The sequence below is a fragment of the Cryptomeria japonica genome, chromosome 11, assembly GCF_030272615.1.
Source record: "Cryptomeria japonica chromosome 11, Sugi_1.0, whole genome shotgun sequence".
NCBI lineage: Eukaryota > Viridiplantae > Streptophyta > Pinopsida > Cupressales > Cupressaceae > Cryptomeria > Cryptomeria japonica.
Window position 1 is genome coordinate 526,018,067 of NC_081415.1, and position 144,179 is coordinate 526,162,245.

Here is a 144,179-nt window from a genome sequence, read left to right on the forward strand (position 1 = left end):
GAGTTACTTACAACCATAACCAAGCTATTCTAGCTTTCTGGCAAAGAACATAAAATCAAGAGAGCCCTAACCTCTTCTGCAAAGGTAATTTTTATCGAAGACAGTTGACTGGTAATTGTATTAAATTCATTTAAGTGCTCCGCTATAGATCCTCCCTCACTCATTTTCAAATTAAACAAACACTTCATAAGAAATACCTTATTCGAAGCCGAGGGTTTCTCATACAACTGAGCCAATGTTGCCATCAAATCTACAACCGTTTTTGCTTCTGTTATATTGAATGCTATAGATAGCACAAGGCACAATCGAATGGATCCCAATGCCTTTCTATCTAAAATGTCCCACTCTTCATCTGACATTGTGGTCACTTTCTTTGCCTTTCCTTCCAATGGTTGCCACAAATCCTTTTGATACAAGTAATCCTCCATTTGCATTTTCCATAACTAATAATTCTGTCCGTTAAACTTTTCGACCTTGAATTTGGAATCCTCCATTGCTCCCACTCAAATCTGAAAGTCTTGCCAATTTACAGAAAACCTCGCTCTGATACCAATTGTTAGGGTTTCAAGCAGATCTGAAGCAAATATGAACTAACAATTATATGCAGATTTAAATACAAAAGATAAAGAAATAAAATAGGACACAGATAACACAAAGATTTAACGTGGTTCACCCAGAATGGGTTACGTCCACCATACATAGTCGTCCAATCTTTCTTATTATCTAGCAAAAATAGTACATCAGCCTTACAATGCCTTAAGCATCCCAGCCACTTATAACATGCGTTTTTAGGGCAACAAACAAAGTCGACCTTTTTAGGGTTTTATTACAATGTCGGTTTTCATCAAAAAAATACCCCCAAAATTTTTTTCTCAGGGGCTCCCACCCCCGAACCCCCGCCCAAGGCCTGACCCAACCCTAGACCTCAACGAGGATACGTGCTGAGTGTATAGTACTTTGCTGATCAGTCACCACATTTCAATAGTCAAGACAATGTTGTTTCAAAGATTAAATCAAGTCTCAGTAGTGTGTCTGATAGAGATAAAAATCCTGATTATGCGCCCCCTCGAGAGATTGATCATGAATTTGTTGAATAATTTTGATAAGTGATTGATTTCATGATAATTGAAAAAGGTTCATCAATTAATTTTATTCTTAAAAAATAAATATAATTGCCCCATTGAAAAAAATTAATTCCCTTCCAAATAGGAAATATAAAATTAACTTTTCATTTGCATCCTTGTCAGCTTTATGAAGAAATTGTCTTGGTGAGGTGGCAAAATGGTGATCCTATTGGAGAACCATCAATTTGAGTGTGTTCGATGATATCAGCAACCTCCTGAGTATGAATATCTGGTATGTATCTTATCTTGAATTTCTCGCAACTTGTCGTTTGATTTTTCATATTTGTTTAGCATGTTTTTGGCTATTTTGAATTTTTTCGATTTTCGATAAGTATGTTTAGCATTTTTGTTTTCTGTTTTAGCGCTTTTGCATTTATAGTTAGCGCATTTGATAAGTTTAGCGCATGTGCTCATTTTGTTAGTGCATGTGTGATGTATGTTAGTGCTTTTGCTTGGTCAACACTTTTTCTCTCAGTTTTTGCACTTTTGATGCTTAAAACAACGCTATTGTTCGTTTCACACATATGCTCAAAATTTTAGCACTTTTGTTAAAAAGGTTCATGCATATGTATGATTTAGTGCCTGTGTTCAATAGAATAGAACTTTTGTTAAAAGGATTAGCACTTTTGCTTCTAATGAATGTGTTTCATGTATTTCATAGTTAAAAAATCACTTTGATGATTAGATTTAGGCATTTTGATGCACAATTGTGATGAATAGGTACTTGATTGTTTGATTTGATAATGTTGATTGATAGGATAAATGATTGATCAATCTGATTTGATTGGATAGATTATCTCTAAGAAACCGATTTAATTTCTGATGAAGAGCATAGCAGAGTTTGATTGATAGAAAACCATGATTGATAGGTTTAAATTGATTTGAAGGCCTGATTTGCGTCTTTTGAAAAGTTTTACCAATTGTTGTTGATAGAGATTAGCGATCTCTTTGATTTGATAGATAGATGATTGATGATTGAATTCTCTTGGTAAACAGGAGAAACTTGATGTTTTCCAGTGTCGAGAGAAATTCTCGATGATGGGGCATCCTATTGAACTAATATCAACATCAAAATGAGATTATTCTTTGAATCAATGCATCATCACACCTCGCTTCAAAGAGGGGAAAAATGTATACACCTAAAAATGGTCTGAAGATAATTAATTAAATAAGCAATTATTTAATTAATCCCCCTTCCTAATTTAATTGAATTCATTAGGCAATTTGATTAAATTCTCCCTCTCATCTACTTATTAATAAATCTAAGGATGTATTCATTAAGTTCATTCCATAGTTCCCTTTGATTAATTAATTTAAATTAATTAATTCTCCCCCCATTTCAATCAATTCTTCTAATCCCCTAATTAATTAAAACAAATCAATTTATGAGTTGTTGAAAATTAATTAGGTTTTTCCTATTATTTGAATTTTTAAATTCAATTTACCCACATACCTCCTAACTTCTAACCATCTAACTTAACCATCCCCCTAGCCTAACCCATTCCACTTATCCTTGGGTTTTCCTAACCCTATCCTATCTTGCACATTGTAACCTCCTTATCCTAACCTCCTATGGTGTGGATATTTTCTTCTTGAGACACATGGCACTTTGGCCACATGTCTCCTCTCTTGGACACTTGCCCTTTTATAAGAAAAGCTCCTTGACACTTGTCACCACAGAGATGACAAGTGTCTCTTCCTCCAGCCTCTTCTCCAACCTCCTCCAATTTCACCCTTGATATCTTCAGACTCAATCTTGACCATTGATTCCTACCACCTCACCCCTGGCCTTGGAAATCTTATAAATATCCCCCATTTTGGAGCAATAAGGATCCCATCTCATTATCAATTTAGGCATTGTTACTATAGGCATATCATTTGAGCATTGTTCTTATAAGCAATTGCATCTTCGATTTAGCTTAATTTGATCATTTTCTAGCATGATTGTTGAATCATGTAGCTTAACCAATCTATTTTCTAGCTTAATTGCATCATCATCATAGCTTAATAATGTATATCATTACCTTAATTAGTCTCTTGGATCAATATAGCATAATCAATCTCATCTTTGCATATCATTATCATTTCAAATCTTTCATCTAGGTGTAGTCAAGTCACTAGGATTGCTTATCCAGATCTGAGAGAAAATCCGTACTCGCATCGCTTAGGAGGCGATAGGTCGCTTTGTCATGGTTCATCTTTGTTTGCTTATTATTTTCTAACCAATGCTTGTAATGATCTATTGAGTGTTTGTGTTGCAGCTGCAAGTATCATACTTCATAAGCACGACATTTTGGCACCCACTGTTGGGCCAGAAAGCTCATTTTTGGCCTCTTAACATCATCAAATTTCCAATTTAGTAGGTTTTTGGCCGAGTCTAAATTAGAATTTTGTACGAGTTCCTTTGTGTCCTTGTACGAGCAGAGAGAATTGTTGTACGATTATGTGAGAATTGTCGTACGAAATTTTGTTTTGGTGTTTTCAAAATAGATTACATTTTAGGGTTTTCATGCTTCAATTTGGTTATTACTAATGCTAACCCTGGTCTGTTTGTGAGTTTTTTGGCAACCTAACTGGTTTTTGTAGGATGATTTTTGAAGATTATGCTTGTCAAAGCTTCATTTCATCCAAACATCATGACTACTAATGTATCTATTTTGCAGGTTTCCTTGGAGGACTCAACCAAACTTTATGTCTTCTTTAAACTTTCTAGGCACACTTGTTTTTGCTAATGGAATTGAACAAACATGTATTATGTGTTTTGATGATAGGCAAGTATGCTCTCACCTTTCTTAGGTGATCAGAAATCTAGACTAATCCTTTGCTTTTATTGGTGCATATCTTTAGTGGGCCTGCCCTCCCGAGGAGCTTATAAGGCCAAAGCCATTAAGGCTAGTGAGAGGGGAATGACCCAAGTGGGAATGGCTAATGCCAAGTACTCCAACCCACTATAAAATAAATGTGATTTGATGAAAATCAAGTCAATGGCAGTGCTCAGGAATAGCTCTCCTCCGTACCTTTGGGTATATCAAACCATGGTTTTCAAGGCTGGGAGACCTCTTAATTGAGTTTATACCCCAATGCGCCGAATGGATCCCTTACTAGTTCCAATTAAATTAGAAGCTACTTGATTCACCTCCAAAAGGGGGATAATTTTTGTGCAAGAGAGATAGTAACTCTCCTAAGACACTTGCCATATCATGCCCCCATTAGCGTATTGTGCTTGAGGTCACTTAACATATCACATGTTTGTTGTTTCTTTGTCCTTAAAATAGAAAATCAGACATCTAAGAAACTAAAAAAATAGAAGCAAAACATCAAACTTCGTTGATCAAAAATCTATCCAAACAAAGTTTTTGTCTTTGTTCTGTCCTTTGTCGTACGATCTTATTAGTTTGTCATATGATGCATCTAGTTTATTGTTTGGTCCAGTGAGAATTGTCGTACAAGCCAGTTTAGCATAAAAATTTGGGTTATCTTTTATCGTCCAGTCCAGTGAGAATTGTCGTACGAGCCAGTTTAGTAGGGAATTTTCTGTCATCATTTGTCGTTTGGTTCTGTGAGAAAGCTTGTATGAGTTTATGTCTTCTGTCGTGTGAAATTTTTGGTTTGTCATATGAGCCTGTCTAAATTGTCATTCGAGGTTGTGTAATCTATCGTACGAATTTATGTCTTTGTCTATCCAGAACTGTCTTCTTGCATATCTTTTTCAGATCTATCATATTTGCTTGGGCTGTTTACAGTGAGCATAAACACCTATTATCTATCATTCTATGATTAGATTGTCTCCTTTATTCTCTTGGTCAAGTTATCATCTGTCAAATTAGACTCTAGAAATAGACACCTCGAGATTTTCAAGTATTCACATTCAACAAGTTTAAGATATAACATCTCAAAGTGCATCATCGCCCTCTTTGATAAACTGATCACTCAAAACATAGTTTCTCATCAGGGTCTATCATCCTTTATCACGAAACTACAACGTTTGGTCAGGACAATCTTGTCCCACATCATAGGATATATCATTCCTATTGAACTTGGTTTTTATCAAAATCATCATCATTGCACTCCAAAACCGGAGATCGAAAAACTTGCAAACTTTAAACAATTGAATCATATTTTCGTGTCATATCACTCTATCACATTTACATTGACAATTGATCACTTATCAAAACAAATTTTGGACAATCGAATCCTAGCACAATATCTAACACACGTGTATGCCCATTTTAACTAGGGCTTAGAGACAAAAGATCACAGAGACATAAATAAAAACATTTGAAATAACTGAAGATCATAGAATCATGGAACACGAAGATGAAATACAAGTTGAAGAATAAATAATAGAACAACATGTCAGAGACATCAAAAAAGATCCTCAATTCGATAAATTTATGCAAAAATTATTAGAGGGAGAAAAAAGAAAAATATTTCCTAATGTTAGCAAAATTTGGTGCTACACTCCCCCAAGATTTTGATGTGAACAAATTGACACAAAAGAGAAGTGACCCTCCCCTTAATAATGAACAATATGAAGATATTTTTTGTCTCAAAATGAATGACACGTCAATTCCTAGTAACACCAGAACCAATGAAGAAACTTACATTCCCAAAAGAGATGACGTAAATTTTTTGAATAACATTCAATCCAATGAAGATACAAAAAGGGGTAGAGATGATACAAGAAGAGATCAAGATCCTGCTAGAATGCAAAATCATGGTTATGCAAGAACAAATAATGTTGATAATCCTATCACAACTCTCACACAACAAATACAAACACTACAAATAAATATTCAAGATATGCAGAGAGGAAATGTTAGAAGATACTCACTTCAAGAAATTTGTCCTTATCCATTCGACAAAAATATAAACATGATACCATTTCCTATAGGTTGTGAAACTCCTAGATACAAAAAATATGATGGAAGCACTCACCCTCAAGATCATTTATGATGATTTTTCACAATGAGTATGGAGTTTGCACATGATGATACCTACTTGATGAGATTATTTCCAAAAAGCTTAACTGGACTAGCTATGAAATGGTTCTCCAAACTTACACCTGGAATCAGATCATTTTCAAAATTGATGGATAAGTTTTTTTCACAATACTCTTACAACATACAACATGAAGTAACAATGCTAGACCTATATAATGTCAAACAAAAGAGTGGAGAACCTTTCATGACATTTTTTCAGTGATGGAGATGGTTAGCTTCACAATATCCTCGTACAGTGCCAAAGTATGAAAAAATGGACATATTCATCAACAACCTAAATGATCAAATGAGTTATTATTTAAAAATGCAAGGAAATCAAAGCTTCAGAAAGATGATTGATAATGGAATCAGAATGGAGGAAGCCATGATAAAGAAAGGTGAGTTGAAAATATACAAAGAAGGAGTTCATCCTCCTAACAACACTAATAACAAAAATCACAATGATAAGATAAAGTTTTGGAATAGAAATTATAATGTCATCAATGATGGAATAGTGGATAACAACAATGTGAAACCAAAGCAAATGGTTTTTAATTTATCCAATCACTCAGCAATGACTTAGCAAAACAACTATCACCAAAAAGCAACTATCAAAAATTTCTTTCGAAGGAAATTTACATTGGTGAACCCCTTGGGTCAACACTAAAGACACTTCTCACAAAAAAATTGATTATTTTGATAGAAGAAAGGAACTATGAACCTCAAGTAAAACCCCCTTGGGGGAAGGATAACCATTAGTGTGATTTCCATAGAAACAAGGGACATCACACAGATAATTGTCAGCAGCTGAAACATGTCATCCAAGATTTGATTGATAATGAAGTAATAACTGTGGATGGACATACAACAAATGAATCTCATACAACTTTTAAAACTTTGCTTCCAAACTATGAGAAGGGTGAATCACCAGCAACAAATAATGGTAAGGTTAAAGAAAAGGTAAACTATGCTCATACATATGATAATGTGGTAAATGTGATTATAGTTAAAGAAAAGAAAAATCAAGAACCTGTTCATGCTATCACAAGAAGTAAAGCTAAATTTTTTTTTCTGGGTCCTACAACAAACACGTCATCCACTATAAAACAATATAATCTAGTGGAGCAATTGTTGAAAATGCCCACACAAATATCCATCTTATAACTTTTAAATCTTTCACCTGCAAACAAAGAAATTCTAGAAAGAGCATTAGTAGATACAACAGTGTCTAAAGATTTGGATATAGATCAATTCCAAACCATGGTGGGACACCTCACAACCCCTCACTTCTTATCATTTACCGAAGAAGATGACATGTCCTTGCAACATCCCCATAATGTTTCCTTGCATATTGAAGTCATCATTCATAAGACGCAAGTTAAATGTATCTTAATAGATGGAGGAGCTAGCTTAAACATTTACTCTTTGAGTCTAGTCCATGCTCTAGGTTATTTAGAAGATGCAGTTGATCCCCGAAAAAAGATCACCATTAAAGCCTATGATGAAGAAGAGTGTTCCTCTAAAAGAATTGTGACGTTACCCATCAGAGTGGGACCTTTACAGAAAGACACAACATACCAAGTTCTAGACTTGGAATTATCATACAACATACTCTTGGGAAGACCCTAGATACATGACATACAAGTTGTTCCATCAACATATCATCAGTGCTTAAAGTTTCCCTATAATGGGCAGGAAATCATGATCTTAGCAGATTCAAATCCATTTCAGCATTATAGTAATCTGAAACCAGCTCAAGAAGTCATTGTTACTCATAATAGGGAGGCATCATCTTTGAACACACAATCTAAAAAAAAATTATTTGCCTCAATTTTATCAAGTATGGAAAAACAAATGCAACTAAGAGATCGAGGGAATAGAGAATATTCAATATCACAATTACAACTTTCTCCTAAATCCTTTGGAAAACCATCAAACTCTAAACAACAACTAATTGTGAAACATCTTCCAATATTTGATGGAGCATTTTTTAGTGTTGGGACCTTATCAAAGGAAACAGAAGACAAAGATGTACTATAGTGGCTATACAAGGATGAAGAAGTTCAACAAAAGATCAACAATGTCCACATACCCACAGAAAAATATGGAAAAGGATTCATCATTCTCAAAAAAATGGGATACACTGGAACAAGTCCTATAGGGAAAACAAAAGAAGGTATATCAAAACCTATCCAACCTTACACTCAATAGGCTACAAACAAAACAGGCTTAGGATATGGACAAGTTACTTTACCAGAAGACACATCTTTTAGCCAACAATAAGAGGAATATGAAAACAGACAAGAACAACTGGTAATTGAAAGAGAAGAAACATCAACTAAACAAAAAGCTCAAGCAAACATGAAATGGGAAAAGAAGCAAGCTTCAAATCAATAGGAAAAACAAACTAAAAGCACCTCTCAAGCAACCTTAAATCTCAATCAAAATAAGCATGGACTTGGTACTAATCAAGGAGATCTCATAGCAAGGTTGACAGAACTCAATCTCAGTCCCAAAGAGGTTGAATATGAAAGAAGAAAAGATATAAAAAGAAAACTTGAAGAAACAAATCAAATTCTCTATGAACAAATCTGTAGATTGCAAGCTGCAAGTGATACATATTCTAATGAATGGGAATGGGATTCCTATCACTCTAAAGAATCAGCTGAAGAAAATTGCTTTGAAGAAGATGTAGGAGTCGATGTAGTTCACTTGTATGCAGGGCAAATGTTAGGAACTAGTTCACTTGAATTAAAATCACATTCGATTGACTTGGACTTAATCGAGGATGATCAGGAGCTTCTGGTGCAAGGTCATTCTGATGAGAGTACCATTCTAGACATCAACATAAATATCGAAAACTTTGATACATCCATCATGACCCTTGATACTCTCAAAACATCTCAACCCGATGACTCCCTATGTCTAATCCACCCTGAACTTATTGATTGGGAAAATGAAAGACATACTACCATTGATACCTTTCTGAATGACCATGCCATATCCATATATCTTAATGCAATTGAACCTACAATAACTCTCACTAGGAATTTCAGCAATGCATCCTCTAGTCAAGTGGGTGCCAAATCTCCTAGTCACAAAAAGGAAAATAAAGAAAACAATATCAGGTCTAATGCTGAAAACCATTTGTTGGCAACATTAGATCAGGAAAAAGTAAAAAGAAAGGATGCATCTAATGGTGAAAACCTCCTTGATGCATCAGAAGATGGGAGATTTAACACTTTACCTGAGCACTATCAAGAAAGGCCATCCATTTTGATTGAACCAACAAAGGCAATTAACATTGGGACAATGGAGCAACCAAAGATCCTACATCCAGCAACTTCTCTGTCAGAAGAAGAAATGCAACATTATATGGAATTTTTCAAACGACGGCAAATCAATTTTGCCTGGTCATATGCAGACATGTCGGGGTTAGATCTAGAATTTATTATGCATCACTTAAATGTCAGTCCAGGAGCCAAACCAGTTAAACAGAAATTAGGGAAAATGCATCCGCATATTGCTCATCTAGTCAAAGTAGAATTGAAGAAATTATTGGATGTCAGATTCATCAGTCTTGTAGCTTATCCTCAATGGGTATCCAACATCATTCTTGTCTCCAAACCAGATAAAAGTATTAGAATATGCACAAACTTCAAAGATCTTAATAATGCATGTCCAAAAGATGATTTTCCTTTGCCTAACATTGACATCATTGTAGATTTAACTATTGGACACTCCACGTTTTCTCTAATGGATGGTTTTTCTGGATACAATTAGATTAAAATAGCACCTGAAGATCAAGAAAAGACAACTTTCACATGTCTCTGGGGTACTTTTTGTTGGAATGTCATGCCTTTTGGACTAAAGAATGTAGGTGCTACATATCAGAGAGCTATGACAATGATATTCCATGACATGATGCATACATTCATGGAAGACTATGTGGATGACATCTTGGCAAAATCATACAACAGAGAAGACCATATAGGAATACTTGAAAAGATCTTTGACAGATTAGAACAATATAAGCTACGACTCAATCCTAAGAAATGTGCCTTTGGTGTCACTTCAGGAAATCTATTGGGATACATTGTTTTAGCGAGAGGTATCAAAGTAGATCGAGAAAAGGTCAAAGAAATCATGAAAATGACATCTCCCAAGAATATAAGTCAACTCAGATCGCTCCAAGCTAGACTCCAGTCAACCAGAAGATTTGTTGCTCAACTGGTAGATAAATGTCAACCATTTACTCATCTTACACAAAAATGTTCATTTCAAGTGGGACCATCAATGTGAGGACACATTCAACAAGATAAAGGCATATCTCATGCAACCACTTGTCCTAATGTCACCAATTCTAGGAAAGCCATTGTTACTCTATGTATCGACCACCGAAGTATCATTAGGAGTTTTTCTTGCACAGTAGGATAATGAAGAAAAAGAACAAGTCATCTACTACATCAGCAGAACATTAATGGGATACGAGATGAACTAATCACCAATATAAAAAGAATGCTTGGCGGTAGTTTTTTCTTCTCAAAAACTAAGACACTATCTGCTATCTCACTCCATCAAGTTGATAGCTAAAATTGATCCATTGAAGTATTTGCTCAATAAGGCAACATTAATAGGACGACTAGAAAAATGGATCATGATCCTGAGTGAGTTTGATATTGAGTATCTTGACAAAAAAGCTATAAAGGGGCAAGTCATTGCAGACCAACTAGCTGAGGCATCGCTTCAAGATAATCATCCTTTGCAGATTGAATTTCCTGATAGTGATATCCTAACAGTCACCATAAAAACATGGCAATTATACTTTGATGGTTCATATACACAACATGGATCAAGAGCAGGTATTCTATTCATCACACCACAAGGTCATACAATTCTAAAAGTATACAAATTAAGATTTCCATGCACCAACAATACAACAGAATATGAAGCTTTGGTTACAAGCATCAAAATGGCTATAGAATAGAACATTACACAACTTCAAGTCTTTGGAGACTCTCAACTCATCATCAATCAAATCAATGATGATTATCAAACAAATGATGAAAATTTAATGCATTATAAAAACATGGTTGATGATATAAAGAAATACTTTGTAGAAATAACTTTTCAGTAGATTCCAAGGAATGACAATAAAGCATCAGATGGCATGGCTACACTTTCTTCTCTCCTTTAGGCACAACAAAATCAACAGTGTTATGAATTCCTAGTGGAAGAGTTGTTTTACCCTACTCATAATTGTCCTGATTCCCAAACTATCTATCACCTTGTTGGGAATGATTCCTCCCATTATGGCCAAACTTACACATACCTGAAAGATAATATCCTCTCTCCTGACTTATCAAAAAATCAAAAGAGAAACTTTATTCGCCAATCCTTCCATTATACTCTCGTCACGAATACCCTATTTAAATGAGGTCTAGATGGTACTCTTTTAAGATGTCTTGAACAACAAGAATCTGAGAAGGCCTTACATGAAGTCCATAATGATATTTGTGGCACTCATTTAAGTGGTCTTACCCTTTTGAAAAATCTCATATGCTTGGGCTATTATTGGCCAACTATGGAACGAGATTCTTTTCAAATAGCTAGAACATGCAAACAATGTCAGATCTATGGGAATTTGATCCATGCACCAGCACAAGAACTTCATGCTTTGGCAACACCTTGGCCTTTTTGTCAATGGGGTCTTGATTTAGTAGGAAAGATAAATCCTTCTTCATCTAATGGTCACAAATTCATCCTTGTAGCTACAAAATATTTCACAAAATGGATTGAGGCAGTATCTCTCACAAATATCATAGGAAAACAAATTGTTACATTTATACTGAACTACATCATCTATTGCTATAGAATACCCATGACCATTATCATTGATAATGGGCGATCATTCAAAAATCAGGATGTCCAAGAGCTATGTGAGAAATTCAAAATCCAACACAGATTTTCCACACCCTACTATCTACAAGGGAATGGGCAAGCAGAAGAATCAAACAAAACTATTTTGAAAATCCTCAAAAGGACAGTGAATGATGCTGGAAGAGATTGGCATATTCAATTGAACCCTACTCTATGGGCCTACCGTACCAATACCTACACACCAACAGGTTCCACACCTTTCTCTCTTGTTTATGGATCAGAAGCAATACTACCAATAGACGTAGAGATACCTTCATTATGAGTATCATTAAAAGGTCTTATCCTAGATGAAGAACAATGAGTATCTTGATTGCAGGAGTTAGAATTGATCCATGAACGAAGACAAAATGCCTTTGATTATTTAAAGGTATATCAACAAAGAATGTGCTAAAGTTATAATCATAAGGTCAAACCATGAGTCTTTCAAGTTGGGGAACTAGTACTCAAGGAAAATCCACGCAACCAGGCAGATTGAGAAAAGAAAGGAAAGTTCGAACCAAACTGGTTAGGTCCATTTGTGTTCACAACAGTATTTGGGTTAGGAGCATATCAGCTATCAACATAGGATGGAGATCAGCTCAAAGAACCCATCAATAACATGCATCTGAAGAAGTTTTCTGTTTGAAAAAATAGAAAAATCCAAAAAAAAAGTAGTGAAAAAGCAGAAAATCCAAAAATAGTGAAAAGGAACAAAATCTAAAAAACAATGAGAAAGTAGAAAAATTCCAAAAAAAAAAGTGAAAAAGCAGAAAATCCAAAAATAGTGAGAAAGCAGAAAATCCAAAAAAATAGTGAAAAAGCAGAAAATCCAAAAAACGGTGAGAAAGCGGAAAATCCAAAAAAAATTGAAATAGCAAAAAATCAAAAAAAAGAATCAAATATGAGAAAAGTGTAATAAAAATAGATGGTGAAAACCTAGCAAACAAGCGATATCTGTCTGCTAGCTCTTCCATCTATTAGTTCATGCATCCTTCTGCTTGCATTCATTCAACGTTGTTCATATCCATAATAAAGCCTTTGTACATACGCAGGCGTACCGGGTGGCTTCTCACCATGGTTTGGATCATTGGGTATATCATAATGAATTTGTTTCTAGGCTTGGGGCAAAATCCTGCACCTAGATGGGGCCAAAATTTCCAATCATTTTGAGCTTAATCAAACAGGTAGAACAATAGTTACACAACCATTATCAAGTGAAAATTGAGACACATCCAACGTTGAACATGAGATCAAATTATCAACCACCAAACTATCACAAACTGAGTCTAAGCACATCACACACTTTTCAATGGATGATATCTTTTGGATAATGATTTTAACATAATTGTTCAACTTTTCTATCTTGATTTTTGCTTTCATGATTTCTGAGTGACTCCAGAATGTCTTTGACTAGAGGAACAAGGAAGGAACATGATTATTTTCTTGTCTAATGTCTGTAAATTAATCATTAATATGTGCAAATTTGTCTCAGGACATGATCATCGGAGTATCATCGAAGACATTTTTGATTTGCATATTGAAATGGTTAATATTGCCCGTTTTACGCAAGCAACACTCAGGTCATCTTGGTTCAATTATACCTCGATGCTTGTGCTAACTTGCCTTTATCAAAATCCAAGAAAGTCATGCTCATTTCATCATGGTTTAATTATACCATCAATGTTTGCACTCACTTTCCACATTTTAAAAATCTCAATGATGACAAAACACAATAACCTCGTGACTGGTTCGGTCATAGCTTTACATTTGGCTTGCATTTCATTCTTGCATGGGATCCCGCATGCTCATTTTATCCAAGGTTAAATCTATCACAGGAATGAGTGTATACATAATTAGAATGATGACTCATCTCTCTCTAGATATTATCGACCCAGTGAAAATCTTATATTCCCCCCCTCAAGAGAACCAACATCAGCATATCTAAATCTTTATGCAACTTGATATCAACAAACTGTCAGTTCTTTATCCAATCAACCTTATCAATTCTATCAATCAATCACATCTAAATTGATTCTATTATGTTTTATAATAGATGTATCTTTCCTGAAACTAGACATTCTGATCATGTCTTATAAAAGATATATTGTTCTTGAAACTGGACGCTTTGATCATCTTTGTCTTATATAGGAGGTGTCATTCCTGAAACCAGACTGAATCTTGATCTTATCAATAAATCTTTATCAATAATCAAAACCCACATCATTGTGATCATAGAACTCACACTTTCATCAACCACAGTTATAGAATCAAATCATTTCGAATCGGGATATCAATTTCACAAAGATCCAAAAACTCCAAAGGTCAATTATCTCAATTGATCTCTCGAGGGGGCATCATTGTATTGCAATTTATCAATCAATAGCTGGGGCATCCTATTGAACTAATATCAACATCAAAATGAGATTATTCTTTGAATCAACGTGTCATCACACCTCACTTCAAAGAGGGGAAAATGTATACACCTAAAAATGGTCTAAAGATAATTAATTAAATAAGCAATTATTTAATTAATCCCCCTTCCTAATTTAATTGAATTCATTAGGCAATTTGATTAAATTCTCCCTTTCATCTACTTATTAATAAATCTAAGGATTTATTCATTAAGTTCATTCCATAGTTCCCTTTGATTAATTAATTCAAATTAATTAATCCTCCCCCCCATTTCAATCAATTCTTCTAATCCCCTAATTAATTAAAACAAATCAATTTATGAGTTGTTGAAAATTAATTAGTCTTTTCCTATTATTTGAATTTTTAAATTCAAATTACCTACATGCCTCCTAACTTCTAACCACCTAACCTAACCATCCTCCTAACCTAACCCATTCCACCTAACCTTGGGTTTTCCTAACCCTATCCTATCTTGCACATTGTAACCTCCTTATCCTAACCTCCTATGGTGTGGATATTTTCTTCTTGAGACACATGGCACTTTGACCACATGTCTCCTCTCTTGGACACTTGCCCTTTTATGAGCAAAGCTCCTTGACATTTGTCACCATAGAGATGACATGTGTTTTCCTCCAACCTCTTCTCCAACCTCCTCCAATTTCACCCTTGATATCTTCAGACTCAATCTTGACCGTTGATTCTTGCCACCTCACCCCTAGCCTTGGAAATCCTATAAATATCCCACATTTTGGAGCAATAAGGATCCCATCTCATTATCAATTTAGGCATTGTTACTATAGGCATATCATTTGAACATTGTTGTTATAAGCAATTGCATCTTAGATTTAGCTTAATTTGATCATTTTCTAGAATAATTGTTGAATCATGTAGCTTAACCAATCTCTTTTCTAGCTTAATTGCATCATTATCATAGATTAATCATGCATATCATTAGCTTAATTAGTCTCTTTGATCAATCTAGCATAATCAATCTCATCTTTGCATATCATTATTATTTCAAATCCTCCGTCTAGGTGTAGTCATGTCATTGGGATTGCTTATCCAGATCTGAGAGCAAATCCATACTTGCATCTCTTAGGAGGTGATAGGTCACTTTGTCATGGTTCATGTTTGTTTGCTTATTATTTGCTAACCATGCTTGTAATGATCTATTGAGTGTTTGTGTTGCAGTTGTAGGTATCACACTTCATAGGCATGACAAGTGGGACACTTGAGGATGTCTACAGGATTCTCCACATCCCAGTGACTAGTGAGTTAGTTCAGTATGTTTTTCAGAATCGTGAAGGGATGGAGGCATGAAAAGTCATATTTGGTGATGAGAGAATTTAGAGATGAGAGATCTAATGGGAGGATATGATTATGTATTATGAGACTCTCCTTGTGATTCTTGTAGGTTTGATTGGGGGATTTATCTGTCCAGATAGGAGATCTTGAGGTTTTGCTGTTGGTTGGGGTGAGATTCTTCAGAGCATGATGCAGCATCGGACTCGATATGTGTGGGGTGTTTGCATGCTTTCTCATTTGTATCATGATCTTCATCGAGTTGTTTTCGATGATGGTTCTAGTTTGTCGACAGGATGCACACTTTTGTAGATCTGGTGCTAGGAGCACATTTCTATTACTCGACCTATTCATCATAGAGTTCATGGTGAGAGACAGCCATATGTTTATCTGTATGCGGGTATCCTTACTCAGCAAAAGCTCGATAAGATGGAGTATTGGCATTGGGTTCTTGATTCACTAGATAGTGTTATTTGGAGACCTTATATTGATTGTGAGCCATGGATGGATTATGCACAAACATTACCATTTATTATGTAGAGTAGATATCTCATTGGTCGGACTCTATTCATTGTTAAGAGATAGTTGATTAGTCACATTTTGAGATAGTTTGGTATCATTTAGCCTATACCTATTGGTGTCACGATATATGCATGACGGTATAGAGATAGGTGAGATTGGGGACCTTCTTTGTTGTTTGAGTTAGCATGTACAAAGTTTCTGGCTACTCCTAGGGTAGCTTATGGTATGAGATTGCATATTCTAGATCCTGGGGTTAGTGCAGATTATGCTTAGTACATATTGGCACATCTATTTTCTTGTATTACCGATCCAGCAGATCCTCCTCCTAGCTCAAGAGATGAGGATGACGATTCAGATGATCCAGTTATTAGGAGATAGAGATGTAGATGAGAGCTTGGAGCTTCTCAGGAGGTTGAAGGGGATGGAGATGAGGGAGGAGATGGATGTGGTGGTAGTAGGAGACCCAGACGGAGAGGAGGTCGATTGAGAGTTCGTGGAGGACCATTTGGACTAGTTGGTGGGATTGGGAGATTGTTTCATATGGGTGGGAGAGAGGTTGGATGGATTGGGAGGGATACTGGTAGGGCAGGGATGAGATCACCAAGAGGGTTGTCATCGACAAGAGGAGGCAAGATGATTGGACTAGATGGGGGTTGTGGGAGAGGCATTGATTTTGGTTAGATTTAGCCAGACCCTAGGGTTATTGCAATGCATGGTGGAGAGGATGAGGATCCAGAGGATCATGTTCCACTCATTAGATGATAGGTTCTGAGAGCTACTTGGATTGAGATTCTAGCAGGTGGACAAGGAGCTGGAGATGAGGGTATTGGGGTTCATGTGCCACAACAGGATGTGCCAGAGAAGGATGTGCAAGAGCAGTATGTGCTAGAGCACGAGGCCATGGATAATCTCAGAGCACAGATAGATCAACTTAGAGCATAGGTATAGATACTCATGATAGAGAGAGACACAATTTTTAGGAGACAATAGGATACTTAGAGCCTCCTTGATCACATTCAGCAGGTTGGATTAGGAACTCTCTCAATTGATACTATTGGAGCACTAGTTTAGGCCAGGAAGGAGACTTCCCGTTGGTGATGACTATATGAGGATTTATTTGCAAAGAGCCAGAGAGGAGGTAGTTATCATACCACTATGAGGATAGATACTAGTAGTGGTGGAGTCATGGGACCTCCTCAGAGGAGTGGTGATCATGGGAGACATGCATCCAGAGGATCTTATTTCCCACAGCCACAGAGAAGGATAGAGTCGGGTGGTAGTGGTACAGGACAGCCTTGACTTGACTTTGTATTGATGAGGCATTTATATTTTTGATATGATATCATTATATACTTGGACTTTTATTGTTTTATGATGATCTATATGTAGACATGGACTCTATATGATTATCTTTATTATGCATGTTACTTGATTTCTTGATGATCTATATGCATTGATTATATGGATGATGTTACGATCTTTTCTCTTCATTGTGATGATGTTTTATATGATGATGCCATGATAAATGTTTTTGATTTTTGATTTTGATGACCTTGGATGCAACTGAAAATGATTACTAACTTAAATGATATGTTGTACTTAAATGATGAAAATGCAATGATCTATATGAAAATTCAAATGAATGATTGATTGCTTTAATGTTTATGCATATAATGATGGGAAAATACAAATGATCTACATGATATGCTTTTGATTTTTATATGTAATTCTTATAATGATTATGAATCTAAGTGTAAAGATGCAATTAAATAATCTTAATGAACTTTAATGATAATGCAAATAATAATGATGATACACTACATGATTAATGAAATGCACTTAATTGAATTCAAACTAATGCAATGATAAAATGCAACTAAATGAAATGGATGATGAAAAATAAAATGCATCTATAATGATCAAATGCAAATTGTTTTTGTTTGTCTAAGTATACTCAATCTTTATTCATAAGCGTTGATCTGTGAATGAAATGAAATGCTTATAATGCAACTGACATTGAATGCTTATAATGTAGATGAATAATGAGCTAATCTAAAATGATCTAACTAAAAATGATACTGCCATTCTTCATATGTTATCTTGTAACATTGCTTGATTTCATCATTAAGCTTTGAAATGTTGTAAGAAAATACAAGCAACTTGACATAATGATCCAAGATGACTTGAGTATTTCTTACATAGATTTTGATATAGCAAGTTAATACAAACAACTTGATATAATGAATCAAGCCGACCTAAGTATTTCTTGCAGAACAGACAAGGATTATCCCCTTTCATGCATGACTTAGAATGCCCTCCTTGATCTTTTGCCGATCATATCTTTAGACAAGTACATACTTTAATAAGAGATAAACCACAAATTAAATTAAATAATCATGCCCCGCCATAGCTTCTCCTGTCATGGACATCCTTGAGTCGCATAGAGTACATCATTAGCAATAAAATCAAGATATAAACATTGAATCTTGTAGGTCATTCGCATGTTCTCATGGTCATTAACTGATATAATTATCTTGATGAGTGATCTTTGGTAATCCTTTATTACTTGCTGGTTGATTCTTCATTTTCTGAGTTTCACAATTCAGTTGTTATAAGATGCCTTGATCTTTGTTGCTTTGTTGCTCGTTATCTGTTTCAAAACCCTAGGAATTTTTTATTTTTCTAAGTTTTCCAAATTTTTTGGATTTTCAAATATTCAAAAGATCAACTTAGCAAAAGGAATTAGGATTTTGCCCCCAATGGAAACAAAAATTTATTATGGATGTATGAATTGATCAAGATCCAAACCATGGAGGGATACAAATGCAGATTGATTGATTCTGATAAAATCTAAGACACTGACTATGACAAGTATGTCAAAGATTGATAATTGTTGGTAACATGCATATTTTTTGCTAATGGTTCAGAGCAAGTGATACGAAAGATGAAATGGATGAGCTAAGATAGATGGTAGCAATAGATGAGATATGATGGAGTGGATAGGTGCGTAAAGCAATCTCATTGATGGAAGGACTCACTTTTTAGATAGCGCCTATTTACCAGGTTTTGACCATCTAAATTTCTTGCATTTTTCCCTTTTTTTCTTTTTTTTTATACTTTATATGTTTTTTTAGGGATTTTCTAATTTTTTCATTTTTTACTGATTTTTTCAGGACTTTATATGCTTTTTATTGATTTTTTCTAGGACTTTATATCTCAAGCATATAATTTCTTGAGATGGATGGAATTGATAGGTTCATCAAACCAGTCACCTTCAGTGGTAGATAACTTGTATGCTCCTGAGCCATATGCTGCTACTATGACAAAAGGTCCTAGCCAATTTGGTTCAAATTTACCCTTCTTTTCTCGATCTTGCTGATTTCTTGGATTCTCCCTTAGAACTATATCTCTAATTTGAAAAATGTGTGGCTTGACTCAATGATTATAAATTCTTTCCATTCTCTATTGATACACTTTTAAATGATCTATTGCATTTTGGTGACATTCTCGGATTAGTTCAAGTTCTTGGAGTCTAGAGACTCATTGTTCTTCCTCTGGTACAAGATCTTTCAAGTAAACTCGTAGAGAAGGTATCTCTACTTCTATTGGTAAGATGGCCTCTAATCCATAGACTAATCAATATGGATTTGCCCCATTTGTGTGCAAATGCTAGTTAGGTATGCCCAAAGAGAAGGATTTAGCTAAATGTGTCAGTCTTTTCTAGCTTCATTAACTGTTTTCTTCAAGATTTTCAAGATAATTTTGTTTGATTCCTCAGCTTGACCATTTCCTTGTGGATAATATAGAGTAGAAAACCTATGCTGGATATGAAATTTCTCACATAGTTCCTTCACATCTTGATTCTTAAATGGTTGTCCATTGTCAGTGATAATGGTCATAGGAACTCCATAGTGATAGATTATATAATTTAAAATGAATGATGATCTTTGTTTTCCTGTCACTTTTGTCAGAGGTACTGCTTCAATCCATTTAGTGAAATATTTAGTAGCAGTCAGAATGAACATATGTCCATTAGAAGATGAAGGATTTATCTTTCCTACCAAATCAAGGCCCCATTGAGAAAATGGCCATGATCCTACCATAGGATACAATTCTTGTGCTAGTGCGTGAATGAGATTCCCATGGATCTGACATTGTTTGCATTTTTTGGCATATGTGAATGAATATCTCTCCATAGCAGGCCAATAGTAACCCATACGAAGAATTTTCTTACCTAGTGTTAATCCACTTGAGTGTGTGCCCTAAATACCTATGTGAACTTCATTAAGGACTTTCTCAAATTCTTCTTGTTCAAGACATCTCAATAAAGTACCATCTAGACCTTTCTTATATAAGGTATCAACAATAATAGTATACCGGGATGACTGGCGGATAAAATTTCTTCTTTGATTGTGGGATAGGTCAGGAGGAAGGATATTCTCTTTTAAGTACTAATAGGTTTGGTCATATAAGGATTGACTGATCCCTGATATTTGACCAATCATGTAGGTATGTTGGGATTGAATGGTAGGGGTTAAGATATCTTCCACGAGGAATTTGCAATGATGTTGATTCTCCCAATTCCGAAAGAGAGATGCTATTGTATCCATTGCATCTATTGTTTCACTCATTTCTTGGGATTTGAGTAAATGATATTTCTGCAAAGTGTTATTTAAACTCTTCTACCAGTTGTTTGTAGGGCATGACCTTGTCATCCTTAGTTTGATAATCATCATTTATTTGGTTGATAATAAGCTATGAATCACTATAAACATGTAATTCCTTGATGTTCCATTCAACAGCCATTTTGAGCCCAATAGTCAATGCTTCATATTCTACAATATTGTTTGTGCATGGAAACCATAGTCTATATGATTTTGGAATTGTATGTCCCTAAGGTATGATGAATAAAATTCCTGTGCCTGATCCATATTATGTATAAGAACTATCAAAGTACAATTCCCAAAATTTTGTACTTTCTATCAGAATATCTGCATCAGGAAATTCAATGTGCAATGGTATGTTATTTTGTAAAGGAGCTTCAGCTAATTGATCAGCAATGACCTCTCCTTTGATAGCTTTTCGATCAATATATTGTATATCAAATTCACTCAATATCATAACCCATTTGGCTAATCTACTTGTCAAAGTTGACTTGTTCAACAAATACTTTAGTGAATCTATCTTTTCTATTAGCTTCACAGAATGAGTCAGCATATAGTGTCGTAGCTTCTGAGTTGCAAATACAACTGCTAGACATGTCTTCTCTATTGATGTATAATTCAGTTCATAGCCAACAAGTGTTCTACTGATGTAATACACTGCCCTTTCTTTTCCTTCATCATGTTGAGCTAGCAAAGCACCTAATGATACTTTTGTCATCGAGATATAGAGAAACAATGGTTTCTCTTTGATTGGTGATAGTAGTACTAGAGGATTCATGAGATATTCTTTGATTTGCATAAAATATTCTTCACATTTATGATCCCATTTGAATGGAGCATTCTTATGTAAAATATGAGTGAATGGATGACATCTATCCACTAATTGAGAGACAAATCTTCTGATTGATTGCAATCTTCCTTGTAAAGATTGCAATTGACTTATGTTCTTAGGTGACTCCATCTCCATGATGGCTTTTACCTTTTTAGGATCTGCTTCAATTCCACAGGCTGATATAATGTACCCAAGAAGTTTTCCAGAGGTTACTCCAAATGCACATTTCTTTGGATTTAATCTCAACTGATATCTTTCCAGCCTATCAAAGATCTTGCTTAAGATGTTCAAATGTTCTTGTCTTGTATGAGATTCTGCAAGTATATCATCTACATAATCTTCCATAAATGTATGCATCATATCATGGAAAATTATCATCATAGCCCTTTGATAAGTTTCTCCTGCATTCTTAAGCCCAAATGGTATAACATTCCAGCAATAAGTACCCCATGCACAGGTGAATGTTGTCTTTTCTTGATCTTTAGGGGCGATTCTTATTTGATTGTATCTTGAGAAGCCATGCATTAATGAAAACATCTCATGCCTTGCTGATAAGTCCACAATTATATCAATGTTGGGTAGTGGGAATTCATCTTTGGGACATGCTTTGTTCAAGTCTCTGAAATCGATGGAGACTCTTGTGATTTTATCTGGCTTTGACACTGGTACAATGCTTGAAACCCATTCTAGATAGGCAACATGTCTTATGAAACCCACATCTAATAGTTTCTTTAGCTCGGCTTTTTTAAGAAGAGCAATGTGTGGATGCATCTTCCTTAGCTTTTTCTTAACTAGCTTTTCTTTTAAATCCACATTGAGATGATTCATTATAAGATCTGGATTAAGTCTCGACATGTCAACATAGAACCAAGAAAAAATTATTTATCTTTTTCTAAAGAATTCTATGTATTCTTTCATCTCTTTATCTAATAATGAGGTAGCAGAATGAAGTATCTTGGGATCCTTTGATGTTCTAATGTTTATTGCTTATGTTGGTTCTATTAGAATAGCAGATCTCTCTTGAAAATACGTAGGGATAATGTCAAACTTTCCATCTTCTGGCACCTCCAAGAGGTTTTCACCGTTAGATATGTCCTTTATTTTCCCTTTTGATTGATCTAGTGCTGCCATGAAATGGTTTTCAACAATAGGTCTCTTTCCTTGTTTTATTTCAATTTTGTGACTAAAAAGTTTGGCATTCTCCTAACTGCAAGAAACATTACTTGATTCCGCAATGGAATATATCTTAGGTTTTATGGGTTCGATAGTATTAAGATACATAGCTAAGTCATGATCACTGGAAAATACATCTAATTCAGGGTTTTCTAGATTATCCCAATCAATTAATTCAGGATGAAGAAGAGGTAAGTCATAATCATTGTAATTGTTAGGTTCTTCAAAGTTCATGACATAATGGTCAGAGTTTGGCATAGAGTAGGTAATGTCATAGATAGAATGATCTCGAGGATTATATCTCCCAATTGTTCTCCAATTAGTTCTAACAAAATTAGTATTAGCATTTTGTGGTTCACACTCAAATGGATCTTCATCTGATGTTTGCCCCTTAAATGAATGGATTATATCAACACACACGTCTTTAGTATTACAAGTTCCTTCTTTATTATTTTCAATGAATTCATTTGCATTTTGAAGTTGACATACTGGTGCACATGATATAGAGAATTATTTTGCTAGCTTTTGTCTTCTTTCAAACTTAGCTTCTTCTGGACTAATAGTCAATTTTAGTTTACTATCTCTTAGTTCTTCTATGGTTCTGTGATACCTTGGTACATCTTGCTCTTTATTTCATAAAAATCTGATATTTCTAGATGCTTGATCTATATGTATTTTTTCTTCTTGTGGTGTTATTTCTTTGTCTTTTTCATCCCCTTTCTTTTGTTGTCTTGTATATGCCTCTTTTCTTTGGATTTTGAGTTCTTCTTGTCTTCTTTCTAACTCCATCTTTTGTTTTGTAATAAACAAGTCTTCCTTTGTGATAGTTTCTTGCTCTTCATTTCTTTCTTCACTTGATATACTAGATGAGACATCTGGACCCCATTCATATTCATTTGAATTTATCTCTGAACCATTATCTAGGGCTATATCACTATACCACACATGAATGTTGTATGGTGCAAAAAGTTCTCTGATTTCTGCCATCTCAATTTTCACTGCTTCTGGAATATATTGTTCAGATTTTGCACTTTCTCTTATTCTTTGAACTTGTTGACAAGATTCTTCTTTTCTTTTGATTGCAATCTCTTCTTCTTGTTTCTCATGTTCTTCTTTTTTTTGTTTATTGCCTACTATTTATGTTGCTTGTTGTAGCTTTTCTTGTCGTTGTTCTTCTTTAGAGACTGATTTCTTTCTCCACTTTGGCTATTGATGATTATATTGTTTTTTATTTGATTTTAGATATCCAAGCCCTGATTTATCTTCTTTAGATTGTGAGTGGGGACAAATAGGTTATGAAATACCTTGATGGCACTTACCAATTGGTCCTTTTCCTTCATATCCCATTTTTTGCATAATTTTATAACCATTGCCATATTGTTCTATGGGAATATTGACTCTTGCAGCTGTTGCTATAGTTTCATTTTCATCTTTGTACAACCAACCAAGAATGTCCTTATCTTCAGTTTCTTCTTCAAGGGTTCTAGCTCTAACAAATGCTCCATTAAACATATCTTTTGATTTCTCTAAGGTCTTTGATTGGATATTTGTAGGCTTTCCATATGACTTAGGTGAAAGTGGAAAATTATGCAAAGAATATTTTCCCATTCCTTCATCATTCAATTTGAGCTTTTTCTCAAAGGTTTCCCATAACTTTTCTTGAATTTCTTTGGTAGGATATACTGATTCTTTGTTATGTGGAACTCTTGTTTCTTGTGTTGGCTTCAAATTATTGCAATATTGGCTAGATTCTGCAATTATAGTGACCTCTTGTCCTTCATGAGGAAATTTTACACATTAATGATATGTAGAAGGAACTACTTGCATGGTGTGGAACCATGGTCTTCCCAAAAGAATGTTTTAAGAGAGGTTCAAATCTAAAACCTAACATAATGTATTCTTTTCCACGGGTCCTATTTTGATTAGCAACACCACAGTTCCTTTAGAAGAATGCTTTGCTTCATCATAAGTCTTAATAGTTATTTTCTTCTTTGGATCTACTGCATTTTCTAAATATCCCAAAGCTTTTATTAAACTTAATGCACAAATGTTTAAGCTTGCTCCACCATCTATGAGTACACATTTGACATGAGTTTTATTAATGGTGACTTCAACATGTAAAGGAGCATTGTGAGGATGTTGCAAGGATGCGTCATCATTTTTAGAAAATGATAAGCAATGAGGGGCTATAAGGTGTCCCACCATGTTTTGGAACTGATCCACATCAAAGTCTTTTGAAACTATTGTTTCCACTAAAGCTTTTTCCAAAATTTCCTAATGCATAGGTGAAACTTTGAGAAGTTCCAAAATTGATATTTGAGCGGGTATTCTTTGTAATTTCTCTACTAAATCATGTATTGTTGTGAAGTGGATGTTGATTCTTTTATTATACTTGGAAAGGTGACCTTTGCTTTGCTTCTCGTAATGATAGTGATTGGCTCTAAAGGTGGATTATCTTTAACAATGATGACATTTACCACATCATCATATGTATAAGTGTAGTTTACTTTGGCTTTTCCTTTGTCATCTTTTAATTGGGATGATTCACCTTTTTCATAATTCAAGAGTGGATTTTTGAAAGCTAGGTGTGATTTATTTGTCTTATGGCTATCCATTGTGATAGTTCTATTATCGATTAGATCCTGGATAAGGTGTTTCGATCTCTGACATTCATTTGTTTGGTGTCCTTTATTGCGATGGTAATTACAAAAATGATTGTCATTCCACCAATTAGGCTTGACTGGTGGTTCATAACTTCTTGCTTCTGGTAAAACAATCAGTTTCTTTGCAAGAAGTGTTTTTAAAGTTAATTCTAATGGTTGTCCAAAGTTTGTGAATTTCCTGCGAGGATTGGAGAAGAAAGACTTGGCTTTATTTCTTTCTTGATTTTTATTGTTTGGGATTTGACTTGATAGATTAAAAATTGGTTGTTGTTTTATAGCACTATTGTCATCATTTCCTCCATTGATGACATTCCTATTCTTTGACCAGAATTTGGGTTCGTCATTGTTGTTGTTGTTGTTGTTGTTTTTGTTGTTGTAAGAATTATTGTAAAGTTTTAGCTCTCTTTTCTTTACCATCACATCTTCTATTTTCAGACCATTCTCAATCATCTTGGTGAAGGAGGGAGGACATTGCATTTTTAGTCAATAACTCATTTCACTAATAAGATTATCAATCAATATGTCCATCTTTTCTTGATCGGGTACATCTCTTGGATACCTATTAAACATTCATTTCCATCGCTGCAAGAAGATCATAAAAGATTCAACATTCTTTTGTTTAACATTGCATAAATCCAACATTATTATCTCATTCCTTACATTGTGGGAATACTATGAAATAAATCTATTCATGAGTTCTTCAAAAGATTTAATTTGAGGTGGTAATCTTGAAAACCATTCCATTGATTGTCCATTTAAACTCCTAGGGACAAGACACGTCAAGTAAGTTTTGTTGTGTGCAAATTCCATACTCATGGTACAAAACTCCCTGATATGATCCTGAGGATCAAATTTTCCATCGTATTTGTCATATTTAGGGATCTCACAATGCTATGGAAATGGTGCCATATTCAAATTTTTATCGAAAGGATATGGGCAGATATCTTCTAATGAATACTTCTTGGAGCTTGTTCCATTTTGCATATCTTGTATCTGTTGTTGTAGAGTTTGCATTTGTTGAGTGAGGTTTAACAATGGATTATCCATATAGTTTCTTCTTATTTCTTTGTAAGTTCTTTTATCACTATGCTCTTTTCTTGTGTCATCCCATTCTTTTCTTGTCTCTTCATGACTTTCTTTGTTTACATCTTCATTATTTGGATCATTTGCATTTTGGGTGTTACTTGTCTCTACATCTTGTTTCAATTTTTCTATGTTAAAGTCTTGTGGCAATTTACCTCCTGATTTTGCCAACATCAAAAGATATTTCTCTTATTGTTTTGCCAATAATTTTTCCATTAGTCTATCAAATTTGAAATCTTGCTCAAGGTCTCTAATGGTGCTATTGACTTCTTCTTCGTCAACAACGGTATACCCAAAAGTTTGGAATATCAAATTATCTTCTTCTTCCATTTGTTTTTGTTGTTTTCTAAGTTGTTCATATTTAGCTCTAATCCAAATTGGTATGTGATTGTTTCAAATTTTTTAAGTTTCCAAAGGACAACTCAATAAGTGATTATTGGTTTAGGAAGATATGCTTTGTTGATTTTACCACTATTGTTTGTTTGTTGTGATAAAGCATCTCTTTGTTGAAAAGCATGTCCTTGCAAAATTTCTCTGTCAAACTCTGTCCTGTAGCCACATAAATAGTGACAAAAATGGTTTAGGAATATGTTATATTTTAATAAGATCTTACGATTGATATACAAGAATCTTATTCTTTTCTGGGTAGCTTTATAACCAGGTTTTCTTTTCTTAAGGCGATACTCAAAAGTCATATAAGCATTTGATAGTTTTCAAGTTTGTTTGATTCCAATGTTGGTGCAATTCTGATTTTGATATGACCTAGGTTCAAAATAGGAAAGATATATCCAACATAATGAACACAAGATGAATTGATCAAGCTTCGTGATAGAGGATTTGATATATCCTAATGAGCGACTTGACAATGATGTTGATTTTTTTTTTGCACGTAAAATGTTTGAATCAATAGCTTGTTGAATGTTTATGCTTATGGAAACCTTTCAGAAATGGCCTGTTGGATTAGTGACCCAGTTGTTGAACTAGTTTGAAAATGTGTGATAGTTTAGAGACAAATCTACTCAAGAAGTGTTTTGATACTGATGTTGAAATTTTGGTTTGATATGTTTTTTAGATGTGAAAAATATTTTTTGCTAACTCTTGTGGCAAAGAGTGTTAACTTATGGGATAAAAGCACTATTTTGTTGTTTGAAAGCGCTATTCTGATTATGTTTCAAGGATTCTTCTCAAATCCTTTAGCAAGTTGTTGGATTTTTTCTCATTTTTTAGATGATGATTTTCTCAAATTTTTGACCATTTTGAACATGTCATGGACATAGAAGACACAATGTTTTTGAAAAACAAAATGCACAAGCAAGTACAAATCCTATGGCAGGCTGAGATAATAATTGTTGAATCTCACATGGGGTTTCCTCTGAGGCTATGCTATTTAAAGTAGATATTTAGATGCTTGACCCCATTGGCTCCACCCTCGACACTCACTTCTTCGGGGCAGCCAAGCATCAGTTTCCAAGAAAACTCCCCATGGCAAACTTTATATCTCTACTAAGAACCATATGTGTGTGAGCCACTTCAGAGGTCTGACCTCCTGTGCCAACAACTAGAAGGATTTTGGCAACTAGTACAAGTGGTTTTTAGTAAAGGCTTCCGGTCATGTGGCCATACATGCGGCACTTTCAGCTCTATAAATACAGAAGGTTCCCATCCTATAGAGGTTATGCTCCATAGGGTTTATGGGGAAACATACTATCGATATGAACTTATCAACACATGTTTCTTGTGACTTTCCTCACAAACATGATTTATTTAGAGTGGATTGGAAGGACTTGATATTAGCCCATTTTCACTTTGGGTCGTTCCCCTCTCATTGGCCCCCTCAAGGAAGCTCGGGAAGGCATGCCCTCTAAAGGTTATACATAAAAGAAAGTAGGTTTGGTTTTTTGATCACTGTATGATGGTGAGAGCATACTTACCTACTACTTCATCAAGCACGGAAAACACAAGTCCATTTTAGCTTTTGTAAAATCTATGTGCAACTATTTTAAAGAAGTCACTCAAAAATGCAAGTTGCATGTTGTTAATTTATCCCCCTTAGTTAAGCTAAATGAGCATGACATGATGTGTTACTTTCCAAAATAGAACTCTTAATTAACTAGGTGAGGAAATGCATGAAATTTGTTTTGAAAATAACCCTGCACATGCATGTCACTAGTTTGAAAAATTTAAGTTCTTCGACATTTGGACCTGTAAGAAAATTCTGTCAGTTGCAAATCAAAGTGCTATCCTAACAAATGCATTCTTTTTCACCTCAAAAGCACTAACCTAAAGGACAAAAGTGCTATCCTGAAACACAAAAGTGTTGCTTTATAGACTAAGAAGCAAGAATTCTTTGACAAAAGTGTTAACCAAACTAACAAATATGCGAACTTGAAGGACAAAAGCGATGTTCTGAAGATTAAATGCATTGATTTACAGACAAAAGCGCTAACCTAAATGAAAAATGCACTAACCTAAAGGACAAAAGCACTAACCTATCAAATAAAGGCATTGTCAGAATTCACACATGCGTGAATCTGTATTTCAAATGCGTTAAATTTGTTTTTTGCGAGGATTAGATAGGATATCAGAAAGAATATGCGAGGCTTTGAGTCCCATGGTGGGTGCCAAAATGTGTCAACTTGAATTTCATCATCAGAATACTACATGCAATATGTTAGTTTCACAAAATACAAAGGAAATGCTATAGGAAATCCAAACTCAACATAAAATAAAAATACTATTATTACCTTCATGATTTATGTCTCATTGTGTCCTAACTCCATTGTTCCTAGTTGTAGATGGTGTGCTCTTAGACAAGCACTGATAGCTTCCAAGATGGCATATGAATAATGGTTCGATAACTGATAGTTAACTGATACTATGATATACAATACTAAATGACTATGCTAAATGATTATGCTATTTCCTTCAAGATTAAAATTCACGGATGCATAAGTTTTCACAAATGATTAGCTTTGAAAAATATCTTGAATACTAACTCTCTCTCAACTCAAACTCTTGATTTTATAGACCTTGAGAGGATAAGATGATGTGGCCCAGATCAACGGTCATGATCAAATCTGTAGATTTGGATGGGTGTGAGCAAAGGTGAAGGTTGAGAGAAAGGGGGGTGGAGAAGACAAGTGTCACTCATCTAACATTGACTGGGTTGTTGACTGAGGGAATCTAGGGATGGTTGGAGAATATTTAGGCATGAGAGGACAAGTGGACTCAAGTCCTTCCTAAGATGTAGGGATGTTGGAGAGAATATAGAAGAAAGTTATGAAATATGTGTATGTATACAATATTTCATTAAATTTGAAGGTTGAAGATAAGTGGCTAATAAATGATTTATTTATTTTAATTTTATTGAATTAATTTAGCCACATGATGGATGAGTTGGCAAAGGAAAGATGAAGTGGAGATGGAAGGTGAGTTGGAAAAAGGGATTTAAATAATTTAGAAATTATTTAATATTTGAGACTATATGATAGAAGAATAATCATTAAATATTAGATATTTAAATGATTGAAGGAAATAATTAAATATTAGATATTTAATTAATTAGAGGAATAGGATAGATGAATTAATTAATAAAATATTTTAATTAAATTAATTAATAGAAAGACACGAAATGAATTAAATAAATTAACCTTTTCAAATTAACTATTTAATAGAAGAATAAATATAAAATAAATATAAAATATTTATTTAATCGCTTATAGCCATTTTTATGTGTATACGAACAACATTTTTGTTGGAGCAACATCTCCAAATAGTTAGATCACATTGCTATAACTTGGTTAAAAAGAACAAGTGTTTTTAGTGATTGGCACTCTTGTGCAAAGTTTGTCGAGTGGTCCTACTTCTAACACACACTATCCTCTCCCTTGGCTTTCATGATCCTAGGTGCAAGAGAAAAGTATTAGTAACCCTCAAAATTTTATAATTTTAAGAGAGGCCTACCAAGAGACACATCACTCTTGGGAACAACCTCGCGTGGTAAATCCTTCGAGCCACTATAGAAATCAGGTGTGAGCGAAAGATGTAGCCTTGGGTATAGCTATTCCTATAGTGTAACTTGTCAAAAGGACATATGGGCCCCACCACACGTTACGAGGCTCTTAAGTGAGTCACTACAGAATGAACTTATGTCCAAAAACATCTAACATTACTAGATACCTATTTATATAAAAACCCACCCGTTCTATTGATTGAGGATATTTGTGAGAAGTTTAGTGCAAGAGCATAGATGGTTTTGCTCCCAAGATACTCACCATACATATTTCCTTGAGTAGAAATAGGGATTTTTGAAAGGCTACTTGTAGCTTGATAAAAGTGGTAACTCCCCTATCATAGGGATCATCTATCTGTTATTCTCATGCAAGACTTAGTATATTACATCCTTACCTGCTATGTCGGGACTCATAAGGTATGTAGTACCAAAGTTGAAGAAATATCAAGATCTGGCCTGAAATTATTGTAACTGGCCATTTGACCTTATAGATAAAGTGTGTTTGAAGTGTCTTCGTTTTGTGTCAGACTAGTGATAAATTGAGCCGATTTCAGGCTTTTGGAAAAAACAAACATACAAAAACATTTGAAAAGGGGTCAAAAAGTTCAAAAGATTGGATTGATTTATACCCACACTTATTTGTGCCTTTTTAGGCAACATTATTGTGCTTGTGTGCTTGCTCTGTTTTCTTGTCAAAGAAATTCAAAACCAATTCAAAACAAATATTCATCCAACACAAATTTCCATCAAACATTTGACCAACAATCACAAAAATCAAAACAAAGTGCAAAACAAGATATCAAATTATATGACCATCCTTCAAATCTTGAGAAAAAGGAATCTTCATCAACATGTTAATTTGAAGAGAAGACCATTAAGTTCAAAGGCTTTCATCAAAAGAAGGAAATTTTTCTATCTCAATAGACAAATTTTTGTTTCACAAAGAGCCTTCTTGCATCATATGCATCTATATCTTCAAGGAAAATACAACGAGTTTGATAAAGAGCCCTTGAACAGCATAGCTTTTACTCAGTATAGAGCTTTGAGTTATCACAAGAATACAAGAGGCAAAATCAACCCCGCTTTCTTTCCAAACATCTGTATTACATATAACATAGCTCGAGAAGAACCACCAACCCTTGAGAGAGAAGAGGAAGAATTTGTCCCCTTTGTAACACAAAGTTTTTATTGAAGTTAACATTCTATCCACTTTCACATTCATACATCATCTATCCATTCAACTCTCGAAACATAAAAGGGTCTTGTCCTAATTTCTTCTTAGATATTTCTTAAATCAAAAACAACACATCACTTTTTAGAGTGTCTCTACATCTAGGATAAACTCATCCTAAGAGGCATTTCTAAGTAGGGTAAAACTAGTCTATGAGTGCATCCTCTCATTGCTAGGTAGCTTGGTTTGTAACACATCTCAAACCTTGCTATACCTTATAATATCAACATTGTTGACAACACAAAAAGCAATTCATAAAAGAAATTTGGTAACATCAAACCTTCAATGTTAGAGATCCATCTTCTAAACACTTCACAAAACATTCATCTCTCATTCCATCACCAACTCATAATCACTTTCACCAAACTTCAAAAAAAACTTTCAAACAAAATGGCTCACACCAAATTGAAACTAGACAACTAGAGATCGAAGAAGAGGAGGATGAAAATCTCAATGACTTTCAAGAAGCCATTGGAGGAGGTCCAAATGATGAAGATCCTAGTACCCCAACTCCTAAAGCAATAGAAAGAGCACAACACAACCCCAGGTTCAATCAACTTTTCAATGAATTCTTTAAAAACAACGCAAATGCTCATTGTATAAAACTTGCTCAAGAGGGAGCTAAACTACCCTTTGATTTTGATACCGCGCAATTATGGCAAACATCAAAACACCGTAGCCATAACGAGGGTGGAAGAGGTCGAGATAACTTCATATATGACCTTAATCAAGGAAACCCCCCACCTCCTCCTCCTAACGACATAGACATGTTGAGGTAAGAAGTCGAGAATCTAGCCCAACAACTCCACTGCGGTGTGAAGACTACCCGATTTTCACTCAATGATATTTGTCCCTATCCCTTTAATAGTAAACTACATATGCCACCTTTTCCACGAGGGTTTGAAACACCTAATTTTGAAAAGTATTGAGGAAAAGGAGACCCTAGAGATCATGTTAGGGAATTTCACTGAGCTTGCCTAGAAGTGGCATATGAAGACACATATCTAATGCATCTCTTTCCTCAGAGTTTGGGAGGGACAACCACGCAATGGTTTTCCTGATTAACAGGCAGCATTAGAACATTCGAGGAACTCATCCAAAAGTTCATCGCACATTATTCACACAACATAGAACGCGATGTCACCATGGCAGATATGTGTAACACCAAGCAAAAACCAGGGGAGCTATTTTCAACTTTCTTGCAATAGTGGAGACAATTATCTAGTAGACGTTCTCTTCATCTACCTGAATGAGAGCTAGTGGAAATATTTATTTCCAACTTGAATGTTGAAATGGAATTCCACCTAGACATGAAGGGCACAGAGTTCTTTGAAGACATGTTCACCCAAGGATTAAAATGTGAACAGGCCCTTATCAAAAAGGGACTTATCAAGATATACAATGAACCAAAAGATGGCCCTCACTTGCGTTTTAATAGTGATAAACATAACTTATGAAATAAGAACAAAAATATCATTAATGATGGGGTCGTAGATGCAAGGACCATAAAAAGTGCACAACCTGTGGTCAGATTTGTGGGGCAAAATCCCCCTCCTAAAAACAACACGGTTGCTCCTCCACAAAATCAAGGCCACAATGCGTCGTAAGAGGAACCAAGACAACGAAAACAAAAATATAAACCAAAACGTACATACACACCCTTAGGGGAACCTATCGAAATGGTGTTGCATCAATTGGTCTCTTCAAATCTAGCAACCTTACCAAAGACATCTAAATATGAACCTCAGGTCAAACCTCCATGGTGGAGAGATAATGAACATTGCGAATTCCACCAAGGGAAAGGGCATAAAGAAAGTAACTACCATAGACTAAAAGATCTTGTTCAAGATCTTATTGACCGAGGAGAAATTAAAATCGAAGTACACAACCCAAAAACCTCAAATAATGATCATCTCATGTTCAAGAATTTTCTTCCATCACAAGATCAAAGGGGTCCTTCCACCTCAGGGCGAAACATAGATACAACTAATTATACGCGAGCAGCCTATAATTATACTATGAATCACCTATATGATGCCAATGAAAAAATTGCAACCCTCACCATCAAAGATCCAAACCCTACTTGCAATGTTGTTACACATCATAGCAAGATCACTATTAATGCATCTCCACAAGGAACAACATCCATCCCAAAGGAGTATAATCTTGTGGAGCAGTTAGATAAGACACCCACACTTATATCCATCTTAGAGCTTTTGCACCTATCCCTATCTCATAAAACAATCTTGGATCAATCTCTCCAAGAAGCGTCAGTCCCTGCTAATCTTATTACAAATCAATTTCAAGCTATGGTTGGTAATCTGAGGTCATCACCATGTCTCACTTTATCTGAAAGTGACAATACATCCTTCCAACAACATCACAATGCCTCACTCCATATTGAAGGATTTATCAACCAACACGAGATCAAGCGAGTCTTGATTGACAATGGTGTTGGTCTAAATATATGTACATTACAGTTGATCACAGCATTGGGATATGCAATAGAATTAGTGGACCCACACAAAAAGATAACCATAAAAGCCTATGATGATGCAGAGCATTCTTCAAAAGGAGCAGTTGTGCTACCAATCCGAGTGGGCCTAGTGGTGAAGCACATCATCTGTCAAGTTCTGGACCTTCCTCTACCATATAATCTCTTGTTAGGAAGAACTTGGATACATGCCATGCAATCTGTTTCATCCACCTATCATCAGTGTATCAAGTTTCCCCATAACAGTGTAGAAATCACAATCCTGGGTGATGCAAATCCATTTGCATATTGTAACAATATTAACCATCAACCAGAGATCAGTGTTCCTAACAATAGAGAAGTTATCCCATCCACATCATATGTACAAGTCCAACCTCTCTTTCTAGTTCAATCACCCCTATACCAAAGCAAGAGAAGTTGAAAATGAAAATTGTTGAGGAAGGTCCTAGGGAATATAATCTAAACCAACTCTTTTGTGTTGGGCAATTACCCACTTCTCCTAGATTTTATGGAAAGCCTCAAAGGTTGCTTCAACCACGACTGGTTAAGCCAGTATGCACTTTGGTGCCTTTTGTACTTGGTAAAAGTCAGGAAGAGGAGACCAGAGATGAGAATCTAGTAGAGTGGATCTACAAAGACCCTATCAAAGACATCTTATAGGCTAAACTACCCACTGATAAATATTGCAATGATCTTATTATCATGCAGAGAATGGGGTATGATAGCCAGAGTTACTTGGGTCTTTGCAAGCAAGGCTGACACAAGCCCTTACAACCAAAATTAAAACCCAAAGTTAACATTGGATTAGGTTTTAAGGAGGCTCTTCCTAAGCTCAAATTCAAAGGGAAACCCAGAAAACCTCTATATCAGCCTAATACTCTAAAGAGGCCACCCTTGATTATATTGGCAGCACCAAGAACCACACCAACTACACCAACAAGGCTAAGAATCCGATCAGTAGCATCCATAGCACTGCACTACCCACCACTAAAAATACCTACTATAGGCACCTAAAAAAGGTCAATGCTTGCGAGGTCATACTTTAACATTTGCGCATTGCCTCATTTTAGGTTTTTGCGTCGCATTAACATTTCTCCTATGTCACGCACTTGGTCTTTATCATTTGCGAACATCGAGTCATTCTTATACATTCTTCAATCATCTCGTCCTAGAATTTGGTCTTGTCGATAACATTATCCAGTCATGATTTTGATCGATTTTATCTTGTTGCATCAATGTGCGTGCTTATTTGTCATCATTTTGGACATCGTCAATCCTAATTAGGGTTTTGTCCTCCTATCAATCTTATCAATTGTATCATCAATCTTATCATTTTGGACATCGTCAATCCTAATTAGGGTTTTGTCCTCTTTTCAATCTTGTCATCACGTGATCGATTTGTCATCGATCGTTGTCATGTTTGATCTTGTCATTTTGCGATCAATTTGTCATCGATCGTGGTCATTTCCAATCTTGTTGTCTTGCAATCTATTTTATCATCGATCCTCGTCCTCTTGTCAATTTTGTCATTTTGCGATTATTTCGCTATCGATCATTGTCTGTCTTAATTATGTCAATTTGGATCAATTGGCGCATATCTCAATCAAATCATTTTGTTGCACTGGTCATTTATCAATTCAAAATCATGACATTAATTATCTTCAAATCAAGACCTAATTGTCATTTTTGCATTTCTAATTCGTCTTCTAGGGTTTCATGATTCAATCATTTAACCTAATGTGTCATTTCTTCCTCTAGGATTACTAAATTATTTATTAATCCTAAGTCTTCTCATTACAATTAAATCTTTATTTAATTGGCTAATTATTCTTCCTCTTGTAAATTAATTAATAAATGACAAATTATTAATTAATTTACCTAATTTCTTCTAGTTCCTAATTTCCTATTTTTTCATCAATTTCTAATTCCTAATTGTCATCGATTTCAATTTTCTAATTTTTTTAATTCTTAATTTCAATTTCCTCCTATTTCTTTCCTAAATTTATGGCAATGACATAGAAATTTGTCATAGAATTTGTCATAAATTGTCATAAATTCTTGACATAGAAATTTGTCATAGAATTTGTCATAAAATGTCATAAAATGTCATAAATTCTTGACATAGAAATTTGTCATGAATTGTCATAATCCTTGCATAGCAATTTGTCATAGATATGTCATAATTTTTCTATTATTGATTTGAATTTCCATTCAAATCACTATCATGCTAATTTGTTCATTTCTCCAATTTCTCTATAAATTGGATGAATTTCTTCAATCAAAATCCAGATCCTTAATCAAACTATCAAACTTACGCTTCTAGTACTCTTGAGCTTTTCATCAATCTTGCTTTCAATTGTATGTGCACTTGTAGGTGAGATCCACAAATCCATTGAAGAGGAAAGAACAACAATGGGGCCGCATGGAAGGAGCATTCAATTTTGCATTTGGTTTGCATAATTTTTCATTTTTGAATGCTTTGTTTTCATATCTCTATTGAGTGTGCTTAGGATTAGGTTCATTTGCAATGAGTACTCTTATGATTGAGTTATCATGTCTAGTGTTTTGATTGATATATTGCTTTGATGATTCCTAATTCTGATGCTACACCTACAAAACCCATTATCCCACTAGCAGCACTGATAAAATTACCTATAGCACCGATAATTCTACCTGTAGCACCAATCATCCCACCAATCAAACCAATAACCCCATCAATAGCAGTAACTACATTAACAGCACCATTAGCAGTATTTGTACCCCCAGCAGCATCAACAAAACTGTTAGACCCATCAGAAACATTAGTGGCACCCATAGTACCAACAATTCCATCACCAATAGTACATCAGTCGATCACAACTGCAGTGTTCAACTCAAAAGATATCCTGGTTTGGTATAGTAATTGGATACTAGAAAGTGACTAAGAGATTGACTTGCATGAGTGGGAATTTGACTCTGTACATCTCAATACTTCAGATGAGGAAGATGAATCACCACCTCCACCTTGCAAAGAAATCCCTATTTATGGAGAGGAAGAGATTAAAACCTCTTGGGTTCCTGAACTAGAAACACCTTCCATAGACCCTACGTCACATGCGGAGAGTACCATAAATGACCTTCACCATAGTGTTTTAACCCTCACTAATGCATCCCATGAACTTAACTTGGTCGATGAGGTAATGCCCATTATCCATTCTGAACTTATCGAATGGAACCAACCTAATCCCCCATGCCTTGACCAATTCCAAAATGATGAGGCAATCATTGACTTTTTGGAACTACAGGATAACATACCAAGCAAGGATCACAAAGATGGATTTTCCATCAAGCTTAATAGCGCAGCATACTTTGGGGCAGATGACAAACCTTTCAGCTGCAAAAATATTATGATAAAACATGGATCTTCTAGTGAAAACCACACTGTGGCACTATTTGATCCCAAAAAATTAAAAAGAAAGAGTGTATCCAATAGTGAAAACCTCTCTGAGGTGCCTATGGATGAAAGATTTGACATCCTCCCCTCTAGTACAAATCAGAAACAATCAACGATCTTTATTGAGGAAACAAAAGAATTCAATGTGGGGACCCTTGAGACTCCTCACCAAATACATCTGGTATCTCTTTTAACTCCAGAGGAACAGCCTAAATTTGTAGAATTCTTCCAGAAGCGTTAGATCTTGCATGGTCATATGTGGACATGCTTGGCCTAGATCCTGATTTGGTCATGCATCACCTCATCGTGGTAGAAGGAGCTAAAATTTTCAAACAGAAGCTTTGCAAGATGCACCCCTAGATTTCTGTATTAGCCAAAGTAGAACTTAAGAAACTCCTAGATGTTGGTTTCATCCTACCAATCGATTATGCAGATTGGATCTCCAACATTGTACCTATTGGCAAACCAAACAGGGGTATCTATATCTGTACTAACTTTAGATATTTGAACAAGGCATGTCCTAAGGATGACTTCCCCTTGCCAAACATCGACATGATCATGGACCTAATAGTAGGACATGCCATGCTTTCTTTTATGGATGGCTTTTCAAGGTACGACTAGATAAAGATCACACTAAAAGATCAACATAAAACTGCCTTCACATGTCCATGGGTAACATATTGTTGGAATGTGATTCCTTTTGGTCTAAAGAATGTAGGGGCGACCTATCAAAGAGCAATGACCACCATCTTTCATGATATGATGCATACCATAATGGAGGATTATGTCGATCATTTACTAGCTAAATCATTAACAAGAGAAGGTCATCTGGAAATATTAGCTAAAATCTTTGACAGGCTAGAACAATACCATGTTTGACTCAATCCAAAGAAATGTGTCTTTGGCGTAACCTCAAGGAAACTTCTAGAATACGTTGTCTCAAGAAAAGGGATTCAAGTAGATCTGGTGAAAGTCAAATTAATCAGGGACATGCCACCTCATAAAGAACATCAATCAGCTAAGGACACTACAAGGGCAGCTATAATCAATTTGAAGATTCATTGCACAACTGGAAAACAAGTGTCATCCCTTTACATATCTGTTACACAAAAACACTTCTTTCAATGGGATGCTAGATGCTAGTAAGCATTCCAGATGCTCAAGGAATATCTCATGAATACATCATTGATGATCCCACTAGATCCAATTAGACCTCTATTGCTCTATATTTTAGGTACCAATACAGTATTAGGAGTAATGCTAGCACAACACAATACAGAAGGGAAAGAGTGTGTTGTATACTATATCTCTCACACACTGGTCAGATATGAACTCAATTACACACCTATTGAGCGAGCTTTCCTAGCAGTTATTTTGGCAGCCACTAAACTGAGGCACTACATGTTGACGCATAAAGTACAACTCATTGGAAAGATCAATCCAATAAAGTACCTACTCAGCAAAGCAACATTGATAGGCCGCTTGGCCAAATGGGTGATGATTCTGAATGAATTTGACATTGAGTACATGGACTGCAAGGCCATCAAGGGCTAAACTATTGTAGATCAGTTGGTTGATGCATCCCTCATAGGCGATCATCCTCTTGTTTCAAATTTCCCAGATGAAGAGATCTTCATGATCACAACAACACAAACATGGAAACTCTACTTTGATGGCTCATATACTAGACATGGCTCGGGGGCAGGCATTTTGTTTATCACACCTCAAGGTGACAACATCCCGAAGTCTTACAGGCTAACTTTTCCATGTAGTACAAACAACATAGCAGAATATGAGGCTTTGATCACAAGACTTAGACTAGCCATACAATGGAAACTAAAAGAGCTATAGGTATATGGTGACGCCCAACTGGTCATCTGATAAGTCACAGACAAATATCAGACCAAGGATGATAATCTCATGCCGTACAAACAAATGGTGGATAGTTTAAAAGCATTATTTACGACTATCACCTTTGAGCAGATACCCGAAGATTGGAATCGAGCAATTGACACAATGGCTACAATTGCATATCTCTTAGATCTTCCACAAAATTCAACACACTACGAGTTCTTGGTAGAACAACTTTGGATTCCCACTTATGATATCCCTGAATCTGAGATGATATGTTGCCTTACCAGTTTTGAATCCCCACAGTATGATGAGTTCTACACCTACCTTTGTGATCACACACTTCCTCCTAACCAATCGAATAACCAACGCAAAACCTTCATCTAACAAACCTCTTGATACACCATCATTGTTGAAACCCTATACTGATGCAGTCTTGATGGTACTCTCCTTTGATGTTTGAAATAAGATGAGACAAAAAAGGCCTTATAAGAGGTACATGAAGGAATTTGTGGGACTCACTCAAGTGATCCTTCACTAGCAAAGAAGATCATGCGCGTTGGATACTATTGGTCGTCCATGGAAAAAGACTCCTACTATTTTTTTAGAAAATACAAGAAGTGCCAAGTTCATGAAGATCTGATACATGCACCAGCACAGGAATTGAAACCAATCACAACACCATGGCCCTTTTGGCAATGGGGACTTGACCTTATGGGTAAAATTCATCCATCTTAATCCAACGGCCACAAATTTATCATTACCGCCACCGAATACTTCACAAAGTGGATCAAAGTTGTTCCACTTACCCAAGTCACCAACAAGCAGATCGCCTCATTCATCCTTACATCATCTTTCAATATGGTGTACCCATGTCCATCATCACAGATAACGAACTTCCTTTCAAAAATCAGGATGTTCGTGAGCTCTGTGAGAAGTTTCACATCCAACACCGCTTTTCCACTCCCTATTACCCACAAGGCAATGGTCAGGTCAAAGCATAAACAAAAGCATATTGAGAATCCTCAAGAAGACAGTCAATGATGTTGGTGATGATTGGCATGTTCAATTAAATCCAGCACTATGGGCATATCGAACTAGCATTCGAACCCCTACAGGTGCAACTCCCTATTCATTGGTCTATGGTGCATAAATGATCCTTCCTATTGAGGTTGAGATACCATCTCTATGAGTTTCTTTGCACAATCTGATAGATGATGAAGCATACCGAGTCTCACATCTTCAATACTTGGAACTACTTGATGAAAGGCGACAAGCTAGATACAACCACCTCAAGGCCTATCAGCAGTGAATGAGCAAAAGCTATAATCATCAGGTTAGACCTCATACATTTGAGGTAGGTGATCTTGTTCTCAGAGAGAATCCTTGTAATCAACCAAACAAAGAACATCAAGGCAAGTTTGAATCAAATTGGCTGGGTCCATATGTTATCACTGTTGTATTTGGGTTCTGGGCATATTAGTTGGCTACTTCAGAAGGAGAACCACTAGCAGATCCGATCAATAACATGCACCTCAAACAGTTTCATACATAATATGTACAGAGCATCGAGCTCCCATACATACCAGAAAAACACCAAAAACATTCAGATAAAAGTCCTGAAGAAAATACAAAAAAATCAAAAATAGTAAAGACAAATCATCCATCCAAATGGTGAACAACCACTCTGGTGGCACCTTGGGTAAGTGTGATGGTGAAAAACCTGGCAAACAAGCACCATTCATAAAGGTTATGGTTCCATTGTCTTTCAGACTTGTTGCGATTACATTCATTGTATCCATTCATCCATCATTCAAACCATGGCTTGTTATTGATCTGCAATCAGGGTTAGTACTTCATGTGTCCTGCATCCTTCTTTTTCATAGTATTGTCTAAAAAATGGGGGCAATGCTCTTAATCTATTGATGGAAGTGGATTCTACATTACTTATAATTCATCGAGTTCTTCATTCAAAACTATCTCACAAAATCCAAAAACATTAAAAAACACTCACAAAAACCAAAAAACATCATAAAACATCAAAACTCAATCAAAAACATGGCAATGCATAAAAACCTTTGTACATACACATCAAAATAGATATCAAACAAACATTTTGAGCTATTCAAACAATGATCACTTATCAAGTCAACCAAATAATCAAAACATCGATACACAATTGTTTTAACAAGGATGTATCCTTCCTTACCAAAACAAAGACATGATAACATTTTCTTTGACAAGAAAATTCTATTTAAGCTATCAAGTACTTGGTTGGTTTATTAAATTGTTTATTCATTTATATCATGGTCCTATGCTACTTCAGGATATCCAAAGTGATTAGAGTAGTTGAGATGGTTCCTAAGTATTATTTTGTTTTATTGTCTACGATTTGTTCCAATGAAGTTATGGGGCATGTACTAATGGTGTCTACGTGAGAAGTTCACTAAGCTACATGATCATATGCAAAAATCTAGTCATGGATCACTATGGCTTACTAACTACAACATATACCTCGACCATCTTCATATGAACTAGAATGGAGGGTCCATCTTCTTTATCTATATTGCTTGCTTACAAGTACAATGCTCCAAACTTGGTTCCTATTGCCTCGTCCAAGATTGATACTACCATGCTCAATGATGAAAAATAAAGCACTATGGATCATCATTTCATCTCATCTATTTATATTGCATTTCATTGCATATCACCCATCCATTTGATCGTTCATTATTCATATTTATGGTTTGTATGCAAGTGTGAACAAGTTAAAAATATGAGAGGTTCTTTAATATGAATTGGTCTTGGATACAATCATGACGGAGTTCTGTGATACATCATCATTACATCATGCAATTTCTCACCAACTTGCATTCATATATCATGAACGCATGGCACTATCATTCCATTATATTTGGTTGCATGTAAATGTTTCTAGTTTATTATCATTTACTTGCATTTTAGATTCATTTAGATATTCAATTAAGTACATTGATTTGTTCATCCCATTAAGGCATTTAACATATCAGATGCATTTATTATCATTTACTTGCATTTAATTTAAGTGCATTTTATTATCAAGAACATTCATTCATTCATATAGAGCATTCATTTTCATAAAATTCCTAAGGCATTCATTATCATATTAATTGTACTACGGTGCAGTTATTCATTATCCTTTTAATTGCATTAAGGTGCAGTTATTCATTCTCCCTTAGTTGCATTTATTTGTATTATCATTTCACTTTCCTTTATCACTTAGTCATATTTTATTTTAAGTCATTTAGAAACATAAACATTTGTCTCAAACATTTGTTTATACATTTTAAAGTACATTCATTTAAGATCATCACATAAACATTTGTATTTACATTTGTTTATCCATTTTGCATTCATTTTTAAACCATTTGTAAACATTTGCATAAACCATTCGATTCATTACATTTTTATCTTACAAACACAAAATGCATATCATCATATCATCAATATAAATACAAGTACTATCTATCTCATAGTCATCATCATTATACATACATAGTCATGTTAGCATCACATTCATAAAGCATTTACAAAGCATCATACATGTATTAACCTGCATCCACATGTTCACATCACATTCATAAACATGCATATAGAAATCATAACCATCATCATCATACACATATAGAAAGCAATATCATCCATAGCATCCATCTAAGCATAAATCATATTCATCATCCTGCATAAACCCTTACATATCATCAATATGCATATCATCACAAAATATGGGATCTCCTCATACATCACATCATATATCATCTCACAAAAGAATACATGTATCAAAGTATAATGATGTCAAAAATATATCGGCTACCACGAGCCATCCAAGTCATATTCCAAAATAAAAAATGTCACAAGTACATAAATCTCTCTCAAATAGCACTCTACCAAGATATTGCACCACCATCACCCCCTGCTCCACCACTACCCCCTGCTCCCCCTGCATTATCTCGCCATGGAGAACCCATAACACCACCACTGCTCTGCATCCTTTGAGACAGCTTTGATCTTGCTCGACGCATTTGTGAATAACTCAGTACCCATTGACAAGATGGCACCACTTGCTCATATAAACCTCGCCAATAGTCAACCTCTCCACCTGCCGTCGTAACTCCCTCACCAATGAATCAGTCATCGAACCCTATTCCTGTACTCCCTCCAAGGAAAAAACTCTCTCCTACAGCTGCATCACCCTATCAACAACATCATCCCACTCTCGCCTCACTACTATCAACTCTGACTCCCATGCAAACAGTTGAACATCTCTAGCTACAATCTTTGCCTCCCTATCCTCCACCCGTGCCTCAGCTGCTGTAAGTCAAGTCTACAAATATACTATCATATGCTCCTGTAGGTCACCCCCTCCCATCCCCATAGTATCCTCTCCTCCACCTGTAGCTCGCTCTCCCATCTCCATAGGTACCTCTCCCTCCCCAATATCCCTACCTCCTACTCTGGTTGCTCCCTGAATCAAAGGACCCTATGACAGTCACAACGACTGCCTGCTGCTCCCTCTCCTCTACAATCATTCTCCTCCACCATCTCCACCTCCAAATCCACCCCCACCCCCAAATCCACCACCCCCACCCCCTCCACCTCCTCCAGCTCCTCCAAAACCTCCTCCACCACCTCCCTCACCTCCATCACCTCCATCTCCTCCTCCTCCATCACCTCTACCTCCTCCTCCTACTCCTCTACCTCCTCTCCTCCTTCATCATTATCTCCTATCATCCTCAAAAGATGGTACCAGCTCAGATGGATCTGAAATACGTGGAATAGGATGTGCGGTATGATACTACATATACTCCTCTGTCACCCCTGCTTCCACAATCCCTAGCCTCATATGCCATGGTCTCGCCTGTAAGGTCCAGAACTCTACTAAGTCTTGATCATATGGTAACATTGGCCCCCACTGGAATCTCTCCCACACTGCACATGCATACTCCTCTGTTCCCCTCGGTAACCCCTACCTCTGACCAAATTGTCTCATCACTCTACCTAGTACCTATCTCTCTACATTAAAGGTTGTCCTACCAATCAAGAACTGCATCATAAATACATATGGCAAAGCCTTTGCATCATCCTCCCAAGGCTCACACTCAATATATAGCCTCCATATCACTGCATCAAAATCATCCACTACCTCCCGCCACCACTCCAACTTCCCCAAATGGGGATGACTCATCATACCTCCATACATGTACACAGGGTTGATCTGCTGCTCTAAATCTCAAACAAATCGGCCATGTAACTGGCAGGTGCTCCCATGCCCAGATATGTAGCAAAGTAATGTCAACCCCCAGAGAACTTGTATCCCAGTATACCACCTCATATAGCTCCCTATATAAGTATGACAACACACATGGTCCCCATGCATAATAGGTCCCATCTATCACCATGTGCTTAATAACCTGGCCCCAACCCATGGCCAGTCCATGTGATTGTCGATCGGGGCAAAGTAAACCCCCGACAATTCTTGATAATATAGCTAGTAATGGCTCATATAAAGTCCTTATCTCCTCCCATGCAATCGAGCCATCATGAATATAGACATCCTCTGCAAACATCCACTACACAACTGTTGTCCCTAAACCTCAGTCATACGTCACCAGCTCCCCTTGGATAGGGATGTGCAAAATATGCCACACATCCTCTAGTGTAACGGTCATCTCTTCCATCGCCAGATGGAACATGCAGGTCTCACTGTGACATCCCTATCAATGTCCAGAAAGAAAAACCACTATGTCTGCCTGTGTCAGAAAATTAAATATTTGACAATAGGCAAGTATATAAGGAGGTCTTCCCCTCTCATTTGGATATATACATTCATAAAGGTGGAATTGGATTTCAAGAATTCAAGCATTCATCATCTAGCATTCCTCAAGGCTGCATACTCTTCATTTATCCATTGGAGTAACATTACATCATTCATTTGCAAGCATGTGTGTGTGTTAGGGTTTTATCATGTTCAAGCCATTTCATACAACATATGTGATTACATCTAAGAAGAAAAGCATCATCATCATCTATTGCAGATCTGAAGGTATACCTTTCCATCATTTATTTCAAGCATTTGCAGTATTTCAGTCAAGGTTGATTCCAAACTGGGGTTTGACTTAAGCAAATCCCTATTCCCAACCCCTTTCTTCTTCTTTCTATGTGCAAGAATTAGGTGCGCACCTGTACTCCTGGAATTAAGCTTTATTCGCAGAGATAGGAAAACCCTTTTCGACGCCTGAAAATTTTGGAGGACCAAGTTGGGGGTGCCCTTGTATGGACACACGGTCCCTACAACTTTTGCCTGATTTCACAGAGCAACTCCAAATCATCTCAAATTTCTCAAACCCAAATGCATGACTAAATCCTGAATCTGTAGCTCCCTGTTTTCGCATACCTTGTCTTCATTTCCAACACATTACTTATTAAACTTACAAAACAAGGTCAAACATATTCCAAACACAATCAATCTACTTAGTATTCAGTCCTTGTATCATTTTGAATTGGATCTAGTAGATTCAACCCCTCTTTTGCATGTAAAGTTTCCCCAAGTGAAAATTGATCTTAGTAAATTCCCACTCTCTCAAGTGAAAAATTGGCTAAGCTCCCAATTTTCCACTTTATAGATGGTTCGAGTCATATTGGTTGTCCCAAGCCTAGAAGCCAAGTAATGCATCCAAGGGTGTCTAGAAGGATGGAATATATGGTCGTGATGTCTTTTATGTTGAAACCATTGTACATTCCCCTACCTCAGCATCATTACTTTCCTATGATCTTAGTAGAAATGAATATTAGGATTAATGTAGGAAAAGATGTGGTATAGTTCTATGATGTTGTTTTTGCTCTTAATGTTATGCTATGTAATGATGTTGGGATACCCTAGGGAATGTAAATCTATGTGATGTAAGTTATTTCTACTTTTGTATTTATATTCATATGATCATCCTTAACTGAAAGTAAATATTTTTGTCGTGTGTGTGAAGTAGGGTACTTGCAGCTGCAACACAAACACTCAATAGATCATTACAAGCATGGTTAGCAAATTGAAATCAAATGAAAGATAAACCATGACAAAGTGACCTATCGCCTCCTAAGAGATGTGAGTGTGGATTTTCTCTCAGATCTGGATGAGCAATCCTAGTGACTTGACTACACCTAGACTAGGGATTTAAAATGATATGATGTGCAAGCTAGAAGAATATATGATTATGTTAGATTGATCCAAGAAGCTAATTATGCTAATGATATGCATTGATTGTGCTATATGATGATGCAATTAAGCTAGATGAGAGATGAATTATGCTATATGATTTGATAATTATGCTAGAATGTGATCAAATTAAGCTAGATCTAAGATGCAATTGCCTATAATAACAATGCTTAAATGATATGCTAGAATGGATATGCCTATAGTAAAAATGCCTAAAATGATATGAGATGGGATCCTTTGTGCTCCAAAATGGGGGATATTTATAGGATTTCCAAGGCCAGGCATGAGGTGGTGGGAATCAACGGTCAAGATTGAGTCTGAAGATATCAAGGGTGAAATTGGAGGAGGTTGGAGAAGAGGATGGATGGAGGGACACTTGTCATCTCTGTGGTGAGAAGTGTCAAGGAGCCTTTCTCATAGTATTGAAAGAGTCCAAGGGAGGAGACATGTGGCATTAGTGCCATGTGTTTCAAGGGGAGAATATTCAACCCATAAGAGGTTAGGATAAGGAAGTTGGGATGTGCAAGATAGGATAGGGTTAGTTAAACCCCTAATTAGGTGGAATGGGTTAGGTTAGGGGATGGGTTAGGCTAGGTGGTTAGAAGTTAGGAGGCATGTGGGTAATTTGAATTTAAAAATTCAAATAATAGGAAAAGGCTAATTAACTTTCAACAACTCATAAATTGATTTTTTTTAATTAATTGGGAGATTATAAAAATGAATTAAATGGGGGTAGGATTAATTAATTTAGATTAATTAATCAAAGGGGATATTGAAATGAACTTATTAAATAAATCCTTATATTTATTAATAAGCAAGTGTATACAGTTTTGTATTAGTTTCTTTAAAAAAATAAATTTATTTGTTTAGTTGATTAGTTTCTCTTGGGTATTTTGGCAAGCATTACTCATGGACTCTAGCCATACCCCCAAGAAAGAAGAATATTATAGACCCATATCAAATTAATGGAGTCTTTTCATATACCACTAAATGACCAAAGATAACATATTATCAAAAAAATTGAATGACCACTACAAGATTCACATAAACCTAAGTATGTCACTCACTCAACATCCAATATTATATTTTGTTCCTATCAAATTTGAGATAAACCTTAGAAAAATATCTCAATCTTACAACACATAATCAAGAAGGATAGAGGGAATAGGGATTACTCATCTCTAAAAATCTATGCAAAATTGCTCCATCTCTACATGCAAGGCTCTTTCCTTCTCTCAAATCTCTCCTCTTTTCTTAAAAACCTACAAGAGTTCTCCAAAAAGGAAACACCCTACTCTCTCTTCACAAACCCAATATAAGGGAGATTAACTTGGAAGAATTGGATGAGGAGGTGACATTTTTCACCTTACCATCCTCTCCTCCATGAGTTTATTTTCTCATTTAAAAGGGGACAAAATGTAGTACCCCTACCCTAATCAATTTCTAATCTTAGTTTAATCTTGGTTAATTTATCTTAATGTAATGTTATAGTCAGATGTTTGATGTAACGCATAGTTGTTGATGTGGTTTTCACACTAGTTGTATGCAAGTTGTTTAGTGTTCCTATTTCATGGTATTAACATCGGGCTAACGATTTCATTAAATTTTATATATGTATGCATGTATGACTCTTGGTTGCAGGAGATTTCAGGTACAATGCCGCATGAGTGCGAGGTTCGTCTTCACCTGGATTTGCAGGTTTGAGTGTACCTCTTTAATCCTTAGAGTTGGATTAGGTGGTCGTAAGACCCTAATTGACCTTAGTTGTGCTCAAGTGAGCATCGTTAGGTGTCGTCGGTATCCCTTTTTGTTTGGGTTTGCGAGTCATCTGTTTGGTTGACCTTCTCGATTTGCGTGCTTGGTGTGTATGGTTAAATTGATTAATTGGCCCTTAGTAATTATTTTGATTAAATATGTATTTGTGCATTAGAGATTAATGGACTAAATTAATCGGGATTTCGTTATGCGATTTTCATTGATATTGGATTGCTCGTTTTAAATTGGGAGTAAGTTCAATTAAATAGTTGATTTTGAATATTAAATGCATTTTGTATATGCTGTTAAAAAGAAAGAAAGTTTTGTATTTAAATTGCAATAGATTTAATTGTATTCTGTTGGCTTTTGTAATTAGAAAGGTTAAATTGAATTAAATGAGGAAATCAATTTGGAATTGAAAAATAGATTAATTTGTTGTTATAGTTGGAAAAGAATTAATTTTGAGGATTATTTTTAAATAAAAATTTTAATTCCAAAAATGGAATTTTGGTCAACTCTTCCTTATAACCTAAATTTTTGGGAAATTTTGGAGGATGGATATTTTTGGAAAATTTTTGGTTGGAAAGGAATTTTGGGATGAAATTGGGGGTTCTGGGAGGAAGGAAGTTCTTCTGGATCGGGTAGGATTGGGCTCTCCTTCAACTATTCCAGGAATGCGTATGAAGGTAGGATTTACCTTAACTGTTCTTCCTTGTTGTTATGAAAATGGTCTGTTGGGTGAATGAAATTGCTTGTTGTCAAAATCCCATCTTTTTAAATTGTTATCAAATTTAAATTTGGATTTGTGGGTTTAGATCCATGCTTTTAGGTTGTGTTCTTCAAGAAGATTCATGGTTGTATCATTGTGTTAAAATGGTTCTTTTGGCCAATATGAGTCTTTGTTGAAAAATTGGGTTGGGGTTGGGAAACCTTACCATTCTGGAAATTATATTGTAAGTCTCTTTATGAGATTGTGTTTTTATTATTATGGGGTTTGCTGTTTTGAAAGGAAGTGTTTAAACCCATATCTCTAATTAGAGAAAGATGGATTTCTTGTATGTTAAATCGAAATATAGAATTTCGAACCATTTCATTGTTATTCCGTTTTTACAAAAAAATGAACTATGTTTTTAAAAAAAATATATAAAAATCAACGAACTGTGCGTTTTGTTTTTAAATATTTTTGGTTGGGGTTCGGAGGGCGGGGAGCGGAGCTCCACCCGCCTCCTCCGCCCCTACTCCCCCTCGCTTGTTCTGCTAACAATGGCCGTGGCTCACTGTGGTGGCCGCAGGGTGCCGCGGGACCTGCGGGCACCACAGTGGTGCCGCCGCGCAGGTTCTTCTTGCGGCTAGGGTTTGGGCGCCCAGCCATCCGTTGGGAGGTGGGCCCCGCCTTCACCCCTTTTTATAATGTTGTTTTTAAATTAGTTTTTTTAAAATGTTTTTTTTTTAATGTATTTTTTTTTTTCAAAAAAAAATAATACATACAATATTTTAATATTGTTTAATGTTAATTTTTAATTAAGTTTTTTAATTATGAATATGGTGGCATAATTCTATTTAATGATTAATTTCATATTGATTAATGGTATAAAGGAATTTACTGTTAATTAATATTTAATTTCATTTTAGGATTAGTGCACATTTTCTAATTAAATTCTAGAATTGTTAACTTCGCCATTGAATATTAATTGGTCATATTTTGGGCTAATCTTGGATTAATGAATTTATATCTTATCTCCTAGCTGATTAGGGTAGTTGGCTAATTGAGGTAGTATTGTTTAAAAATAAAACAGAATATTATGTTATTGGAAAATTATTGAAATATGATGTAATTACTAATTGATGATGTGAAATATTATTCAAAAACATATCATTTGAGTAATTGAGAAGTAAGTGAAATATTTTATCATTGGATATTTGAATTTAAACGATGTGCTTTTGGGAACTTAATTTAGTATATTTGGGAAGTTGTTTAGTTACTGATATTCTCATTTAGTAAAATGAATGGTTAAATTATATTTTCCCTTTGTTTGAGAAATAGACAATGGTACTATTGCTAATTGTGGTAATGTACTCACCTGGTAACAGTGATTTCCCGTCAATGCTTTTTGAAAACTTAGATCAATCAGAGAATTGGATCAACTGTTATGCTTAAATCAATTTGAGAAAATATTGTCTTTTCTGATTATTGTCTTTGCGAGTTTAATTTCTGTATTCGCCTTTAATTATGAATGGCAAGAGTGCTTTGTTTGATAGGTCCCTGTCGTATGGAATGATTTGGGGTACCTGTTTCAGTCCTCAGTTTCGAGTTGACTGTTGTTTTGTGGTAGTGTCGTATTTGGTCATATCCTTTGTGTGGATGTCGAATGATGATTCATGGTTGACCTTAATTTGTCAGGTCTCTAGTTAGAGTACCATCAGTAAGTGTACCACTTTTGAGTCGTGTTTGACCAGGTGGTTGTTTCTCCCTTCTTGAACTCCGTTTGTCTGACCATGCCTATTCCTTGGTTTTTGAGTTTGTCTGAATTTAGTCTAGTGTCGTATGGGAAAGTGGATTTCGATTGGGGGCCGCGCCCAAAGTGGCTGCTGGGTAACCCATCAAAAGTGAGTCTAATAAGTGATAACCTATCAGTAGATTAGAATGTAATCTCTAAGTAAGATAAATGTGCCTCACACATGGGACGAGTGCTAACATAGACTCGACATGCTGTGAGAAGGCCTGAAATGGCAAACCACCATCCTTGTCTTCACGAGAGGATGTGTGGGTCCACATGAGGCTTGGATGGGCCGGAAGCTTGGATTAGGTTGCCAGGGTAACCCAGTGTATGGGGTCGGGACCTATGAAGACTTGCCATGGTAACCATACCAGGTTGTGTGATGACACTTGTCCCTACGTTCGCTAGTGTGTTGTCATTTTGTCCTGTTAAGAGTACCTTTGTGGGTCGTCCTTTTGTTTATGCCCTTGTGAGTATCAGTTTCATGTTAGACCTTGGGTGGTGATGACTTAGTTTTATGGATACTCTCCCAGACCTTTGTTTTAGCTTGATTATGTTCAGCTGGATCCTTTCCTTTTTAGGGATCGTTTATGTATCATTGACCGATGTGGTCATTTGTATATTGTTTATATTTCGCCTTGATGGCCGGATTGTAATGGTGTAACCTCTTGTATTCTTAACTTTATTAATTATCAGAGGGGTCTTGCAGTTGAGCAGACCCAGAGATGTAGCCCTTCAGGGGTGAACTCCGAGATCATTATGGTGTTATGTGATGTATTCTCTTATGTTTCCCTTATTCAGCTTTATCATGTATGAATAGCTTATGTTAGAATGGATAAGTGGATGAATGGAATTAACTTTAAATGCTTATATGCAGTCCTTCGTGAATGCCATGTTGGTCAAATGCATAAGTGGTTTAGATGAGATTTATCATAGATGCTAGTATGCAATCGTCTTTTAAAATGCAATAAATTGGAGTATGAAAGAATGTATCTTAGAGTAATGGAATATATTCAGTTGTTGTTAAGGAAATTAAGTATGCTTGAAAAAGATCTCTTATGTTTATGATGGAATTCTAGTGTGTTAGGATATTAGATGTATGGCTTGTAATTTTAAATGAAAATCTTGAATGAAGGTTATGAATAGATCTTAATGGATGAGTCATTGCTTGTGATTTATATTTCCATCTTCTGCAAGAAATTATCCTGATTAAGAATTATCTCGTTTTAAGATAATCAGCTTATTGGATTAATTGTGTGAGTTAAATGAATTGTGATATTTAAGTAATCTCGTTGGGAAACTCTTTAGGTGTTAGTTGATGTCTTCCGCTATGTAATCTGAATCTTTGATATCTTGTTGTATCTTAATGTGGTGTAACTTTAAAAAAAAAAATTAAAAAAAATTATTGCACTCTATTCTTGTGTTATGGCTTAATCCCTTCGGGGTTTCCTAGCGAGGCATTACATTTGGTATCAGAGCCCATGTTGCAAACATTGGGATCTCTGGTGTCGCGTGTGCCCTCTATTGGTGTGAGGTGTATCAACCTTATGTGTATGCGTGTCCTCCTTTTGCATGTGAGTGATTGAGCAGACCTTAACTTGTGTGTAACATGTGTGTTCACACCTTGTTTTCGCCTTCTTGATGTTGGTGTTTGAGTGTTTATATGTGCATTGTGTGCTTATTGATGTCTTGGTCTACGATTACTCTTATTCTGAAAGAGAGTCATATGTACCTTCCCTTATTGAGTGTTGTACTCTTTAGACTAATCCATTTGGGTTGGTCCATGCTTGTCATGAATCTGAGAGTGCGTATCATGCTTGTTTAAGATTATGATCTAGCTTAGTGTTGTCCACTTGAAGGACTAGCATGGCAATTATTGTATGCTTATTTTGTAGGAAATTAAATGATCATCACCATTCCTCTCTTTCTTTCTGAAAATTAAAATGATTAGGATATGTGTAATTATCTTTGATTCGATAACCAGCTTATTGGATTAATTGTGTGAGTTAAATAAATTGTGATATTTAAGTAATCTCGTTGGGAAACTCTTTAGGTGTTAGTTGATGTCTTCCGCTATGTAATCTGAATCTTTGATATCTTGTTGTATCTTAATGTGGTGTAACTTTAAAAAAAATAAAAATAAAAAATTATTGCACTCTATTCTTGTGTTATGGCTTAATCCCTTTGGGGTTTCCTGGCGGGGCATTACACAAAAATTAGGACACCCATTCCCCAAGTCTATTGTCATAAATGAGGTACGAGAGGTCAGGTTGGTACCCTCAATTCAATTGTCCTCCAAATTAGTCACTCATCTTAATGAAGAGTTTTGGAGAGTTAAAACAAGCCTTGGGACTTTAATTTCATATCCAATAAGCCCCCACCTCAAGGGTATAGACCCTAGGGTTCTATTTTTATAATTCAAACATATAAATTGACTCGCAAACTCACATTAAAGACTCACAATGATAAACCTCATAAATGCATCTATATCAAATAATAAAAACCCATTTTCTTATAAGTAAAAAATGGTTAAACTTATAACTTCCCATAGAGGAAATTGATTTTCAATAGGTGTTTCTCCCTTCTCCCATAGTTCTTGTTACTTTCCTTCATATAGCCAACAAAATCACAAGCATAGTTAGACCATAATAATCATATTATTTTTTATAAATTTTTGATCAAGTTTACTAGGGAATATCAAGAATATTGTCATACAATCATCTCATTTATAATCCCCCAATCCATTTCACCATCTATTAAAAAAAATATGTAATAGTTTATGGTTGTATTAGCTATATACAAGTCAGGGTGTTACATAAGAAATAGTGCAAAAAAATGATCAATACAGGACTATTGAATCAATCTAAAAATATTCTAACATTTCATGAAACCATTTTCCAAAATAATACTATGTATATAGTAAAACCATTGTAGTTAGTGCATTATAATAATTTATTTCATTAATCTTTGTAAATAAATAACAAAAAAATAAAAAAAATTTAGTCAATTTGCAAAGGATATCACTTGGAACCATTACCATTGTGGGTCATATACCTTGGGATTATAACAAACCTTAAGACATAAAAAAATCATTCCTTCCAAGAGACTCAAACCCAACTTATCCTTATGTGATTGGATAAAAACAACATTTCACACCTACAACTTAACCTTTACTTACCATAATATTTTAATTTTCCTTGTGTTGCACAATATCCATCCATTAGAATCTTGTACTTGAATAGATTCATAGAAGAACCCATTTTTTTAAAAAAATCTCTTATATAATTTTTAACTTGTTATTTTTGTAAAGTCCCAAAATTACTATATTGAAAGTTTGAATATCAATAATCATAAAATCTATGCCCCTACTTTATGGTTGTAATCATTTTGACAATTTCTTAGCCATAACATTAATCTAAATGTTACATTAGTGCATAGGATTCAAACGAAACGTTAGCCAAAGAAATATAATTCATAAACTTAATATCGTGAAAAAAGGTGGTTTATATCTTCTCTCTTATATTTCAAAATTGTCTTAAGAATTGTATAGACTAAAAGTACTTAATTCAAATAGTATCAATATACATAATGCCCAATGGATTTTATTTTGTCACATGTACAGTTATAATGTATATATTAGAGTCTATAAATTTTTTTAAAACTCCATCGCAGCTCAATCAAACATGCAAGGTTTCTTGAAATAAAAATTAGATTGTTTTCAGAGGAACAATTGGTTGTAAACCATCAATGTTCAATTTTGTGTTGGCTTTTGCTAAAATCATTATTTCCTTCATGATGGGATGCTTTTCATTTTTTCATTTTCTTATTTTCCTATGCTCAACATCTATAAATATTAATATTAAATCTTAGGTGACCACTTGATAAAGTATCTTCACTAAAAAACTATCTTCTAGAAAAGTATCATAAGCATGAAATAAAAACTAAAAAAATCTTAGTTGATGGGTTTATTTTGGGGAAAAATTAGCTTTGATGCTATTGTGATGCAAAATGAGAATTTCTAAAAAGTTTTCTGAAAGAACTTCTTAATATTCTTTATTATCACAATATTTGAGGTACAAGCCTTATGTATGAGTGCTTATAACCCCCAACCTATACCCTTGTCTTTAAAGTCTTGATAGATTTTCTAAGCCCACTAAAAAATATCTTATAGAACCATTGTTGAAAGCCCATACCAAAGATGAATAATTTAATCTAATTGGCATAGTTGTTAAAAATGGTAGTCAATAATCAATAAGTATAATACACAAGTAGCACATGCCACCCTTGAAAATATATAAAAATTAGGAGCCAAGTACATTGGATTATTAATTCAAATATCTACTTGACCCATATAATAAATGAGTAGGGAAGTCCAAGAAACATAAGATATTTACCTCATTGGACCCATTTTCTACTTCAAGTCCTCAAGAGTTAGATCGGGAGGTCTTTTTCATTTCCTCTCAAAAGTAGCTTTTACCAATTGAATATTGAATCTCAAACATTCACAAAAGTCTCCACACAGTCCACAACATGTCTAAGAAAATATTTTTCCTTAGAGTTAAAGGATAAGAAATGATAGATAGTATTCACCAACTAACAAGATCCTTCCTTTATATGAGAGATACCCTTTTATGGTGCATATGGTTGTATATCAATAATGAAAATACCTAAAGCTATTGATGGAGATAATTATCACATGGAGAATAGAACAAGACCTAAAGCACAATTTAAACAATTTTCTAAAATACACTTGACACTAAAAATAACAATTTAAGAAAAATAGGAAAAAATATAAGAAACTAAATCTAAATTCTCCTAGGTCATGTGTCCAATCCACAAAATGGGTTGAGATAGACTCAACCTCTAGTAGTAGGGCTCATTGTCTATAGTTGTTTCACTATTAAGGTGCAATCTTTTAAATGATTCTATTAATAACATTCTTGTATGTTAGAATATCATTATCATATGAATGCTTAAGAATTTGAATCCACATATAACAATGATGTTAACTTAATTATCACACTTATAACTAAATTAAAAACATAGATTTATCATGTCTATATATATACATATATATATATATATACATATATATATGTATATATATATGTATATGTATATATATATATATATACATATATATATGTATATATATATATATATATGTATATATATATATGTATATATATATATACATATATATATATATATACATATATATATGTATATATATATATATATACATATACATATATATATGTATATATATATGTATATATATATATGTATATGTATATATACATATATATGTATATGTATATATACATATATATGTATATATATATGTATATGTATATATATATGTATATATATATATGTATATATATGTATATGTATATATATATATATATATATACATATACATATATATACATATATATATATATATGTATATGTATGTATATGTGTGTATATGTGTGTGTGTGTGTGTGTGTGTGTGTGTGTGTGTGTGTGTGTGTGTGTGTGTGTGTGTGTGTGTGTGTGTGTGTGTGTGTGTGTGTGTGTGTGTGTGTGTGTGCATAAAAAAGACCTTCCATGTACTCAAACATACCTCCATCACATAGTTATCATATTTCACCATTATCTACAATGGCTACTTAATACCATATAAATCTTCTATACAATAAATATAAGTGTTAAAACTTGTAAACTAGCTAATATACCCTCATTATCCAATGAGCATTTTAGATGGCTTCACTACCTTCAATATTTCCTTTTTGAACATTTTTTCATGTCCACATGGCTATAACACCACCTCTTTTTCTAGGGTGGAGATTCTACTAGCACAACATTTTCTAGTGAGAACTAAATTGTTGTCAAGAATACATACACATATTTACTACTTCATTATCAATTAAATTTTAGTTTAAATTTTTTAGTATTATTATTCAGACCATTTAAAACATTTAATTCATGAATACATATAAAATAAATTCAATTCTCATTGTGTAACACTTTTGTTTCAATTTATGACTCCTAATTTAAATGTATTATTCAAATCAAGTTAGAGCCTACAACAATCAATTGTTTTATTTAGAAGACATTAGTTAATAGATTCCAGGATCTCTACATCATGAAAAATATTTCATAATGTCTATCATAATCATATTGGAATTAGAACTAGAAATAAATACCATTTTTTTCTTATTTAAATTTCTACATTTATTACTATGCTTATTTATCAATTTCACCCTCAATTCTGTGTGCATGCTAAGGTAGATTTAATTAATTAATTTACCGACACCTTCACTGTTTGAAGTGTTGTGGACGCATCCAATTGAGACTAAAGTGGAGGTTTGTATTGAATGACAATTTTTGTGAAGATAATTAGGAAGAATAATTAAAGTTACAAAAGAATATTTACATTGTTTAGTGAGTGAATCTCAAGCTTATGACATATGGATCATAGGTAAAGATGAAGCACCAAGAAAGCATAAGGATAGTAAACAATATCACAAAATGATTGAAACATGACTCTAATTGGGCATGGCCTATGGGATTCACAAACCTTAGGGTATTTGCAACACTCCTTCCAAGGGAATTGCCCACAATTTGTTTTCGTGTCTATTAAGAAAAAGAATATTTAACAACTATAGTGAGTATTCTTATCCCATCTTTGAAGATGCCTAGCAATGCAATATCCTTGGAGGGACCTCTTCCTCTAAGTCCCAAAAGTCCGTTGAGTAAGTAAAATCCACCTTTCTATCATCACCAACAACTTCTCTTATCAATATAAGCTCTAAATGGGCAGATGAAGAAGGAAAGATTGATGTTTTGTAGAAAACTACTTCCCATATCCCTTTGGATGATGAAATCTAGATTAGTGATGTTATAAAGAGAAAGAGGGGAGGGAAAAAGGGCCCAAAATCTACACCCCAAACTACTCCTATGAAAACCAAGGGAAGAGCCAAAGTTGATGTGGGTTCAAACCCAGTAACGCCAGGAAGGAAATCAGCTACTCAAATGAGGGAGCTGGAAGCCAGCAAGAATATGGCGAATGGTACCCAGTTGGCCATCCCTGAGGTATGCTCTTTTAAATGAATATGGAGATTATTTCATGGAACATTCACGAACTTAATGGTCTACATAAACAGGAGAATCTCAGGAATCTTGTTAGGGATCACAAACCTGATATTGTTCTTATTCAAGAGACAAAAATGCCTAAGGATAAACTTGAAAAAAAAGTGTTTAAGAACTGTGGGGCCTTAGGGGGTAGTTCAGATGGTGCCTTTGGAGGCATTGCCCTCTTTTGGAACCTACAACATGTCCAGGGGAATCTTGTTTGGATTGACAATAATATGGTGTTTGTTAGATTTCAACACATTAAAAATAGGAATACTTGGCTTTTATCTAATATCTATGCCCCGAACTCAAAACAAAGGAGAAGCAAATTCTGGAACAAGTTTTAATCTACCAGAGCTCAATTCAAGACTAAAGAATGGCTGGTGATGGGAGATTTTAACACACCTCTCAAGGATAATGATAAATTTGAGGGGATTCCTTCCCAGATTGAGAGTAGAATGGATCTGATGAATTTTATTGATAATCAAGCACTACATGATGTGGATCTTCAGGGTGATAATTATACTTAGACTAACAGAAGAACTGGTTCCAATCTTATATAGGTGAGACTTGACAAGGCCCTTATCTCTAATGATTGGTTCAACCATTACATATGTTCATTGAATTCTCTTTCCCGTATAGGTTCAGATCACTATCCGATCTCTTTTGTGGCGGACCCTATCTCTGGGAGGAGAAATTTTCCCTTTAGATTTAAGAAAATGTGGATGGCCCACCCCAAGCTAGAACTCAAGGATATTTAGGCTAAAATCCAAGCTAATGGGTATGATGAGGTCTCTATTTCCTCTGAGAATGAGATTTTATCTAAATATCATGATATCATTAAGAAAGAAGAGGTATTCTAGAAACAACGCTCTCGTTCTCTGTGGCTTAAGGAGGGAGATAAGAATACTAGATTCTTTCATATGACTGCCATGAAACACAAGGCGGCCAATAGAATCTCAAAAATGTCTATAAGGGGGATCTTGTCTTTTGAGGAAGAGGAGATAAGAAAGGAAGCTAGATCTTATTTCTCGACTCTATTGTCAGCTAACTGCAATTTGGATAAAGGTTCTCAAGATTTACTCCTTGCTGCTATCCCAAATATGATCGGGCGAGACCAGAATCAATTTCTCTCTACTATTCCTTTTGAAGCTGAGATCAAGATGACGGTCTTCTCCTTTGAAGGCAATAAAGCTCCAAGTCCAAATGGCTTTCTAATGATCTTCTTTCAGTCGTTTTGGCACATTATTAGCTAGGACATTGTTAAGGGTGTTAAAGATTTTTTTGGATCTAAGCAGATTTTGAAAGAGATCAATGCCACCTTTTTGGTCCTTATCCCTAAGATTTCAGGTGCTGATGCTATGGAGCTTTTCAGACCTATTATTCTTTCCAACTCCTTTTATAAGATTATCTCTAAGGTTCTCACCTTAAGATTGCTTTCCATCCTTCCTGATATCATTTCTCCCCAACAAACTGGTTTCATTCCTGGAAGGAAAATTCTTGACTCCATCATCATGGTCCATGAGAATATTCACTCTCTAGATGTTTCCAAAAATCAAGGATTCTTAATGAAACTTGATTTGTCGAAGGCTTATGATCGGGTAGACTGGTATTTTCTTTTCAGAATCCTTAAAGCTTCTGGTTTTTGTGAGAGGGTGATTCAGCTAATATCCCAACTAATTTCTACTCCCTCACTATCAGTTATTGTCAATGGTTCTCCTAGCCCCTTTTTCAAGTCTTCAAGGGGTTTTAGACAAGGGGATCCCATATCCCCAATTTTGTTCGTTATTTTTTGCTGAAAGTCTGGGAAGATATATGAGAAAACTTGTCTCTGAAGGTCATCTGAAAGGTGTCAGACCATCGTCGGTTGAAAGGGTCTTCTCTCATCAACAATTTTTTGATGACATGATTTTGTTGGGTGCATCGACTATCAAGGAAACCAGGACCCTAAAATCGGCTCTGAATAACTACCACCAAGCTTCGAGACAATTGATAAACTGGATGAAAATCTCCCTCTCCTTCCTCAATACTTCAAAAGATAGACGAGGGAGAATTGCTAGAATCCTGGGATGTCAGATTAGTTAGCACCCCTCTATCTACCTGGGTCTCCCTCTGTGTAGAAAACCTCCTGAATTATTTTGGAGCAGTCTGGTGGATAGATTCCACAAAAAGTTATCTAGTTGGAAAGGTGCCCTTTTGAGTCAAGCTAGGAAGATCCAATTATTAAAATCCTCTCTCCAGAGTTTACCTGTGTACACTTTAAGTCTATTTAGAATCTTGACCAAGTTCGTTGATGTTATTGAAAGGATTCAAAAGCCTTTCTTTTGGTCAGGGGTTGAGGAGAGGAAAAGGATTTCTCTGATTGCCTAGGAAAAAGTTTGTAGACCTAAAAAATGGGTGGACTTGGTCTGAGAAACATTAAAACCATTAACAAAGCCCTCCTCACCAAATAAATCTGGAGATCGTTTGGGGAAACTGTTAATCTTAGAGGATCCGATTAATACTGAGAGGGGGGTGAATCGGTATTAACAATAATTTCAAACTTAAAACTTGAACTTATAAAACTTCACCAAATCAATCATAAAACATTAATTAACTCTTTACCATTACCGATAATCACTGATAACCAATTGTTAAACCGGTTTATCAGAACTGTTCATTAAGTGTTCATCAACATGTATAAATTAAAAGTAAAACATAACAACACATAAAAACATTCACCATATGAACACCATGTTTTTCACGTGGAAACCCAAATAGGGAGAAATCATGGTGGGAATCGGTACCCACAAAAATTGTGCACTCTTTCGAAATGCGCGTTGTTAGGAGCCTTGCTTGGTTAGGAGCTTACAAAGATACTCTGTTAGGAGAAGACCCTGTTAAGAGTCACCCGGTTAAGGGATTTAGATGATGAGCCCTGTTAGGAGCTTTGACCTATTAGGATCAACCTTGCAAGAGGATTTAACACCCAGATGTTGAGCTGCCCAGTTAAGGGATTTATAATGTAAGGCCTATTAGGACCTACCCGATTAAGGGATTTTGTCTGCTGCAACTATTAGGAAACAATAGTGAATGATCTAGGTATAGCACTTAACTGTTTGCTTGATCAAATCCAATTCTGCTACACTCTGGTAGATATCTCACACTCTGGTTCAGCTTCACACTCTTCTCAAAAATCACCGACACAACAAACATCAACTGTACCGACCTAAATAACCTATACAACTTAGTCAGTTACAAAACCCCAAGACTTACAATATAGATCATCACGGATCTTTTACAACTCATTACAGATCATCATTGATCATCATATGGATTATTACAAGCAATTACAAATCAATTACAACTGTTGAATGATCACTGCATCTCGATCTGATACAAAATCAAACCATTAGAACACTCTTCTAAGCGCTTCGTTGTTTCCTAAGAAATTTCATCTTCAAATGCACCAAAACATCATTCAAACACTTCACGTAGTTTGTGCCACATCACCTCCAATATTTGAACTTGATGTAGATCATCGCCAAACCAAAAATCATTACTGGTTAAGAGAATTCTTTACCAGTCCTTAAACCCTAGTAAAAATACAACAAAAATCATAAACATGATTTTTGATAACCAAAACATGATGCGGTTCCGGTTAGATACATATTACAATGTTACAAACTCATATTCCAAACCGCAACACTTCAATCATCACCAATCACCAAATCTAATCAAAACATTTCCTCGTTTACCGGTTAAGGTCCTAATTCCTAGTTCATTGTTTTCAATACTAGTAAGGCATTTCCGGTAGCCCAAAAAGACTTAGATGAAAAAATACAACATAGTAAACATCAATTGTCATCAATGACAACACAAATAACTGATCAAAGTCATCCAATCATGCAATCTCAATCTCTTCATCACAATGTCATCACAAATAGTCCTTTATCGGTTTGATCATCATTCTTCATTTGCATCAGTTATGCCAATCATGCCAATAGATACTAGGGAATGGAATTCAATCTGGAAAGCCAAATACTTGCTTCCTTAGATGTCTCTCATAGAGTTTCTTAATTCTTTTGAAGCCTCTATTGGCTAAGTGATTTGGAATAATGTCGCTCATTCTAAAATTGCTAGTGGAATAGGTAAAAGATGGACCATTGGTAATGGTAGAAAAGTCAACTTCTGGGAGGATATTTGGTTGTTAGAGACCCCCCTTTCCAGAAAGGATTGTTTATCTCCTTTTATCTCTGTGTGCAAGACCAAATTTGGAACTAAGGTGGTTGATTATTGGAAGGACAACCACTGGGTGAATCTGAATTCCATAGACCCAACCCTTAACACTGTTATGGTTCTGCTTAATTCTATTTTGGTGGACCCTATGCTTGAGGATAGGATTATTTGGGTTGGTACTTCTTCTTGCATTTATTAAGTGGCTTCTACTGTTCTTTTGTTTTCCCATTCTCAAGAACCATCCCCTTGCTGGTCTAAAGCTTGGTTTCGTGGTCTAACTCCCAAGATCAATATCTTTTTTTGGATCCTTCTACAAAATAAAATCCTTACCACTGACAATCTCTGCAAACGAAGCTTCCATCTGCCCAATAGATGTTACCTTTTCCTAAACGAGGAAGAGAATGTTAACCATATCTCTCTTCACTGTTCCTTCTCTCATGCTATTTGGTAGAAGATTTTGCAGCTATGGAATCTGAACTGGGTCTTTCCTATTTCTATTGAAGAGTGTTTCATTGGTTGGAGATGCCTATCCAGAAACAATTCTATCAAACTTCTATGGGACCTCATTCTTCCTCATGTGGTTTGGGGAATTTGGAAAGAAAAGAACAACATAATCTTCAGAGACTCCTTCTCCTCCCTTGAAGTGGTTTTTACTAAAATTAAGCGGGTCATTGTAGAAAATCTGAAAGCCGATGGTAAGCCTCTTCTTTTAAGGAGCAAGGATGAATTGGATATGTTCAATAATTGGAATGTCTCTACCTCTATAGACAGGGACGGTAAGAAGGATAAGAGAGAGAGAGTACCAAGTGGTCTTTTCCTTCGACAGGATGGATCAAAGCTAATTTTGATGGGGAGGCCAAAGGAAACCCAGGGCCGGCTGGGTGTGGGGGAGTGATAAGAAATGAAGCAGGCTATTGTGTTGCAGTGGTGGCGCTACCCCTGGGATCCCAAACTAACCACTTCCGAAGCCATGGCACCTTACCAAGCTCTTGCCCTTGCTAAATCTTTGGGATTTAATAAAGTTTGACTTGAGGGAGATTCTAATAACATTGTAAAATTCCTAAAGGGTCTTTCCTCCTCATCATGGACCATCAAAAACATTATATCTCAAGCCAATGAGATAATTAATTCCTTCGAGCGATGTCTTATCTCTCACAGTTATAGAGAGACCAATACCATGGCTGATTGGGCTGCCAACATGGTTGTTCGTGTTGATCAAATGATTAGCTGGAAAGGTGAGATGGATCTTCCTCATGAGGCTCATGCCATCCTCATTTATGACAGAGTGCATGGAAAAGAGGGAGTGATAAGTGATGATTACAACGTACTTATTAATGAAAGTTGCCATAATGAGTCAGAAAGAGCGGTGCTTGAAGGTTGAGTTGGTGTTTAATGCAGACAAGACTTTGCATGCTTTCTGGGTGCCTGTTTCTTTTTTGAGGGTTTCCTTGCTATGCACTTTGGTCTCTGTTTTTGCGCTATTTTGTATTGTGAAGGAAGTGAGAAATTCAATCATTGACAATATGGGAGGCAATAGGAAAAGGATTGAGCCGCTTTCCTATGATGAATGGAAGAAGAAGCCGAAAGTGTGGGCTATTTTGGAGACTGCTAAGATGACAAGATATATGGAGCGAATTTTAGGAAAAAACCTTACCGTTACCAGATTATTCAAGAAGAATTGGAAGGAGGGCAAAATTACTATAGGTAGAAGAAAGGTGGAAATTGATGAAGGAATGATTGTTGAAGTCACTGGGATGCCAATGGAGGGCAGAAAATTCCACAGGGATAGAAAGCTCACAGAGGCTGCTATTAAGCGATTCCCGAAGGAAGACTCTGAGAAAGACAAACAGGTGAAATCCAACAAGACCTACTACTTGCCGTAGGTGATTCAAAAAGTAAGAGCTATAATGCAATATCTCACTCTTGATGGTAGATACTCTCATGTTTATGGATATCATTTTGTGCTCTTCAATCACTTCTGCCATAAAGATATGGTGTCTATTCCTTTTTACCTGTTTAGTTCCTTAAACACCAACATAAAGGATTTTAGGGCTAACCCAGATAGAAATCCGCCCATGCATGAAGGGTTAATGTTGCTCTTGTACATCCATGTCAAGGCCTCCTTTGTGCAGCATTCTATCACTGAGCTTTCGAACTCAGAAGATGAGTCTGAGAAACCAGATGATAGTGAAGATGAGGGGTCAGATACAGAGTGGGAAGATGATTTTGACAGGGGTACCTCTGATAAAGGTACTGAAAAGGGGAAGGATAAAGATATGGCTTCTGGACCAGGCAAAAAGACTGTTGGAAAAGGGGTTAAAAGAAATAGGAGTAAGGTGCAGGAGGAGGATAGCTGGTTAGAAGAAGACAATGAGGATGATGATGGTATGGAAACTGAAAGTGAAAATGCTACCCCACCGCCTAAGAAGAAAACTAAGTGGAGTCATGTTATTAGTGATATTTGCTTGGAGAAGGAGGATGGTACCTCAAAGACCCACTCTACTCCGGTGGACCCTAATAAATAGACCTGTAATGTTGAGAAAGAAGGGAAGATGGTGGTGGGAGGTGAGACTCTGCCTCCTAATGACAAAATTATTGTTGCTAATGTGGAGACCCTGGAGAATAATGTTGTCTTTCCAGAATTCATCAAAGGCAATAGTGATTCTCCTAGATCTTGCTTCATACCGCGAAGAGTGGGATGATGGAATTTTACAAGATTATTGAATAGGTCTACTCAGAGATGGAAAGCTTGAAGTCTAAACAGGCGAAATCTTCCAGGAAAGTGCGCACTTTAGAAGTTGTTGAGACAGGTAATCTCAGCTCCTTGCCTGATTATTTGAATGAACTAACAAAAGCCATCAGTGACGTGGAGGCTCTCACTAGATCTTATGGATCTCAATTTAAGGTTGTTGAGGCTAGGTTCAATGAATTGGAAAAGAGGGTTCTCAACCATGAGATTACCCTAAAGAAAATCGAAGAACAAAGCCAAAAAATTCTGAAAGCCTATGTTGATAGCTTCAGTGTGATGATTACCAAATTGGAACAGATCCACCAGGAAAAGAACACGATAGACATTTTTGAGGATAATGTTCTGACCCTTGAGGGTGTGGCCACTGGACATGGTAAAAGAACCCGAGCAAGTACGAGGAAGATGGCTCAGCAAGCCAAGGAGCTGGAGAATCTTAAGGGTGTTGCTGCCTCAATGGTCCAACTGGAGAAGGAAGCAGTGGATCTTCTCAGAAAATTCTCTTAGGTCTGTTGTTTTGTGATCTCGGTTGTCCCTTAGGTGTTTATGTGATGCCCTTCTGTTTCTTTTGGTGCTCTTGTTGGCTTTTTGTCTCTGCCAGCTGTCTATGTTTCTTGTTTTGTTCTATCTAGCTAGACTTTCAATGTTTTATCTATTTTATAACTTGTGGTAAAGGATTTTGGGGCCCCTCAAAACTTTCTTTTCACTTAATCAAAAACTATAATATAAAAATATTAATGTATTTAATTAAAAACATATAAAAAAATTTTAAAAATGAATGAGATTTTATGAAAGGTCAATTAAAAAGAAAGAAAGATGGGACGCCTCTAGTCTCATGCAAAAGGTGTGTTATTTCTTCTTTTCTAAAATGCAAAATTGTTTTGACCATTTTGTATACTAAAAATACCTAATTTAGATGAATGTCAATATATATAATGTCTAATGAATTCTAACCTAATACATTTACATTTCTAATGTAATTATTTTACAGAGTCTACAATTTATAAATTTCCCATCATAACTCAATGGAATATGTGAAATACTTTTTCTTAGTCATTTAATAAAAGCCAATAACAGAAAAACATTAACTTACTAATCAAATATCCAAGTTCAATTTTAATATTTGATTACCAAATTATATTAAAAATAAATGAAAAGGGCTTCGCCCCTAGCTCGCTCGGTCGTGGATCGCAACTTAAGGCATGGGTAAGCTCCCCATGGTCTTGAGTTCGAGTCCTCGACTGTGTTAACTCTGTGTATGTTGCTACCTTGTGAGCGGGTCATACACATTGGGGGATTAGTTTCGCTTCGGTGAGGACACCTCCAGATTCCACGATAGTGAATATAAAAAAAAAAAAAAAAATGAAAAAAAATTAACAAACATAAGGTATTTAACTTGCCTAACTTGCCTAGTCATTTTGTAAATAGTTCATACACGTATAACTGAACAGTCAATAAAAACAGAGAAAAAAACAACTGCTTTATGAATTATTGCATTACATGCAGATGGGCTGTACAGTTTTAGTTATCTCCACTTAATTCTAACATTTTTTCCTTTCAGTTGTTTTTTAAGATATTTTTGTATTACATGCAGATGGCTGGACAGTTTTAGTTGTCTCCAGTTATTTTTTAAAACAATTCGTAAGATATTTTTGTATTACATGCAGATGGGCTGAACACTTTTAGTTATCTCCAGTTGTTTTTAACATGCAGATTGTTTTTCTGTTACTCAGATCAGTCATTCATATTGTATTATATGATTACTATTGAGCGTTACAAGGAATAGTAATCATTCTCTTGCTCTGCAATTTGCTACTTTATGACATAAATTTCAGAGAAAACGGGGCACAAATAGTAATCATGGCTTCTTGCTTCACATAAAGAAAATGTTGCACATTCTGTCTGTCTGTGAAGGAAGAGGCCATGATCACTATCTGTGCCATGCTTTCACATTCTGTTTGCTTCGGATGATGATGATGATGGTGATTGTTGAAGAAGGTGATGAATTGCTTCATGGGGTGATCAAGATCCTCCAACAAGATGCTCTTCCTCAAATGGAAATGGATCAAAAATTTTGGATCATCTAATCATATGTTGGACTAATTGCCGGAGTTTCAATGGAGTTCCCAGTGCGAATGCAAGATCAAAGGTAAATCTCTTCCACAGTTTGGAATTTCTATTGAGTGATCTAATGTGATATCGGATCGTCTGATTTCTCCAGTATCAATATGTTGGACTTCTTGCTGGAAGATGTAAGCACTCCATAGAAGATCTCAGCAAAATATTCCACAGATAGATCTTTGGATCCCACAATAAACTGTATATTCTTTTTCACTAAAAAGCAAGACAAATGACAGTATATTTATCTTGAATATTCTTTCTGGTTACTGGTTTTGTTCTTTTGAGTGTTTGATGTAATTTCAGTAAGTGCTGGAAAAATTGGACTAAATGAATATAATTCATGCTCTTCTTTCTTTGCAAGCATGGTTAATAAGTTGTCATTTTGGGGGTTCCTTCCTCTGCAAGCAACTTGACATGGTCATCTGAAGATATTGGGGCTTGAGGTTCGCAACAGAGACCTAGCCTCGTACGGTGGACATTAGGGATGTAATTCAAAATTGTCGATTGTAATTTTTAGGACTTTAAAAGTTATTCAAATGAAAATAGACGAGATTCATTTGTTCATTTGATTCTTTAAACTGAATTATTGTTATTGGGCATTGAAGAGTAATTCTGGCCTATTCTTTAATCCAAATATCAATGCTGCTCATTTAATATGTCCAAAAATGTCTTTACTCATCATAAAATCTCTGTATTCACTCAATAAAAGAATGGTAAATGCAGATGAAGAGCTGTTCAAACTAATAATTTGGAATGGAATTTAAGGCAATGCACTTGTGGGCAATAATTAAAGAAAACAAGAGATTATGTCTTGAATTGTAATTATTTGTGTGTCTTTGTAAAATCTTGGAAAGTTGAGTTCGTTGGGGATTTTTTGACAACTGATGCTTCGATGAGTTTGAGGGAACATGCAGTTCCACTGTAGCTTCCAGTTGAATTCTCAGTTAAGAAGCCTCTGATGATATTTTTAGGATTTTAAGTTGAGAAGTCTTAATTAAAGTAAATCTAAGTTCTATTTTTGTGCATGTTAAATGCATGAACAGAGCACTAAAGTTTACTTTTCATTTTTTTTTTTTTGTGATTGCAGTCCGAAAATCCAACTAAATCTATTTGGAGAAAGATTTCCAGAGTAAATGTAATCTTACAGATTTCGAAAGTTCAAGGAGTTTACTCTTTATTTTTAGAGATTGTAATCTTTATAAAGAGATATCCCCATCCTATTTATAAGTGTGAAAACTGATTTCTATTGAATTGAGAAAGACCTCTTATGGCCTTGAAGATGTAATCTCTTCTTGAATTTCAATAAAGATTTATGCTTTATTTGCTGGAAAAACAAACTGGCAGTCTTAAAAATACTAACAATAAAATTATTTCAGACGAAAGCTAAAAAAACTGAAAGTATACTAACAATAAAATACTAAAGCTAAAAAAAACTGAAAGTAGACGAAAGCTAACAAGAAAAGATCGGCAGTGAACTGCAGTTTGAAGTCCAGCAGGATTAAGGTTGCATGTTTCAAGAAAAGCAATTTTGTAAATTGGTTTTGTGAAAAGCAATTTTGTAAATTGATTCGTGCATGTCTAATTCAGATTTATTTTCTCCATTGGCATGTTTTTAAAATTCTTGGTACAGATGAAAAATGTTTTGAGAAACATAATTAAAGAGTTAGCTATAATTTAGATCTATCATTTGAACATGCAAATTGATTCGTGCATGTCTAATTCAGATTTATTTTCTCCATTGGCGTGTTTTTAAAATTCTTGGTACATATGAAAAATGTTTTGAGAAACATAATTAAAGAGTTAGCTATAATTTAAATCTAGCTCCTCCTTTTGAAAATTAATTAAAGTAATATGAGGTACATTTTGTATTCAATAAGGATATTTATGATGCATCCAAAGAGAACAAGTTAGATGAATCGCAATATAAGGATAATGTGGTTAGAAGGATACCACCAGCGCAAAGGTACTTTTTACAAATGTTATGATCATAGTCGAGATCAAGATGTCTTAACATGAATAAAGGCATTGAAAATAAGTTCACAATTTTTCAATCATGTTCCTCTTACATCACATGAAAGTGTATGTCTCGTAGCACTAATTTATTGTAATGTGAAGGTAACTTGAATGACAATTCTATTATTTTTAAGGACAACATCAAACTATCTAAAAGGTCAAATGAAGGGTTCATGTTGAACAAGCAATACAACAAAATATATAACTTTGTTTTTCATGTAAGTTACAAGTTACAAATTATTTTTTTAAATGACTTATAAGTCACTTATTGTAGCTAAGGTTATAAAATGAGCCTCATTTGTGTAAAAATGATGAAAATCCTAATTAAATATGATTTATTGTTTTCAAAACCATTGCATTGCAAAAAAGTAGTTGAGCTAGTTATAAGTTAGATAAGAAATAATTAATCAAAGTAGTTCATAGCTAGTTATCGTGTGAAGGCTATAAATACTAGGTAATTTGTAATGTAAAAGTGGGGGAATTTTTCCATAAGAAAATTCTTGAGAACTTTTCAAAGAGATTGCATAGGAATTTTTTACTTCATTTTTTTTTTGTACCCAAAGCTTTATGAAATTGTATACTTTCAAAGAGCTAATAAAAAATATATTTAATTTGTATGTCTAAATATGTTACTAAAACAAACGACATTATATTTATCTTGAATATTATTTCTTGTTACCGGTTTTCTTCTTTTGAATGTTTTATGTAAATGTTTAAAAAATATTGAATTCAATCTAGACTAAAGAGCTATATGATAAATGAATATAATTCATGCGCTTCTTTCTTTGTAAGCATGGTTAATACTCTCATTTTAGGGGGGTTCCTTCCTTAGCAAGCAACTTGTAAGCATGGTTAAAACTAGCATTTTTGGGGTTCCTTCCTTTGCAAGAAACTTGGTTATCTACTCCCGCATGTTCATTATGCCTACTTTTAAATTTGAGATTATGTCCTAATTATGTTTGCAGTCCATTTATCTCTTTTTCCCATTTTTCTTTTGTTATTTTTATACTTCATGTCTATTTTAGATAATCGTTTAATTATGTTTTACATCTTGTTGTATGCTACATCAGATAATTATGTCCATTGTCAATTTTAGGTATTTGCATTACTAATATACAATCATATGCACAACAATTGGGTTATCTCTTGTCTAAGGGAAGGAGTTGTTGCCTGCTTATCACAAATTTAGATTGGTTATAATAATTTTCAATTTATTAAAAGCATTCACATCCAAATTTTTACTACTACAATATAAAAGTGTTCTCCCAGTCTAAGTTTCACCTTGTGACTTTCAAGTCTTGTGTACGAGTGCTAATAACCCCCAACCTATACCCTTGTCTTTAAATAGATTTTCTAAGCCCACTCAAAAAAATCTTATAGAACCATTGTTGAAATCCCATACCAAAGATAAATAATTTTATCTAATCGGCATAGTTATTAAAAATGGTAGCCAATAATCAGTAAGTATAATATACACAAGTAGCACATGCCACTTTTTGGTTCCCCAAAACGCACTTGCAGGGTTTTTGCATTGCCCCCAAGGACAGAAACCAAGTCGGGCCCTCGAATCATGCATGGAGGGGCCAACTTCCAGATCGTTTAGGATATTCAAGGACTTGGACCAACAATATAACAAGGATTTTTTTATTATCCTTCTGCACTTCAGGCTCTGCAAAACCCGAGAGGGTGTTCCCTTAATGCATCTGCAATCTCTGCACCACACTTGCAGGCAGCATTAAAACAAATCATATGGTCTCACTCCTAAAAGGGGGCTCAAACAAAGAGGAAGAATGCTATAGAGTGGATAGATCTCAGTGATCCTCGACCTGCTTTGGAGTGTGAGACAAATTTTTGACAAACAATATCACGTACAAAAAATGAAAAGATATTATGATATTATCCTAGCTATAGCAAGCTGTCGATGAGTGATGAGTAAAGAAATTTCATAGAAAATTGAGTGGAAGCAATGATCAGTGTCTTATCCATTGGGAAATTGAAATTATAGAATGCAAAGATAAATATGCAACAAAAACCTTAATCTAATAGCCAAAGATCTCGAGACAACACTGCCTTACAATGTATCTCATCTATCTATACCAACCCATAATACTTATCAGAATCCATGTATAATCCCTATTAGTGTGCAAATCCTATCTAAGCAGTTTAACCAACCCCTTAGGTCAGAGCGTAAGATAGAAGAAACATGCATCACAACAATGCAACAAACAAGAAAAACCCTTGATCTTACTCATTTAGAAAAATAACAGAGTCACACATTGGAGAAAATGAATTCAGACAATATTTTCATTCATTTCACAAGCTATTTTCTGTTACAAATTACATTACATATAACTCCTTCAAGAACTTGCAACAAACTACGACACAAAACCCATTTTATTTTCTCTACAAATTCCTGTTACAGCCTACTCATTTCACCTAAACCTACTATACATGACCAAGGATTTGAATCCAAACTTTCTAGACCAAATTTCTCGACCTCAGTCTCATGGCCCTGATTTCCCTTTTATAGAAACAAGGGAGCAAGCTTCAGGCCAAAGGAGACACATGTCACAAGCTTATAAGATTGCTTGGTATTTGTTACAAATGATTCCTCACAGTCTCCCAAAAGAATTTCATTGCTGGTAGTCATGATGAATAGAACCAAAATTTCCCAATTGCATTTTAGTAGAAATAAAATCTTTGAGTTGTGCCACTATCACCCTTGATGGACTGTGAGATGGTCCTTAATGTTTTATAGAGTACTTCCCCTTTCTCAAAGAGGGTTTAGATCTAGACAAGAATTAAAATCGCCCCTCCACTAAAAGAGGAGTCCAGGCCTTTATGCCCAAGATCAAAGAAAGTGGAAAGAGAAGCTTGTGGGGAAAATAAGGAGGAGAAGGGGTTGCAGCTTGCATGTCGTTGCAGAAATGACTCACTGCCAACTCCTTCCCAACCATATTCTACTCCCATAGGAAATCCATTCGGCATCACAAAGCTCAGTGTAACTCTTGACACAATATGGCTCAAAAATTATCTTCATCATTTTAAACTCTTGAGAGAAAATAATGAACTCTCTATTCTCTCTACCAACTGGAGACACCACTGAATTGTATTTATAAAGGAAATATTTCTCTTAGCAGTGTTTATGCATGGAAAAATCATCATTTCAATGCTTTTCTACTCATCATGCTCGCAAATGGACTCAAGAAACTATATCCATCAAATCAGGAAATCATCAGACTTAAATCGCTGATTCACTGCTTTTCTCACCAAGTTCACCTTACCTAAATGATCTTTTTTCTGATTTATTGATTGCAGATTCTCTGCTCCAGAATACTCTTCTCATATACCGAGTCTTTATCTTTTAAAAGTTTCTCAGCAATAGTTTCATGATTTTATGTCTAACTATGAGAATCTCTAACAGTAATCATCCTATGATTTTGTTGACAGGTCCTTGATCATCTCGCTTCCAGCTCAAAAAATCATCCTTATCCCTTTCATCTCTTTGAAAAACTTTATTTTCTCTCTATCGCGACAATGAAAACATGCAAAAATTACCACCTCAAGTGTTGCTAGCTTTGTCCTATAAATACAACTCGACTTAACAAGACACCCTTTAAAATGACATTTTAAAAATCATTCGACATCCACTTGTCTCAATTTGTCTTTGTTTTCCATGCCAGCATACCTACTTCCTTTTGCCTTTGCTTTCCCACGTGAACAACACTGAGACAGTCTGAATCACTCCTTTTAGATGTTTCCATCATTGATTTGTCCAACATGGAAAATTACATGATCACCATCGATCAATATTGATATTGACCCTCCTACGTAGCAAGTGGGCCCTTTAAAACTTCAAGAAGCATCGCCAAATCATCTTGGAAACTCTGCTCCATCAACTACCCTTCTATCAGACTTGTTCAATCCACTGGGACATGTGGCATCATCTTGCAGTTTTGTGGTCCTTAACTTCCCTGCATCTTTCATCGCGGTTTTGCAAGAGTCATCCGATCTACTCGTTCATTATGCACCGCTTACACAGTTCGCTCAATATTCACTGTTATCTCACGAGCATTTTTTCTACTTAAGTCAAAACATCTTTGTCCTTTTGAAACTCATGCAAATTCATGGGATAGTTAGTTTCTCAACATTTAATTAAGGAAATAAAACTTGAAATATCAAAATCAGACTTAGGGAATTGAGAACCTGCAGAAACATAAAAAGGGGGGGCCTGACCATAATGCAAAAGACATAGTTTTCTTAAAAGGTCAGTAGGAAATAGCACCTAGGGAAAGAAAGTGGTCCCCTTTTGACGATGGCAAAGACCCTCAAGCTTTAAAATGAAAAAGGTAACGCGAAAACATAACAGGCTTGTGGTTTATAACAAAATTTCATCTGGGAACACATAAACCTGAAAACCCTAAACCCTGATGACGAAAATAGAGAGAAATAGAGAGTCAAAATAGCTATAATCAATGAGTATAATATATAAGTAGCACATGCATTACCCAAACAGCGCAATCGATCAGTCGCACATGAAGTTCCACGAGTGTGATCTTTTTCAAATCCTAATATGATTTCTATCTCGTCAACCTCTAGAAGAGCCACCTGACCTGACCCCACTTAAACCAAGATCAATTCTTCCCACTTTTCAAGAATGTATTTTTATTCACTATCTTGCAGTTTCCCTCGTGAATTTTCAATTATAGTGCAGAGTTCTTCACGAAGGACACCACCACATCGTCTATAATCTAGCAATTCAATTTTTTTCTTTGATTCCATGGAGGCCAATAGTCCTTTGTCTGAGGAAGTGATTCCTAAATATTCATGGGGGGGAGAGGTAATGCTTGAAATTTCCCTTCTATTGCGAGATTGTGTACATAACTTCTTGGTCTTCTAGAAGCTGAAAATTACTTCGAGTCCACCAACTGTGGTTCCACACTATAGAAATTATCGGATATTGCCTTCCAAATAACCTTCGATGCAAAAGCATCATTCTCATAATAGAAAAAAGGTGGCCCTTGCATGAACACATTGATTTCCTCCAAGCGTGGCCCAATAGGTTTCCCAGGAACTCCAAAACTAGTTAGTCCCTCTGGACATAAATTAGAGACGTCACGTCACACACTCCAGACATTGTTTATTTGTATTGCATAATCTCTATGTATTTATCACCCTTTAACACTTTCCTCTGCTTTTCTCCAATTTCTCTCTCGTAGGCAGTTGATGAGCTTGTTTCCATGTCATTCAAGATAATGCTTGCTTGCTTTCTTTTATGAAATTTACTTGCGCATGAGTCTTCAGCTTGTATCTTCTACTTCCACATAGATATAAATTATAATTCACACTCAGATGATAATTAAATAAAATAAGTATTTGTAAAGAAAATATTTAGTCATTGGATGTTACATATTATCTGACGGAAAGATCCTAGATCTAATTCTTGGAGAAAGGAAACATCATTGATAAACTTTTTTTCAAATAACACTAAATCAAATAAATTAAAAATGTTTCATGTAATTTTTAAAAGTAGAACTCATGCAATGCTTTCATGCACCGACGGCAAAGCCGTCTGACCCACATCATTATCCATAATAGAACAAATCACTATAATAGGCTATTATAAAGAATCTATACAAAAATATGAAAGAACATTAAATTACCATTACAAACCCATAAACCATTAAATGGTGAAAATAGATATAAATTTGTAAATGTCTCCCTACAAACACCACAATCATAACCAAAACAAAAAAAATTCTTACCCGTAAAAACTAAGTAGCTAGTGACTTGCAAGTCTACAACATCTCTTAGATGATTGAACTGTTTCTTAATTTTGTTCTTCTAATTAGTCAATGGATTTAGTTGCATGTACAAGTTTTCTATTTGAAGCCTTTTGTTTCCTTCTGCATCATTCTTCATGTCTATAGTATTGGATAGTTGTACAATTTGTGATGCTATAATATCTATGTGACCCTTAATATCCTTAGTATATTTAGATCATTGCATTTAAAACATGTATGCCGCCACTACATCCTTTACACTTTTCTAAAAAGAAAATTATGCTTTCTTGTAGTTGGATATGTGTTGTTGCACATCTAATCACCAAAACTTCTAGTCCTTTCTCTTCTACCTTCTTCTCTACATCCTTCAATTAAAATTTGGCTTCCAATTTGAAAGAATGTTCCTTAAATCCATTAAGCATCAATTGTTTTTCTCTGCACTTGACAAAGACTCATCCAAAAATACTTCTAGAAGTCCTTCATGAAGGACTTTCACTGCATCATTAATAAGCTATGATCCCTATATTTGAGGCTTAATAAAATTCTTGTGAGTAGAATGGTGAAGTTTACCACTTTAGAATGTCACATCCTAAATTGACAAGACTAGAACACCTTAGGTTCCCTGGCACTCGTGATTGGGACCCAAAATATGACCCCTCATTTCTTGCCTCATGTGTGAGCAAAAAATTCAAACACTTTATGTATGATTACGTATAAAAGGAAGCCTACCCTCTCATTTGAAGGGATCTACCTACAATTCAAGTGATCTCTTAATTATAAAATCAATTCAATTCCAAGTGAACAAACAACCAAGCATTCATCAAGCATTGAAGGAGAATTCAAGTTAAAGCACACCATTCTGCATGACATCCTAAAACCTTGTGTGAGGATTCAAGAAAGATTCATCAAGGTATCATGTTCAATTTTAAGCATTTTTAGATTAGATCTAAAGGGATCATTTTAAAGAGGGAGGAAGAGATCTTTTCCTAAAGATGTCTACCTCCAAAAATAGAGGAGATATTTAATAAAGATATCATCTTTTAAATTAAGAAATGGGCAGGAGATTAAGAATACAAACCTTCCATATTGCACACTTCAAGGTATATTCAAACCTATTTGACCTAGGAAAGCCCCCATCAACAAACCTATTTTCATCATTTTGTTTGTAGGATATTGATTTAGGAGTTACGTGTGAAGAATTTGGCAAAGTAAATGATGACAATCAAATTCATATTTTGATGGCATGAAAAGAAGAAGAGTAGGCTAGTTCCATACACCTTCCTTTACCATTTTAAAAATATCATCGACCAAAATATTGTGCAGCAGTAGTATGGAGTGCATTTAATCTATTTTATGCCCAAAGATTTCATCATACCACTTTCTTTTCAAAGGCGACTGATCGATTGCACTATTTGGGTAATGCATTCCAAATAGATACAGTTGCATACCATTTATCTGTCTTGAAAGCCTTTTATCCTGATGGCATTAAATTAAAGTTTTTTCTCTATTTTCTGGTGATCTCTGGAGCAGAGGTTGCTTTGCATCGACCTGGGATACATTTAACTTGTGTTGTATCTACGGAAATATGTATCCTAGGTCAATACAATGCAACCTCTACTCCACCAATACCAGATAGAAGATAAAGTACTCTAGTTTAAAGCTATCAGGATAAAATGCTTTCAAGACATATATTAGGTATAAAAGGAAGCCTACCTTGTCATTTGAAGGGGTTTACCTACAATTCAAGTGATCTCTTAATTATAAAATCAATTCAATTCCAAGTGAACAAGCAATCAAGCATTCATCAAGCATTGAAGGAGAATTCAAGTTAAAACACAACATTCTACATGACATCTTAAAACCTTGTGTGAGGATTCAAGAAAGATTCATCAAGGTATCATGTTCAATTTTAAGCATTTTTAGATTAGATCTATCCTTTCCCTCAAAAGGAAAACATTATACTTCAAGTTTAATTCACAACCCGAGGTTTGACCTAGGAAAGCCTCCATCAACAAACCTATTTTTCGTTATTTTGTGTGTAGGAAATTGATTTAGGAGTTACATGTGAAGAATTTGGAAAAGTGAATGATGACAATCAAACTCAAATTTTGATGGCATGAAAAGCATAAGAGCGGGCCATTTCACACCTCCTAGTCCCAAGAATTTTTGACAACCTTTTGATAGTAGATTTTGTGTACCATCCTAATCCAAAAAACATTCATTTTATCTACATCCAACAAGGTGGAGGATCTGGTTGATCCACACCTCCTAGTCCCAACAATTCTACTTGAACACTCTGCCACGGGAGAAGAGATGTGACTTCTAGGTCTACTAAGGAGATGCTTACTATTAGTCATCGATGTATTATGTGCTATGAGATTTACAACCGATGATTATTGGTAGTTAAACATTGATCAAACTTTGCAAGTATGGTTGAATATATGCAAATTTAAGAATGATCATCAATTGAAGGAACAATAGCTTGAAGTCTTCATCATAGTTTATCAATAGGATAGATGATTGAATGAGAGACTTCATTTATCTCTCATTCAATCATTTATCTTACTGAGGCTATCATGCATTAACAAGATAGAGGGACCTTATATCAAATTAAGGAAGGCATGAGAGTGATATATGTATTAGTGTAATTATTATACTTTTTGAATATTTATCCTTAGTATCACCTAACAGCCAACCTTCACACAATGGATGAGGAGCAAGTTCGCACAAGAGAGAGAGAGATCACCAAATGTTGGAGAGAAGATTACATGTGTTGACAACCTTAAGAATAATTCACCTTGTATGTTATTCATTCATTATTCCACACAAATGATTTACTTATATACTTGACTTGTGGTGTCAAATCTCAAGTCGGCCTACCAAGGAGATGGCCATGAAACTTATGGATATGGAAGCGATGAGATACATGTGATGCAAGTGATGCCATTATGTGCCTTATGTGATTGGAAATGGAATGTGAAAGCATAAAGTGAGCTACTCATGAAGAGGCCACAATCTGTAAATTGCACTATGACATGCTAGGTTTACCCGATGGTCTTCTTGTCCTTCCCTAGCAATGCACTTGAAGTGATTCACATATAACAAGTACATTGCATTTCCTAAGAACTTGGGTACAATTGAATAATCTCTTTATATTAATAATCTATCATTACATGTTTCCTTGTGTTGTCTACTTAAGAGGGGTCCATTAATATGGAGAACACATAGTAAAAATATACACCATAAGTGTGATCAAGTACTAGAATAAGAAATGAGAAACTCCATAAGTACATCTGGAAGGCAAAAACACCCTGGTGGCTATCCTTGGAAGTTCAACTTTCACCACAAATAATGGCTATGAAAGTATATGACAAATGAAGATAATATTTAGTGTCATGATTATTAAATTGAAGGAATTAAAAGTTTGATATTTGTCCATGGTAAAGGAATTTATAGATTTAACAAACAATTATGTGTAAAATATGCAATAAACTCAAAAAAGTTAATTCTTGGTTAACAATATGTGTTGCACTTGTAAATTAATGTCAGAATGATTAACTTTTGAAGTAGTTATGCTCTAGTTAGGCATAATATGTTTTTCTTATACAAGTAAACTAAAATCACAAAACTAACAGATAACTATACCTGCTCTACTATATTCTCAAGGTTGTGACCAAACTTGTTGAGAGCAGCAGCATATGCATCAGTAATCCCAAGTTTCCAATTGCATTTGTCAGCGCACGTCCTTGAAGATATTTGATTCATGATTGATTGCCAAGGACACAATTTAGTTCATCAAAAAACACCATGGAAATCCTCTTCGCCCTACCCCTAAATAGAGCGGCTCATTATCTCACCCGAGAAATAGAGAGCTAAACAGAAGCCCGGGTTTCGCTTGTATCTCTTTGTAAGAGGGTGTGGAAGTGCAATACAGTCTACTCCTGTTGGTGTCACTACATTTTTTTCCTTTATAACGGCCCATGCCTGTGATCCTGCAACTCCAATTTGTACTGGTTTGACCCTTAATAACCTAATTCTTTTGTACAAGTAGGAGCTGCTCATTGGATACCCATTATAGGGACAAGGAAACCATGATCGCATAGAAAGATAATATGTTTTCTTTCGGTTTTTTAATCTAAAAGAGATTACTTCTAGGTTTATTGTAGATTTTGATCTACTTCAACCCGCCTCGTGCCTCTGTCCCCATCCCTCTCTCCCTTGTAGGTCCGCTTCGAGGCCCAGATGATCATAGCCCACAGCCACAGGTAAGACTAGCAATACTATATTATCTTTAGCTCGCTCTATTCACTCTGTATGCATATCCTCCAACAGCAGTTCGAGATATAAAACCCACTTTAGGATGTGAGGTAGTTGACTTCATTGGATTGTTCGGCTCACTCGAGAAAGGTTTTGGCTCCATCCTCCCAGAAAAAAACCAGTTGTGGCATTACGTAGACACAACCTCGATACAGTTGTTGGGGTTTGACAGAGGTGGAACTGTGGGCGGGAATACACTGCTGGGGCAGCAACATGAGAATGGGAAGAGGCTGCAAAAATGATTTGAAATGTCTTACAGAGTAGCAAAGCAAAGCACATCAACGAGAGTGAGAGCAAGAGCAACATTACTAGTTCACATGCATGCCATTAAATTCTAACTAATTAGTAAATGCAGATGATCAAAACAATGTTAAAATGTTATTTTACATATCCATTATTTTCAATGGATTTCTTCGACGGTTTTTTTTTCATTAAACCCCGTGAGCTATCAATGCTTCAAGAATAACGGTTAAGGTTTACACTGTATTTGCAACATGTCTTGAATTTATTGTTGCATTTTAGTATCTCCCTTCAAGAATGTAAAAGGGGAGGTTCATTATATTATATATATATATATATATATATATATATATATATATATATATATATATATATATATATATATATATATATATATATATATATATATATATATATATATATATATATATATATATATATATATATATATCTTTGTAACATATTTTGTGTTATCTTTGATAACATACATATTGGTTCATTTATGTATTTCTATTTATGTATTTCTAAGATACCTAGTTTATTGTCGCATTTTGGTATCTCCCTTCAAGAATATAAAAGATATTGTAGCCCTTTTTAGAGGGAGGTTTCTTCTTAGTTTATATATATATAATTGTAAGAATTTTCATTTTAACATGGTTTGTGTTATCTTTAACAACATAAATTTTGGTTCAATGTCAATGTCTCAACTTATAAAAGTTGTTTTCTTTACATCTCTTCTTAATTTTACTATGTTGTGTAGTTATTTACTTAGAGAGAGGGATAGTGTATTTTCTAATCATCTTTCTATGTTGTCTAAATTTATTACCTTCTACTATGAATGACTCTTCTTTTGAGGAAATGTATAATGAGTATAATTGGTTCATAAGAACTATTTCTGAATTGACGATTCTATTACATGGTTTACTTTGGATATATCCCTCCCTCTTGGTAACCTTTTGTCTACATGTTCCATGTGTTTTTGTGAGCAAGGAGGGAACTTCATCAAGTCTTGGTGCATCACCAACTTTCCCTTTTTGAAATTTTCTTCTCCTTTTTTCCTTTTGAATAATTAGAGTAGAAGTAATCATTGGTTTCAATAGTGTTAAGTTGAATCAACACTTGCACTTAGGTCTAGAAAGGAACCAACCTTCTTTCGAGGCTTGTTTATTAGTTATTAAGGTTAGGCCATTGAGAGATCATTCCCATTATTTTAAAATATTGGACCAAGTTCAATTAGGGTGCAATTCCAAGTGCCAATAATTTTTTCACACACTTGATGGGGTATATTTAATGACCCTTAAGTTATTTGACTAAGAGGATTGGCAATGTTCTTAATAGATTTAGTCACTAGAAACATTATATAAGCACCCAACAACTCTAATCTCTTGGTTCTAGGATCATGCTAATCATTCATGCCAAAGATACAAACAAGATCATCTTATAAAGATAAGTGTTTTGTCTTCTGGGTATTACCTTTATCTTCATCAAAAAGGATTAGTCGTAATAGGAAATCCTTACAATACTCAAGATCACAACCAAGAATACAATCTGACTTATAATTGGTAGTTCCTCCTAGCCAAATATATGATTATCCCATACTCCTTCCATGGTTATCTAAGGTTATCTCGTACTCCTTTCATGGTTGTCTAAGATTATCCCATACTCTTTCCATGGTTGTCTGAAGAAATCAAGTATTTGTCATCCGTATTAAATTCCTCCCAGGCTTTCCAATAGGGATTGCATCCCAATAGATTCCTTAAATAGGACACCTTATTTTATTATGAAAATGTTATTACACCTATAGAACACATCTAGGCTATTGCCTATATGATGAGGGCACAACTCGATACTTAGAGAAATTCAACAAAAATGAGACAACAAAGATTATTTTATTAAAATCTGAAATATAACTTCAATACATGCAAATACATTCAAGAGGAATATATCCTCACAGGTTGCAACACAATACAACTTACAAAATTTCTAGAAAATACCCCTCCCACAATTTAACTTTTCCAACCCAAAAACTAACTCTAGCTTTCCCAAAATGGGTCCTAAATAGCCTCCCTTAAATTTGGAGCCAAAAGTACAATTTGAATTTTGAATTTTGACCATCTCAAGCCAAAATTTGAAACTGGAAATTTTTAATTTGAGCCAAATTAAAAAACTGGAAACTTTTCGAAAAGTTGTCCAACTTTTGGTAGCCATAACTTTTGATCCGATGGTTGGATTGACGCATCGTTTGAGTCGTTGGAAAGATCTCAGAGTGAAAAATATGCTAAGAATATTCTTTGCCAATTTGCAACATTTTTACGCCATTCTATACTATTTAAATCCTCAAATCTGACTCGGAAGATATTTTAGCAGGTTTTTGGGAAACTAAAACTAGAGTAACTTTCAAACCATAAATGATTTTGACCTAATTCTTTCACTAAAGTGCTTATTTTTCAGTTCTAAAGCTTCCCATAAATTTATGTCACCATCTGTATTCCAATTAGAAATTTCTAAAAATAACAGGTTGGCTAGAAAAATGATATGAAAATTCTAAAAGTTAGAATCTGGTATTCGTCCAAATGGGTATCCAGAAATATAAAAACATTAAAAGAAAACTAACAAGAAGGTTTTTTTTTTGGGGGTCATGCAGCACCACTGGATTCTCCTACATCACAATATCTATTCAATCTACAATATTACAAAAAATAATATGGTTGTCAGAGTCTTTCACTCCTTAAAAGGAAAGGCATTACAATGGTATGGCGAGTTATTACCTAATTCAAAATTTGTAATTGGGATGAGTTAGGAGAGAGGCTTTGTGTACAATTTGAAGACAAAAGTGACCATCTATCCTTGGTATCTAACAACTCACTACTATCAAGAGAGATAAAAACTTCATGGGTGACTTCAACTTTAGGTTCCAAACACTTGTGATAGAATTTCAACCTTGGTCAAACCTTCTACCAATCATGCATTCTTGTATTATTTGGGGGATTTAAATAGTGATGAGCAAGTCATGATACTATCCGTGGGGGGAACAATGTTTCTAAATATGTACAGGTGTTACTATATGAGCTAAGAATTGTTTAGCCCAAGTTGATTATAGCCCCAAGGCCCCTAATGTCTTTGTTCCTTGAGATTCCACCCACTAAGCCAATATTGATAACTCTCCCTATAACAACTAGTTTATTAAATTAGTTGAATGGAATAGAATACTAAAAGGGGGGGTGAATCAATATTCCCATAGATTCAAAACTTTCTCACAATTTCTAAACCTTTTTTGATATACCATTTTCATCAATTAAATTTATTAACATGAAATAGCAAATGCAAAATAATCAAATAACATAGCCACAAAAGGAACACCAGATTTTATATGTGGAAAACCCAAAAGGGAAAAACTATGGAGAGTGTTAGCTCTCAAGATAATATAAAAAGTTATATGGCGTATACAAAATGGGGTGGCTCATTGTGGGATGACTCACTATTAGATTACAAGGGTGACTAATATCCAGAATGCTCACTGCAATAGATAATAGTGAACTAAGGAAAATTGCATCTCCTAATGCATGAGGTCAGTTCCAAATTAAGCTCAAATAACAACTTACAAAATACATAGTAGTTCTAGTAAAGGATCTATGTTCCACTGTCTACAAATACCTACAGCAACTCCAGTAAGGGATTACTGCACTACTCTGCCAAACCAATCACTCGCAGTAGATCTAGTAAAGGATTACTATAACATTGTCTACATTATGACTCTTCTATACTCCTTCACTGCTTTACTATCCACAACTTGTACTTCTCTAACTCTGCTAAGACATACATAATCTACACTCTCATCCACCACTTTATTCTTCACACATCTACTTAATGCACACACGCGCACACGCACACCTCTTCTGAAATATTTGCTTGTACTTTTCTATTAGTTCTATAAGAAGAACCTCTGAAGAATGCATAGCCAATTTAATGTTAACTGATAAATTTCTTCACCCTACCAACAAATCAATATCATGAGAAAAGTTGTCTGGAGTAGACAAATTTTGCTCATACTCAATTGCACTATTAAGCAATACTGAGAAATGTTTTAATTTTGCTTCAACAATCTCCTTAACCTTCTAGAAAATACTCACATAGTCTTCTCTTTGCCTTTGCAATAATAACAATTCAGCCTAAAGAGAATTCACCTTTCTCCTCTACTCTCCATCCTTGTCACTTTGTAAATTAAACGATTTTCCCAAGGAACATAATTCATCTTCAACAACATCAATTTTAGCTTTATGCTTCACTGCAGCAACTAGCCATAAAAGACAATACCTATTAAATTTGCTAGCACTGCCAATACAATCTCTCGTTTCATTTATGCATACAAATAGAGCCCTCTGTGCATCATTTCACTTCTCTAGCATACTCTGCATATCATCATCATATTTTTTTGAATCTTCAACATTAATAGGTTGCTCAAGTAATTTATCTTTAACAATATTAGACAGGGATTCCAGAAGCACATCACTATCATCTTCAATCTTGATATTGTTTCAGACCAAATGATCCAATACGACGTTCCCAATCCTCACTGCCTCTACCAAAGTAAGCCAAATCTTTCCAATCTTCCTTATTACATCTATACTGCCAATGATTTCCAACAAGTTAGACTCATCATTAGATTTAGATGCTTTTTCTTTCTCCTCTGCAATAGCCACTTCTCCTTTAACCACATGAGATTTTAGATCTTCAATTACAACAATATCTTTCTCCTTATGATTCTTTTTTAACTTTTTGGATTCCAAGGCATTAGTAGGCATAGACTCTCTCCTTTTCCTCTTACCAAAGGAAGAACCTTCGCTAGTTGAACTGGTAGCAGGTGATACTAGACCGATACTCCACATATTTAGAAATGATTTAAAATACACATTGCATGCATCCTCTCTCTTATCCAATCCATTCAAATATCTAAAGATTTTCCTCGCAACTGGGACTCCTGATTCCCATATCACATTCTCCTTATCCAAAAGGGATCCTAGGCAGTACATAGCTAAACATATATGCAGTGATCCAAACTGAAAGGGGTAACCTTGCTCTTTTGAAATCTTGATATTTTCTAGCAATAAATTCCTTAGCAATCCACACAAATCAAATATTGTCTTCCATAAAGAGCATATGTGCCATGTATACAACAATAGCCAAGGTGGACCCTTCCCTATTTCTGAAATAAATCTTGTAAGAAATGCCATATGCAACATGTACCTCACAACGGGATTGATAATTTTTTCAATAATCAATGCTCGTTAATCACGCATTACACCAGTTAGGGTTTCAACTTCTTTATTCTTTATAGATTTCTTAACCAGAACATATCCACTATTGCATAAACCATTAATAATCAAAAGAATATCCTTCGTGATTGGATAGGGTTTATCCAACACAATGCAATCATTCTGCACATGAGTAAGAATTACTCTGATCACCTCCTCATCACCAAACCAAGAAAACTCAATCCATAGATTCAATCCTTTATGCTCGAGTTCCTTAATCCTCTATAAGTATACACAACACAAGCTCTTTTCCACTTTTCTTATCTTTTCATGGTTAAATTCATCTAGACATACCTTTTTCACAATCTAAAAGTCTTCGCTGCTTAATTCTCTGACGATCATCTTGACTTCCATGATTACTAGTTGTACTCTTCTGCTCTACTGCTCTTCAACTTCTCACAACTTCTTCAAGCACTATTATCATGATAAATAAAATGATCTCAGACATTGATACTTATCTTGTCAAAAATACATTTTAGGGTTTTGTCGCTAAAATGTGTCTTGTTGATGATGTTAGCACAAACCTTTAATTACCGGATAGCCTTTCTAACACAATCATGTCAGATTGACAACATGAACCAACTTAGAAGGGGGATCACAACATTTTCTTCGAAAACACCTCTTGAGATAATATGCTCAATTACCCGAGGAAGAGATGCATGCACTAGATTCTGGTACACCAAGCTCGCTTCCATTGTTCACTTCCTTCTTTCTCCAAACCCAAATTTATTTTTTCCTTGATCCATTAGCCTTAATTACACTCTTCTTAGCATAATTCTCCATATTTTCATTTATGTACTGATCATCATAATGTCCAGATTGATTGCACTTGTAACAACTGATGTTCTTTTGCATTGAATTTACTTAATGTGTTCTAGATGTGCACTGATTAGCTTTGTGACCAACCTTTGCATGTATGAGAATATCCATGAAAGTTATTATTCACTTTATTTGTTCCAACTGCACTAAGATTTTGAATCAGCAATATTTCTTAAATAATTTTCTTTATGACCAAACCTCTTGCAATTGTAACATTGAATGTTTTTCCAGTTTGCATCCTTATGACCAAATTTATTGCATTGAAAATAATATCCATTAAATAATGGGTACCTTTGTGTGTTTGGTTGATGAAACCGGTAGTCTTCTTGCATTGGTACTTTGATTTTGAGTCTTGGGTTAGTGCAGGATCATGGGTGGCCAAAAAGTGGCAATGTGAAAAAAATAGCCTTCTTCACTCACCTAAAAATGTGAAAATCCATGTTGACTTTTTGCTTGGCCTAGGTGTCAGTACACCTTGGCATGGTAAACACCTAAAAAAATCGGATATTGGATATCTGATTAAATCGGGTATCCGATTTTTATAGGTAACTTTAAATTAAAAAATAAATTATAAATATATAATGTAATATAATAATATATTATATATTACATATTATATAATATATAATATATTATTATATTATATTATATATTATATAATACATAATATAATATTAGATTATAAAATATAATAATACATTATATAATATATTATTATATTTTATAATCTAATATTATATTATGTATTATATAATATATAATATAATATAATAATATAATATTATATAATATATATAATATAATAATATACTATATAATATATTATTATATTATATAATATAATCATGTATTATATAGTTATATATTATATAATATGTAATATATAATATATTATTATATTATATAATGCGTATTATATTATATTATATAATACGTACTATATAATATATTGTTATATTATATTATATAATAAGTACTATATAATATATTATTATATTATATTATATAATATAATATATAATATATTATTATATTATTATATAATATGTATTATATAATATAATAATATATTATATAATTATATAATATATTATTATATTATATAATTATATAATATATTATTATATTATATAATTATATAATATATTATTATATTATATAATTATATAATATATTATTATATTATATAATATAATGTTATTTTAAAATAATTTAAGTATAAAAATCGGACATCCGATTTTCTGAGCCAATATAAATGGACTGTGATAGCCCATGAGTTATTTTTAACCCACGGGCTACGCGATTTTTTATAATCCGATATCCGGTTGTTTGACCCAAATTTGCTAAAAAATACATTAAAAGGTAGTATTTTTATTGTTTTTCATCATTTTCATTCAAGTTTTTGTATTTTTTTTAATGTTTATTTGTTTTATCATTGAAAATATGTTTTTTTTCATGAAAACTAGGTTTTTTTAAATCAAATACAAAATTGTTCAAATTTGTTAACTAAATTGAATTGTTTACATTCAAATAGGTTAAAAATGGGGGATAATAGTGAAAACATTGATCAACCACAACCACAACAACCAAACCCCTACACAAAACCCTCATTTGCCAAACCCTCCCTCAATTCAGGATTTAATTGCACAAATTTTGAACCAATTGAGGGGGATGGCAGATGTCTATCATAGGATCCCTCACCTGAACCCAATGTTTGATCCCCTCATGTTGATCATAAAGAGTATAGAAACCATTACCGAGGAGCACAATGTTGCTCTTTAATGGTGAGATTCTATGAGGGAACAATATGTGGATGGCTTGTCCTATAAGGACATCAAGGATCTCGAGATATCCAAAGCCGCTATCATAGCATTGTTTGTGAATCCCCGCACTGGTCACCCCGTAGACCCCAAAAAATAAAACTTTCTATTAAATGGTGCACAAATGATGGTATTGTGAAAAAAATTTGGGATTGTTGGTGGATGGTTTTTGACAAACCACCCAGCAACAATCTTGATGTCCCCTTATACTTCATCAAAAAATTGTATGTTGAGTTTGTTTTAGGAAAACATGTGAACTACTTTGACATCAAACCTTTCCAGGGCGTGGCTTTAGGTATGCCCCAAAATAGACCTGGGGCAGTCAAAGTAGTCTAGGGCCCATATGTCCTTTCCCCTCCTGTTGATCCCCCACCTCCAGTGTAGCATCCATATATCATTTGTGAGGCAGCATCATAGACCATATCGGCTATTCACTCTTTGAGTAGCCTTTTGGTTTCTCAAGCTGGGTCAATAGCTCAACCTACTTTTGATGGTAGCAGTGCATCCAATGGCGCTGACACGTCCTCCTTGGCTCCACACATTTGTGTGCCCCATAGTTGTGTCATGTGTGGGAATGTATCCTTGGGTCCAGTTGGACAGCCTGTTGATCCTTCTGCGCACAGTGCAGATTATGATGTGCATGAGATGCACAATGCACTAGATGTTATGACACATACTAGAGGATACCCTGGAGAGTCCTTGCATGCTAGAGGTGAGGAGGCACCTTCATCATACATTGATGATGTAGTGGTAAGATTTGTATTTTCACAGTTCATTCTATATTTTAAATGAGTATTTATAATCTAGATAATATTAAGTACTAATTTTTATTTACATGGTTTATTTAACAGTCGATGACCAAGGAGGAGTTGACATAGATCCAGGAGGGAACCTTGACAGCCATTTCATTCGGCCTTGATAGCTTTACGGTACACATATTATTGCACCTAGTCATTTGTATTTTATTGTGCATACATGCTCATCATTTATATTGGTATTAATTAGATTATGTAGTAACTTGCATGTATATCTTATTTTACTCTTGTAGGGAACAAGCAGCACGAGTGCGGGACTATGTGATTTAGGATCTAGTAGTACAGTTGGAGACAAGGGAAAGGTAATTGAATGCAAATATGATTGAATGAATAGTTTAAATAACGTATAATGATTATACACGTCTAGACATAGATTGATAGTTTCATATACTTGTTGTGTATATGTACAAAGAATTCTTGGCTTCACATCCTTGTTGACTACACCCACTATACCTAAAGATGAATAAGAAGAAGAGATGCCTCGAGTACATGTGTGTTTATTTTATTTTGTGTTTAGTAGATATAATTCATTATTATAGTGACAATTTTATTCTAACTTGTATCAATGTCATGCTTGTGAACATATGTAGGTTGTGTATGAAAATATTGAAAACATACCTCCTCAACCAAAGACACACATCGAGAGTCCTGCAAAGCCGAAGAGAAAACGTGGAGATGAGGTAAACAAGAATAGTTCAATTATAGCTCACTTTTATGTTAACTTTTCAAATTTGAGTTATATAATATAACTAATCTTAATCATGGTTTGTTTTTTCTTGTATAGGATGCTTCAAAGCTGAGCAGTGTGGTGAAGATGATCAATTTTGATGATCCATTAGTAGCTTAGGATGTTATAGATAGTTTTGGGATGCTTACATGTCTAGTTGGCATGTATATTTTGTATATGGACATACATTCACGTATATAGACATACATTTTGTTTGAGTTGGCGTTTATGCCATATTTGTGTATGGACATACACTTGTAATCATTTGACATTTTCATATAAACAAAAGTTGATATTTGATCATATAAATTGTTTCTCATGTGTGCATGGTGTTATCATGGAAAAATTTAATCTTCAATCTCAAGTTATACATAGTATTATCTTTATCACATTGTTTTATGTTTCATATCTCATGGCAGTGGTTACTCTTGTCATATGATTGCTATTGTGTAGATGGGTCCTTGAGCCCTGGTTTAATCCCATTTTTTTATCTATATCAAAGATATTCTTGGCATCCTCACTCAATGGTGATCAAGCTCTCCCTACCCAGATTAACCTATCTCTAAATTTGGAAAATGGGTGCAGAAGTTTGAGTATGAGTACTCTTCGGTTATTTGTCATGCTTGTAAGGAGAAAAATAAGGATGAAACTTTCCCTATTTCCTAGAAGATTCAAAATATTGATTCTAATCAAGGGAGTTCCCCTTTGGATTGTTCAAGGATATATAATGCTTTGGGTTCTAATGATGGATGTGCCAATGATATTATGTCCCTTCATTGTCTCAAGAAAATAGGATTTGGAGAGAAGGGTCCTTCCTTTGTGCTCAATCAAAGAGCTTTGGATCAATTTTTTAAACCACCCTGATTTTAGGATGGTTCATTTTTTCTTTAGTTATTCCGCCTCTTGTTGTTTTGGAGCTGTTTTGTTTTGTTGTTTTGTTGGGATTAATGCTTCATCTTTCTCTTTGCATAAGGGATCAGGGCCCTTTCAAAATCCCTTCTTATCTAATTAGAAACACTCAATGATGATGGATCATTATAGTCCCCCCTCTATGCTTGGATTTAAAAATAGAATGAACTCTAACTACTTGTTTAATTCTAATAGAATATGACATTAGGGTACCTACGTAGCATAAGAGGTTGTTCACTAAATTCTTCCACCTTAATGATAGTTAATGTTAAGGATTGAATGAAACAAACTCTTGTTCATGGATCACCTTCTTAGCCTCCTATGGAAGTCATTCTTTGTGTGGTCTACCATGACCATAATCAAGGTCTTAATAAATGTATTAGATACTCTCTATTATCAATAAGAGAGTTATCATAATATAGTCATGGTGAGTGGTTACAAATAAGATTAGTGGGTCCATAGTTCCCACTTGGCTTGTACTTAGAAACATTATCATTTCTTAGTTGTATGGAAACTACAAATTCATGAATCTAGGCAACAATACACACTAGCTATTATATGATTCCACTAATGAGAAAAGTCTAGTCAATCTTATAGTTTGTGGAATTAGTCATGTCCCTCATATAGAATATCTATATATGGAGTATTCTTGCCTATAGATTACCTATTATTTTGCTTAATAATGTGATTATTTCACATACATCATAAAAGTGCCCTTCTAATATGTTTGTGCATCAATCTTGAAACCATATTTTTATTAACCAACCAATGATAAGAATTATCTTAAACACGCCTCTATATTTGAATCCCACTAGCTTTGATAATCAACCATAATAACCTTAACAATGCATCGACAACAACAATGCCTAATAAATCATCAATTGTCACAGGTGAATCTAGCCAAAGCCAACCCATCAAATCCACTAATCTCCCTTGCATCCCAATCATAAAATTTTATGGTTGTTGGAACAAGCTTGGGAGATTGAAGAGATATAAGGAACATTTCAACTTCCAAAATACCGAAGGAACAAAAATTATTAGCTAACACATCTTCTTTTGGGAATTTTTGTATTTAGTTCTTCCTTTGCAAATCAACATACCCTATTTTGGTTTCCCAAATATTTACTAAATAACTTTGAAGATAAATTGGGAATAGAATCCATCATATAGATATTTCTTTTCAACAGCCTTAGAGGACATTGTTTTGTCTATCATTTATTATAATAGCTAATACCCAATTTTTTTATAAGATAACAAGCAAAACGTCCTCTTCACAAACTATGTTTTCCTTAATAATCCAAGAATGAAAAAAGGAACCCACATAAAAATTACTTACTCCCTACCATGAAGGAAAAAGAACATCCAATTTAAAGATAGATGTACCAAAAGGAAAGAAATATCACCTCAAAATTTGTCTTGAACTTATACATTGAATATATACACAAGAGAATCTCCTTAATAACTCTCTCACAACTTTCAATGCTAGAAGAATGAGTGTTTTCACAAGACTTTCATACTATGATATTTATATCAAGATTCACTTGCATAGTTTTAGAGTCAAGCTAACCCATTCTCATGAGTAGTTTACATGAACCCCTCATAAGAATGGATCACTTAGTACTCATTTCATCAAAGTGATGCTCATAGCGGTGAAGCATTAGGGATTCCTAGGAGGTCACCCATACTAATACTACTCTAAATCAAGCACGTTTAACCATGTAGATTGTCCCAAGATTAAACCCATTCAACTTGCCACCCCATTTGCAAAACCTTCATCAAGTGGTGTGCCTTATAAACCATTCATTATAGAGCAACTTTAGCTTATCCATTGACAAGTGGGAGGTGTTGATGTGTTTTTTATGCACATGTGAACATAGAATAAAATACCCAAAAGTATCTTATCCTCTGTTGAACAAAGTTACTCAAATGCTGGAGATTTGCTTAAGGATCACTTGAGACAACTCCAAGGTTCTAGTATGTCGGGTCACGACGTGTGGATAAACATAGTTGGTTGATGTGATTCCTAGTATCACAAGGGGACTTATGTTAAATTGTTGAATTCTTGAATAGCTAGAACTTGATCATCTGATATTTCAATCTCACGATGCTTTTTGTCCTAAACTAACTTGAATTGAAAAAAGGGCAAAAGGTGAAGTGTTAATAAAATCTATTCTAAGGCCTAGACTGTAAGAAGATGGATGAATGATTAGATGGAATCCTACTGATCGAGGTCTCAACATAGGGTTATATGAGATACGGGTAAGTTCAATAGTGATTTCTCCTCTACGACCTTTGCCAGTCTGTGCGAAAATGAGAGCTTGACAGCATTCTTTCACTTTTAGCTAGCTAAATTTTTCAAGAATTTTATCTCTAGATTTAATATTTCTTTTCTTGCATGAATCTATTAATTTTGAGATAACAAATCTTTCCTTAATGAATTGATCCTAGTTTATCCCTTTAACCCTGATTAATTTATTTAGAGTGTTTAGTTCCATTTTAATCCTTTCTTTTACAATTAAATATTATTAAAAAATTGTATTATTGTACCAAATTTTGTGGATATTTAGGAGACACAAATACAATATAAATGTAATCATTCCATATTTTTGTAGGAGATATTGGAATGAGACTAATAGGAAGAGTAGTAAACATGAGTCACAATGAGCACTTTAGAATAAATCTAAACATTATAAGGAAGAGTAGCTTGGAAAAATAGAAGCGTAATTTAGTTTCCAATATGCAAGATTATTACTTGGGAAAGAATCTTGAAAGAGGATTGAAAAGATTCCTTGAGCTAACATTGTCTCACTTATCCAAAATTATGAGGAAGGATTCATTAATGAAATGATCATTAACAAGATGGAGAGAATAATAATTAGGAAGAGATAGATTTCACATGCTACTAGGTGACTAGATTGGAGAGAAACTAGAGGCAAATCTTTTAGCTTGGCCATGACACAAAGTCTTAGAATAGATGCCAACCTTGGTGAATGGAATGAAAATCCCAAACAATTAATGAGTGGTGAGACAAGTAGAGGCATCTATAAATTTTGTTTTGAATAAAATAAAGAAAAAATGGGACTAAAACCAAGGGAAATGCACATGGAAAGGATATGATGAAAATCAAAATAAATAGTTTGAAGATAATATTAGTTACCTAAAGGATATTCCACTTGATTATTTGGTATATCATAACTATTTTGACAAATTTTGAAACCATTAGAGGTACCTTTTGCTTCTGTAGATGAGGCATTCATTCATGTTGAAGTTGTGATAGCTTATTTGCCTCTTTATAGACAACAAATTATCCATATGAATTATCATATATACTTGTAACCTCCATCCCAAACCACCTATTTCACTCTTCTTCCTTTGTGTACCTCTTTTATTCTTCCATTACCTCTTCGCTTACCTAAATTCAATCCAAAACATAGTGTATATAGCATCAAAAAAATTCCATATTTGATTAATATTATCCACAACATATCAAAAAGACAAATACCACACTTACTGTGTCATCAACCAAAAATAATTTACTTACATATTCAAAGAGTTCAATAATGGAGAAACATCCATGCGGTGCTCTACACATGTCCTTGAAGGTTCAAGAAATACTTATCCTCTATTGGTCCAAACTTTAAATCACTTTCCATGCATGAAAATAATTGCAACCATACACAATTTCCCACCCAATAGATTCTCTCAAACTAGTTTACTATCTTAACATAGGGTCAAGGAAAAGTGGGCCAAAATAGGAATCCAAGTGTCTTAAAAGACTTCAAGACCATAGTGGTGAGGATTGAATTTCTTTCTTTAGTGGTATATTTCTCTAGATTAATTAGTTGAGGATTCTATTAGGACCTTTTCCTAATTAAAAAAAATATATAAAGATTACATCCCTAAATATTGCATTCATAATAGAATAAATTTCTGCAATATTGAGACTAAATTCATAATAGATTTATAGTGATGAATAAAGAAATATTTAAGATTACCAAAAAATTGATGTTTTCTTTCTCCGAACCGTCATTGGAAATTGGGTGATCTTTGAGGCATTATGTCAAATAGTTCATGTGCCTTATCTAAGCTTACATATTTTGCATGCATGTGTACCTGGGCAATTGCACTACAACATCTATACTCACTAATCACATTTGGTTGGAAGTTTCTAAATCCATTTGAAACACATCTTGTGCATATCCTGCAATCATAGCATTCCATTAGATCATGTTTCTTTGATGCATCTCACTAAACAGTTCATGTGCTTTCATGTCTATACTTCCGCATTTTCCAAACATGTCAAACAGAGCATTTCCAACTGTAAGCATCTAAGATTAATTGCTCTTACCTTCTGCTTTGATGGAAGCCCATACTCTGTTCCAAAGTTCCGATTTTGGCACAGGTAGAGAGTACGTTGGCAAATAAAACTGATCGAAATGGAAATCTATTTGTTGCATTGACTGCATTGTGAGGATGCTTATGTATTTCATCGACAGCATAAAGCAGGAAAGGACATGAGAATATCTCCTCGGGGAGGTCTTCTATGATAGCTACAAGGTAGATGAGAGTTTCTTATGCCATTTGCTTTATTCTATGCAGTCAAACGCGAGAACACTATTTGAATTCAAATGCTAACGGTGATTGTCTTTTTAACGGAAATAGACCGGAAGGGACGTCAAGGGAAGGAATGGGCCCACAACACACCTAAGTAGTCAAAGCTTAGTGTGTGTTGTTTAAGGCTGCCCCCTTAAGACATCATAATTGATTGGCTCTTCACTCCTAAGACCTTCAAAAGTCTTTAATGGCTTCATTGAGTCCTTTTGTCTTCCAAATTCACCTGCACCAACTTGAATTCTCCTTCAATGCTTGATTGTCTATTCACTTGGAATTGAATTGATTTTATAACTAAGAGATCACTTGAATTATAGGTAGACCCCTTCAAATGATAGGGTAGGCTTCCTTTTATACCTTATATATGTCTTGAAAGCATTTTATCCTGATGGCTTTAAATTAAAGTACTTTCTCTTCTATCTGGTATTGGTGGAGCAAATCCTTTTATGATATGTAAGTTGAGAATATTTTATGAAAGGTCCCTAAATGAATACACTTTAAACTAATTTTAATATACCTTGAAGTGTGCAATATGGAAGGTTTGTATTCTTAATCTCCTGTCCATTTCTTAATTTAAAAGATGATATCTTTATTAACTTGATTTCTCCTTCAATTCTTGATGAATGCTTGATTGCATGTTCACTTGGAATTGAATTGATTTTATAATTAAGAGATCACTTGAATTGTAGGTAAACCTCTTCAAATGACAGGGTAGGCTTCCTTTTATACCTAATATATGTCTTGAAAGCATTTTATCTTGATGGCTTTAAATTAAAGTACTTTCTCTTCTATCTGGTATTGGTGGAGCAGCGGTTGCATTGCATCGTCCTAGGATACATATTTCCGCAGATACAACACAAGTTAAATGTATCCCAGGTCGATGCAAAGCAACCTTTGCTCCAGAGATCACCAAAAAATAGAGAAAGAACTTTAATTTAATGCCATCAAGATAAAAGTCTTTAATCAAGACAGATAAAATTTGAGTTTGATTGTCATCATTTACTTTGCCAAATTCTTCACACGTAACTCCTGAATCAATTTCCTACTCACAAGAATTTTATTATGTCTCAAATATAGGGAAACAGAAGGCTTCAAATAGAAAACTTGAACATGCAACTAAATCCATTGACTAACCAGAAGAACAAAATTAAGAAACAGTTTGATCATCTGAGAGATGTTGTAGACTTGCAACTCACCAGCTAAGTTTTTGCGGGTAAGAATTTATTTTTTTTGCTTATGGTTGTGGTGTTTATAGGGAGACATTTACAAATTTATATCTATTTTCACTATTTAATGGTTTACAGGTTTGTAATGGTAATTTAATGTTCTTTCATATTTTTGTATATATTCTTTATAATAGCCTATTATATTGATTTGTTCTATTATGCATAATGGTGTGGGTCAGACGACTTTGTCGTCGGTGCATGAAAGCATTGAACGAGTTCTATTTTTAAAAATTACATGAAATGTTTTTAATTTATTTGATCCAGTGTTATTTGCAAAAAATGATTATCAATGATGTTTCCTTTCTCCAAGAATTGTCTAGGATCTTTCCATCAGATAATATGTAACATCAAATGACTAAATCTTTTCATTACAAATGCTTATTTTATTTAATTATTATCTGAGCATGAATTAAAATTTATATTTGTACGGAAGCAGAACATACAAGTTGAAGAGTTATGTGCAAGCAAATTTCCTAAAAGAAAGCAAGCATGCATTATCCTGAATGACATGGAAACAAGCTCATCAGCTACTTAGAAGAGAGCAATTGTAGAATGGCAGAGGAAAGTGCTTAAGGGTGATAAATAGATAGATAATATGCAATACAAACAAACAATGTCTGGAGTATCTGATGTGACGTCTCTAATTTATGTCCAAAGGGACTAACTGGTTTTGGAGTTCCTGAGAAACCTATTGGGCCATGCTTGGAGGAAATCAATGTGTTCATGCAAGGAGCACCTTTTTTCTATTATGAGAATGATACTTTTGCACCAAGGGATATTTGGAAGTCAATATCCAAAAATTTCTATAGTGTGGAACAAGAGTTGGCAAACTCGAAGTATAATTGTCAGCTTTCAAAAGACCAAGAGGTTATGTACACGATCTCCCAATAGAAGAGCGATTTCAAGAATTAACTCTCCCCCCCGTGACTATTTAGGAAGCACTTCCTCAAACAGAGGACTATTGGCCTCCATGGGATCAAAGAAAAAAATTAAAGCATAGACTCTAGACGATGTGGTGGTGTCCTTCGTGAAGAACTCTACACTATAATTGAAAATTCATGAGGGAAACTGCAAGATAGTGAAGAGAAATACAATCTTGAAAATTGGGAAGAATGGATCTTGGTTTGGGTGGGGCCAAGTCAGGTGGCTCCTCTAGAGGTTGACGAGATAGAAATCATATTAGGATTTGAAAAAGATCACACTCATGGAACTTCGTGTGCGAGTGATCGATTGTGGTGTTTGGGTAATGCATTCCAAATAGATACAGTTGCATGCCATCAGGATAAAAGTCTTTAATCAAGACATTACCCATTTGGAATGCAACTGTATCTATTTGGAATGCATTACCCAAACACTGCAACCGATCACTCGCACACGAAGTTCCACGAGTGTGATCTTTTTCAAATCCTAATATGATTTCTGTTTATGGTGAAAATGGATAACAATAATAACAATATTGAAAGACTAAAATGGATTCAACCACCAAACCCTAGCCTAACAATGAACAAAGATCCACCATAACATATGAAGATTACCTAAGACAATGCAAATAACTCAAAATCACAAAGATTATACCATCACATGTCCAATAGGGTTTTGATCTCCATTCTTCCTATCTCCATTGATCTTGCTTGATATACTTGCTCTCAGATTTTTGTATGCACAAGAGCTCAACAAAGAACGGAATGTGGTTGCAAGTGGAATTGTAGTGTAGTCAATTGATCAAGTAGTTAGGGTTTGACAATGAAGAAAGCATCTCCTTAAATAGAAGACACAATAAGAAATGTAGGGTTAAGATTGAGAGGTGTAAAAAGAGAGGTCGGCTAGGATTAGAGGGTAGGTAAAGGAAATACCAAAATAATGAAAGGGGTAGGTAGTGTAGGAAATAAGAGATGAATGACATGTGTCATGTGTAGAAAAAGATAATGAATTAATTAAATAAATAAATATTTATTTAATTAATAGAAGAAGTGGGATAATTAAATAAATAAAATATTTATTTAATTTAGGAAAGGGATAATTTAAATAAATAAATGTATTTATTTAAATGAGAAATAAGGCTAGAAGAGGATAAATGAATTAATTAAATAAATAAAAATTTATTTAATTAATAGAAGAATTAGGCTTAGATAATTAAATAAATAAAATATTTATTTAATTAGACATGACAATTTTGAGTGTCTACATTTTGCCCCTCTTTGAGACAATGCAGCTTGTCGCGTTGTTTCAAAGAAGATAAGATGAACTGATACAAAGTTGCCCCAAGATGGGAATTATATGCCCCCTCGAGAGATTGGATGAAAATGTCTGAAAAGATTGCAGACAATCTCTCGATAAGAAAGATGGGATAGAATGGGTTGATTGGATAAAGTGACAAAGTCACGGGATAAGGAAGACTGACTCGGGAAATGAGGGCGAGGGCTAGGGTAGGCTATAAGATAGGCCACGGGTAAAAGACATCCTCATTGTCATCCACACCCTTAGAAGATCACAGTGCAGAGCGAGAAAAGAGCAGCAGCAGTCAGCAGCGATGGCATTCATTCATAGATTCGACCGTGTTCGCCGATTCCAGCGACCAGCCGATGCAGGAGAGCCGGTAAGTACCCGAAAACCTCCTCGTACTTTCACGCATTTCAAGTTTTGTCATAAATGCATGTTTAGGAGCAATAAATGCGCTAGGAATAGGATAGTTGAAAAGTGCAAAAACGCGCAACCGCGTCTGTGTCAGTTCCAGGCGCATCTGTGTCCAACAGGCGCGTCTGTGTCAGGTCCAGGCGCGTCTGTGCCTTGAACCGCGTTTGTGTTGAATGCGGACGCGTTTGTGAAATGTAGCAGCGTCTGTGCTTTTTAGGAGCGTTTATGTCATGTAGGGACGTCTGTGTTCCCTGGTCGCGTTTGTGTCTGGCATAGGCACGTTTGTGTTTAGAAAACGCGTCTGTGTAGCAGAAGCCCATTTGTGCAGTCTATAAGCACGTTTATGAGTTAAAAGCGCGTGTGTGTGTTAAAAGTGCGTTTGTGTGTCAAAATGCATGGTTTTAGTCTTTTAGGTCAAACCGGCAATTCTGTGATAAACATACGCTGTCGATTGGATAAGCTGCTGAGAGGATACACTCAAGCAGGTCCTCTAGGAAGATTAGGATAGATCAAGGCACTTTGTGATGAACAAGGAGCACCAAGATAGGCAGCACTTTGTGATGAACAGGGAGTGCGAATGTGAGTGACACTTTGTGATGAACAGGGAATGTCACACACGTAGTACTTTGTGATGAACAGGGAGCACTACTTAGGGTAGATAGCAACACTGTGTGATGAACAGTGAGTGTCACTAGGATAGATAACCAGATGCATTTAGGTAGCAAGTAGCATTTTGTGATAAACAGTGAATGCCACGATAACTGACAAGATTGATTGTGTGACTGCAGGAGTATTTGTCGATGTTAGATTCATGGGAGAGATTCCCGTCGACTCAGAGACTGCGACCAGAGTTGTTGATCCAGGACATGATATCCATTGAGGAGATGGGTCTCACACATGTGCTCTATGTGCCTGAGTTTCGGGCAAACATGGGGTTGCTAACTGCATTGGCTGAGAGATGGCACTCGGAGACGTGCACGTTTCACTTGCCGATGGGTGAGATGACAGTGACATTAGAGGATGTCTACAGGATACTGCATATCCCCATTGATGGAGAGTTGATTCCCTATGACCGTGACGGTGACAGGGAGGCATTGAGACGGGTGTTTCAGGATCCCGATTTGGAGATGCGAGCAGGTCATGTAGCCTGGGATACCATGACTGCCACAAGTTTAGCATTGCCGGCAGTTATTGGGGGAGTCATCAGTGGGTACTTGTGTCCAGACAGGGCCACACGAGGATTGGCAGTGGGCTGGGGAGAGGCATTGGAGACGCTGATGGCAGAGCACACTAGGTATGCATGGGGGCCATGTGTCCTGGCACATTTATATTATGAGCTGCATCAGTTTGTGTACCACGGATCAGTGGGTTTGGGCTGCGGCGTGACTCTATTGCAGGTGTGGGCTTATGAGCACCTTCCCATCACATGGCCCATTCATTTCAGAGGTAGAGGACAGGGGCGGAGCTTCGTGCACTTGTACGACATGATTACATCCCAGCCTCGGATTGGTAGATTGGAGCATTGGAGGCGCGTCATAGATGACATAGACATGGTCATCTGGAGGCCGTACCTGGGGTGCGAGGAGTGGGATGATGACGCATTGGAGCTACCCTATGTGTTCAGGAGCAGGTATCTGATTGGGCGGACGCCCTATATTCTGGAGAGGCAGCTTGTTGATAGGGTGTGCAGGCAGTTTGGGCAGATCCAGCGGATGCCACGGGGCTCGGGCATGTATGCCCGTACGGTAAGAGATCAGGTGCAGTTTGGGCCACTATTATCTTATGATCAGGTGGTGACACAGCTAGCAGAGATGATGTCGATGCCCTGGGACATGTGGCCAGAGGTAGATGATGCAGGGATGGATGCAGAGTACTCTGCGTATTGGGCAGAGCATCCGTTTCCCAGGTTGACAGATCCGGCAGAGCCACTGGAAGGAGAGGGTGGAGGAGATGACGATGATGGTGGAGGGGATGGAGGTAGGGGCCGGCGGAGGTGGAGGGGAGTGGTGGGAGAGAGGCGGGTGGCACCTTGGAGGGAGGGAGGACAGGAGAGAGCAGCTCCGGTGGTGAGGGGTCGGGGTGGACTGCCCCTACAGGTGCCAGCAGCACAGGGTCCTAGACAGGGACCGAGACAGGTGCAAGCAGAGGGACAGAGACAGGTACCTATATAGGGACAGGGACAGGTGCAGGCAGAGGCTGAGGGACAGGCACCTGTAGGGGAGGAGCCACAGGCAGAGGCTGAGAGCGGAGATTCTGAGGAGGATGAGGTGTTGAGGCTGCGAGAGATCTGCCAGGGCCAGGCAGATGAGATTGAGGATTTGGTGCGGGAGAGAGACCACCTCAGGATCAGGGTCAGAGACACAGAGCGGGAGAGGGATCAGGCCATCCAGAGATACACAGAGGCTGAGACAGCTCTGAGGGTAGGGAGGCGGGCAGCAGAGGATGCAGGGGCAGGCTACGCATATGTCTTGCGAGCCGGAGAGGAGATCGCCTACTGGAGGGATCTATACTATGCAGCCGTGCCAGCAGATCAGCGGGCTAGGAGCTTCCATAGATCGTCGCGCATAGCGACGGCTACGGGAGGGAGTCGCAGGAGAGCGGCATCCAGCGGTGGGGTCATGGGGCCTCCACCACCACCAGAGAGACAGGGGGATCCTGGAGCGGGTCCATCTATAGCTCAGACTCCGTCGAGGCCAGGCGGCTCCGAGGGAGGGAGTTCCTCATAGCTATAGTGGGCTCCCATTGTATCAGTATATGTACCATTGTTGTATTGTAGACACCTGCGGGTGATTCTTTGTAGCCATATGATTCTTTTGACATCATTGTATCCTGACACATTGTGATTATATATGAGAGATGATTCATTTTTGTGGCAGTTATATGCATGTGTACCTTATGTGATGAGATGCTTCTATGATGTATATGTTTTATGATATGGATGCTTATGTGATGCAATGCAATATATTTTTGTTCTTTTATGTTGTATATGTGTATGCATGATGCAAATGTGAATGTATGTAATGCAAATGAATATGATAATGCAAATGATTATTTACATAATGAAAATGTGAGATGTGCTAACATGTGTTGTATGCAGGATGTGATGCAATTGTGATATCTATATGTATGTATGAAATGCTTATATGGGGTGATGTAGGTGTAACTATATGAAATGCAAATGTTTTTGGTGTGTCATTATACTCAGTCATGTGATAGCGGGCTACGCGGACTCGAGAAGGACAATGGAAGTCAATCAAGAAAGGGGGATGAAAGATAGAAGATATGAAAGTGAAAGAGCTTCTTGTGCGTTATCATCATTGAGCTTTATTATGGCAGAATAGGTTATGACAATCGAGGCATTTGTTCGGCCCAGAAAGTCATTGTACCTGTTTGCATGGAGATAAGACAGTCACAAACAAGGAATGCCCCAGTTCATACTAGACTCACAGTGTCCTCATATCCTTGGACAAGTCATAGCATTACTAAGAGACAATCCACAGACAGCAAATGCAAATAGGTGACAATACCCCATCCTCGCCTTTCTAGTCAAAGACATCCTAGAGATAGAATCTCTAGTCAAAGACATCCTGGAAAAGCTAAAAGACATGTCACCAAAAAGATAAAATCAAAAGAAAACCAAGACTCGACACCAACATCCACTGTAGTCCCCAAGTTTGTGTCTCTTGTCACTTGTATAAGTCGAATTTTGATTGTGGTCACAATGTTCACTTTCACAAAAAGGATAGATAGCACTGAACCATATGTTGTCTGAGTCTGTTGAAAGATTTGATTTTGTTGAAGCTCATTGTTGCTGCTGTGTCTTATCTGAAACTGACTGAATCCATGAAACTGATACTTTATTGCGGAGAAGGCGAAACTTTATTGTGGACTGGCGATGCAAATGCTGCTTTATTGCGGATTGTGCGCGGACAGACTGAAGAAAGCTGGAAGAAACTGTACTCCTTGAACACGTGACGTTCTTAGTTCCACACCCATCACTAGACGTAGGAATTGCCTTAGTCACAGATAGGATCCGATTTATTATGGATGAAAAGGGGGTGAAAAGGGGAGGGTTATGGATGGCTAACCAATCTTAGGTAGATCAATAACAAGCCATGATGGGAATGGGTAAGTTTATTGTGAGTGAATAGGTTGTGAGTGTGTGCGAAGTGAAAGGATGAAAGAGAATCCTGAAAGAGGGAGGAGCAAAGTCTCTACGCATGGCGCTGGTGACCCAGTTTTCACCATGGTACTTGCCTAGGGCGCCACCGAAGTGGTTTTCACCGTTGGACGAAATTATTTCTCTTTACTTTTTTGATTTTTCAATTTTTTTGTTGCCACAAGGCGCCTGTTTGCCAGGTTTTCACCATGTAACGATTTTTTTGTTTTATAATTTTTTTGTATTTTTGAAAATTTTTGATTTTTTTGTATTTTTGAATTAGGATATTCCGAAGAGCTTATGTGTAGAACCTGTGAAGGTGCATGCTATTGATAGAATCCTCCAAAGATTCCCCTTCTGTAGTTGAGAGCTGATATGCCCCAGATCCATATACTGCTGTGATGATGTAAGGACCAAGCCAGTTGGGTTCAAATTTGCCCTTCTTATCTCTGTCTTGTTGATTCTTGGGGTTCTCTCTGAGTACTAAGTCACCTACCTCAAATGCGCAAGGCTTGACTTTGTGATTGTAACTGCGACTCATTCGTTGTTGGTAAGCCTTGAGATGATTAAAAGCAGTGTGTCGTCGTTCCTCCAGCAGTTCTAGTTCTTGTAAGCGAGAGACCCTGTAGTCTTCATCGTTGATTATGTTTCTCAAGGAGACCCGTAAAGAAGGTAACTCGACCTCAATAGGCAAGATGGCTTCAGCGCCGTAGACAAGTGAGTAGGGTGTAGCTCCTGTAGGTGTGCGGACACTTGTGCGGTAGGCCCAAAGTGCAGGATTGAGTTGGACATGCCAGTTACGGCCAGCGTCGTCGACTGTCTTTTTAAGGATTTTGAGAATTGTTTTGTTAGACGCCTCAGCTTGGCCATTACCTTGAGGGTAATATGGTGTGGAGAAACGATGAGAGATATGGAAGCGCTCACAGAGTTCACGAACATCCTGGTTCTTGAAAGGACGCCCGTTATCGGTAATAATGGAAGTAGGAATCCCGTATCGGCAAATGATGTAGTTCAGAATGAAAGTAGCGATTTGTTTCCCAGTAACTTGTGTGAGAGGCACGGCTTCAATCCACTTTGTGAAATATTTTGTGGCTGTGATAATGAATTTATGTCCATTGGAAGAAGGAGGGTGAATCTTGCCTATGAGATCGAGTCCCCACTGACAAAAGGGCCAAGGAGATGCAAGTGGCTGTAGTTCCTGTGCTGGTGCATGTATGAGGTCTCCATGAATTTGACACTACTTACACTTTTTGACAAACTGATATGCATCTTTTTCCATAGTAGGCCAGTAGTATCCAGTCCTGATGAGTTTCTTGGCCAAGGTAGGACCACTAGTATGCGGACCACATATCCCTTCGTGCACTTCTCGTAACGCAATTTGAGCTTCGTCACTCTCTAAACATCTCAGAAGGGTGCCATCTAGACCTCGTCGGTATAGGATATCAGCTAGGATAACGTATCGGGAGGATTGGTGAATGAAAGTGCGGCGTTGGTTGTTCGATAGATCGGGAGGTAAGATATTGTCGCGAAGGTATGTGAATATGAAACCATATAACTGGGATTCAGGACCAACAACACATATCATTTCTGTAGGAGTGATCTCATATGACGGAATCCGCAGGTTGTCTACCAGGAATTCATAGCAGGTCTCATTTTGCGGTAGATCAATGAGCGAAGCAATCGTAGCCATGGCATCAGCAGCATGATTCTGTTCTCTTGGTATCTGCTCAAACTCTATCTTTGCAAAGTGTTGTTTCAGATCATCTACCAGTTGTTTGTAAGGCATTAGCTTTTCATCCTTTGTTTGATAATCATCAGTTGCTTGACGGATGACCAGTTGAGAATCCCCAAAAACACGAAGTTCTTGGACCTTCCACTGAACTTCAATTCTTAGCCCAGTTGTTAATGCCTCGTATTCCACTATATTGTTGGTGCAAGGAAATGATAAGCAGTATGACTTTGGTATAGAATCGCCTTGAGGAGTTATAAAGAGTATACCCGCTCCTGCCCCATGCTGTGTGTATGAGCCATCAAAGTATAGTTGCCATGGCTTTGCAGGTGATATTGTTAGAATGGACTCATCTGGAAATTCTGACTGTAAAGGAACATCATCTATCATGGGAGCATCTGCCAATTGATCTGCGATGGCTTGTCCTTTTATGGATTTTCTGTCCACATATTCAATGTCGAATTCACTCAAGATCATTACCCACTTGGCCAGCCGCCCAGTAAGTGTAGCTTTGTTGAGAAGATATTTTAGTGGATCAATTCTGGCAATCAACTTAGTCTTGTGAGTGAGCATATAATGTCGTAATTTTTGTGAAGCAAAGACCACAGCGAGACATGCATGCTCAATTGGTGTGTAGTTCAGCTCATATCCCACCAATGTGCGACTGATATAGTAGACCGCTTTTTCCTTGCCGTCAGGTATTTGCTGTGCTAGGAGTGCCCCCAGTGCTGTTGGAGTAGCTGATATGTAAAGTAGCAATGGTTGATCTATAATTGGTGGCATCAAAACTGGCGGGTTCAAAAGATAGTCTTTGAGTGCCTGAAAAGCCTGTTGACAGTTCTCATCCCATTTGAACTTGATGTTTTTGTGTAGCAGGTGCTGGAAAGGATTGCACTTATCTGCAAGTTGTGCTATGAATTTTCATATGGACTGGAGTCTCCCTTGTAAAGACCGAAGTTGACTGATATTCTTGGGTGGCGGCATGTCTAAGATAGCCTTGACTTTTGCTGGATCAGCTTCTATTCCTCTTTTAGACACAATGAATCCTAGGAGCTTCCCGGAGGTTACTCCAAAGACACATTTTTTAGGATTTAGTCTTACCTTGTACTTTTCCAACCGATCAAAAGCGACTGAAAGTATGTCCAAGTGTGTATTTCTGTCTATTGATTTAACCAAAAGATCGTCAACATAATCTTCCATGGTTATGTGCATGAGATCATGGAAGATAGTAGTCATAGCTCGTTGATACGTGGCACCTGCATTTTTCAGCCCAAAGGGCATGACATTCCAGCAGAAGGTTCCCCATGGACAAGTAAATGATGTTTTATGTTGATCTTCAGGTGCAATCCTGATCTGATTATATCCAGAGAATCCGTCCATTAAAGATAACATCTCATGGCCTGCTGTGAGATCAACAATTAAATCAATGTTTGGTAATGGGAAATCGTCCTTCGGACAAGCCTTGTTGATATCCCTGAAGTCTGTACATATTCGGATGCTGCGATCTGGTTTGCTAACAGGTACTAAGTTGGAAATCCATTCAGGATAATCAATTGGGCGTATGAATCCAACATCCAGTAATTTCTCCAGTTCTGTCTTGACTAATAATGCCACTTGTGGATGCATTTTCCTCAATTTCTGCTTTACTGGTTTTGCCCTCGGTTTGACTGTTAAATGATACATTACTAAATCGGGGTCTAGTCTAGGCATATCAGTATAAGACCATGCGAAGTTGACTTGTCGTTCCTTAAAGAAGCTTATGAATTTTGCTTTCTCGGCCTCTGTCAATGATTGAGCCAAAAATATGTTATGTGGAACCTCTGCTATACCAATGTTTGTCTTTATAGTCTCCTCTACCAACATGGATGATTTTTCCTCGTATGATGCTGGGAGAATGTCAAGCCTTCCATCTTCGGGCGCCTCAGAGAGGTTTTCACCCTCAGATACGTCCTTTCTTTTTACTTTTTTAAAGTCAGATAGCGCCATAGTGTGGTTTTCGCCATAAGACCCTTGTTTTGTTTTTATTTTCACATTTTTGCGACTAGAAGGCCCGACACCCTCACCAAAGTATGCCATGTTATTAAGCTCTATGGCGTATCCTGTTTTATGGTCTCCAAGAGGAAGATCGTCGCGAATGCCAAGATAATCGACAATAGCTTCGTCATTTTGAAATGTATCAAGCTGTGCTGGTCCATCCTGATCCCAGTCAATGAGTTGGGGGTGTATGAGGGGAAGGTCTTTAGTGTTTTCAGAGTTCGCAAGGCTAATAGTAAAGATGTGGTTATATTCAGGTATGTCAAGATAGTCATCGAGGTCGTCAATGGCACTCTCCTCATCAGTTTCGATCGTGAGTAAGTCCAAATTATCATCACTAGTAGCACCCTCAGGGACAGGTGTCCTCATCCTATGTGATCTTGACCTAGGGCCTTGAAACGAATCTTGTGCGGGATCCTCATGGGTCGGTTCTTGACCAACTCTGAATTTCTTGTAAAACTCCTCCTCCTCTGTAGGTTCCTCTGGCTCTCTAAATGTCTCGTTGAGCTCATAGTCGCTAGAGGATTTGTCTGAACCCCATTCCCATTCGTTGGAATCTGTAGAATAGTCATCTTCTTGTTGAACTTCAGCCACTTTGACTCGCCATATCTGTTTTGTTATTTTATTGTGAATCTTGGGATTTAGAAAACCAAGCCCCTTGGAGCGTTCCCTTCTTGTAGTTAGCTCAGGTTGTAAAGGCTCCATGACACCTTCTTTGCGTAGTCCAAGAGGAATTTTTCCATCATACCCGAATCTTTGCAGAATTTTGAAACCTTTGCCATAGTTCTCACAGGGTATTATAATTTGATCATGTGTATCCTCTTCAGCGTCCTTATATAGCATTTTATATAAATTTTCTTCCTCTAGTTCGCCCCATTTTTGAAAGATGGTAGGATCCCATTTGAGTAGCATGATGGAGATTTGCTTATTAGGATGTGGCCTCCCATATTCCTTGGGAGAGGTCATGACTTGTCGTAAGAACATTGTTTGATTCAGAGTGTATTCTCCCATGCCTTTGTCTTGAAACTTGGCTCTAAGTTCACCTTGTTTGGATGTCGAGGGCTTTAATGACTCAGGATCAATATATGCTGAAGAAGGAGTAGCCTCACGATTGCTAGGAATGATAGTCTCAATATGTGATCTCAAGTTATTGCAATATATGAATGGATTTGGATCACCATTGACCGTTACCTCGACTCCATTATGAGGAAACTTAATGCATTGGTGGTATGTTGATGGGACTGCCCTCATTTCATGAATCTATGGACGTCCTAGCAATATGTTATACGTGAGATCTAGATCTAGGACTTGACAAACCACGTCCTTTGTGACTGGCCCTATTCTTAGTGGTAAGGTGACTGTACCCTTGGACGAGCGCTCTTCATCATCATAAGCCTTAATAGTGATTTGGTTTGTAGAATTTACAGCTTTGTCAGAATATCCCAATTGTCTGATGGTGCTCAATGTACAAATATTAAGACCTGCTCCTCCATCTATCAGGACTCATTTTATTCGGTGTTTATGTATGAAGGCTTCAATGTGTAGAGGTGCATTATGAGGCTGACTTATGGAGGCATCATCAGCTTCTGTGAATGTGAGGGAGTGTGGAACGGATAGGTATCCCACCATGGCTTGAAACTGGTCCACGTTCAGATCAGTAGGGACAGCAGTGTCTCTCAAGATTTTGTCAAGGATGGCTTTATGTGCAGGAGATATACGTAAGAGCTCAAGAATGGAGATGAGCGCGGGTGTCTTCCCTAGTTGTTCTACAAGATCGTACTCAGGCTTGGTAGATAAAGGATTGGTATTCTTAGTGGAGCATCCTGGCAATGTAATCTTACCTCAACGGGTTGTAACATGACATTCAGAGGTAGCTTCGGATGAAGATCCCACACCCTTTAGGACAATTTTAGGTCACTGAGGAGGATTCTCAGGATTTTTATTTTTGATAGTAATGGTAGAGATATGATTGTCCATTGAGATGTGATTGATGGTAGAATCATAATTGTAAGGTGCTCTGGTGTAATTGGCTTGATCATCTGTGACTTTGCCTTTTCCTTTGTCATGTTTTGGGAATGGTTCCTTAAACACCTCATGCTCTTGGTTAGATGAATGTCCCTCAATCTCTATATCTCCTCTGTCAATGAGATCTTGTACAATGTTTTTCAATCGATGGCAATTACCTGTCTTGTGACCCTTGCTCTTATGAAACTCACAAAACTCATCATCATTCCACCAATTTGGTTTTACCTTTGGTTCATATGGAGGAAAATCTGGGACCGTGATCACTTTGTTTGCTACAAGCTTTTTGAATACTGATTCAAGTGGTTCTCCCAATGGAGTATACTTCCTTCGTGGTTTAGCAGCCGTTTGATTGTTCACTTGATTGTTGGTAGAACTTGAACCAGAAAAGATGAACTTTGGTCTCACTGTGTTGGCATCAACAACACCATCATTAACCGTGTTCTTATTCTTGTTCCAAAATTTTGGTTTGTCCTTTCCTTTGAAGTCCTCTTTGTTTTCTTTGAATAGCTTGATAACTCCTTGTTCAATTAAGACCTTTTCTGTTGCTAGGCCCTTTTCAATGACATCCTTGAATGTAGACAAACAAGATTTTCTGAGATCATAGCCAATAGCCTTGTTAACGTTTTGTGTGAACATCTCCACCATTTGTTTTTGCGGGATCTCACAAGAGCATCTGCTAGCTAGGTTTCTCCATCTCTGTAAAAATGTTGCGAAAGATTCTCCTTCCTTTTGTTTCGTATTGCACAAGGTAGTAACTGAGACATCTGTTTCAATGTTGTAAGAGAAATGTTGAATGAATGCTTCTGCCAAGTCACCCCATGACTTAATACCGGGAGGTAATTGAGAAAACCATTCCATAGCTTGATCTCCTAAGCTCTGTGGGAACAACCTCATTAAGTATGTTTCTTCTGCCGCTACCTCAATGCAAGCTGTGAAGAATTGTCTTATATGTGCCTTGGGGTCTCCTCTCCCTCTATATTTGTCAAATTTTGGTGTTACAAAGTGCGGAGGAAATGGAGGCATTGGAATGCTCTTATTGAAGGGATAAGGGCATATATCTCTCATAGTATATGTGGGTTTTGATGTGCCCATGTCTTCCACTTTCTTTTGTAGATCTCTAATTTGTTGCTCCAAATTATTTTTGGGAGGAGATGGATTTCTTGTAGCATATCCCATGTTTGAAACACCCATTTGAGGAGGAACTTGTTGCATATATGGATGATACTGATCGTAGATATGTCCATATGGAGGTCTATATTGTTGCGACACATGTGGAGCACTTGGCATAACTTCTTGTTGAGGGACCCCATATCTGTTTTGTGTATATAAACCATATTCAATAGGCTTTTCATTTTCCATTGTGTTGCCCCCAATTTTGACATGGGGTCTCCTTGTGTCAAAATTTTGAGGATGTCCTTGTGTATCCACTTGTCTTAATTGACCCATATCTTGAGCATGTGTTTGAGCAGAAGGCCTCCATGATGGTCTTTGAGTGTAAGTATCATATATTTGAGCTTGTGTATGTGGGATTGCTGGTTTTTGAAGCAAAACTGATGGTGACTCAGGCATCATATTCAGTCCTCTATTTCCTCCACTATTTGGTCTCCTTTGATCCATGTTGGGTTGAGCTTGTTGTGAAGGTCGACTTTCCATAAGTTGAGATAAGTCAAAATCATGCGGTATTTTAGCTCCACTTTGTGCCAAAATGTTTAAAAAGTATTGACGATCTCTCTTCATTATCTCTTCAACCAATCTATTGAATTGAGGATCCATTATGGATTCTTGTATGTCTGCTGATAGTATTGAAGAGTTGTCAACATTGTCATTGTGTGTAGTATTGTTGTTTATAGCATTTGCGCTTTCCACATTTGGATTGTTTCTATAAACATTCATGTCTGGTAATGTAGTGTGCTTAGGATTGTAGAATAGATCATTGTCATACTCATAAGAACTCATGTTTGCGGATTCTTGAGCTTCTTTAGCTATTCTCCTAGATTTTTGAAGGCGGGTTTCAACCATGAACTAGGTGTTAGACCAAGATGTGAGAGACTAGATGAAAAATGAAAAGAGTATGGAAGACCAAGAGTTGTATGGAGTGTAAATGAATCTTAGGTGTACTTGCAATGTCCAAAGTGTAAGACCAAGTATGTAAGTAGTAGAGTAGGTGTGACTTCCAAAGAGAGGATAGTTTCTCTTGATGAGGTAAGCTGACCTTGACTCTAAGTAAGACCAAATGAGACCCAAAGGTAAGAAACCTTGATGAGGGACCACTTAGCAAAGTGTAGTTGTATGTAGTGTGTTGACAAAGTATGATGAGGACAAGCAAGTGACCTTTTGACTCAAGTTTAGACAATTGTGAATGTAAAATGAGATGTGAAGCAATGATGGACTATGTAAGACCTTAGAACAGGCTGAATGCTAGATGAAATCTGAAGAGACAACCTAGGAAGCTCAAGTATGCCGAAACTGATTTTCTTTGTTTGCTTGACTATTAAAATTGTCAAATCCTGACACAGACGCCTCTGTATACTTCACAGACGCGGTTTTAAGACACAGACGCTACTCTGTTTGACGCAGACGTGATTCTGAGATTTTCCTGTTGATGTTTGCCGGGACTAACAATTTTATTTTTTTTTGCAATTGTGGACACAGACGCGCCTGTATACTTCACAGACACGATTCCCAGACACAGATGTGTCTCTGTTCGACACAGACGCTGATAAAAACATAGACGCTATTCTGTACTTCACAGACGCGTTTATCCGACACAGACGCGATTTGAACAGACACAGACGCGTTTCTGTAACCTTAGTGCAATCTTTCCTATCTGTGAATTTGTTTTGCTGTGACCAAATCTGATTGTTCGACTATTTTTCGTGACAAGAGGACACAGTGTTGATGACTCAATGTTTGCAGACTGTTTAGACTCCAAAAAGTGTGTTGTTTGATGTAAAAAGTTTTTGCATACACTTGAAGACACAAAAGACACAATGTTTTGCTGTTTTGTCTTGAATGTTTGAGTGTTTAGCATAAGACAAGCACAAATCTTAGGGCTGGCCAAGACAATAGTTGTTGATCCCACATAGGGTTTTACCCCCGAGGCTATGCTATTCAGAGCGGATACTTAGATGCTTGACCTCACTGGCTGCACCCTCGGCACTCACTTCTCAGGTCATCCAAGCATCAGTCCCCATGAAAACTCCCCATGGCGAACTTTGTATCTCTACTAAGAACCGTATGTGTGTGGGCCGCTACCAGAGGTCCGACCTCCTGCCTCAACAACTAGAAGGATTTGGGCATCTAAAACAAAGAGGTGCTAGTAAGGGCATCCGCTCGTGTGGCCATACATGTGGCACTTCCAGCTCTGTAAATACAGAAGGCTCCCAGCCGGTAGGGGTTACGCCCTACAAATGATCAAATAAATTTGATCAAACGGGTTTATGGGGAGACATAGTGTCGGTATGAACTAATCAGCACACGTTATCCATAGTTTTCACCATGAATACATTTAATTATAGTGGTTTGGATGAGGTGGGTTTTCCTCGCTACCACTTGGGTCGTTCTCTTCTCACTAGTAGTCCTAATGACCACACGGGAAGACAGACCCTCTAAAGATTAAACAAAAAGAGCCTATTGCCCAAGACACAAAAGACAATGATTCAATTTTAGTGCACCAATTGAAGTGTTTGCTAAGCTATGAAAACAAGGCACACAATAAAAATTACAAAACCCTAGCTAAGGACCTGCAACAAAGATTTATTAGTAGTTTGGATTGTTTCAAATGACAACCCCTTCCTGCAAGCACACAAGTTAGGTAAATTTTAGAAAACCCAAAAAGACTTTGTGAAAAGGGGCCTTCAACAAAAACATTTTTTTGCCTCCAAAGCAAGCTGCACAAACCAGGTTAGCTAGATCTACAAAGGTTAGCCGAAAATAAACCAGATCTGAAACCCTAAGTACAAAATCCGAAAACCCAAATCAAAGAAACTTGAAAAATTTGCAAAACAGAAAGCACAGACGCCTTTATACCAGACACAGACGCGTCTGAAATACACAGACGCGGTTCTGTAGTTCACAGATGCGATTAAAGGTCACAGTCGCAACTCAAGAACGCAGACGCGATGAGATCAGGCACAGATGCGGTTAAAATTCTCAGACGCGATTCCAGAAACCTGCAAAAATAAAAATCTAGCAAAAACACAGGCGCGATTAACGATATCACAGACGCTTCTGAAACACAAAAACGCGATCCGAACACTCGTAGACACGGAAAAAAACCTAAAATGTCATCGAAATCGTCCGATTTGCAACTTCAAAAATGCAAAATCTGCAACAAAAATGTTAAATGCAAAGGGACAAGTGTCCCACCAGGCGTGCCAAAATGTTTATGGTGAAAATGGATAACAATAATAACAATATTGAAAGACTAAAATGGATTCAACCACCAAACCCTAGCCTAACAATGAACAAAGATCCACCATAACATATGAAGATTACCTAAGACAATGCAAATAACTCAAAATCACAAAGATTATACCATCACATGTCCAATAGGGTTTTGATCTCCATTCTTCCTATCTCCATTGATCTTGCTTGATATACTTGCTCTCAGATTTTTGTATGCACAAGAGCTCAACAAAGAACGGAATGTGGTTGCAAGTGGAATTGTAGTGTAGTCAATTGATCAAGTAGTTAGGGTTTGACAATGAAGAAAGCATCTCCTTAAATAGAAGACACAATAAGAAATGTAGGGTTAAGATTGAGAGGTGTAAAAAGAGAGGTCGGCTAGGATTAGAGGGTAGGTAAAGGAAATACCAAAATAATGAAAGGGGTAGGTAGTGTAGGAAATAAGAGATGAATGACATGTGTCATGTGTAGAAAAAGATACTGAATTAATTAAATAAATAAATATTTATTTAATTAATAGAAGAAGTGGGATAATTAAATAAATAAAATATTTATTTAATTTAGGAAAGGGATAATTTAAATAAATAAATGTATTTATTTAAATGAGAAATAAGGCTAGAAGAGGATAAATGAATTAATTAAATAAATAAAAATTTATTTAATTAATAGAAGAATTAGGCTTAGATAATTAAATAAATAAAATATTTATTTAATTAGACATGACAATTTTGAGTGTCTACAATTTCTATCTCGTCAACCTCTAGATGAGCCACCTGACTTGGCCCCACCCAAACCAAGATCCATTCTTCCCAATTTTCAAGATTGTATTTCTCTTCACTATCTTGCAGTTTCCCTTGTGAATTTTCAATTATAGTGTAGAGTTCTCCGCGAAGGACACCACCATATCGTCTAGAGTCTATGCTTTAATTTTTTTCTTTGATCCCATGGAGGCCAATAGTCCTCTGTTTGAGGAAGTGCTTCCTGAATAGTCATGAGGGGGAGAGGTAATTCTTGAAATCGCTCTTCTATTGGGAGATTGTGTACATAACCTCTTGGTCTTCTGAAAGCTGACAATTATACTTCGGGTCCACCAACTCTTGTTCCACACTATAGAAATTTTTGGATATTGACTTCCAAATATCCCTCGGTGCAAAAGTATCATTCTCATAATAGAAAAAAGGTGCTCCTTGCATGAACACATTGATTTCCTCCAAGCGTGGCCCAATAGGTTTCACAGGAACTCCAAACCAGTTAGTCCCTTCGGACATAAATTAGAGATGTCACATTAGACACTCCAGACATTGTTTGTTTGTATTGCATACTATCTATCTATTTATCACCCTTAAACACTTTCCTCTACCATTCTCCAATTGCTCTCTTCTAGGCAGCTGATGAGCTTGTTTCCATGTCATTCAAGATAATGCCTGCTTGCTTTCTTTTAGGAAATTTGCTTGCACATGACTCTTCAACTTGTATGTTCTGCTTCCGTACAAGTATAAATTTTAATTAACGCTCAGATAATAATTAAATTAAATAAGCATTTGTAAAGAAAAAATTTAGTCATCCGATGTTACATATTATCTAACGGAAAGATCCTAGACAATTCTTGGAGAAAGAAAACATCATTAATAATCATTTTTTGCAAATAACACTGAATCAAATAAATTAAAATGTTTAATGCAATTTTTAAAAATAGAACTCATTCAATGCTTTCGTTCACCGATGGCAAAGCCGTTTGACCCACATCATCTCTCGCCGTCGGAATTCTGACGACAACTAATGAAACGCCCGACAAGGATGTTGTGCATCCGACGGCACTCCTCTGTCAGAATTCCGACAATAGGCCGAGATCACGACGGTATTCCTTCGGGGTATGAGCATCCATGGTGGTCGTCGGAAAGGTTGGAGGTGATATCGGAATTGTGATGACCACAAGGATAGTCGAAACTTTCGACACAAAGTTTTCGACAGCTTTTTTAATCGGTAGTGCGACGAAATTTGGTCGGAATTCTGACGATTTTCCATCAAAATCTTGACCCAAATGTACTAGTGTATCACCCCCCCCCCCACTCGGTTGAATGCTCGAGGTCATACCCTACCGGTGTCATCCCTTGAGCACCCTAAGTGCTAAAAATTGTCAAACTTTGACGGGCCCTAACTCGAAATCTGTGGCACCTGTGAATGATACATTTGAACCTACAAGGCCATGAGAGGGGTCCCTACAAAAGCCAATCTTGATTTTTCAATTTTCCTTATGGTTTTATTAGGGAAGCATTTTTTTGGTTGGCAAAAAAATTGTCAGTCTCATCCAATCGAATGTTGTCACGTGGCCAATTTCTCGTTCTGCTCATCGTGATAAAGAACCATCAGCTCTGACATGTTTAGTTAGGAATTTTTACCCTATGCATGCTCCTATTGCCCCCCCCCCCCCACTTAGTCGAATGCTCGGGGTCATACCCTACCGACGTCATCCTTTGAGCACCCTAAGTGCTAAAAATTGTCAAACTTTGACGGAAGCTAACTCAGAATCCATGGCACCTACAAATGATCCATTTAAACCTATGGGGCCATGAGAGGGGTCCCTACAAAATCCTATCTTAGTTTTTCAATTTTCCCTACGGTTTTATTAGGGCAACATTTTTTTGGTTTACAAAAAAATCGTCAGTCTCATTCAATCAAATGTTGTCTCATGACCAATTTCTCGTTCTTCTCATCATGATAAAAAACCATCAACTCTAGCATGTCCAGTTAGGCATTATTACCCTATGCATGCTCCTATCCCCCCCCCACTCGGTCTAACGCTCGGGGTCATACCCTACCGACATCGTCCCTTGAGCACCCTAAGTGCTAAAAATTGTCAAACTTTGACGGACCCTAACTCAGAATTCGTGGCACCTGCGAACTATTTGTTTGAACCTACAGGGCCACGAGAGGGGTCTCTACAAAATCCTATCTCAGTTTTTCAATTTTTCCTATGGTTTTATTAGGGAAGCATTTTTTTGGTTGGCAAAAAAATCATCAGTCTCATTCAATAGAATGTTGTCGCATGGCCAATTTATCATTCTACTCATCGTGATAACAAACCATTGGCTCTGACATGTCTAGTTAGGCATTATTACCCTATGCATGCTCCTATTCCCCCCGCCCCTAGTCGATCGAATGCTCGGGGTCATACCCTACCAACGTCATCCCTTGAGCACCCTAAGTGCTAAAAAATGTCAAACTTTGATAGGCCCTACCTCGAAATCCATGGCACCTGTGAATGATCCTTTTGAACCTATGGGGCCATGAGAGGGGTCCCTAGAAAATCCTATCCTATTTTTTCAAGTTTCCCTACGGTTTTATTAAGGCAACATTTTTTCGGTTGGCAAAAAACTCGTCAGTCTCATTCAATGAAAAAATATAGATAAACAAGCATTACACTATAGACACATAATGATCATCAATATTTCCATGTATTTTATACACATAATTACCATTACACTTGCATGTGACATCCATGAAGGAATATGCAAACATGACTTTTCATCATTATCAATACAACTACACTAATGTACTCATGTACAGATACATTGTATATCATCAATATAACTAAACCAATTTGGTCATGGACATTGTATATCATCATAACAAAGTTACATTAATTCACATCCATATACAAATACAACATCCCACTTCATCTGAATTAGACATCCTCATGTCCTAAGAGAAAATCTTACATACAACAATGCCTGCATATAAATGAAGACCAAAATAAGCAACCTTTTTATGCAGAATGAATGTGCTGCAAGAAACAAATTATAACACTTAATACAAATTATTTTGTCCAATTATAAATAGATCATTTGAAACATTTTTAAGATGTACAAGATTTTATAATTACAGAACTTACCAATTTCTCTGCAAAGTCTACAAGCATAACTTTGAAGAAAGATGCATGTTGATTAAAACCCTTCTCACTGCATTTCTCTGCATGGTTGAAGATGATGGTAGATATTGTCATTTCTAAATAGAAATACATTCACTTGAATTAGTGTTTATGCACAAAATTTAAACTGATTAATGCACAAAGGAATATGTACCATCACCAAGAGTAAACTAGTCAACGACGAATGATCTAGCATGAACCTGTATTTTTAAGAATTGTTAGTCTACACATAAAATGCATGGATGAACATAAAGGCTTTATGATAATCACTTCAATTGAAATGCATGATAATAAATGAAAAGGAGGGATTATATACCATAAAAATATGTCCCTTTAAAATATTTCAAGAGAACCCACTATGTTGATGCAAAAATCATAATGCAATACTGTTGTATATCATAAAAAAAGACCTACATGAGCATAAAGGTTTGCGATAATTATATCATCAAAAATTGTCAAATAGTGTTGTCTAATAACAAAAAATGTAAAGCTCATCAAATGCATGATAATAAGTCGTGTTGCAAAAATACGTCCCTTCCAATTATATCGAGTGTACCCGCTACGTGCATGCAAAAACCATTTTGCCAAAAAAAACGTTCATCAATAGACCTGCACTTTGAACACATCCTTAATATACATGTAACAAACTTGAACATTGAGGTTTAATGATCATTGTTTGAAATGAAATGCATGATTAAAAAAATAAAGCACCATTAAAGACCTACTACTCAAGTATGCCTGAAGGGTCATCTCTTTGCTTAAGAGTATCCAGTATTGCTTCATGATCAGCAGTAGTCATTGTCCATAGGTCTTTGGTCTTCAGTTTTGCTTGATGCTTCAACAACTTGACATTTGTAGCTATAATAAGGTGTGAAAAGATTACAATGGTTTTGTGTCTCTCATAGTCTTCAAATGCAGGGATGCCATTTTTTCTAATCATGTATGTTAGTAACCAAGTTCCCACAACAACAACTAAACATGTAGGATATGTGAACCCATCATCATCTGTCACTGGTTGTGTTAGCTTCTATTTTCCCTATACACATCGTGCCAGCCAATATTCTGATCTCTCTTCATTCCCTTGCAACAACTGCAAAAACATGTCCTGGTTGTACAAGATCTGATCGACGATCATACTCAAGTGAACTTTCCATGTCATCATTTGACAAGGATATTGTTTGAGATAAAGGAGTTAGATATTGGGGAACCCACGTATCAACCCATTCACTTGACTTGCACTAATCCCAATCACACCGAACACAACTCTAACAAAAAAAATCCAATGCTCGTTCCAAATGGTCCATGTACTTGCATCTGAGCTGAGAAATGAATGCATCTTTTAAGAATCTTTAATTGTTTGACAATCCAATCTGTATCCCACTATTCTCTACTCAACCAACCAAAAGAATCTGGTCATTGTTGAATTAAGAGTACCTCCATGTGACAATGCCGAACTACACCAATCAACAATAGAACGTGCATCAGAGAAATTTGCACCTAAAATCCTCAATTGCTCCTTAACTAGAGCTCTCTTCAAACATGCACCTACTCCATCATGCTCCCCCTTCCCATGCCCTGCCTCAAAAAAACACCAAATATGAGGTATACGCCTCTCTACATGTACTCTACTCAGCCAATAAAACATACAGGCATTCTTAAATTGACCTGTACAGTTATCTGGCCATATGATATGTCGGTCAATTGCAATATCTTTCTCATGCAAGAACTCAAAAAAATCTCAAAAGAATGTTGCACATACTCGGAGGAGTGTGATCTATCATCACTCATATTAAAATGATACTCCCTGATTATCTTCCTATCCTCTTCTGTACTATCAGGAGCATGTCTATATGTAATGTGAACAAAAATAGCAATTTGGATTGAATTGTAGTACTAAGACTGTACCTTGTCCTGTGGTTGCAATGTATAGTTCTTTGCAAAATCAACCACCGATACAATAGTGCCAATCGGGAAAGAGTTCTTACACATCCTGAACAGTTGATCCAACCACTGAGATCTATGGGTGTTCCTTGCATACTTGTAGAAAATATTTTCCTTAAAATCCAAAATAAAATCAGCAACACTCACTTCTCTTGAGACTAATTCGCATCTAGAACCTTCACCTCCACTCTTCAAAGTATATTTCACTCTCATATCTTTTTTTCTCAATATAATTCTTTCCCAACTTGTGTTCACTACCCTCATGAAAACATGAGACAAACTTTGACAACTCACCACATTGTGAACACTTCTCATTCAAACAATCATTTCTATAGAAATAGAAGCCATCATCTCTAGGGCATAAAAATAGATCTTGCAAGTCTCTTGATGATCTCGGAAATAGTATTGCACCACACTCCTGCAACATCTCATTATTATGCATCGTAGAATGAATATGGCATAAAAGTTCATGGTACATTGAAAACTCCACATTGTACTTACAAAAACAAGTATTACAAATCTTAAGAGGAACACATTAAAATGGCTTCAAAGATTCAAAGGCCCTTTGTGATATTTACAAAGTTGGATGTACTTCACAAAAAAATTTGTACAACATTGTTTGGCTTGATTCCAAGAAATGTTTGGGATGCAGTGTGTGGTCTCGGTTGCCGATTCTTAATTTCAAAACGTCATTTACATTGTGTGATACTCTAGAATTAGAGTGCCAAAATTGTTGAATCTCCTCCTTCACATTGTCAGTCAACTTTCTATCAACACGTGGAAGCCTCCCACCAAAATCCCATGTATCATGTTGAAGTGGATCGTCAAGTCTTTGTCTTCATGCAAGTGTCCTATCCAAAGTTTTATGGTTTATGTTCAAATCAACACAAGTTTGTCTCATTTGAAGAGCCTTCCTCAATTTATGGCTTACTAAGGAGGTTGTAATCACTCTTTGAGTGGCTCTCTTATCTCTTTCTTTGGTATTATTTCCAATAGAATTGAGAGCATCAAATAGACTTTTGGCAATAATAGAATTTCTCTCCATCTTCTTGTTCATATGAATCTTCAATTTGTTTAGCAGTGGTCTCATCTTTATCATCTTTAGCAATTGAACAAAGAGTTGGCATTTCTCGATCAATGTCTTATTGCTAAAATTTTAGTCGAAAAGTTGTAGCCCACAACCAAATGGTTCTTGTTGACCTCTTACCTTCAAGATTCGCAATAATGTTCTCATCAATTTCAAGTAACCATTTTGGGGTTCTTGAAGGCCTTGGATTTGGAATTTGTCTTTCATCCATGAGAGGTTCTTCATTTCTAAAGTAATCAGGTGTTAAATATTGTTCACTTGGTTGAGAAATTCCACCTTCAATGTCAAAGTTTTCCATATTTTCACCTCCAATGTCAAAAATTTCCACATGTTCACCTCCTATGTCAAAATTTTCTACATTTTCACCTCCAATGTCAAAAAAAATCATATTTACACCAAAATTAAGGACACCTTCATTGTCAACTCCCAAATTTTCACTTTCCATTCTCACATCATGTTGATTATTTTCATTATTACTTTCAACATTTTCAACATATTCAAAATTTTCACTTTCAAAATTTACATTTTCATTTTCAATAACTTGTTCAACATTTTCAAGTTCAATTTCCTCTTCACTTGAAGTAACATTAGCAATATTTAACATACCTTGTGTTCTCCTCCTATGACCTTCTCTATCTCTTTCTCTATACACTTCAATTTGGTCATTTGAAATTTTTCTTTTGCATTTAGACTTTCGATGACTACTACTCCCCATTTACCTCCAAAAAGATGCTCCTAAATGATTGACAATGTAAGATTTGACTTTAAGAATCTCTCAAAAGCACAAATTTATCTCAACCTGTCTGAAAACTTGTGATTGTCAATAGAAAACATAATGTGAAGAATGTTGGCTGTTGGAATCCACAAAATGGCCCACAAGGCTCTTTTTTATTTACAAAAATTGGATATCTATCAGATTATATCCGACATCTGATTTTAATGTGTAAATTTGTGGTCCCAAATTTTTTTCCCGCTACCACCTCTTTTTTTATTGTTTCCACAATAATGGCAGTGCCAGAAATTGGATATCCAATAAAATCTAATATCCAATTTTATTACTCATATTTTAGAGAGAGAGAGAGAGATAGATTAGGGGAGAGGGGGGAGGGGGTAGGGGGAGAGAGAGAAAGATTAGGGGAGAGGGGAGAGAGAGAGAGAGATTAGGGGAGAGAGAGGGGAGAGGGAGAGAGTGAGAGAGAGAGATCAGGGGAGGGGAGAGAGAGATTAGGGGAGAGGGGGGAGGGGGTAGAGGGAGAGAGAAATATTAGGGGAGATGAGAGAGAGAGATTAGGGGAGAGGGGGGAGGGGGTAGGGGAGAGAGAGAAAGATTAGGGGAGAGGAGAGAGAGAGAGAGAGAGAGATTAGGGTAGAGAGGGGGAGGGGGAAGAGGGAGAGAGAAAGATCAGGGAGGGTTAGAGAGAGAGATTAGGGGAGAGGGGGGTAGGGGGTAGGGGAGAGAGAAATATTAGCGGAGAGGGGAGAGAGGGAGAGAGAGAGAGAGATTAGGGGAGGGGGAGAGAGATTAGGGGAGATGGGGGGAGGGGGTAGGGGAGAGAGAGAAATATTAGGGGAGAGGGGAGAGAGAGGGGGAGGTGGAGATCGAGAGAGAGAGAGAGATAGAGAAACAGCCATACATACAGACAAACAAAGAGATGGGGGAGGGGGGTAGGGGGTAGGGGGAGAGAGAGAAAGATTAGGTATCCCATGACCCCTTAGGACACCATATGACCCCTAACAACACCATATGTTGTCATAAGGGGTCATATGACCCATAACGACATCGTATAGAGTCGTAAAGGGTTATATTGTGTCCTAAGGGATCATATGGTGTTTTAAAGGGGTCATATGAAATAATATGACCCGTTAGGACATAATATGACCCATAATGACACATTTTGGTGTCTTAAGGGGTCATATGATGTCCTAAGGGGTTGTAGGACACAATATGACCCCTAAGGAAACTATAGGACCCATAATGATCCAGTATGGTGTCATAAGGGGTCATATGTTGTCCTTAGGGGTAATATGGTGTCCCATGACCCCTTAAGACACAATATGACCCATAAAAACACAATTTGGTGTCTTAAGGGGTCATATGGTGTCCTAAGGGGTCGTAGGACACAAGATGACCCCTTAGGACACCATAGGACCCATAACGACCCAATATGGTGTCATAAGGGGTCATATGTTGTCCTTAGGGGTCATATGGTGTCCCATTAACCCTTGGGACACCATATGACCCCTAACGACACCATATAGTGTCAGAAGGGGTCATATGACCCATAACAACATCGTATAGAGTCATAAAGGGTTGTATTATTTCCTAAGGGGTCATATGGTTTCTTAAAGGGGTCATATGATACAATATGACCCCTTACAACACAATATGACCCATAACAACACAATTTGGTGTCTTAAGAGGTCATATAGTGTCCTAAGGGGTCATAGGACACAATATGACCCCTTAGGACACCATAATGACCTAATATGGTGTCATAAGGGGTTATATGTTGTCCTTAGGGGTAATATGGTGTCCCATGACCCCTAAGGATATAATATGACCCCTAAAGACACCATATGGTGTCATAAGGGGTTATATGACCCATAACGACACTGTATAGAGTCATAAAGGGTCATATTGTGTCCTAAGGGATCATATGATGTCTTGAAGGGGTCATATGACATAATATGACCCCTTAGGACACAATATGACCCATAATGACACAATTTGGTGTCTTAAGGGGTCATATGGTGTCCTAAGGGGTCGTAGGACACAATATGACCCCTTAGGACACCATAGGACCCATAACAACCCAATATGGTGTCGTAAGGGGTCATATATTGTCCTTAGGGGTCATATGGTATCTCATGACCCCTTAGGACACAATATGACCCATAAGGACACAATTTGCTGTCTTAAGGGGTCATCTAGTGTCCTAAGGGGTTGTAGGACACAATATGACTCCTTAGGACACCATAGGACCCATAACAACCCAATATGGTGTCATAAGAAGTCATATGTTGTCCTTAGGGGTCATATGATGTCCCATGACCCCTTAGGACACCATATGGTGTCATAAGGGGTCATATAACCCATATCGACACCGTATAGAGTCGTAAAGGGTCATATTGTGTCCTAAGGGGTCATATGGTGTCTTAAAGGGGTCATATGACACAATATGACTCTTTAAGACATAATATCAGCCATAATGATACAATTTGGTGTTTTAAGTGGTCATATGGTGTCCTAAGGGGTCGCAGGACACAATATGAGCCCTTAGGACACCATAGGACCCATAAGGACCCAATATGGTGTCATAATTGGTCATATGTTATCCTTAGGAGTCATATGGTGTCCCGTGACCCCTTAGGACACCATATGACCCCTAACGACACCATATGGTGTCATAAGGGGTCCTGTGACCCATAACAACACTATATAAAGTTGTAAAGGCTCATACTATGTCCTAAGGGGTCATATGGTATCTTAAAGGGGTCATATGACCAATTAGGATACAATATGACCCATAACAATACAATTTGGTGTCTTAAGGGGTCATATGGTGTACTAAGGTGTGGTAGGACATAATATGACCCCTTAGGACACCATAGGACACATACTGACCCAATATGGTGTTATAAGGGGTCCTATGTTGTTCTTAGGGGTCATATGGTGTCCCATGACCCCTTAGGAGACCATATGACCCCTAACGACACCATATGGTGCCATACAGGTTCATAAGACCCATAACACCACTGTATAGAGTCATAAAGGGTCATATAGTGTCCTAAGGGGTCATATGATGTCTTAAAGGGGTCATATGACACAATATGACCCATAACGACACAATGTGGTGTCTTAAGGGGTCATATGGTGTCCTAAGGGGTCGCATGACACAATATGAGCCCTTAGGACACCATAGGACCCATAATGATCCAATATGGTGTCGTAAAGGATTATATATTGTCCTTCGGGGTCATATCATGTCTCATGACCCCTTATGACATAATATGACCCATAATGACATGATTTGGTGTCTTAAGGGGTCATATTGTGTCCTAAGATGTTGTACGACACAATATGACCCCTTAGGACACCATAGGACCCATAACAACCCAATATGGTGTCATAAGGGGTGATATGTTGTCCTTAAGAGTCATATGGTGTCCCATGACCCCTTAGAACAACATATTACCCCTAACAATACCATATTGTGTCACAAGGGGTCATATGACCCATAACAACACTGTATAGAGTTGTAAAGGGTCATATTGTGTCTTAACGGGTCATATGGTGTCTTAAAGGGGTCATATGACACAATATGACCCCTTATGACACAATATGACCCATAACGACACAATTGGGTGTCCTAAGGGGTCATATGGTATCCTAAGGGGTCATAGGACACAATATGACCCCTTAGGACACCATAGGACCCATAACAACCCAATATGGTGTCATAAGGGGTCCTATGTTGTCCTTATGGGTCGTATTGTGTCCCATGACCCCATAGGAGACCATATGACCCCTAACGACACCATATGGTGTCATAAGGGGTCATATGACCCATAACAATACCGTATAGAGTCATAAAGGGTCATATTGTGTCTTAAGGGGTCATATGGTGTCTTAAAAGGGTCATATTACACAATATGACCCTTTAGGACACAATATGACCCATAACAACACAATTTGGTGTCTTAAGGGGTCATATGGTGTCCTAAGGGGTCGTAGGACATAATATGACCCCTTAGGACATCATAGGATCCATAACAACCCAATATGGTGTCATAAGGGGTCATATGTTGTCCTTAGGGGTCATATGGTGTCCCATGACGCCTTAGGACACCATATGACCCCTAACAACACCATATGTTGTCATAAGGGGTCATATGACCCATAACGACACCCTATAGAGTCGTAAAGGGTCATAATGTGTCTTAAGGGGTCATATGGTGTCTTAAAGGGATCATATGACACAATATGAGCCCTTAGGACACAATATGACCCATAACAACACAATTTGGTATCTTAAGGGGTCATATGGTGTACTAAGGGGTCGTAGGATACACTATGACCCCTTAGAAAACCATAGGACCCATAACGACTCAATATTGTGTCATAAGGGGTCATATGTTGTCGTTAGGGGTCATATGGTGCCTCATGACCTCTTAGGACACCATATGACCCCTAACGACACCATATGTTTTATAAGGGCTCATATGACCCATAACAACATCATATAAAGTTGTAAAGGGTCATATTGTGTCCAAAGGAGTCATATGGTGCCTTAAATGGGTCATATGAAATAATATAACCCTTTAGGACACAATATGACCCATAACAACACAATTTGTTGTCTTAAGGGTTCATATGGCATCCTAAGGGGTCGTAGGACACAATATGACCCCTTAGGACACCATAGGACCCTTAACGACCCAATATGGTGTCATAAGGGGTCTATGTTGTCCTTAGGGATCATATGGTGTCCCATGACCCCTTAGGACACCATATGACCCCTAATGACACCATATGGTGTCATATGACCCATAATGACACCGTATAGAGTCGTAAAGGGTCATATTGTGTCCTAAGGGGTCATATGGTGTCTTAAAGGGGTCATATGACATGATATGACCGCTTAAGATACAATATGACCCATAACAAAACAATTTGGTGTCCTAAGGGGTTATATGGCGTCCTAAGGGGTCGTAGGACACAATATGACCCCTTAGGACACCATAGGACCCATAATCTCCCTCTCCCTCTCCCCTAATCTCTTTATCTCTCTCTCCTTTCCCCCTCCCCATCTCTCTCTCCCTTCTCTCTCCCCATCTCTCTCTATATATATATATCCCCATTCTCTCTCTCCCAATCTCTCTATCCCTCTCCCTCTCCCGTAATCTCTCTATCTCTCTCTCACTTCCCCTCCCCCTCTCTCTCCCCTCTCTCTTTCCCCCTCCCTCCCTCTCCCTCCTGATGGTATGATGAAGAATAAGTATCTAGTAGATTACTGAGAGGGGGGGTGAATCAATAACTAGAAAAAGTGATATAAACTTCCCAAACTCAAACTCAAACTCACAAAGTAAATTTATCAATGAAATACCACAGTCAATATCAATACTCATAAGAATATCAACTAACTATTATAGCAACTTAGTAGTAAACAACATCAAACTTATAAACATCCAAATGCTTTGTTTCTCAACACTTATGGTTATCATGCCTTATCATAAAGAATTAATCAAATCAATCATAAGATCATAACCACAAAACATTCATCACATGACACAAGTATTTATACATGGAAAACCCAGATAGGTAAAAACCACAGTGAGATGAGACTCACAAGAAAATATTTGAACTCTTCTGAAGTTCACCTTGTTAGGAGCCTATCCTATTAAAACTTTTACACAAGTCCTATTATGATCTGATCCTGTTAGGAATCACCCGATTAAGGGATTGACTACAAATGCCTTTTTAGAAGCAAATACCCTGTAAGGATTAACCTCAGTACAGGATTTGAAAATCCAATCTAATGTACCACCTTGTTAGAGGATTTAATAACTAACCAGGCTTGTTAGAGCTTACCCGGTTAGGGGATTTCAATTCTGCTGTAATTGTTAGAAAATAATAGGATTTTGTTGATCTGTCTAAATAACACTACTGTAGCGTCGTAAATTGTACGCACTCGCTAGGGTGGTACAATTTCACACCTAGTTTAGCACCCGCCTTAGTGCATTTTACATTCTGCATTGCATTTCTCCTTTAGCACTTAATTAATCAAATTAATTAGGTCTAAGGTCTTATTTCATCATTCTCTACGTCACAAAGTTGGGCCCTTTCACTAAAGCGCGCCCTTCGCATTTTATTCCTCCAATACATCACTTAATCAAAAACCCTAATTAAGTCCTATTTCGAGCTTGGGGGCTTAATTTCAGGGGTCAAAACATCTCAAAATCACCTGTAACTTCGGGATTCTCTCTAAAATCATCATATCCGACGGCCCTGAAAATTTGGTGAAAAGTTGTCGGGACCATGGCACCCGATGCACATGGTCCCGGACATTTTTCTCGAAATTTTAGGAGCGCTATCCAATCATAAAATAAAGCTTAACCCCAAGAAATTGGCAGGATATTCAATCTCTAGGTCGGCCAAAATACGAATTTACGACCTAGGGTTTCATACATAAGAGCTCTCTTTCTTCATTGGAAGGGATCGGATTTTTGTTTCCAGGAACTTCATATGCAGCGAAAGAGCAGATCTTTGAGGACTTCAACAACATTCAACATCATTCTATCAAGCATCTATCAAATTCATTCATCCACTTAGGGCTTGGAAGACATTGAAGAACAATAGGAGATTACCGACTGAAGATTGGCTTGTACTCCTCCCTTGAGGGTTGGGTATGATTTCGTATTGTTTTCATGTCTTTGCATAAGCTTTGATACATCATTTATTCATGCTTTAGATCACATTGCATCTTGATTTAGAGAATTTACATTATCATTTGCAAGCAATTAGGGTTTATTTTCTAGGTTGCTCTAGTTTGCTTTCTTGCATTTTGGACCTTGCACACACACTAGGTCTGCACACACAATACATTTTACAAAACAACTTGGCTATTCGTGGAGGTGGAAATCACCGAAGCGGGGGTTTGACTAAGGCAAAACCCTATATAGCCGCCCCTCCCCCTTTTCAGATATTATTGCAGGTTTCGAGATTCGGACGACGCCGCGGGATACAAATCCGGAGAGAGAAAGTTGGAATAGCACTTTGTGTGAAATTGCAGAGTAGGAGACTGGGACAGGGGCGCTGGGCGCCCTGGTCCTGCCAGGATAGGGGCGCTGGGTGCCCTGGTCCCTGGGACAAAGGCGCTGGGTGCCCTGGTCCTCCGGACAGACAGTTTGCAGACAGTGTTTCAGAGTGCAGAACAGTGGTTTCCGGTGCAGTTTTCAGGACAGTGGCGCCCGCGCTCCCGTCTCGAACATTTTCAGTACAATTTTGACTCCGGGTACATATCTGCATTCTTATTTCATCCTTGTACTTACAGTTGTTCATTGTTTAATCTCAATTCTGCAATCTTGTTATTGGTTCATACTTGCATTTTGGGATTAGGGTTTGAACTTGCATTACTTGATCTTACAATTTCAACAAGGGAATAGAAATCCTAATAGATATCCCGTGGCTCTCTCTTTCACCAAAAGAAGTAGCCAATTGTGCGATATCTCTAGGCTCTTTCGTATTCCGTAATGTGTGTTAAAAGGTAGGATTAGGGCATGATTAACCTAGTCTCGCTTTTTCCCCCACACATTTTGGTGAACCCGACGTGAATCTATCATTGCTTCCTCTTGCATTGCATTTATTAGATCTAGATCTAGATTTAGTGTGTTTTCATTTCATTTTCATTAAAAGAGAAAAAGAAAAAGAAAAAAAAAAAAAAGAGTGTGTTTCTTTGCATTGTGTGTTTAAATTTTATGTAATCCTTTCAAAATGTCAGATTTTTATTTGCAAAATGTTCATGCTTTTGATGATTATTATGAGTATAGCCAAGATGAATTAGATGAAGCTTTAGATGAGTTTTTAAACCCTAAAGATGCCAAACCTTCATTTTACCAAAAACTCATAAACCTTGTTACTATGCCATTTAGGTGTGATGAGAAAGATAAGTCGAATGATTCCTCTCAAGGATACATTCCTATCCACTCTTCACCTGAATCTAGTAACATGGTTGTTTTCAATAATCCCCTCTATGAGGAGATGTCTCCTTTTGAATCAAAAGACAAACCTTTTAACCAATATGATCATGCTTTGTTGGATGATGCTCTTGATGACTTTGTGGCTTTATCAAAATCTTTAAACAAAAACAAGACCTCTAAATTGGTTAACATGATAAACTTGAATGAACATAACAAGCCTCTTTTTGAAGTCCAAGGTGCTTATCCTTCTCCTACCTTTCAAATTCCTAAATCACCTCTCCTTACTGTTCAAGGAAGGTATGATCATGATTCCTTTCACACCCCGAATAAACCAATCATCACTGTACAAGGAAGAAAACCTATAAGTCCTTACAATTATGCTAAGCAAATAACTAGAGAGAGTTATCATGCGGTTGCCCATACCTATCATACCAGAAATAATAGGCAACCTAATCCTCCTCCTGTTATTCCAGTCTCTCTTCCTAATCCTCAACCAATTCTTCCTCAAGCTCCCCGTATTTCGCAAGTTATGGGTAAGGAATATGATCTCATAGAACAACTTAAAGCTACCCCTGCTAAGATATCCCTTTGGGATTTGATTCAAACTTCTTCCGCTTATCATGGAATGTTACAAGATGCCTTGAAAGATTTGAATGTTCCTCCACCGAATACGTCTAGTAATATAGCATCTTTTGTTAACTCTGTGATGAATCCTAAAGCTCAAATTGTGTTTACCCAAGATGAGTTGCCTACTAGTGAAATTCAACAACAATATGATCCCTTGATGATTGTGGTTGTCATGAAAGACACTGCTATAAGACGAACACTAGTAGATAATGGCTCTGGCCTTAATGTGTGTAGCATTAATTTATTGCATAAGATGAATGTGGATACATCTCTTATTGAGCCTGACTCTCGTCCCATTCGTGGCTTTGACAATGTGGCTAAGACTTCATTAGGTATCATCACCTTACCTCTCACAGTGGGACCTGTTACTTTGCCTACTCCTATCCATGTTATACCAGGAAATTTAACATATAACTTGTTATTAGGGAGGCCTTGGATTCACAGCATGCAAGCTGTCCCCTCTACATTGCATAGACAAGTTAAATTTGTTTATAACAATAAGACATACACTTTGATGGGTGATACTGATTTTCAAGCTTGTCTACAAACATCTACTTCCAAAGGGAGTTCTTCTAAGCCATCCTCGTCTAGTGATGACTCTTTAAACAAGAAACCTATCGATGAGTCTTCGCTCTCCGATGATCAAAATCCTTCGGATGAGTCTGGAACTCCTGAAGGAGATCCTTCTCGACTTGAAACTACACATAAAAAGGATTTTGATCCTGAGAAGGTTCTCGCAGAGGATGATTGGGGATCTCTTGATTTTAACCCTACCTTTGTAGGTGAATATAAGGTTCCTTCTAGAGAAATTAAAATTGAAAAGAAGGAAGAAGCTGAAAATGATAAAGTTGAAAAGAAAGAAGAAACTAAAAATCAATCAACCTTACCTGAATCTATGAGTAATAATTTTGTGGCCGCTTCTCAAACTTCTTCTTCTCACACCTCTAATTATGAAGAGTTTGATTCTTTGTCTTATGAAAAATCACCTTCTCTTCCTGAAATGGCTGATCGTTATGGTCGTGGTTTTCACATTTTCGCTAAGCATGGGTATCATGGAAAAGGTTGTGGTGCTAATGAACAAGGGATTAGAGTTCCTCTAGAGACTAATTTTCAACATTATGCCTTTGGACTTGGCTATAATCCCTGTAGACGTACTAAAGCTTCTAAAAGACCATGCATTAGTGTTAATGCTATTTCTACATCTCTATCAATGCAGCACCCTGAGTATATTGATGGGGATCCTTCGGGTGATTGTGCTTTGGATATCTTCCCTACCGACAATGCTTTAGCTGAGTTCTTGGGAGCCTATGACACTCTTCCTCGTTATCATCACAATTGGGGACTCCCTTATTGTTTGAACACCGAAGCCTATTTTGGAAAAGAGATTGATAACGGTAAGATTGTGAAAGAATTACCTCAGTTAAAGGATACTCCTCAACAAAGTAATCTTCTTATAAGTGATACCCTTGATGTTAAGATGGATCCTTGCAACAAAGAGAAAGTTATTAAAATTGGAAAATGTTTGGATGAAGAGGAACAGAAACAATATGAAGAACTATTGCATGAATTCCCTGAGATCTTTGCTTGGACATATTCTGACATGCCTGGTATAGATCCTAAGATCGTTACTCATAATATTGTCTTAGTTCCTGATGCTAAGCCCGTGAAACAAAAGATTCAAAAAATGAATCCTAAGGTGGCTCTGCTTGTTAAGGCTGAGATTGAAAAATTATTGGAGGCTGGATTTATCCGCCCTATTGACTATTCCCCATGGATTTCAAATATTGTCGCTGTGGCTAAACCAGATAACAAAATAAGGATGTGTACCAACTTTCGGGATCTAAATAAGGCTTCTTTAAAAGATGATTTCCCTCTTCCAAACATTGACATGATAGTTGATTCTACGGCAGGACATGCCTTGTTATCCTTCATGGATGGTTTTTCAGGCTACAATCAAATTTTCATAAACCCTCAAGATCAATTCAAAACTGCTTTCACCACTCCTTGGGGTACGTTTTGTGGGATAATGATGCCTTTTGGACTTAAAAACACCGGTGCAACTTATCAACGAGCGATGACCCTTATCTTTCATGATTATATGCATAAGATTTTAGAGGATTATGTTGATGATATTTTAGCTAAATCCTTTCTTCGCATGGATCATGTTAAAATCCTCCACCAAATTTTTGAAAGAATTCGTAAATATCACATGCGCTTGAATCCCCGAAAATGTGTTTTTGGTGTGGATAGTGGAAAACTATTAGGATTCATAGTTTCGCATCGTGGGATTGAGGTGGACACTAAGAAAATAGATGCTATTGTTAACATGCCACCTCCTCGAAATGTGTCTCAACTTAAAAGCTTACAAGGAAAGATTCAAGCTATTCATAGGTTCATGTCTCAACTTGCGGATCGTACCTTTCCTTTTACTCAACTTCTTAAAAAGGATATCACTTTTCAATGGAATGAGGATTGTCAGCAAGCATTTGAAGATTTAAAAGTGTATTTGGCTAGTCCTCCTATTCTTCAACCTGCCGAACCTTCTAAACCCTTCCTTCTATATACAGCTGCTTCTTCTCATGCTCTCGCAGCATTGTTAGCACAACATGATAAAGATGGTAAGGAATGTCCGGTTTATTACATAAGTCGTACCTTACTCGATTATGAGACCCGATATTCTACGATAGAGAGACAATGCTTGGCCGTGGTGTTTGCAACTCAGAAATTGAGACATTATCTTTTAAATTCAGAAGTCCATGTCATGGTTAAGTTTGATCCTTTGAAGCATCTTTTCTCTAAAACTGATTTATCAGGACGTCTAGCTAAGTGGGTTATGATGTTAACTGAATTTGACCTTAAATTTGTTTCACAAAGAGCAATTAAAGGACAAGCATTGACCGATCACTTAGTTGAGGCCCCTTCACCTTTCTCCTTCCCTAACCCTGAGTCCTTTCCTAACGACTTCATTCTTTCTATAGAGAAAGATGAAACTTGGGAGTTATACTTTGATGTCTCTAAGTGTCGTACGGGATCGGGGGCAGGTGTTGTTCTAATTTCTCCTACAAAGAAGGCCATTCCTTTATCATATCGTCTAAATTTCCTGTGTACCAATAACGTTGCTGAGTATGAGGCTCTTATAGCGGGAATAAAAGCAGCCTTAGCTCTGAATATAAAACACATACATATCTATGGAGAACCGCAATTGATTATAAGACAAGTAACAGGAATGTATCAAGCAAAACAAGACAAATTATCACAATATAAAGACCTTGCTATCACTTTATTACAAAATTTCGATTCTTATACCATGGAACCCGTTCCTCGAAAAGATAATCGACATGCGGATGCAATGGCATGTGTGGCTTCTCTGGTATCTTTAGAGGACCCTGTGGTTGATCTTAAATTTGTTATTCACAACCTTATTTCTCCAGCTATTGTAGACGATTCTAGCCTGGTAACATGTTGTGACTTTGTAGACTCAGACGAATGGTACTCGCATATCATAAGATATTTGACTGATGGTACCTTTCTTGATTCCGCTAATAGGAACACTAGGGCTAGAATCCACAAGCTATCTGCTAGGTATATCATTCTTTCTAATGTCCTTTACCGAAGGGGTTATGAGGGTCTTCTCCTTCGTTGTCTTAACAAGTCGGAAATCCCTGTTGCCCTTGAAGAGGCACATTCAGGTGCCTGTGGGGGGCATTTTGGGGGCAAATCCTTGGTTCATAGATTGCTTCGTATGGGATACTATTGGCAAACTATGCAGAAGGATTCCTTTTCATTTGTTAAAAAATGTCATCAATGTCAACAACACAATAATCTGATTCATGCTCCTGCCCAAGAACTTCGTTCTCAAGTAGCTTCTTGGCCTTTCTCCGCATGGGGTTTGGATCTTATTGGAAAAATTTCTCCTCCTTCATCTCAAGGACACACCTTCATTATAACTGCAACAGATTACTTTATGAAGTGGGTAGAAGCTATTCCTCTTCGCTCTACTACTGCTGAAGTGATTTGTCAATTTCTCTTAGAAAACATCATTTCTCGATTTGGGATACCTTCTACTATTATCTCAGATAATGGGACATCATTTAAAAACAAGGATGTGAAGAAGTTCCTCGAGAAGTATCATATCAAACATCGATTTTCTACACCATATTATCCTCAGTCAAATGGTCAAGCCGAATCATCTAATAAGATAATTGAACAAATTCTTCGTAAAACCGTAAATAAGCATGGTAAGGATTGGAGTAACCAGTTAATCTATGCTCTTTGGGCTTACCGAACGAGTGTACGAATTGCTACGGGAACTACTCCTTATAATCTTGTTTATGGTGCTAATGCTATTATGCCCTTAGAGTTAGAAATTCCATCACTTAGGGTTTCTCTCAAAGGTATAGTAGATGATGACTCTTATAGAGAACAACGACTTCAACAGCTTGAGATGCTTGATGAACAGTGCATAAACGCTCTTGAGCATATTCAAGTGTATCACAAAACTCTACAACGAAGCTATAATGACAAAGTTATTCAATGTTCCTTCCCAGTAGGCGACTTAGTCCTTTATGAGAATCAACGCAATGTGAATGCCTTACCTGCAAAAAAGGGAAAATTTAGTCCTAATTGGCTTGGACCATATATCGTTATTGAGGATTATGGATCAGGTGCTTACAAAATAGCGGATGTAGACGGTACGCCTCTTAAAGAACCTATTAATGCTATGCACTTGCGTAGATATTATGCTTAATTCTTCATTTCTTATCTATCTTCTTTCCAATTCTTCAACATTGGATAATATATTAGTATTCCTTAATTAAAGAAAAATAGAATTAAATGTTATGTCGTTTAATCTATATTGCTTCGTTCCTGACAAGCGTGTCTCCTTACTTTATAGTTTGTCTTGAATTCATTAATGTAAATTGTAAAAGGTTTACATTTCTCATTATGCTAGCATATTATACAGTGTCTTTATGTGTTAAGTAGAATCGTATCATGTTGTGTTTAAATTCATAATTAAATCACATTAGTTATATGATTCTTAGACTTAATGCATATTTCTTCCTTATCATCAATGTAGCACTTGATTAAATATTTTAATTAAGTCACACATGTATCAATTTAATCATGGAGCATTAAGAAATCAATCACATGGAAATTAAATTCTGAACATACATGTACATTTACCAAATGTATTAGATTTATTCAAAACAAAATATACATTGTTTTAAGCATTAAAGATAACACATTTGAGACAAAAGAGAAGCATGTATATATACATATATATATGTGTGGATTGTATACAAATCTAGGTCACTGTACATCATAAAATCATCTCCTATCCCTAGGGCTAGTGGCTGGAGAGTGTCGACTGGATGCTCCCTCCTGGTCTGGCCGTGAAGGTGGACCCATGGGTGTGTAGCGCGATACAGATCGTGAGTGACTCCGAGAGGAACTCCTACGATCCCTATCCATAAGGATCGCACGATAGGTGGTAGCCTCGGTCTGAGCCGCTGCTAGATCTCGCCGCACCTGGTGGAGGTCCTCTGATAGGACTCTCTCTCTCTGCCGCGCCTGCTGGAGGTCCTCTGATAGGACTCTCTCTCTCTCCCTCCATATATCTACCTATACTCAGAATGGGAAAAACAAATCCTCATGCCGACCTGCGTTCCCCTGAGGCCTATAGGCAATCTGTGAGGAACTGGGGATCTGTGCTATCATGGAAATGTCTGTCATTGCCTGTTGAATCAAGGAACGCCATTCCTGCACATTAGCTGTGGTAGTAGAACAGGTTTTTGTTAGTACCATTCTATATCATCAAAACATTAATCAATCAATATAAACCTACTATACCTGGATCTCCCTCGCGCCAGTAGGGATCATGATATGGTAGTATCTATGACTGAGAACCGCTAGGCTCCCCTCGCTCGTATACTCTATCCACGATGGGTGTAGGCTGGACGGTACTGGTGACAGGTCTCCGTATCACCTCCTATTCCCCCTGTTGGGGAATAAGAGGTGGATCCAGAGCTATGGTATCGTCTCCTGAATGGTGGGGAGCTGCATCTGACTCCTCCTCATCATCTCTATCCTCCTCCTCCTCCTCCTCCTCATCCTCCTCGTCATCCTCATCCTCATCCTCATCCGCATCATCACCTGCATCCTCCTCGTCCTCCTCTCTATCTGCATCCTCATCCTCCTCCTCCTCGTCACTGGGCTGATCACCTGTAGGTGGATCAAGATCTCCCGCCTCCTCATGACCCTCTCCCTCCTCTGGCTCCTCTGACCTGGATCCCTCGTCCTCGTCTCGGTCTCCATGTCTCCATGGGCCTGGATAACCTGTCGGATGATCTGGTGGAAAGATAGGACCTGGATATGATCTCATGAACCATGAAACATATCTACGCTGTGCTCCAGGCTCTGCAGAATAGTCAGTGACTACATCCTGATCAGATCCCTCTAAGTTTGTCATCTCAATATCATCTACCGTCGGTCTCGCTACTGCTCCAGGTCTGGGAAGGACCCGTGAGTGTCGAGTATAGATGGGCACATTGGCTGGAACACACTGCTCTAGTCCGAACTGCCTCCGTACTCGGTCAAAGTAGAAAGGGACTATGATGTGTGCATATCGTCCTCGCAGTAGGCGGTTCCTCTGTAGACATGCTAACTGTCTCTCCATACCATCCCATCTGTGCATCAGTAGGTAAGGTCTCCACACTATCACCTCGAATGTCAGTCTGTCAAAAATCACACTCCAATATAATAAATCTCCAAATCTCCACTCGCTGGTAAGTGGATAAGCAAACACCCTAGGTCGCTCGCTTGCTGTACTCAGTGGAAAGCCGACGGGCCTGGTGCATGTGAAGTGCTCTAAAATCCACACCTACAGAAGTGTGCATGTCATCAAACTGCAACCCTGTCCGAATACATACTCCTCAAGGTCGTGATAGAGATGTACTAGCATACTCCGACCCCATGCGTACACTCTCCTGTGTCTCTCCATCGCTCTGATACACCATGTGAGGCCCCCATGCATGTGTGTCCCTCGCCCATTAGGGCAGACGGCTAGTGCTATGATGGCTATCATAAGGTGTCTCAGAAGTGGTACCTCCCCTGTAGGATGTAAGAGCCAGCTGACCATGATGCGACCTCTCGTCTCGCTCGGCATGACTCTCCCTATGCAATACACCTGCTCTCTCTGATGATCCTTCGCTGACCGATCGGTCGCGTATGTAACTGTCGCTCCTCTGATAGGAAGACAAAGTATATGGTACACATCCTCAAGTGTGACCGTCAGTTCTCCTACTGGAAGGTGAAAAGTACATGTGTCAGGATCCCATCGCTCCATCAAGGCCATCAGCATCGCAGGATGAAATCGAATGGCCGGCATCAGAATCACGTACCACAATCCTACAATTGATAGTGTGTCTCTCTCTGACTGAGTCAACCACGGAATCTGATCTCGCAAAGTGCAAAGAATATGTCCCGCTGTGTGCTCTCTCATGTACGGGAGACCCTGCACACGAAAACATGACCGTAATCAATAATCGATCATCGAAATCGCAAATGCAAACCGTCGCACATCGTATGCTAGCCCCGGAACCTCTCGCCAGGCCCTGATTGGGGACCATGGCGCCCTGTCAGGGACCATGGCGCCCTGAGGGGACCATGGCGCCCTGTCAGGGACCATGGCGCCCTGCAGGGACCATGGCGCCCCTGTCAGGGACCATGGCGCCCTGGGGGGACCAGGGCACCCCTCAGGGACCATGGCGCCCTGGGTGGGCCCCGGTCAGCCTTCAAGGCCTGCATACGATCACGAAAAAGTCAAACATGCAAAAAATCAAAAGTCAAACGTTCAGTCAACTCACCTCGTCCAGTGGCTCATCGTCGATCACGGCCTAGCGTAGGATCTCGATCCTCGTGGGACGCTCCGGTCGTCGTGAAGGCATGGTGATGGCTAGGGGGGCTCCGCTGCACTGAATAGTATTCTAAAATCGACAAAGTGACGAATACAAGTGTCACTTTCGAAGTGTATACTCTCGTTTGCTTATTCTTACTTTTTGAAATCCTAATTCTCCTCTGTCATTCATTTTATCATAACTTGAGTTTGGGAGATGCGATTTTTGAACCATTTTTTGCGTTGGAATCATATTTTCCTTCCCCTACTCTTGGGATGTTCCAAAAAGTGCTCTAGCAAACACCCCTCATCAACACTCTATTACACAATTTGTCGCAAGTAAACATGCTACCCTGTTTCACCTCCCTAATAAGCAAGTCGAAACAGGGGGGGGCATATAGCTACTCATAGATTTCATCACTTTCCCTAGTAAGCATTAGGTGATTTTGTGATCTAACGTTTGTTTTGTAGGGTGCGGTTCCTAACTGTGTACGGCAGATACCGCTGGGGGCTTCGTCCGACATCTTATGGATATATCCTTTTTCAAAATAATGTTTACTTTTCTGTACTTTATCTTGCATATGCACGTAGTACTCATATGACCGCTAAAGTGGGGGCTAAATGTAACATCGTAAATTGTACGCACTCGCTAGGGTGGTACAATTTCACACCTAGTTTAGCACCCGCCTTAGTGCATTTTACATTCTGCATTGCATTTCTCCTTTAGCACTTAATTAATCAAATTAATTAGGTCTAAGGTCCTATTTCATCATTCTCTACATCACAAAGTTGGGCCCTTTCACTAAAGCGCGCCCTTCGCATTTTATTCCTCCAATACATCACATAATCAAAAACCCTAATTAAGTCCTATTTCGAGCTTGGAGGCTTAATTTCGGGGGTCAAAACATCTCAAAATCACCTGTAACTTCGGGATTCTCTCTAAAATCATCATATCCGACGGCCCTGAAAATTTGGTGAAAAGTTGCCGGGACCATGGCACCCGGTGCACATGGTCCCGGACATTTTTCCCGAAATTTTAGGAGTGCGATCCAATCATAAAATAAAGCTTAACCCCAAGAAATTGGTAGGATATTCAATCTCTAGGTCGGCCAAAATACGAATTTACAACCTAGGGTTTCATACATAAGAGCTCTCTTTCTTCATTGGAAGGGATCGGATTTTTGTTTCCAGGAACTTCATATGCAGCGAAAGAGCAGATCTTTGAGGACTTCAACAACATTCAACATCATTCTATCAAGCATCTATCAAATTCATTCATCCACTTAGGGCTTGGAAGACATTGAAGAACAATAGGAGATTACCAACTGAAGATTGGCTTGTACTCCTCCCTTGAGGGTTGGGTATGATTTCGTATTGTTTTCATGTCTTTGCATAAGCTTTGATACATCATTTATTCATGCTTTAGATCACATTGCATCTTGATTTAGAGCATTTACATTATCATTTGCAAGCAATTAGGGTTTACTTTCTAGGTTGCTCTAGTTTGCTTTCTTGCATTTTGGACCTTGCACACACACTAGGTCTGCACACACAATACATTTTACAAAACAACTTGGCTATTCGTGGAGGTGGAAATCACCGAAGCGGGGGTTTGACTAAGGCAAAACCCTATATAGCCACCCCTCCCCCTTTTCAGATATTATTGCAGGTTTCGAGATTCGGACGATGCCGCGGGATATAGATCCAGAGAGAGAAAGTTGGAACAGCACTCTGTGTGAAATTGCAGAGCAGGAGACTGGGACAGGGGCGCTGGGCGCCCTGGTCCTGCCAGGACAGGGGCACTGGGCGCCCTAGTCCCTGGGACAAAGGTGCTGGGTGCCCTAGTCCTCCAGACAAATAGTTTGCAGACAGTTTCTAGACAGTGTTTCAGAGTGCAGAACAGTGGTTTCCGGTGCAGTTTTCAGGACAGTGGCGCCCGCGCTCCCGTCTCGAACATTTTCAGTACGATTTTGACTCCGGGTACATATCTGCATTCTTATTTCATCCTTGTACTTACATTTGTTCATTGTTTAATCTCAATTCTGCAATCTTGTTATTGGTTCATACTTGCATTTTGGGATTAGGGTTTGAACTTGCATTACTTGATCTTACAATTTCAACAAGGGAATAGAAATCCTAATAGATATCCCGTGGCTCTCTCTTTCACCAAAAGAAGTAGCCAATTGTGCGATATCTCTAGGCTCTTTCGTATTTCGTAATGTGTGTTAAAAGGTAGGATTAGGGCATGATTAACCTAGTCTCGCTTTTTCCCCCACACAACTACATTTTCTTGATCAGATCTATTTAAGCTTCTATCTGCCTTTACTCAAACTTCAGATTCATTCTCGGATTAGGCAACCATGCACTCAACTAATTTATGCCAACTCTTAAACAAAACAACTTCATCGACCTTAAATACAAATCAATTAGGACGGTAACACAACAAAAATATAATCCTCTCATCATCGAGATTACAAACAAGTTGATACAAGCATGACCATTGGATTTCATAGAAATATCATCACATCAATCAAGAAAACCTCAACCGCTCCTTGATTACCGCTTCATCGAGCTCAATAACTCATCACACACTTTGCATTAGATGCAATACATTTTGTTCCTTCCCAAGACAAACAAACGCGCCAAAACATTTTGAACATGTCTTCATACAATGACCTTACATGTCACCATCATTACCACTCAACATCAGATCATAAACCAACATAACCAATTCAACAACCTTAATCGGTTAGGGTTTAGCAAAAACAACTGGTAGGATTTACTGGTTACATAACATAGAAAGGTTTTAACCTTTTACTCCTATTATCGGTTCAACTCACAAACTCACATATTGGTTTACAATAACCTTCACAAAGCTCTTCCTACCAGTTACAAGATAATAACAACAATAACAACAATATTAGCAATATCATTAATATCATTACCGGTTCAATTGACATCAATGACAACATAACATATCATTAATGCAATCTTCATGCAAATGCTAACAATCTCCCCCTTTGGCATTGATGGTAATACAAAATATCAATACCATTGCTTTGTTGTAGTGATTGTGAATAGGAATCCCAGTTTACATTACCAAGTATGACCAAGTATTCACATGCTCTCTTTGTCTTCAATTTGTCACTAGTTTTCCATCTCATAATCACATAATTCTTCTCCCCCTTTGACAACAATGTAAAATTGAAAGTAAAATATGTAATATCAAAATTTCATTGTGCATCAACAACATACTACAACTTGATGCTCCCCCCATGGAATACATCCACTTCTACATCAACCCTTGTAAAGTTTTGCAAGTGTTTCAAGAGCTGATACAGTCAACATCATGTTCAACTGACTTCATGAAGAGGGACAACCCCTAACTGACTTCTAAGATACTCAAAAGTAGTCTTAGGTAGAGGTTTGGTAAAAATATTTGCAAGTTGTTCCTTGGTAGAAACATTCTCTAAGATAACATCTTTACTCTGAACTTTTTCCCTCAAGAAATGATACTTCAATTCAATTTGCTTGGTTCGTGCATGCAAAACAAGATTCTTAGAAATATTAATGGCACTTGTGTTATCACATAAGATCTTTATAGGTTTTGAAATCTTCATCTTAAAACCTTCCAAAATGTACCTCATCCAAATAGCTTGTGTGCAATCCATATAAGTTGCAACATACTCAGCTTCAACAGTAGATTGTGAAGTGCAACTCTGCTTTTTACTACCCCATGAAACAAGTTTTCCTCCAAGAAAAAATGCTCCACCGGTTGTGCTTTTCTAGTCATCAACATTTCTTGCCCAATCAACATGTGTGTATGCCTTCAAATCAAATTTTCCTCCATATGGATACCATAATCCATTGTCAACAGTACCTTTCAGCTATCTAAACATTCTCTTGATTGCTATCAGGTGTGTCTCCTTAGGATTCTTCTAGAATCTAGCAACTATGCCAGCTGCATGGACAATGCCTGGTCTGTTGTGAACAAATAAATGTAACTTGCCAATCATGGACCTACATTCCTTCTCATCAATAGATTTAGATTCATCTTCCTTGGACAACTTACAACCTGTAACTATTGGTGTCCCAAATAGTTTACAGTCACTCATGCCAAATGTCTTCAAAACCTTATTCACATACTTAGACTATGTAATGAAAATGCCATTCTTCATTTGCTATATCTGCAAGCCTATGAAAAAAATTTATTTCCCCTACTAAAGACATTTCAAATTCATTTTTTATTTCATCTGCAAAACGGTTGCTGATAACATCATTACCTCCAAATATAATATCATCAACAAATACTTCACTGACCAATATTTCATCTCCTTCAAACTTGAGATATATCTTACTATCATCACTAGTTCTTAGAAAGACTATCTTCATTAGATGTGTATGAAGCCTTTCATACCATGCTCTGGGTGCCTGCTTTAATCCATATAAAGCCTTATGCAATCTACATACCATGTCTTTCTCATCAGTCAATGCATAACCATCTAGCTGCTCTATGTATAGTTCTTCCAATATCCCATTCAAAAATGCAGACTTAACATCCATCTGATATACCTTGAACTTCTTATGGGCTGCAAATGCAAGTAAAGTTCTAACACCTTCCAGTCTTACTACTGGTACAAAATTTTCTCTATAATCTTCTCCTTCTTCTTGTGCATAACCCTTGCACACTAATCTTGCCTTGTTGTGAACTACAACACCATCTTCATTCAATTTGTTCCTGTATACCCATTTAGTACCTATAACATTCTTATTTATCGATCAGGGTACTAGGGTCCAAGTGTTGTTCTTCTCAATTTGATCCAATTCCTCCTCCATAGCTTTAACCCAATAATCGTCACCAAATACCTCCTTAGCAGTTCTTGGTTCAATGGTGGAGATAATGCAAGAATTCTCTCTTATTTTTCTTCTGGTTAGTACTCCAGCATCCTTATCTCCAATAATCTACTCTGGATTGTGATTCAGTCTCACATATATAAGAATAACATGATCATTATCTTCAGGTTCAGCTTCTTCACTGTCATCATCTTCTTCTGTATTTATCTATTCTGGTTGGACTGTTGCATCAGAACTTCCTTTGCCAGTTTTAGATTTCACAGTTTTTGGTTCCAAAAACAAAATGCAAGGATCTTCATCCTTCTTCTCTGAACTGGTTCCTTCTGAGACTTCAGGAAATTCATTCACTTTAACATCAATATTCTCAACAATTCTCTGTGTCCGATTGTTAAAACACTTGTAGGCCTTACTTTTGGTGGAATAGCCAAGAAATATGCCTTCATCACTCTTAGTCTCAAATTTACTAATGTAATTGTAAAGCGGAAAAATCGAACCCTAGTTGTTCTCCCCCCCCCCCCAACTCCAAGGAGAGAGAAGGGAGGTCACTAGGGTTGATGGTTTTCACTTAGGAGAGACTTTACATTCAAAAGAGGGGTTGAAACTCACAAGATTCAATCCCACACAATGCAAGACTGGATTCTAAATGAGTTTCAAGGGTTAAGACATCAAGGATACCCTCTTTTGTAAAGAATGTAGATAGAATGATTGAACTAGGAATGCATGTAAAGTAAGAAAGATTTGCTTATAAACAGAGATAGGGATACGGGATGAAGCTGTGGACCTAGAATTAGTAGTAAAATGTCAAGATGATGTTGTTCTGCAAATTTGAGTGAAATTTGACGGGACGATGGCGCTCGAAGTGCACACGGTCCTCTGAAAAATCCGCGAAACGAAGGGGGATCTGTTCGTCTCTGCACAAGGATTCCAGATCTTCAATTACAGTCGCATACCTACAACCTACACACAGAAAAGAGAGGACGATTGGGGGGTTAGGGATTAGGGGTTTGCCTTTAGGTCAAACCCCAGTTTTGGAATTAACCAAGAAATGAGAATGCTGTAAATGTAAATGTTTGTAATGTAAACAAGTACGGATACCTTGTTGTAAGAATGTTTGTATTCTTGAATATCACTTCTGCATCTTGCACATATATGTCTTTTTTTTTCCTCTTTTTTGGAAGAGGAAATGTAGTTTATATACTTGTCAATTAGGGTTGAGAGACTGATTTTCCCGACCTTAGGCCGACCTAGAAACAATATTTTCCAATTTGAAAACTTCAAGACCCGATGCCCAACAAGAGACCGGGCCCAAAATAGGGCCAGGGACCAGGGCGCTGGGTGCCATGGTCCTGGGGGACCAGGGCGCTGGGCGCCCTAGTCCTGAAGGACCAGGGTGCTGGACGCCATGGTCCCACCTCCTGGGACAATAGGGTGCAAGGAGGGATCAGGCCAAGGTGCAAAAAGATGCAGTTTTTGGTGTCGTAAACAGGATTTGGGGTCTCCATTCAGGTTCAACGTTGCGCCGCCATTGTGAAGACCCAAATGCAGTCAAAATTGCAAGTGTCACAATTTTAGGATGCTACATTTAGCCCCCACTTTAGCGAGAGTATAAGCGTACGCCCATACTTCCGGTAAAGTACAAGGAAACAACATTGAAAAACTTTCACCACGTCAAGGAGGCAAGATACACCAAGCCCCCAGTGGACTAAGGATCTTACGACTTCGATTGACAAAGTAAAAGGGAAGATCATGAGGGAGAACCATGACTATCAGTAGTAAGGTTCCCTCACTATGAGTCATGCAAGAAAAATACCAAAAATTTTCAAGGCAAAGCTAAGTTCGCCAAGAAATTTTTAAGTATCTTGAAGAGATATGAATGGGGTGTATGCCCCCCTACGTTAAAGTGATCGCACACACTTCATCGGGGGTGATTGCTTTAAGGTAGTGATACACATAAGAAATGAGAAGGGAAAGGAGCACGTTATCACAAGGATTTAGCCCCCAAGTGTGAGATAAGCCCAAGGATAATAGACACAAAACACAAAGCACAAGGTGACTTCGCTTTCCTCGGGGTCAGTTTGCTGTATGATCATTCATGTATATCATATGTATGTATGCATAATTGTTCTTCATTCCCCAATCAAGGAATGTCACCTAGAAGAAGGGAA